The 144,179-nt window shown below is 36.4% G+C and overlaps 9 protein-coding genes across 12 annotated transcripts; 3 read left to right on the top strand and 6 right to left on the bottom strand.

Moving 5' to 3' along the window:
- Nucleotides 1–67,087: 67,087 nt before the first annotated feature.
- LOC126966266 (signal recognition particle receptor subunit beta) lies at nucleotides 67,088–72,497 on the bottom strand. The gene is made up of 5 exons (XM_050810247.1): nucleotides 72,262–72,497; nucleotides 71,957–72,123; nucleotides 70,902–71,041; nucleotides 69,757–69,888; nucleotides 67,088–67,396 (listed from the first exon to the last, which is right to left on the bottom strand). The coding sequence occupies exons 1-5, from the start codon at nucleotides 72,368–72,370 to the stop codon at nucleotides 67,189–67,191; spliced, it is 756 nt and encodes a 251-aa protein (XP_050666204.1). The 5' UTR covers nucleotides 72,371–72,497; the 3' UTR covers nucleotides 67,088–67,188.
- Nucleotides 72,498–72,935: 438 nt separating this feature from the next.
- On the bottom strand, nucleotides 72,936–74,599 carry LOC126966238 (uncharacterized). The gene is made up of 2 exons (XM_050810198.1): nucleotides 73,235–74,599; nucleotides 72,936–73,119 (listed from the first exon to the last, which is right to left on the bottom strand). Exons 1-2 carry the CDS (start codon nucleotides 74,547–74,549, stop codon nucleotides 73,103–73,105), a joined length of 1,332 nt encoding a protein of 443 aa, XP_050666155.1. The 5' UTR covers nucleotides 74,550–74,599; the 3' UTR covers nucleotides 72,936–73,102.
- Nucleotides 74,600–79,046: 4,447 nt separating this feature from the next.
- On the top strand, nucleotides 79,047–81,205 carry LOC126966264 (pyridoxine/pyridoxamine 5'-phosphate oxidase-like). Its single transcript, XM_050810244.1, has 5 exons — nucleotides 79,047–79,500; nucleotides 79,585–79,741; nucleotides 79,841–79,940; nucleotides 80,020–80,279; nucleotides 80,890–81,205. Exons 1-5 carry the CDS (start codon nucleotides 79,419–79,421, stop codon nucleotides 81,053–81,055), a joined length of 765 nt encoding a protein of 254 aa, XP_050666201.1. The 5' UTR covers nucleotides 79,047–79,418; the 3' UTR covers nucleotides 81,056–81,205.
- LOC126966262 (histidine protein methyltransferase 1 homolog) lies at nucleotides 81,189–83,229 on the bottom strand. 2 transcript variants are annotated; one of them, XM_050810241.1, is made up of 4 exons: nucleotides 82,910–83,221; nucleotides 82,615–82,839; nucleotides 81,790–81,950; nucleotides 81,189–81,604 (listed from the first exon to the last, which is right to left on the bottom strand). In XM_050810241.1, exons 1-4 carry the CDS (start codon nucleotides 82,962–82,964, stop codon nucleotides 81,200–81,202), a joined length of 846 nt encoding a protein of 281 aa, XP_050666198.1. In that variant the 5' UTR covers nucleotides 82,965–83,221; the 3' UTR covers nucleotides 81,189–81,199. The 2 variants fall into 2 exon arrangements, with proteins under 2 accessions (XP_050666198.1, XP_050666199.1); XM_050810242.1 differs by lacking the exon at nucleotides 81,790–81,950 and having other exon boundaries at nucleotides 81,460–81,604; nucleotides 82,910–83,229.
- A 4,856-nt stretch (nucleotides 83,230–88,085) lies between these two features.
- On the top strand, nucleotides 88,086–99,803 carry LOC126966268 (proteasome activator complex subunit 3). 3 transcript variants are annotated; one of them, XM_050810248.1, is made up of 5 exons: nucleotides 88,086–88,201; nucleotides 88,772–88,909; nucleotides 90,554–90,772; nucleotides 91,408–91,623; nucleotides 98,447–99,803. In XM_050810248.1, exons 1-5 carry the CDS (start codon nucleotides 88,172–88,174, stop codon nucleotides 98,588–98,590), a joined length of 747 nt encoding a protein of 248 aa, XP_050666205.1. In that variant the 5' UTR covers nucleotides 88,086–88,171; the 3' UTR covers nucleotides 98,591–99,803. The 3 variants fall into 3 exon arrangements, with proteins under 3 accessions (XP_050666205.1, XP_050666206.1, XP_050666207.1); XM_050810249.1 differs by lacking the exon at nucleotides 88,086–88,201 and adding an exon at nucleotides 88,273–88,475; XM_050810250.1 differs by lacking the exon at nucleotides 88,086–88,201 and adding an exon at nucleotides 88,476–88,621.
- A 2,866-nt stretch (nucleotides 99,804–102,669) lies between these two features.
- LOC126966253 (coiled-coil domain-containing protein 34-like) lies at nucleotides 102,670–107,275 on the top strand. The gene is made up of 4 exons (XM_050810228.1): nucleotides 102,670–103,332; nucleotides 104,546–104,795; nucleotides 105,553–105,699; nucleotides 107,018–107,275. The coding sequence occupies exons 1-4, from the start codon at nucleotides 102,781–102,783 to the stop codon at nucleotides 107,077–107,079; spliced, it is 1,011 nt and encodes a 336-aa protein (XP_050666185.1). The 5' UTR covers nucleotides 102,670–102,780; the 3' UTR covers nucleotides 107,080–107,275.
- On the bottom strand, nucleotides 107,266–121,067 carry LOC126966247 (uncharacterized). The gene is made up of 9 exons (XM_050810221.1): nucleotides 121,056–121,067; nucleotides 120,643–120,757; nucleotides 117,343–117,414; nucleotides 117,141–117,268; nucleotides 115,939–116,151; nucleotides 112,828–113,032; nucleotides 110,219–110,370; nucleotides 108,705–108,914; nucleotides 107,266–108,087 (listed from the first exon to the last, which is right to left on the bottom strand). Exons 2-9 carry the CDS (start codon nucleotides 120,656–120,658, stop codon nucleotides 107,905–107,907), a joined length of 1,179 nt encoding a protein of 392 aa, XP_050666178.1. The 5' UTR covers nucleotides 120,659–120,757; nucleotides 121,056–121,067; the 3' UTR covers nucleotides 107,266–107,904.
- LOC126966242 (arginine kinase) lies at nucleotides 117,940–119,264 on the bottom strand. The gene has a single exon (XM_050810203.1). It carries the CDS (start codon nucleotides 119,232–119,234, stop codon nucleotides 117,972–117,974), a length of 1,263 nt encoding a protein of 420 aa, XP_050666160.1. The 5' UTR covers nucleotides 119,235–119,264; the 3' UTR covers nucleotides 117,940–117,971.
- Nucleotides 121,068–121,463: 396 nt separating the features above from the next.
- On the bottom strand, nucleotides 121,464–138,314 carry LOC126966231 (putative uncharacterized protein DDB_G0274535). The gene is made up of 7 exons (XM_050810189.1): nucleotides 138,236–138,314; nucleotides 126,443–126,603; nucleotides 125,423–125,554; nucleotides 123,307–123,486; nucleotides 122,822–123,226; nucleotides 121,744–122,731; nucleotides 121,464–121,485 (listed from the first exon to the last, which is right to left on the bottom strand). The coding sequence occupies exons 1-6, from the start codon at nucleotides 138,255–138,257 to the stop codon at nucleotides 121,943–121,945; spliced, it is 1,689 nt and encodes a 562-aa protein (XP_050666146.1). The 5' UTR covers nucleotides 138,258–138,314; the 3' UTR covers nucleotides 121,464–121,485; nucleotides 121,744–121,942.
- Nucleotides 138,315–144,179: the final 5,865 nt, after the last annotated feature.

Here is a 144,179-nt window from a genome sequence, read left to right as displayed (position 1 = left end):
CAGTCTATCTCTTACTTGAGATAAAAATCGTAACTATAGTTGACTTTTCTGTCCCAATAAACTTATCGACGGTAACTCACCTTATCTGTGCACGCTGTCTGTCAATGGGACGACATATAGCTTACCAGCGATATAAAGTTTGTATGGAAATTGCAATTCACGCGTCCCAATATAAGACGATAAGAATGACTTATCGGCTATATTTGGATAGCTTCAGATTATTGACAGCTAATTACTGACAGTAGAAGGTAGTAATTTATCTCTGTATGTAGATATATTGGGAGCGCCCGTAAGTCTTACACGAGTATGTTAAAAAATGTAAGTTAATTAATAAAAACACAAGAGTTATAGAGCATGCAGGTATTATGTGAGCATTATAAATACCTTAACAAACTTAATGATATCTAAGCGATTATTAAAATATATTACTATAAATATATAAAATAACTTTAATTTTTAAATAATAATGCAGTTTCCGAAGGCAGTATCATTTAGCCGCCACATTCACGAGCACTGCGCATGGATCAGCCACCGCCTTATTCAAACATATTATAGGGAAAGGAACGACCCGCCCCACGACACCGTCAAAAGTGAAGTCATTTATTTCGCAAATACGATGCGTTTAGATTTTTTGTCGTTATTTATATCGCTTTGGAAACAAATGGGAGAGAGAAAGACAAAAACACTTTGACATAGAAGAAGAAGAATAAGAGAATCGAGTCTAGAAATTCTCATGCATTTAGTCAAGAACGTTGAAACCAGTTCGTCTTTTAATACTTGCGCACTCAATCCTGTTTCTCATGCAGTTGATATATTTACCAACCTGACTGGTTACAACATGTCACGAATCATCCGAACTGACGAACAATGCACGAATGCATTTATTAATTACCTTACTCGCTTTGTTTACAGCGAATTTCTGAATAACTAAAGTTAATTAATACATATTCTTCTCTACCTCTGTTTACAACTAAGGTAAGTATTATGCTGTGTTTACCCATAATAAAAAGGCATAAAAGGTATTTATTTTCTCAAAATTGATTCCTTTAGATTTTTTTTTGATGTCATTTCTAAGGCTAAAGAGAGAGAGAGAAAAAGCGGCGCTTATTTCACAATTAATATTTCGATTTATGAAAATTGCATGAAGGCACCGGTAATCAGTGCCGAATGGGAATGAAGTAAACAGTAATAATAGAGTGTGTGGGCTCGTAATGATCCCACGAGCTCTGACGGAGGAACTCTCGCACCGAACCCACCGCGGCCGACCTCTTGCCACCACGCACGTATGAACACCTACACGATAACATGGTCACCAAGCAATTATAGTACAGGGTATTTAAATTCGTTTTATATATATGTTTTACTTGGTATTCCTACAGCAGCTAATCATTTTAAAAATGTACAATAATATATTATTGATAAATGATAATAATTTAATTTAATCATTTTTAAAATTGTTATAATATAATAATCATGTCACACACTTGCCTTATATATTTATAAAAGGACAAGTGTGTGGGCAAGTCGGTCCCAGGAGGCCTCGTAGAACATTCATCGACCATATTGGGTACGTTTTGAGAAAAGGAAAGGTCCGAAGCACCAGCAACCGGCGAGCATGTATGAAAAGAGTAATGAATGTAGAGGAAGCGCGTGAGGTTTGTAAGGATAGAAGCAAGTGGCATTCATTTGTCTTTGCCTACCCCGACGGGAACAAGGCGTGAGTGTGTATGTATGAATGTTTTTCATTTCCACATTTAAATATAATATTAAACTACATTATTAAAAAAACTAAATAATGATATTTAAATGCATTAGTTAATTATTAGGGTGAAATAAAAGGCTTTTTATTTCTTTTTTTTTATTTATGTATTCCTACAGCTATAGAATATAATTAATTATAAAAAATTGAACGGCACTTCTATGGATAGCTTCTCTATGCGTTAATAATAATAACTCTATAGCATTTTATCGTATTTTTCAATCTGTCACAGCTCTAGGTTATTTGATTTCAGATTAACTAACTTCCCACTGATGTTCAAAACCGCAGTAATTCCTGAAATGAAAGAAACAAAACTTTACAAAACCGCATATATTATGTTCATATCTGTACAGTTTGCACATTATTAAACCTGCTAAAAAATAAATATCGTCAAAGGAATTTTATGTTTAGAGGGTTGCTAGGACTCACAAAATCATGATGCATTCCTTATTAATAATTTAATTTATAGTTGACTCAAATGATATACATTTGTATGTATATTACTGAATTATCGCAGTTGTAATACGGAATATCTATTAAAAATAATTATCATTAGAATAATTTATCGAAAGAGTGCGTCTCATGATAATTCTGGTAAGCCCGAACACACCCTTATGAGATATAGTTTTATAACATTGTTCCGATATCTTGATTGAGGTTTCATCATTGATTCATCATTTCATTAAAATCCAGTAATGAATCCTTTTAAAATTAATTTATAAAGTCAGTTGAAAAGTTAAAGAAGATTCGAAGAAGAGTAAAATCAGAGTGTGTATTGGATGATGTTATTAGAGACATACGATAACGTGATTTGTACATAAGAACACAGAATCAGGCCAATGAGTGTAATATAGATACGTATCTCGATTCAACATCCAGCGGGTGTACAGCGCTCGGTGTTCGGCGCGGCGCGTGTCTGGGAACCGACGGCGCGCGCGCATTCTCACGGCCTTCCTGACCCGACGCCCCCGCCGCCCGCATCCCGCCTTCACCGACACACACATACCGCACCGCGAGCCAAGCCCTGATTTATGGTACCCTAGTAACCAGAACTTAGATCTTCCTTAGTTTCTTTGTTAATCCTACTATTTATAAATGTGAAAGTTTGTGCAGATGTTTGTATGTTGTTTCTTGGTCAATAACGAAAAATGGCTAAGCGGATTTAAATTAAATTCTGGCAAAATTATTAGCGTTAAGATGGACACATCCGTGGATGTGACATCCTTACTTTATATACATATAGTATAGTGTTCTCAAGAGATAATATTTCACCTTTGAAAATGAATAAATAGCGCTATCCTTTAAACCTTGAAGCACAGGATAAATTATTATCAGTAATTCTAAAGTATATATGTAATCAAGATGGCATTGTTTATTTATTTTATAATATTTCAATACGAGCCCCTCAGTCGAGCTCGTAATACGTGTCTGTTGGGCAATCGTTTCTGTCACGCTATTTACGAGAAGGATAAGAATATTTATTGTAATATTATGATATTTAGTATCTTATTGAATGTATTATAATTCTTGATCTATATAACTATAATTTAATAAACAATGTGACGGTACACAAAACAGAAAATCAATTTATATCTGTCCTTTTTTAAGAAAAAAATTGACGAAAATTGCAATTTAGCCTGTTTTAGATTTTCTCCGAAACGGAGATTTAAGCGAATCTTTCTAAATTCTCATGTAACTTAAGTGAGTTATATCTCAGAAAATAAATGTAGTTTCCGCGAAGCAAAGTTCCAAACAGCTGGACAAAATTCATTTAAAAGTCATATTTCCACGCAAAGAATAATTACGCGGGTAAAGTGGCATAATTTTAAGCGATGTAAACTATTTGTTGTTTTAATGTTTTTGCCATCATAATGGTAACTGATGACGTTGTCCATACTTCCCTGCAACACAAGAGGAATCACACGAGTTTTGTCGGTCTTTTCACCTAAAAGACCGACAAAACTCGATGTACACTCTATTATCGAATATATAGGTATTCTAGAGGAACAGTCTTATGAGGAAGCTCAATGTTGCTCAGCGGGCAATGGAGAGGGCTATACTCGGAGTTTCCCTACGAGATCGAATCAGAAATGAGGAGATACGTTGTAGAACCAAAGTCACATAGCCCAAATGATTGCGAAACTGAAGTGGCAGTGGGCAGGGCACATAGCTCGACGGACAGATGGCCGTTGGGGCAGTAAGATCCTCGAATAGCGACAACGTACAGGAAGGCGTAGTATTGGTAGGCCCCCACAAGATCGCCAGAGTCGGTTGGATGAGCGAAGCGCAGGACCTATCGTAATGGTGAACTTTGGGGGAGGTCTTTGTCCAGCAGTGGATTCTTTTTCGCATTACTCCTCGTTATCTGTGCCGTAGTAATACAGTCTACAGCAGTGTTTCCCAACGTGGGGCCAACGCCCTACAGGGGGGCAATTTGATAGATAATGGGGGGCAACTTAAAAATGGACTCGACACGACTTTAACCCTTTCGCTTTGGGTTATTTAAATGCAATGATAGATATCGGTGACAAATTTAACAAAAAAAGGCAAATTCCAAGAATGTGCAATAAAACTTTTACTACCGTTTCACATTCATATTTAGCTAAATGTAGATTCAATGCTGTAAAAGATTTACTGATAAAAATAATCAACTTGATATAACACAACGCGCAGACTTGAGATTAAAGCTAAGTAAGATGGAACCAAATATAAAATCTCTGTGCAGCAAGCATCAAGTGCAAGGATCGCACTAAATGAATATATAAAAAAAACAATATTAAAATTATTTTGAATTCCAGTTTTTCATTATATTATGTTTTGAAATTTGATTAACGATGAATTGATAACAATTTTATAGCGATTTCCCTCTAAAACTTATCATTCATATTTCTTATGGGAACAAAAAAATTTTTATACGTTAAAAATTATGTATGGGGGGCTTAAACATTTTAGAAATGTTAAGGTGGGGCATGGCCTAAATAGGGTTGGAAATCACTGGTCTAGAGACTGTGTAGACGTAAAGCCAAGGCGATCGAATCATCCACAGAATACAGGATCTAAGTAATTCGAGCTCTGCGTTGCACTCGGTCAATTCAATTAAGCTGATATTTGGATGCACCCATTGTGCAGAAACGAGAGCAATACTCTATATGTGACTGGAACTGCATTTTACAGGGATCTAGAATATAGGCTTGTACTATTAACCGACTCTTTTTTTTTAAATGAAAATACGGTACGAGACGAGCAGGACGTTCATCTGATGGTAATTGATACGCCCTGCCTATTACAATGCAGTGCCGCTCCGGATTCTTGAAAAGCCAAAAATTCTGTAATTTAATTAAGTAATTTCTAGCTACAAGTTACTACAACGGCGCCCTTCAGACCGAAACACAATAACGCTACTTCACCGCAGAAATAGGCGCCGTTGTGGTACCCATAATCTAGCCGGCATCCTGTGCAAAGAAGCCTCCCACTCCCTCCCACTCCCTCCCACTTTACCCACTCGACCACCCCTAGTTTCTTCCAAGCCAATTTGTAATATGTCGATACTAAAAAGAAGATCCAGGTATTAAGGGAAGTATTATTGAAGAATGGTTATACGACTGTTGGAGTTTTTAGTGGTCAATGCGCAAACTTGAATAATCATCACTGCCTACATTCCCTCACATCACTAGAGTAAACACAGGAGTGTTGCCGGAACTGTAGATGTACAGTTTTGTTGCACGTGGAAGAAGGTCCCATGAAAACTTGTGCAGAAACGCCGTACCAGATGGTGAGACTGACTTTTAATTTGGTAGCGTATGGTGTTGGAGAAATTCGGCAGCAGGAATCGTGTCAAAAAACCTGTCTATCGCTGGTATCCCAGGTGCTAGCGCGTTAATCATTAAAATGATTCCTAGTGCTATTCTACGTTTTTAGAAAGAACAATTTTGAAAGATGGCTTTGACAATTAATTATTAAATAATGAATACGGCTGTATGGGCTTGAACCCTTTGCCTGTCCTAATTATGGACGAAAAAATTCAAGAAATAACGAATGACGCAAACGTCAGAAAATTTAAGGAACCAACTTCAAGCTGATACTTTTGTGTTTCAGTGATGCGCGCGCATCTTAATATTTCACTTTCATCATTTTTTCACCAACGCGCCTACAAAAGTATAACTTCAATAATTGAGAAGTAAAATCGAAGGTAACTTCAGATCTTTATTGCCTTACAGGAAATAATTTTGCTTTTACACAAAGAACACGCATTTTTGCCATACAATGTCCTGCCGTATAGATCCATCATGGCAGCATCTTATTCATACACAGCACGTAACTGCACTTAGATATAATCTGTTTGTTTTACGATCCAAGCCGCAACGCTTTGTTCGGACTTATATCAAGCGGCTGGCAATACATGTTTCTGCTTATTATTGCTTTAGTGTAATACGATATTACAATGCAACTTTTAGTTGCTTTCATGGTTATGTTGTAAGATGATTGAGAGTGTTTGCGGTTTCACACATATCGGGGTAGTCCTGTTAAAATCGGGAATGCAAAAAAGTGATAGTGCAGGGATTATGTATTTTATATCTTCTTGTAATTGAGAAAGAGGGATTGTATTCTGAAATTTAAAATTAAACGTTACAGGATTTTTATATATTAATTAATAATTAAAGTAATACTGTGAAAATGTATTTGTGTACATTTTTGATTTTTGTTTTAGAAACAAATTTAAGGCCGTTTTATTGTATATAATGTACATAATGTTTTTTACTTATAAAGCTAGCAAAATTAGTAAGTATATTATAGGTATATAAGAAGATTTCCTACAAACGGGCCTTCAAATTGTTACAAAGGTCGGTACTAGTAATGGACCGAATGTGGTTTGAACCGTATACGCGCTTGGGCCAAACATACGGTTAAATTCGGCCAAACTTTGACCGGCTGCGCTCATTAGCAAATATATCTTCATCACGCGTGCATTTTTCGTGTTCTCAGGTGATTTTTTACGAGGTTTAAGATGAGAAATATTAATATTTTCTTGTTGCAAGTGTTAAAGGGCTTTTTTAATTTAACAGATTTATGATTCTATTCTTTTAATGAAAAAAAGTACAGATATTTTGTTTAGTTTTTTCTTGTATCGAATAAGCCAAACTTCGGCCGAATATCAGCTGTTCAAACCCCCGAAGTTTGGTTAAACCGATTGTAAAACGAAATTTAGCCCATCCCTAATTGGTACCTACTTCTCATATTTCAATTAATAGAACTTAGAATATCGATAACAACCTTGTCGTTTCCACTTTAATGCACAGGTTATGAGGATATAAAAGTTGCTCATGTTGTACGTTTCTAGATTCTGATTAATAATGCCTCTAATATTATGTTAATGATATACATATGTATTTTTATTCAAAGTATATTGGAACGAAGTTCCTTACGGCAGGCTTGGACGAGATAGGGATTTTGCTGCGGGACCGAACTGAAAAAATGAGACGTGCGCAGGCGCGACAGTCGTTTCTATTTCTATGTAATTTTATGTTGTCAAACAAAAATAAAGAGACATATTTTGTTATTTTAACTGATAATTTGGATTACGATTTTGTTTTTATTTTACGTAATTTATTATTTCCTAAATACTTTCGTGTAGTTAAATAAAAACTAATCTGAAAAATTTAAGAGAAAAATCAAGAAAACCTACATAAAAATGAACACGATTTTTTTTTAGAAATTGTGTCGATTCTACATTAGCCGAAGGAACTTCGTTCCTACCTGGTGTCCCACGACACCACATCTTTTTTTTCACTTTTTACACACTTTTGCATTATTTGGAAACAATGTTTATATATCTATATCTCTGTTTTTCCAGAGGGATGTCTGACTTGCGTCTTCAGAGCTTGTTAATTGTATACCTGGTTAAACGTATCTTTAATTTTCAGAAATAAAAAAATCACAAGGTGCAACGTCTGGACTCTATGGTGGATGCGACATTATTTTTATAATTGAGGACTTCAAAATTCATTCGGAACGCAATGTGAAGTATGAAATAATAATATTAATTGTCTGTTTTGTGTACGATAGCGCAATAAATGAATATTGTATAACCACATAAACTCTGCTACTACTTTTATACTGATAAATAAAGCAATTCGTGCGAAATTATTCCCTAACCATTCCAAAATATCGATAAATGCACAACGTCAATGTTTTCACTTGTTGCCGGCACTCCCATAGTGCAACCCGTTATTTTTTTAGTCATCATTTATTATTAATTAGTATTATATTTACCTTTAAATTATAAATACCACTCGTACACCCTGGTCACACTATGAGCAAGGTCACTGGCATGTATTAACCCCTTAAGGTGGGTGCTCTGTGCTTAAAAGCCCCTTAATCGTATCGGTTCGAATAAACTGCAGAAGGTAATTGATTCACGACAATTTTATTTTATTTAAAACAAAAACTGTTCACAAAAATATAAGTACAGTTATATATTTGCCTGCACCGGCGGATTAATATAAATTCATTTGCATCATTGTATTCGTACATGGCCACTTGCAGCGTCGAATTAAGTTATTTAATAGTGAACAAAAGCAATAAAGATTTATCTGTGGCGTGCGCGTTGCATCTCGTATTACCTGCTTTACATACGCCTGTGGCCTGCGCGCGAAGAGACCCGTGCCAGGTCACGAACAAAATAACGACACAAATTAAACCAGCTAAAGAAATCCCGCAAAAACATGCTACCTGAGCTTGAATCGTATTATATTTTAGGGTCCCGTACCTTCAAATGAAAAAAGGCACACTCGTAGAATAATTTAGTTTATCAAAACTATGGTGAAGCTCGTAACACTGATAAGTGGTGAGGAGAAACTAGGAGAGGCAGAAGACCGATTACAAAGTTGATGAATTAGATTAAACTGAATAACATACTTTGTTGCATTAACTTTTGTTCAAATAAAACACACCTTTACAGCCTCCAAATACACTTGGTATATAGTTATATCTGAGATAAACCAAGAATGTCCAAATAGTTTACAAATAGACCTTTTGCGATTGGTTTATTCGGACGTGTAATGTTTCCCGCATTTATTTGCAAGGCTCCATGACATTCGGAAAACTACAGAACTATCATTGTATTGACAGTGTTGTCAGCGATATAGTCAACATTTTCCAAATTCTTGGTTAATTTTTAGGTATAACTTTATACCAAGTTTATTTGTAAGGCCGTTAGTGTTTACCGTTAAGTTTTTTTTAGTCTGCATGGAGTATGCAAATCCCGCCCGCCCGCACGTCATTGAGATTGGGGTTAAAAAATCTCTCTCTTCTCTTTAACTCGACTTAGGTGCACCGTACACACAGAAAAATTAAAGTAAAACTCTGCTGCCCGTCACAATAAATGGCAATAGTAAGCTAAAATTATGACAGACTGTGTATTATTGTTGCCTCTATAACAATAATTAAGACGGCGATTTTCAAAATGGCCGCTAGGCAAACTAAAAAAAATGTTTCATTCAAGTACAAAAGTATTGGAAAATGACGACCCATATAGCCCAGTGGTTAGTGATCTCTGAGCGGGAGGTCGAGGTTTCGAATCCCGGTAGGTGCAAACCTTTATATGATTAAAATGGAGGTTTGTTTTCAAGCCATGGATGTTTACATATTATATTATGTTTAAGTGTGTATATCGATACATATTTAATCATAATACCCATAGCACAGGCTATGCCTAGTTTGCGGCAAGATAATTTGTGTGAAAGTGTGTCAATATTTTTATTACCTCAGCGTAGGGGTTTACACTAATTACATTATTACTATTGATACTTTATCAAAAAACAATATAACCGCCAAGCTGTCAAAATTCAAAATGGCGGTTTGGCAAACTAATAAAATATTTCTTAAAAATAAAATGTTTGAACCGACTCGCACTTGCCTGCTTTTTTATCACAACGAACACCGCTTTGACTGCAAAAACAAGCATAGAACGAGACAGTTATACCTCAGAGAAGATGTGGACAAAGAAACATCTAAAATAAGGGTTATGTCAAAAATGAGGTAGCCGGAACGAGTTATTTAAATTCATCGGTCATTCAAAGGACGAGGCGCTCGCAACTCCGGCTTATAATTCTTACTGAAGTCCGCTCATTAGCTGCGGCGACGGCATATTAAATTATTTAAAATTGAAAAATAAAATTACAAGATTACAATTTAGGATATCGCAAATATATCTCGTGGGCCAATAAAGTAATCATTGGTACGGCTTGGCCAATTACGTGGTCGCCGACTCATTCGCGAATCGAATTTTTAATTTAATTGATTGCTGTGTGGGCTATAAGTCGCACTTGGCTTCACTCGGCCGTGTTTTAATGTCGGTGACTCCCAACATTTATGTAAAATAGATGCTAATTCAATTTGCGCACTCCGCTACATTCAATATGAGCCTTTTTTCTCGTGTCTTTTATGTCCACTACTTTTTATATCCGTTCTTTTATTATCTACTAGAAACGAAAATACAGATCATTTTATACCATCACTTTAGCCCATCTGTCTGTCTGTATCAGCAACTAGTTGGTCCTTAACATATAAGTTTCTAAGTGAAACCATTAAATTTTTTTTTATATTGGCACACAAAGGGATGGGGCATGTACCGTTTATCTAGATTCAAGCGATTGTTATAGGACACAAAACAAATATAAGTAATTGTATTGTAAGTATTGTTTTTTATACTAGCTTTACCTTAGTCTCTTCGCACGACACGCCACAAATTAGGATGTCATCCCTACCATCTGGATGTGTGGCGGTCCTCCACAGTGCGTTTTTCAAGGAGCTTTCTTCCACGTACTACAAAGCTGTGGAATGAGCTTCCTTGTGCGGAGTTTCCAAGACGATACTACAAGGGTACCGTCAAAAAAGGCTCGTACACCTTCCTTAAAGGCCGCAACGCTCCTGTGATTCCACTGGTGTTGCAAGAGAATGTGGGCTGCGGTGATCACTTAACACCAGGTGACCTGTACGCTGGTTTGTCCTCCTTTACCATAAACAAACCGCGAATTTGTGCATTGCTCTTCGCGTAATGTCTTTCAATATGAGCTCGCGATTCGCGCCAAAACTAAACCATGGTACGCGTGACTGCGTAGTCTTGTAGTCGACGATATTTTGATTTCGTACAAATTTTTTATGTTAACAATTAATATTAGAGTATGTGGATTGACTTTAACTAATTATACGCGCAATGTTACCTTAAATAATGATTTCTATTTATCAGAAATTTGATTTCTATTAAGTGAGGAACAACTGTCCCAGAAGGCGACAAGCTCTTCAATATCAATCAATTTTAACAGTACCAACCTTATATCGTGTAACAGTCCTTAATTTGACGCTCACGTGTAACGCCTAAGTCTGACGCTTATCGCGGCTAGAGAGCCCTTAGTTTGTGATAAATCTGTTTCGGGGGAACAAAAAATAATAGTGTCGAACCTCAGCGCTGTTCGACTGAGAGGTGGATCTTTGATGCGCTTAAGTTTGTATACAGAAATATTTTGCAGTGGACTGTATATTATTAGAGGCTTTTTATTAGAGACTGTATATTTTAGATTTAGCTCAGATCCACACTACAGTATTTGCTTCTAATCTTTAACCCTTTTTATTCATATTAGAGTAACGTCCAATAAGCAATATTTTTCTAATATAATAATACTGACAGTACTGACACACTCTTACACAAATTAACTTGCCCCAAACTAGGCGTAGTCTGTAGGGTGCAAGACATGAATATATTTAATACAATATACTTACTTAAACGTACATAAATAGTAATGAACATCTATGACTCGGCAACAAACATTCATATTCATCATAATTTTAATGATTGCACCTACCAGGATTCGAACCCAGGTCCTCTAGCTCAGTAGGCAGGGTCAATAACCACTGGGCTATATGGGTCTTCAAAATAACAACTCCACGTTTTAATTGCTTGTCTCTAGCAACTAATCAATTACAGTCAAGAAAAGAGGTGTGAGAGTGTTTTTTAAATAAGGCTCACGTGATAAAGAGTTAAGTTCTTGTAAGGTCGAGACCCATAACACCATTAATTATAAAAGAGAGACATGAATAATTCTGATTGGAATGAATATAAGCTGTCATTGCGGACCACAGAGTCGTAATTACGGCCATTGAAGTAAACTGTCAGCTCGTATATAAGAAACGGATATATTTTTATGATACAATTGTGCGAGCGAAGTTCAACGTTGCGTAAAAAATTATTACTTACAGCGAATATCCTCATAACGTATGCGTTTCCAGCACGGATTCTTTGTGTTAATTTTATTGCGAGAATAAAACTGTGACGTATGCTTATCTACTTATACAAATCATGATATATGCTAAGAGTATGCAGGCTGTATAGATATCGATATTTATTTATTTGTTTCGATTGAATTGAAAACTTTTTTAGACGTGCTGAGCATCTTAATTTATTAAAACTAAGCTGTCATGCTGGGCTATATAATGTTCGTTAAAGGAAAGTGGGCTTAATTGCGATCACCCGTAATTTGCCAGAGTAATTTATACACAAACATAATATACAAATATTGGGGTTGAGCAGGTTATCAACTGTAAATTAGATCCTGTAGATGAAGCCACAACCAGAAAGTTGAACAAAGCAAACAAGATTTTATAGCGATACGTCACTCGAAAGGTTAGCTCAGTTGGTTAGAGCACCAGTACGGAACGGAACATAAGATTTTGTTTTTCAAATTTTATTTGTGTATTAATCCTAGTAGTGAGGGTTATCACTTTAAAAGCATAACATATTGTTCACAAACATAATTATGTATACTGTAAACAATAACATTATAAAAGTAGAACAAAAAATTGTTGTAATTCTTCTGTCGTACGGTCTTATGCACACACTGTTTATTTAAAAAGAAGGTACCTTTTATGTATCAATTTAACTGGATAGCTTCTGTTAGCTTGAATCTTTAATGTATTGCACACTTCATAAGTAAAGCGTTGATATATTGCTCTTCCCTCAATATGTCAAAAATGCAGTTTTCTCTAAACTGAAATGATCTTTGAAGTGAAAACTTGTTTAGTATCGTTGTTATTTAAAAGTCGATAAAACGAAAAAATAATTTTGTTACGAAATGTTAAAGAATTGTTTGAAAACGTTTGTGTGGTAAACATTATTATAACATAAATGACTTTCTTAATGAAACCACACATTGGGAATGGCGAGACAACCCTAAGGCTAATTAATTAGTTAAATTTATTTTAACGAAATTCTGATTTAAAAAAAAGAGGCCCGCTGAGTTCTTGCTTGTGTTCTCAGGCTGATCTTATTGAATTAATGGATTTTGATGTTCAATGAGTGATTAAAAATCATATTTTGAATAAAATAACTACTTATATGAATTGAAATAGACAAGATATAATCTATGCAAGTAGGGACAGGGATAGGGATAGGGACAGGGCGTGAGCTTAGTGACATAAATCAGATCAAGAATACACTTAAAAAATAACCTATAACAAGTACCGGGTGCAAACTGACGATTACCTGCTGACGTCACGCAGAGGCATAAACATATCTAAGGTTTTCCTTTTTTGTTTAAATCCCTAAGACAGAGAACAGACTGATTGACAAACGTAGCTATACTGAAAAAAAGTAACTAAAAAAAAAATAAAAAAATATATAAAAATATATTACTACTGGGTAGTAAAATATATCTAGGATTTGTATAAATTCCCAGTAATTAGTATTATAGCGAAATAGCGACGAATCTAAAATAACCTAAAGACTCTCCCAATGTTATGGGAGAAGAAGTGACAGGGTATAGCTCAGCGCTGACCTTCCGCCACCACACAGGGGATTCAAACTAGTTTACTAGTTTTCAAACTTACAATGCGTCGAATAAACATACATATGAATAAAAAAAATCGAAAACACCGAGTCACCGTGGCACAATACAAATAATAGAATAGTAGCGTAAGGACTTGTTCCAACTATCCGACCGGTAGATCTGTCGGAAACCGGACACCGGACAGAATGTACACATTACACCGGATCCCGGATCTTCTTCGGTCTTATCCAACAGAACAGGTAAGTAAAGTTTCTGCTTGAATGTCCATGCTACACGTCTTCTTTTATCAGTAAATGCGAGTCGAATCACGTGAGGGGAGCACGGGCGGGGCGAGCGGGGGACAGATGACGGCGCAAATTCGTTCACATTACTCCGGTCCGGTGGTTTTACCGGCACTTCGCAGTGACAAAACGCTCGGTAAAAATGCCGGGCTCGGTATTTTTTCCGGATCCGGCATAATGTGAACAGCTTCATATATCTTTAGCCATTAGTTCTTCCAGCAATTTTACCGAGCCGGTAAATCTGCCGGTCCGGCATAGTGGGAACGCGGCCTTACTCAGCTCAGTCTCCTTGAAATTTATACCTAAGTCTGGCTGGAGCGCTAGGGTTGGTACATACAAAAAGATTGACGACGCGGACGGCGCGGCGTAGCTAATTCAATACGGACAGCCAGCGACCAGTCTCAGCGACTCAATAGTTTAGTTTACCCAAGATTTCTTAGCGGCCGTGTTAATCGTGTATACGTGGCTAACTCTAAAAATGTTTAGAACTGGCCAGTTAGAAACATTGATTATGAAAACTTTTTTTGTATTTCAATTTTAGAACTCTTTGGTAATCTAATGTAGTATATTGCATTCCTTTGTCATTTGTTTTTATGAATTGACAAATCTAAAACCTGAAAATGAACCTAACGCGAGAAAATTTTCGGTCAATGATTTATTATGACCTTCGTTATGGACTTACACAATAACAAAGCTATGACAGGCTGCGATTAGCATTTCTTAATGAAGCCCCGTCTCGTGCCACTGTTTACAATTGGTTTAACGAGTTTAAGCGTAGACTACTGAAGATAACATCAGTGCTGTGCGACGCATGATAGAGGAAGATAAGAGAGTGACCTATCAGCACATACGGGCACGCCTAGGCATTGGTATGAGTCAAGTTCAAAAATTATTACACGAACATTTAGGCGTCAGGAAGCTTTGTCCCAGATGTATTTCCCATACTTTAACCGGCGACCAGAAACACCTTCGCATGGACTGGTATCGCCAAATGTTAGATAAGTTCAACGGCGGTAGCTCAAATGTAGTATTTGTCATCGTCACAGGTGATCGTCACTGGAAACCACAAGACAATCAGCTTGGGTGCTTCTTTTCAAGGATCGGCCAACTAAGGTAAAGAAAGAAGTCAAAGAAAAAAGATGATTGCCTCATTCTTTGGTCGGACAGGTAATTTCGCGACTTTTGTGCTAGAAGATGGAAGGAAAGTTACTGCAGATTGGTATATCAATCACTGTTTGCCTGTTGTGTTGGAAAAAATTCGACAGCAGCGCCTTCGAAGCAGGATCCTCCTTCACTACGACAATGCGCACTCCGCAAAACGGACTGTTGAATATTTGACTATGGCAGGTGTCGAGATAATGAGTCATCCGCCATACAGTCCGGACCTGGCGCCCTGCGACTTTTTATTATTCCCAGAACTAAAGATAAAATTCGAGGTATTCGCTTTACGAGCCCTGAAGATGCGGTGAAAGCGTACGAAAATCCCTAAGGGAGAATGGGCCCACTGCTTTTTTCAGTGCTTCCATCGAATGCGACGATGTATAGAGAGGAACGATATCACTTCGAAAAACAATAATAGTATTGGCAACTTTCTACATTAAGCCGTTTTTCATTTTCTAAACATTTTCAGTGTTACCTAGGTATGTGTGTGTGTGCATCGATTCCGGCAGTCTTGTATGAAGTTAAGGCTGCTATTCCAAGAAATCGAATAATTGAAACCATTTCGTAAGGGTTCATATAAAGATTTTATTTTTCCAAAAAATAGTAATATGTCTACAGAATATGAGAAGAAAATTTATTTTTTCTTCACATTTCTATCTTTAATAGACATTCAGAAACAAAATCACCAAAGTACCCCTAAATTTTACAGTTAAAGCTATTTTAATCATTCAATCTAGATTAAAATTGTATGAAAAATTATTAATTGTTTTCCAATACTATTAACATGACATAGTTTTGTTATTTTAAAGAAAATTATATTAAAAATGCTTCTAATTCTCGTTGGCTCGGTTCCCAGCCTTAAAGTACTGTTCAATAGAATAATAACTATACATATAATATATATAATTATAATATTAACTAAGATATTATAGTAATAACTAGGTATATTGTGACCGTAGTCAGTGTCAACACTTGTACATAGGCAATGGGCTACTGAAGATGAATAAAAGTTTGTTGTTGCCCAAAAGAAAACCTATTCTATTCATAACCTCCAAATGACCTAAACTTCCGTTACTTATTAACAAAACAATAAAAAAAACAATCACATCCGTAATCTCCAACAACAACTACCAGATATTCGATTCATTAAAAATAAATCACCCCTTAGTAAGATGTAGCTGATATATTTAATAACAGGACGATTTAATACAGATAAAATTGCATTTCAATCGTTCGGTTGCACGCAACCTGGCAACACCCACTAACAGCTTTTAATTACGAAATCAATAATCGAATTGCACAGCTTTAATTGATTGTCTCTCGATATCGCGTCCTTATCTTGTGGCTATCGAATGGCGATTTATCGACGAACGAACGAACGAACAATTTTATTTCTTAAAACCTGTGCGATTACAATATTATCAATATTAAAAAAAAATATGGAAAAGACAGATGACAAGCGAGCGTACTGCGAACGAGATGTCCGTCTATAAGCGAGGTGTACGAGTTTTTTTTTTAAGTTACCCATGTCATATCTTTATGACAAACAACGCGGAAGGAAGCTCATCCAAAGAACATCACTGAGTTAATGAAAATTTGTGATTAGAATTCATTCAATTCAAGAAGAGAGGCAAAACTGTACGTGCTGTTAATAGGTTAGCTAGGGTAAAGGGTATTCAAAGTAAAATTAACTAGATCACGCAAGTTCTGGTCGTCTCGAAAGCTGCTCTTGGTAAGCTTCTCCAGCCGTCACTGCCGCCGTTGCCCATGAGGTATGACACCCTGGCCGATATGGCAATAGAGAAAACCTTTTGTGCGCTCTTTTTGCCTTCAACTTGACTCTTGACGGCAACGGAAAAATCATCATCCCAGATGGCAGAGCTCTATACCTGAATGCCTTTTGCTCCTATGCCTTTTTCGTACGAACACTACGTGGACGGCCAGATCTTTTTCTGTCACAAACAGAGGAGGTGTCATTGTACCTATTAATAGCCCGGTATACAAACATTTAACCAATAAAAAGCGTATGGGAAATTCAAAAATTGCATTTGGCTCGATACCTGCTTTGTGTAATGCAATCTCAGAGATTCGGTTCTCTTTATGACCTCACTCCATTTTAATATCGCAAAATGTTGTACAATGTCTTTGCGCCACACTAAGAAAACTCAACGAACAATCAAATAAAAATGACAGATTCCAAATTCAAATGTGATATTTTGTTTATTTTTAATTGTACTGTTACAATGGTTATGGCCAGTCTAAGTATGCCATCTTTGATGGCTTACTATAGTACAGTAAATAATATAGAGGATATTGATACATGGATCTTGCCTGGTTATACGCAGGCCACCTAAACCTGTATAATATTATTTTAAGTAGGCTCAGTTGTTATATGATTTAAAAGATGGGCTGGGAGTTCTCCTCCCCATGTCATGATATAGCTTCATGGCGTTACGTTCCAAGTGTTTTGTTGCAATATATTAAGTTAATACCTTTTTTATGATAATGAGGGACGAGATGAGTATGACATTCATACACAAGCTGATGGTGATTAATACGCCCTACCCATTATAATTGAGGGCCGCTCAGAATTCCTGAAAAACCCAAAATTCTGAGCGGCACTATAATTGCGCTCGTCACCTTGAGACTCAAGATGTTAAGTCTCATTTGCCCAGTAATTTCACTAACTACGGCGCACTTCAGACCGAAATACAGTAATGTTAACATTGCTGCTTCATGGCGAAATAGGCACTGCTGTGGTACCCATAATCTAGCTGGCATCCTGTGCAAAGCAGCCTCCCACTGGTAAAACCTACCTACTCTTTATGCTGAATAAAATATATTTCTATTCAGATGGCGAGGAAGATATTCAATATTCCATTCAGGTGTCTGCTCGTCTTGTTACTCTTTCCCATAATACCATCCATCCTGTGAGATGGTTCTTCTTCCAACCTCTTAACTATTACCCCCTGCTTCATTTGCTCTTTCTGGGACACCAATCTGGTATTACCTTTTCCATTTACAGTTTTTGCAGTAATTTCTGGTCAATATATCAGCCATCTTTTTAATCGATTTAATTCACAAGAAATTAATAGGTGTTAATATTTCATATAAAAATCATTATTTTCAAATTTGGCCACAATACAGACGTGGCCATAAAATCATAATATTCCTGGAAATAACAGTACAGCAGTATTACACTGCAATTGAGGCAAAAAATGGACCGTACATCACGATCATTAAAATCACATCAGTACATGATAAATTATTTCATTATAAGTCGATTCACACCTCTGCTGTTGGACCAACGAGGCTTAAAACATGTTCCTTGATACACTCGGGTCATCGAAACATTATAAATAATCAGGAGAATATGAAATATTTGATAATATTCACGATTCATATAATCAAATCAAAATCACTTTATTCATGCAGGTCAAGGAAATGACACTTATGAATGTCAAAAAAAAAAAAATTTTCTTATTGAATCTACCGCTACTTCGTAAAGAGTTGAGCTAATGAGAAGTGGCAAGATACTCATTGCCACTCTTTTATATTAAGATTTACATTTTCATCGATTTACAGATCATTTCAATTACAATATAATATATAAAGTGATGCAACAAACATACTCAAATAGGCAATATCTTACACGAGTAAGTCTAACCCCCTTATTCATAATAGTCTGATAATTTAAAGCATTGCTAATACTCACTCTGTCTTCTTCTATTGACCTAAGTCAGAATGAGAAAAAACACGGCTGTTTAAAGTTAGCGGACCATTATGAATAAGGGGGTAAGTCTCTAAGTATATTGGATGTAGCATCTTACAAACTAATTTGTTTTGTATATTACAGCCATTGTAAAATACTCTATTTGATTGAAATGAGTTGCCGTTCAGTTTCTTATATGTTTTTCTCACGAGCTTTTTCCGAACATATTATGGTAGATTCAGTTATATAAAAGGAATATCTATAGTGACGATTCAAAAGCGTTTACTTTAAGCCTAATTGAATAAAGTTTATTTGAATTTGAAGTTGGCTTATATTATGACAAAAATACATCAAATATACAATACTAGGTATCTCATTGAAATCATTTCACAAATGGCGTATATATACAAATATAAATTTAATATTTCATACCTCACTTTTCCATCCTTAAGTGTACTTTTCTTACATGTACTAATCTAAGGACCCCCATGATATATCTAAAATTAATTAATATATAAAATTCTCATGTCGCGGTGTTTGTAGTCAAACTCCTTCGAAACGGGTTGACCGATTCTCATGAAATTTTGAGTGCATATTGGGTAGGTCTGAGAATCGGACAACATCTATTTTTCATCTCCCTAAATGTTAAGGGTGGTCCACGCCAAATTTTTTTTAATTAATTTCACTTTTTTTTTTTAATTTGTTTGATTATTAGTATAGCATACATTGCATTAGCATAAAAAATACATACAATTTCAAATTTTCACCCATCTACGATCAACAGTTACTTTTGTATCGCGATTTTAATATCGGCAATACAACGTTTGCTGGATCAGCAAGTCTCATTATAAAAACACTCCACTAAAAAGAATCATTAAAATCGACTTTTAATTAGCGGGGAAATCAAATAATATACACGTGGGAAAAAAAATAATGGAATTGTGAACCACCTCATTTGATGATCGGTTGGAAATGGGAGACAAATGTGGAACTCTCATTTCGAGATACAGTATTGCGGTACTAGGCGAGACACCAAGGGTGAGATGTATAGAGTCGAGTACAAGCCGCGCATGCAATGATGCAGCACCTTACGAGATGTGATAGTAATTTATAATATAACAATAAACTAATTCTTTGCTGTATTGATCTATTTTTTGAAACAAAATTATAACAGATTGGTATCCAAGAGATGGTAGTAGAAGATAAGGGCGACACACTAAACGTTGGGAAGATGAAGTCAAAAGAGTCAGTCGCTTGGCCTAAATTGATCCAAATAGCGAGAGATAGAGAGGCGTGAACATTTTTAGAGGAGGCCTTTGTTGCAAGACAAGCTTTTAACAGAACATCGATAATTTAGATTTAAGTTTATATTTAGTAAAATATCATTTATGATATTTGTGATCAGCTGCAGATAAAGGCTTTTTTTTAGCAAAGTTCCATAAAGAATAAATTCAGATACACATCTGAATTTATTAGGAAGAATTTATTAGGAATTTATTTACGAAGAAATACGTTAGGGATGAAGTAAACTGATGAAGTGTGATAAAGTATTTCATGGGGAGATGGCTGGTGGATGGATAATCGAAGTATTGATCTGGTGATAATGCTGGAGGTAGGCATCGCAGCTCTTTAGTAAAAGTTATTAGAATAAAGTATTCCATTAATACGCCCAACGAGCGTATAGAATATAGATTATATTATGTTCAGAATTATACTATTTTTCGTTTCAATGGCCGCCTGACGTCATCGCGTGCCACTATGTACGAGAGTATAGTGACGTCATTTCCAACAGCAAACCCACTCCTCAAAGCCTAATAATTTATTTATTTTGTTTTTAATAGAGAATACTGTAAGAAAAATGTAAAATTTCATTATAATACTTCATAGTAATAAGGCACTCTTTCTAATGCCTTTTAAGTTTACTATCGTTATACAGGTATTTGGTTCATTTATACGTCTGTATAGACAGTGACAGCTGTAAAAACGTCGAAAATAATTGAGGTTGACAGTTAACCTCTATATTGAGCATACCACGCACGAACGCACAGTAACACAAAGTGAAGTTTGTCACACACACTGATAAACCTGGCCTGTTTTCATCGGTTGTCTAGCAGCAAGAGGCTCTATCGAGATATATAAATTATCTAAGGTTATATATTTAAATCCAATTTATTAAAAAAAAAAACCGAAAAGCTTGAAGAACATACCGAAAACTAAATATGTCCAAACCAAAGCATAAAGTGGCAAGAATCGACAACCTCGATTATTTTATTAACGATCATGTCATTGTAAGCCATGGTGACATAATATCAGATTAATATCACGATTGATACATAAATCGGATATCTCCGGGGACAGATAAGGCTTTTTATACGCATTGATGAATTGAGATGACGATCCGACTTCCTGTGAAGGTCTTATTTGACTTGTTGTAGACGCCATTGTCTTAACAGTCTACAAGGTGGTCTTATGTTATATGTTTGCTTTTATCTAGTAGTTTGAATCCACTAACTAATCACATACCATTCTTGGAGTGAAAACTTATTTTTAGCACTTTATTGGGTATTGAATGAGACTCAGCTATCACGCTCGCCTAAATAACGCTCTTTCGGCTTGAGTCGCCAAAGCAATCTGAGAAAATTGTACACAACTATATATAAATATAATTAAAACCTATTTATTTTTTAAATTAGTTTTTTTTTTGTAAAAATGTTATATTCCGTTTTTTCTGAATCTATATGTATACCAGTGGGAGGCTCCTTTGTACAGTATGCTGGCTAGATTATGGGTGCAATGGCGCCTATTTCTGCCGTAAAGCACAAAAGTGTAAACATTACTGTGTTTCGGTCTGAAGGGCGCCATAGCTGGTGAAATTACTGGGCAAATGAGACTTAACATCTTATGTCACAAGGTGACGAGCGCAACTGTAGTGCCGCTCAGAATTTGTGGGTTTTTCAAAAATCCTGAGCAGCACAGTATTGTAATGGGCAAGGCGTATCAATTACCATCAGCTGAACGCCCTGCTCTTCTCGTCGTCCTATATTTTCAGTAAAAAAAAATTAAGAGATTTCCACCTAAATATTGATTCATCACGATATCTCTGGAACCATAATAATAATAATAATAATAATAAATCATTTTATTTTCAGGCATTACCCATAGATATACAAACAATCTTAACTTAAATTAAATTACATAATACTGTTTAGTTTAATTTGATATTAATTAAATTACAGATAAAATTAAGATAATAATGCGTAGACTTAAAATTTGGTAGATTTATTCCTTAGTAGAGGTTAGCTAAGAAGGGATTTTACATAAATTCCAACCGCAAGAGTTTTTTCCTTATTTTAACAGAACAACCATCTGTCGAGTCGGCTAGTAAAATATAAAATAGATAGGTATGTATATTATGATTAACCTTCCTTTATGTTGAGACTGATCAAAAAATTTATAAAATTTAGTTAAAAAGGTTACTGTCTTCTTCGTCGGATTACTCTTGACAGAGCAGTCGTGGTCACGTCGAACGACGAACGATTTTACGCCAGTTATCCCTGGCTGTTGCTTCTCTCTCTTCTCTTCACATGTGTTGAGGGGAGTATTGGTTAGGGCTTTGATCTGATCTGACCAGCGCATAGGAGAGAGTCCTCTTAACCTACTGGTAGGTAAATCTCATTAGTAAACTGCAGATTATCTAAGCCCTTAGAATGCGTGGATTATGTAAATCATAAATATTTTTCTAAAGAGCTCAAAACTACTCCCTGAGTGCCATTTTTATTTGTAAAGCAGTGATAGTAATTTAACTGCCGTCAAAAGAATTCTTAATGAAATTAGCCTGCTCAGATGGGGGCGCTTATAGGATTATTTCGTTTTTGCACTAGATTTATTTCATGAGCAATAAACATCGTATCGCAGTACACATACAGAGCATTCCAAAAATATCACTCATAACTTGCAATGAAAGTTATTTAGTCGTGGTTTTATCGCTTCGTTTTATGATGAGGTAATTACGGCCCTACCTGCTTCGTTTTGAAACTCGACGCTTTTTGCTAAGGCCCTTTAGGGCTGACGAACGGAGAGAGTATAATCGTATAATAACAGAAATATAATCGCTGTAAGTAATTTAGAGTCACGTTTTAGTTAGACATTTGGCGACTGATACAAGATTGAAGGTGAATTTTGTTGATTGAACCTCTTTTTTATGACAACGAGACGAGCAAGACGTTCAACTGATGGTAATTGATACACCCTGTCCATTACAATGCAGCGGCATCACAACTGTGCTCGTCACCTTGAGACATAAGATGTTAAGTCTCATTTGCCCAGTAATTTCACTAGCTACGGCGCCCTTCAGACCGAAACATAGTAATTTTACGTAATTTCACAGTTTTTTATAAAATTTATATTTGTGTGTAGTGTTGTATGTAGTTTTGTATGTATTTTTGTTTTGTATGTTAGATTTAAGTAATACTATGTATTCCGACGACTTTGTACACGGTAAAACTCGAATGAGTTTATGTATGTACTAGAATTATGATATTTATAATACGTAACTTGTTAATAAGAAATAAATAAATAAACTGAACCTGGCTTCGGCTCAGACCTAAGTTAAATGTTAATAACAAACTAGCAATCGCAATAGTGCGGTTTTCAACGATTTTCTTACGCGTACAACCAAGCTGTGGAATGAGAGGAGTGGCGTCCTTGTGCGGTGTTTCCAAGAAGCGCGTACAACTTCCTAAAAGGCCGCCAATACTCGTGTAAATCCTCTGGTGTTGCAAGAGAATGTGGGGGCGGTGTTCACTTAATATCAGGTACACTCGTTTGTCACCTCTTGAACCTCTTAAAAATGAATGTGGAATATAAACGAGCTATAAAAAATCTATTTGGTGAAGGTAATTAATACTAGAACGTAAGTGACTCAGTAAAAAAAATTTAACAGTAAAACAACCGACTTCAAAAGCATTATTCCAAAACAATAGATATAATATGCACTAAAAAGTACAAAAATAATTGCGTATTTTTATACAATCTAATTAATTAATTCTATAATTGTTATTTTTGGAATCGGTGTCCTTCCGCTGCGACCCGCTCTCGCCTCCTCACGACTCAAGCACATCTCACCTATAACTATGTATGTAGAACTAGTTACAAACCTATCTTGGATGACACCGACTATCTAATTATCATAACAGATTATCATTATTATTACTACCGATGATCTAATTTTTAATAAATATATATATTGCGTATTTCAATTTTGAATCTCACATCTATAATAGTTAACAATTCCAACGATATAATATAAATAAAAAAATCTACTCTTTCACAAAAATATTCCTTTGGCAACCCTAAAGAAACAGTAGGTACCATAAATTACAGAGCTTAGGGCCCAATGTCTTGAAGCATCATGTTTTGAGATGTGCGTAAAAATATACTGTGATTACAGTAACGTTTATTGATGAGCAATTAAACATCACAATTAGAAAGATAATTTGTTCTCCCCGTTTTATTATTCCGTCGTTTATTGCCCGCGTTTAATAAACCTCTTCTTGTAATTATCTCTTATGTCTGAATTTACTACTTTCTATATTACTCAATGGCCTTTTCTGTGGGTAACTGGGGACTTAACTGTAATACTATGTAAATATATTATTGAATTTGTTATGTTTTTAAATTGATAACCCTCACTTCAACGATAGAAACACAAATAATCACGGCGGTGATCACTTAACACCAGGTGACCCGTACGCTCGTTTGTCCTCCTATTACATAAAAAAAAAAAAAAAAAAAGAAAAAAATGAACGAATCGGGACTCGAACCCACGACCGGCGTTCCGTGTCGGTGCTCTAACCAACTGAACTAACCGTTCGAGTGACGTATCGTCATAAAATCTTGTATTGTCTTTACACGCCACGTCACGCACGCTTACATATACACAAACATTATATGCCTAAATACACACACACACACACACCTTAATACACACACACTAATTTCGCTCTTATGAGTGAAAGAAAATACCGAATACTAATAATTTTTCTGTAGTATAATTTTGCTTATGATCTAGGAAAGTTGCGAGACATCCTCAATACAAGTTTCATTTAACTTATCGGAAAGCCTCGGCTACTAAATTAAGATATTTTGAAATTGCTGACATTGAATATTTCAATTTTAAAAGATGTTTTAGTTTAATAATTATTATTACCGAGTAGGCATAGATATTTATGGTGTCATATTAATTAATATTTATTTATAAGCCTAAAAGTTACAATAAAACAAAAAATACGTTTTAATGAACATTTTTAAATTTATTTATTTTATACCACAGAATCATGGTTTATAGTTTGCATATGAGCCTTATTATTTAAATAAAATTTATTGGATATAAACATTATACTTTCAGCAGAGAGTCAAGTGGTCGCTGTTTTGTTCTCTAGCGGCCGTTTTCAATATCCTATCTATCCTTAGTTTAACTTACTATAGATAGACAAATCTATCCTTTTACGCTTACTTACATTTCAATAACCTAGCGACATAAAGCATGTGACTTTATAGAATATCTTTATTGGACATAACTATGGATAGATAAGATCTTGTCATTAAACAGTGACAGCAATGTATCCGTAAGTTAAACTAAGGGTTGATAGATTATTGAAAACGGCCGCTAGAGAACAAAACAGCGACCACTTGACTCTCTGCTGAAAGTATATATGGTATAGGGCTCCTGTTTCCGCAATTAAACCACTAGCATGGGTCCATTTTGCGTGCAGTAATGGCCGGTTACTCCAACCAGCCCAGCTCCTTCCAGAAGTTCAGAACATTCCTGGGGTGTTCACAGACTTCTTGGAGCGACCTTGTATTGGTTAAGGTTTTTGCCCGTTGGTTGGCCACTCCCGCGCATTCCAGGATTACGTGAGCGACCGTTTCGTCTTCGGTCAGACAACCTCTGCACTGAGGGCTGTCCGTTACGCCGATTGTGAAAAGGTGTTTGTTTAGTGATGTGTGACCCGTTAGGGTGCCCACCATTATACGGATGACATGTCTGTTGAGGCTCATAAGTCTACGTGTCAGTTTGGGCGATAGTGCAGGTATCGCCACCTTCGACTGTCTACAGCTTGAGACATTCATCCATCGGGTGTTGTGTAGGTCGTTGGTGAGAGAGCGTATCCATGAGCGCATTTGGCTGAAGGGCAGTGGCAGAAGTGGCAATGGACCAGACACTGTATTTGCCGATGCCCGCCTTGCAAGCTCATCCGCTGCATCATTACCCAACGAACCACTATGTCCATTGATCCATTGCAGAGTTACCTGGTTATAAGAGGCAACTTGCTCCAGGGTTTGGTGACATTCGTGTATTAGTGCTGAGTTGTGTGTGGTACCCTTCAGCGCTGTTAGTACCGCCATACTGTCAGAAAGAAATCTGATGTTGTGGCCATGTACCTTTCTTCTTAATATAGCGCTGGCGGCTTCCTTGATGGCTACGCACTCACATTGGAAGATGGAGCTGTGTGTGCCCAAGGGTATGGAAATGTGTATGTTTAGTTCCTGTGAGAATATGCCGGCACCAGTTCCAGTAGCCATTTTCGAGCCGTGTGTGTAAATTCTTAGTTTGTTTACACCTGACTGGTCAGCATCTTTCTCATATAGCTGTATGTGATAGTTTTTATGGAAGGTATTTGTTTTAGTTATCTTATCACATGGTGCCTCACAGAGTGGATAATCCTTTGTTACCCTATTCCAGAGCTTATCTGTTAGGCCGTCTTCATTCTTCCATACACCCAACAGCTTTAGACGTAGAGTCGCCATTGTCGCTTCTTGTTGAAAGTGTATGTCGAGTGGTGTTAGCCCTAGAATAGTTTCAAGGGCCGAGGAAGGCGTGGTGCGCATGCATCCTGTTATGGCTGTGCAGGCCAGCCGCTGGAAACGCTGCAGCTTGGTTTGTACTGTCACAAGCTCTGTCCTGGGCCACCACGCTATTGCTCCGTAGGAGATAATTGGTCTGATAACTGCTGTATAGAGCCATCTGCTTATCTTTGGAGCAAGACCCCAGGTTCTGCCTATGAGTCTTCTGCACTGCCAAAAGATGATGCATGCTTTTTCCAGCTTGTTTTCAAGGTGTTTGTTCCAAAGCAACTTACTATCCAGTATAACCCCCAGGTATTTAACTTCTTTAGTAAGGCTTAGTTCGGTGTTGAACAGCTTTGGTAATGTTAGATTACCAAGGCTGCGTTTGTTAGTGAATAGTATTAGTTCCGTCTTTGACGGATTAGCTGTGAGTTTGTGTTGCGCGCACCATTCTTCCAAAATCTTAAAAGCAGATCTCATGAGGCTACATAAGACGTTCTCGACTGGTCCTGTTATTAGAATGGCGAGGTCGTCAGCATAGCCCACCGTGTACAGTTTCTTTTTGTTTAGCCTTGTGATGAGCTCATCTACCACAAGGTTCCAGAGCAGCGGCGAGAGTACCCCTCCTTGTGGGCAGCCCGTTGCCACCACACATCTAGTACTGGTGTTCACAGTAAATCGTATCGCCCTATGCCTCAACATGCTGTCTATCCACCCGGCAATTGTAGGATCTACATCATGAGCGGCTAGCGCTCGGCCTATGCTAGTGAAAGGGGTTTTGTCGAAGGCGCCTTCGATATAAATAAAAGCACCTAAGGTTGATTGTTTACGTGATAATCCTTTCATTGCGAGAGATGTTACGCAATAGAGTGCGGATTCGGTTGATCTGCCCTGAGTATAGGCGTGTTGGTTGTCATGTAGCGGTTTTTGTATGAGGGCATTTTCCCTAATATCCCTATCGCAGAGTCTCTCTAGAGTCTTCAACAAAAATGATGTGAGACTGATTGGCCTGTACGATTTGGGATTTGTTTAATCACTTTTGCCGGGCTTAGGGATAAATACCACTTTTACCTCCCTCCACTGGAGCGGTATGTATTTGTAGGCCAGGCATGCCCTATAGATTGCAGTTAAATGCGCTACTAGCGGCCCCATACCGCTCCATTGTAGCAGTCCTGGGAAGATCCCGTCCAGGCCTCCTGATTTAAATGGAAGAAAGCTGTTAATTGCCCACATTACCTTGTCTTTGTCTACCACCCTGTGAGCTGTGGTCCAATCCGTTTGATCCGGTGTGTTGCTCTGCGACGCCACTTCCTCCCACGTCTGGTTGTTGGTGATGCGGCATCCAGGGAAGTGAGTTTGCAGGAGTAGTTCGCAGGTCTCGGGGTCGGATTTGGTGTATGTGCCGTCAGATTTTTTCAAGCAACCTAGATTACGCTCTGGGTCGCGTGAAAGGATGTTTTTTACTTTAGCCGCTTGGTTTGTGGATTCAATGTTAGTACAGAAGCGTCTCCAGCTTTCTCTCTTCCTTTCGCGGATGCGCCTCTTGAAACGATATTGGGCCTGTTTATATGCATCCCAGTCGTCTGGTGCCCGAGTATTTTTGGCTCTGTTGAACAGCTTCCTTACTTTGCAGCGCAGCCTATCTAACTCTGGACCCCACCACACACTTTTGTCGATTGAGTTGGGCTTTGTCGAAGTAAGAGGACACGTCTGTTCATAGCTGTTGATAAGTGTTTGAGTTATGTTATTTACATGAGTTTCTATACCTGCGGTACCGTTATAATCATCTGGTAGGGAAATGGCCATAAACTCATTTCTCACGAAGCTGTCGTATTTGGTGCGGTCCGTTTTGCGCGGGTTCCACCTTGGCAGGGCAGGTTTGGTGTTTAAGCGAAGGTTGAACCTAATCCATCTGTGATCCGAGCATGAAGGTTCGTCTGACACGTGCCAGTCATTGACGAGAGAAGAGACATGGTCGGTTGCCAGTGTTAAGTCGATTATAGTTAGGGGCTCGCGCCGTAACGTAGGTAGGCTCGGAGCCCCTGTTAAGTATATTAAGGTTAGTTGAGAAAAGGTATGTAAGTAAGTCCTCACCTCTTTTATTGGTATTATGGCTGCCCCAGATGGTGTGATGTGCGTTGGAGTGAGCGGAGATGATTAGTTCCAGCCTCTCTGTCTCGCAGTAGCTGACTAGCGCGGTGAGCTCCGGTGTTGGTACCTCCTCTTCCCCCGGCAAATAGACCGACGCTATGACCACGTCTGATAGGCCTAGGCGGTCATCTGCCTGGAGCTTCACAGCGGTTAGATCTCTGGAACATAGCTCATTTATAATGGTGGTCATTACATGTCGTGGAGTATAAATACATGAACGTGGTTTACCTTCGGTAGCAGTTAAAAGTTTGCCTCCGATGTTGTTGAGACCACATATATTGCCTTTCCTAATCCACGGCTCCTGGATTAGGGCTATGGTCTCGGTGTTTCCCTCCAGCAAACGTCGCAGGTTAGCCGTCGCGGTGTAGCTGTGCTGGAGGTTGATTTGTATGACTTTAAGGAGTGGAGGTGGATCGGTCTGGGCTGCCATCGCTGTGCAGTAGACTGTCCTCCAACTCCTTTGTCTGATCCTCTTCCCTGGCCCCTTGCTGCCACCAGTCTATGGAGTGCGATTTGGTCTCTATGGGAGTCCGAACCTCTTTACAAGTGGCGGTCATAGAAACACCGTCGGTCCTCTTCTGATGTGTAGCATCAGGGGCTGCACCTGAGGGCTGCTGCCCTCCTTCCGGCACGACATCCATGCGGTTGTCGGGCGCCGCCTCAGGAGCGGTCGAGGTTGGTATTTTCGGCTGCGCTGCCACGTCCGGGTTTGGTTTCGGTGCTTCGCTGCCTTTACCCTCCTCTTCGGGGAAATTTACGTACACTGAGCCGCATTTGTACGAGACCCTGCGATCTCGCTTCTTGAGCTCAGCTACATCTGCCTCAGGTATCCCAAGGACTATGCGCACCCTGCCACTTTCGTCCGGTTCTGGGATGTGGTACAAGCTCCAAGTGCGGACGTTGTACCACGGATTCTGCCCGGCGAATCTGGTCTGCAGCATGCTAAGATTTTCGTCCTTGGAAAACCTCGGGATGATCATGGTCGCCTTGACTTTCCTAGGGATGTCGGCTTGGCGTTTGACCACGAGTCTGGTGTGTGGAAGTGGTGAAGTGATCTTGGAGACAGTCTTCTTAAGCCATTCCACGGTGTAAGTGTCCTCGCACCAAAGCTTGAGAGTACCCTCACCATGGTTGGCTCTGCCTCTGAAGCTGGGCAGCCTGAAGGGATCAGTGGAAGAGGTGGCGGCGCAGACTTCTGCGTCTATCGCACCCTCTATTGCCGACTGTATCGCCTGGGCTTGCTCGGCTTTTATGTCCCTGAAGGGCTCATGCATGATCGCGACTAGTAAATCGTTAGATTTACACATGTCGGCGTAATTTACGGAGCCCTTTTTGGGAGTGGGCCGCGGGTTCGTTCGCGTACGTTTAACGTCCTCGCGGGGTGACAGAGTGTCATCCGGGCGAGCTCTTTTGCTGCCCTTGGGTAGGTGTGGACCTTGCCCGGAAGCAGCACGAGCTTCCGCCCTCTCCTGAACGTTTCGGCCAGCGCGTTTCCCTCGTGGCCTTTTTTGGGGCTTACTACCGCTTGCTACTGGTTCGATAGTCGGCTGGCCTGCGGGCTCGCCTTTATCTCCAGTAGCGCTGTCTACCTGAACCTCTTTGGGTTTGGGGGGGTTGCTTTTAGCGGCTTTTATTCTTGCTTTCCTAGCCTCGGCTCACGCGCGGTTTCGTGCGGTCCTGCTAGGTGCCTTGTATGTAGGCTTGGCATCTCCCTTCCTGATGGGTAGCGTCCAGGCATCGTCCGTGAAGGTAGTTGCCGGTATGGCTTCCTTTAGGGTGGAAAGATCCAGCGAGGAAGACTCTTTCGGCGCTGTGGGAGCAGCCGTGGTCTGGACGGATTGGCTAAGCGCTCCCGAGGGAGCAGCTCGTTTGTTATGGTCGAAGTTTCTCTTTTGGTCCATGGGTAGAGATTTATTAAGATTCATCCTCGTCAGTGCCCCACCCGCCTTGGAGCATCAGTAGGGGACGTCATGCACCTTGATGTACATGTCCGCCAGGACTACTGCGAGGATATAGTAACCCTCACCGTGAATACCTGATGACTGACGGCCGAGTAATGTAGAAGCCGCATACGTGAGGAAGAGAGCCTCCCGCGCTCACCTCAACATCCGCGACCGGGCCATAGGCACCCACATGGATTTGGGTCACTCGCCAGCAGCCCTCTGACGGGAAGCCACAGCCGATTGATCGAGAATGGCTAGTCCCCGACCGCCCGTTTAAGAGGAAGATCAGGGCCAAAGAGGCGTGTTGCATCAAGCAGGTAACTGACCGACCGCTATCCGCTCAACCACCAGGATTCCTTACTCCCTCCTTACGGGTATCCACGCACGGCACAAACACGTGGGTGATCGCAAGTTCCTTACTCACTGATGTTAGTGAGCCCTCGACCTCTCGATCACGCGAGGTGAGGTGAAGGAGGAAAGGATTGTGTGGGTAGGTTGGGGGAGGGCGGCCAGAGGTTTCTGTTCTGCCAATTACCTTAGTGTAAATTATTTGATGACTCTATGGAGGCACTTGGCCAAATAAACGGGCGGCAACCTCGAGAAGGATAGTCCACTGGCCTTGCTTAGAGGGTCGCTGTATTGATATTCCTCTAAACCATTCGCCAAACCCAGCATCGGACAGATGCTGGGAGTAGGGGTTGCGTCAACCAAGGTCCGTGAGAGAAATTCATTGACGATACCCCCGCCCTGCTGAAAGTATAATGTTTATATCCAATAAATTTTGTTTAAATAGTAAGGCTCATATGCAAACTATAAACCATGATTCTGGGCTATAAAATAAATAAATTTAAAAATTTTCATTAAAACGTATTCTTTGTTTTATTGTAACTTTTAGGCTTATAAATAAATATTAATTAATATAACACCATAAATATCTATGCCTACTCGGTAATAATAATTATTAAACTAAAACATCTTTTAAAATTGAAATATTCAATGTCAGCAATTTCAAAATATCTTAATTTAGAAGCCGAGGCTTTCCGACAAGTTAAATGAAACTTGTATTGAGGATGTCTCGCAACTTTCCTAGATCATAATCAAAATTATACTACAGAAAAATTATTAGTATTAGGTATTTTCTTTCACTCATAAGAGCGAAAGTAGTGTGTGTGTATTAAGGTGTGTGTGTGTGTGTGTATTTAGGCATATAATGTTTGTGTATATGTAAGCGTGCGTGTGTGCGTATAAATGCACGAGTCGATGTACATATCTGTAAATAGGTTTCATCTTGAGCTTCCATGTGCTTGCCATATCAATCAAATGAGATTAGATAGAGATTAGTTAGCCAATAATATATTCACAAATAATATTTGAAAAACAAAATTTTATGAATAAAGACAATACAAGATTTTATGACGATACGTCACTCGAACGGTTAGTTCAGTTGGTTAGAGCACCGACACGGAACGCCGGTTGTGGGTTCGAGTCCCGATTCGTTCATAAAATTTTGTTTTTTCAAATTTTATTTGTGTTTCTATCGTTGAAGTGAGGGTTATCACTTTAAGAACATAACAAATTCAAATTTACATAGTTTTACAGTTAAGTCCCCAGTTACCCACAGAAAAGGCCATTGAGTAATATAGTAAGTAGTAAATTCAGACAAGAGTAATTACAGGGAGAGGTTTATTAAACGCGGGCTATAAACGACGGAATAATAAAACGGGGAGAACAAATTATCTTTCTAATTGTGATGTTTAATTGCTCATCAATAAACGTTACTGTAATCACAGTATATTTTTACGCACATCTCAAAACATGATGCTTCAAGACATTGGGCCCTAAGCTCTGTAATTTATGGTACCTACTGTTTCTTTAGGGTTGCCAAAGGAATATTTTTGTGGAAGAGTAGATTTATTTATTTATATTATATCGTTGGAATTGTTAACTATTATAGATGTGAGATTCAAAATTGAAATACGCAATATATATTTTTATTAAAAATTAGATCTTCGGTAGTAATAATAATGATAATCTGTTATGATAATTACATAGTCGGTGTCATCCAAGATAGGTTTGTAACTAGTTCTACATACATAGGTGAGATGTGCTTGAGTCGTGAGGAGGCGAGAGGCGAGAGCGGGTCGCAGCGGAAGGACACCGGTTCCAAAAATAACAATAATAGAATTAGATTAATTAATTAGATTGTATAAAAATACGCAATTATTTTTGTACTTTTTAGTGCATATTATATCTAATGTTTTGGAATAATGCTTTTGAAGTCGGTTGTTTTTCTGTTAAATTTTCTTTTTTATTGGGTCACTTACGTTCTAGTATTAATTACCTTTACCAAATAGATTTTTAATAGCTCGTTTATATTCCACATTAATTTTTAAGAGGTTCAAGAGGAGGATAAACGAGTGTACCTGATATTAAGTGAACACCGCCCCCACATTCTCTTGCAACACCAGAGGATTTACACCAGTATTGGCGGCCTTTTAGGAATGTATCCGTAAGTTAAACTAAGGGTTGATAGATTATTGAAAACGGCCGTTAATCTCATATGAATATATTATGTTGACAAACTTATATGAGCAGCAGCAGCTTGTATATGGTACCTATTTCGATACACCATTTACTGTGTAATTAAGTTGACCACTGACAATGTACCTGTAAAAGGATAGAAAACGCAAAAGTGCAAAGTTAGGAACAAATAACAATGGGTACAATATTGTTACTCAATGTTTCCTTCATGGTATAAAATAGAGGGTTATCTCATCATATCATATCATGTACGATGGGTTATTAAAACAGGATCTTCCACTCGATGATGCAGATGACTTGGCGATTGTCATCGTATCAAAATACATCGAGGAAATTAAGTGGAAATTTGATGAGATCTTTGCTGTAGTGCGTAGATGGATGGGCCTAGTAGGCCTTTATCTCGGAAGCCGTCCTCATCGCCGGTAGAAAAAGGATAGAAATAGTATTGTTAAAAGTAGAAAACCACGAGATCACCTCTCAACCTTTCATACGATACCTCGGGTTGATGATAGACACACGCCTCAATTTTAAGAAGCAGGTTTCAAGAACCGTTTACTGTCTAATTAAGCTGACCATTAACTTAAGTAAGGATAGAAAAAGAAAATGTGCAAAGTTAGTAACAAATAACAATGGGTACAATATTGTTACTCCATGTTTCCTTCATAGTACAAAATAGAGAGTTTAGTATCTCATTGGAATTTCTCTTATGAACAGAGGTAGCATGATAATAATATGATGTCAGGTTCCACTTGGTGCGCAGGCGCAGAAACGTGTTCGATTTGTCCATTGTCCGGTAGCGCTAACGATTCGTGCGCTCGAGTTCAGTTGTGCGCTACTTCATTAAACCATTGGTTAACTTCCAGTAATCGATGATTAAACATTGTTTTTAATGATCCCTGAGCGTTGAAATATTTAAATAAAGTAGGACGTCATAATTTCCTATCAAGTGACTTAATTGTATATAGCAAGAATGATTAAAAAACACGGAGAGTGTGTTTCACACAACAGAAGTGAAAACTTCGTTAAGACAAGGTTAATAATGCGATAACAATAGAACTAAACTCACCAACCCAAACCGGCGATACACAGCCGAGCTTGATAGCTCAGTCTCATGCAATAGTTTGAAAGAATCTTCGTCTATTTGCCCCTTCCTGGCCAAAGTCTATAATATATTTAATTTTCTATATATTTTTCCCGCTGTTGAATTTAACTCATCCCATATTATGAACTGTCTTGCTTTTTTCCGCTTGTTGTATTTTGGTCACCTATTTCATTATTGCTTTGCTCGATTTGTCCTTCCCTCGTATTGTGTGTCCAGTCCACCTCCATTTCAATTGATTTACCATTATTTAAAAGTCTCCTATTTTTGTTTATTTTCATCACATTATCTACTTTCCTTTTTCCAACCATGCTTCTTTCCATTGCAGACTGGCGGACTTTATATTTTTTAAGATGAACTTTTGTAATAGTCCAGGTTTGGCATCCATTAGTTAACACATGAAAAATTCAATTATTATATGCCTATACGAGTACTTCTTCTTACAGAATATTTAAATTTCTTTGTTTTTCATAATTTCCTTTGAATTACATTTTCCATTGAAATTAACGATTCCACTCTTTCAATCTCATGCAATACCCACAAAATAACTTGCTTAGCACGCCAAAACATGTTTTGTCTTTTAAAAAATATGATTAAATTGCATTAGAACGTGGTTAAATCCGTGATTAAGTTCTGATTAGCTGTGTGCTCAAAGTCGGCTTGACCCAGCACAATCTATCAGTGGCATCGATTCAATTAGCAGTAGAACAATGGAATTATGACCGGAACGGATCGCTGTGTGGGATCGAACTGTGTCTTACCGCCTCTTTACAACTCACCCGTTAAATAACGTATACTGTCCAACTGAACAATGGGAATATCATAAACCTCTTTTTATTCCTTGTAGGCGCATCATGGCGTATTAAGGCTTGTTTTGGGTAATTGAACATTTCTGTTTGTTAATGTCTATCTCTCATGTGTTTTGTTAAATGGCCGGAAATTCCGGAGGCTTGATTTATTTTTATTCTTACCCTCTGCGTTGCCCACCATTAGAAGTTGTAGAAGATCGTTTCGCTCATGTCATATGATATGACACAGATAATCTACTTTTATTCGTTTGCTGGACTGCAGCAGCGCTTCTTTTTGCCGACGTGCTGGAATACCTGAAAATTCAAAACTTTCTGGATCCAGCTGATGCGTATCATCATAGCTTTTTACCTTTTAACTCCGACTTCTAACACCTCTGGTGTTTCATATATTGCCTCTGATTACAGATCGAAGAGTAAGGGTGATAAATTACAGTGTACCGTGTCTTACTTTACGGTATATTTATATATTATTTTTATATTGTAATATTTTAAGAAATGTAAGTTTTTTAAATTACTCCTTGCAATTAATGTATTTTATTGATTTTCTGTTCATTTTGCATGTTGAGTTAGCGTGTGAGTGAGTTATATTATAGCAGTACGTTCAGCTGATGAAAATTGATACGCCCTGCCAAAACAATGCAGTGCCACTCAGGATTATTGAGAAACCGAAGAATTTTTAACGACACTAAAATTGCTCGTCACTTTGAAACATAAGATGTTAAGTCTTATTTTCCCAGTAATTTCACTAGCAACGGCGCCCTTCAGACCGAAACACAATATAATGTTTACATATTACTGCTACACGGCAGATATAAGCGCTGTTGTGTACCCATAATCTAGCCGGCATCATGTGCAAAGGAACCTCCTACTGATACTTAAATATATTGATGAGTGTGCTTTATTAGAATAAGGAATAATATTGTATACAACGTTGGCTTCCTATTAAATAAAAAAAAAAATCGAATGCTTCCATGTAATCGAATGTATTAACAACATTTTTAATTTAAAATAACACAAATAAAGCAACAAAATAACTAAATTAAGTTATCTGATTGTCCATTGATTACTCGTAGCAATGATTAATTACAAGTCAGTTATAAATTTTATAATTACGAGAGCTAAGAACGCCAACAATGGCTGAAGAGATATATGTATCATTAATTACATGCACTGACCTATTCAAAAGGTATATGCGTCAAGTTGCCGCAGTCCCAATGTTTTATTTGCAAGCGTCTGCTGTTACCTACCTACCTGCTACATAATTATACATCACTAGTTTATAATTAACAAAAAACAAAGGTCGGCTTATGTAAATTAGTTCAGACGGTATATATATATTATTTAGGACATTAAAAAAGCTGACCATAGCTTTTTTTAACCGACTTCCAAAGGAGGAGGTTATCAATTCGTCGGTATGTTCTTTTTTTTATGTTTGCTACCTCAAAACTTTCGACTGGATTTAAACCGATTTTGATAATCATTTTTTTATTTGAAAGCTGGTGCTTCCCGTGTGGTCGTTCGAAAACAATAGATATAATATGCACTAAAAAGTATAAAAATAATTGAGTATTTTTATACAATCTAATTCTAGTTACGATTATTGTAATTTTTTGGAGTCGGTGTCATCCAAGATAGGTTTGCAACTACATACATAGTTTTTGGTGAGATGTGCGTGAGGAGGCGAGAGGCGTTTATGACTGACAGAGTAAAGGAGAGAGAGTAAATCTGCTGGTCGAATTAATTGTAATTATAAAAATAGTCAGTGAATTATAATAATAATGATTACCGGGGAAACAATTTAAATTCAATAAATTCTGATAGTCATTAACGATCTTTGGAAGAGTTGTCCCAAACAAGACTAATTACTGCACTTTTTGTTGATAAGCAATGTCTGACATGAAGCTAACAGCGCGCGGCTTAAGAGATTAACATAATTTAAATGTTAAGAACATTAATTGAAATGTTAATGTCTTGCCAAGATTACGTTTGGAGATTATGAGTAATTATATAAAATTGGATTAAGGATTTATTATTCTTTTAGTATATATTTCCCCCCTTATTCATAATGGTCCGCTAACTTAAAACAGCTGCTAAAGAGTGTTATTTCTCATTCTGACTTAGGTCAATAGAAGAAGACAGAGTGAGAGCAATGCTTTTAGTTAGCAGACTATTATGAATTAGGGGGTTTGAATACAAGGGCTCGACTCCTCTGGGCTTACCCATTCTTATTCAACATTTTTGTGTGGGTCACTGCCGTTAGTAGATTGTCAATGCAAATCATCGAGCGAGACCGAAATCTGTTTGCTTCTGTCAGTGTGAATTCTGTAAATGCATTGTAAGTGTTGGGTTATTTCTGTAAATGTATCGATATCGATCAAAATAACGACAAATATTATAAATATCTTTTCTCAAACATGCTTGTAAATATTGTCATTATTTTCGAAAAGAGAACACGCGTAGTATCGAAATTTCGGACAAAAAAAATCAAATACATTGCAGGAAGGTTTTTTGAATTTGGAACATTACAACGCTCCTGCAATGTTGTATCAAACGGCGTGCTGGGGTTATTAAATACTATTTGATCGGATCTCTTTTGTTATTCTTGGCATACCATAGTCTCTTTGCTTAGTACAAATTGCGTTTACGTGGCTGTATTGCCATAAATGCGTTTGTCTGTCGGCACAGATGATAAAAAAAAATTGGCGGCAAAGCTGAAAATTCGTTGTTTACCTACTTAATAAATATAAATTTAATAATAATTAATTAAAACGAGTTCCAATGGTTAAGAGAGTGTAATGGAGATTGATTGTACTCCTCCAGATTTAAGATCAGAATCCAAACTGACAATGGAAAACCTGCTTCCAGCGAAGTCAAAGGTAAATTAATCAATCAATGTATAATATAAAAAGTGTGTTTTACTTCCCTGCATTCTTTTGAGAAAAGCACTTTATATGCCTCCGCGGGAATCTTCTACAGCATATATCACTGTTCAGACGAGTTGTTCAGGATAATATTAAATTTCACGAATATTCCGCGCGTTTCACTAAAAACTTCTAACCACATACAGCCCAACACTTTGAGGACTTATTTGCCGGCTGCTTTTACCCGATAAGTCTCGAGCACACTCTCGGCCGGCACATTTGCCCTGTACTTTCCCCGGGGCGTAAAAAGAATAGGGGAGTCCCAGGCCCATGAGTGTCGTAAGAGGCGACTAAGGGCTTTTTAGAAGTGGGAGAGTCACGCTGCCGTCTTATGCCGTCAGCACAATCGGGCCAGACTCGTCCGGGCTAATTACCACACTCGCACAGAATACCGGCGTGAAGTAGCGGCCTAGTGCCGCTATGTTTCGCATAGGTTAGTGTCGAGGACCGGAGGCCATCCCTTACCCCCGACCCCTCCCCCCAACAAAATATGAGAGCTGTCCATAAAGAGATATTACCCCAGGAGGGTACCGGCTCTACCAGAGCCGGAGAATCCCTCCCCGAGCACTCTCGCTCGGGCTGCCCTTCGTATTCTGGGGTGGGCACAGAACCGCACATGACCGAGGACAAACGAGGCAGAAACACCACGGCACCCCGCTCCACGCTCAACGTGGACTTTTGCAATATCAGGGGAATTCACTCCAATTTAAACGCCGTCCACCACCACCTTGAGACGGCGCAGCCGGCCTTGTGTTTCCTTACGGAGACGCAGATATCTCGACCTAGCGATACGTCATATTTAACGTACCCCGGGTACAAAATTGAGCACAATTTTTGCCTCATGCCGGGGTATGTGTGTACGTTAAGGAGGATATCTGCTGTCGCCGTCTCGGCAATTTTGAGGGTAGGGACCTGTCTACTCTCTGGCTCCGCGTAGATTTAGAGGACCGCGTCCGTATCTATGCGTGTGTCTACAGGTCCCATAGTGGTAACGCAGAAACTGATCATCTCATGGGCTGCGTTCAAGCGGCAATTGGCGACGTGCAAATCGTAGTCTTGGGTGATTTCAACGGGCACAATGCCGAATGGCTTGGATCACGTACCACAGACTACGCAGGGCGATCTGTGCATAATTTTGCATTGGCGTATGGTCTGTCCCAATTGGTTGAGTCGCCGACGCGGCTCCCGGATGTGGATAGCCACATGCCGTCCTTATTAGATCTTCTGCTGACTACACATCCCGATGGTTACCAGGTCTTTGTCGACGCCCCTCTCGGAACGTCCGACCATTGCCTGGTCAGGAGTGTAGTGCCTATCCGACGCCAACGTCGCAGACCACCAGCGACCCGCCGCGTTGGGCACTACAACTCAGCAGATTGGGATAGGATGCGTTCCTTTTTTGCATCCTACCCTTGGGGCAAGGTTTGTTTCCCTTCGGATGATCCTAGTGCCTGCGCTGTTGCAGTAGCCGATGTGATACTGCAGGGCATGGATATTTTTATACCAAGCTCTGCAGTACCGATCGGTGGCAGATCACAGCCCTAGTTCGATGCGTCAGTTAAAGCAGCATCTGACTGCAAAAAACAGGCGTATCGAACTTGGGTTGCGGCACTGGGCACAAAGGATCCGAACTGCAAAGTTCCTAAGAGGAAATATAACCGTGCCTCCAGATTTTTTAAGTGGCAAATCGCCCGTGCGAATTCTAGCACGTCGTCAAAATCGGCGAGCAGCTTTCCAGTTACCCGACCGGAACACGCAAGTTCTGGTCGTTGTCGAAAGCTGCTCTTGGTATCTTCAACCAGCCGTCCATGCCGCCGTTGCACATGAGGAATGACACCCTGACCCATACGGCAAAAGAGAAAGCCGAGCTCCTGTGCGCTCTTTTCGCCTCCAACTCGACACTTGACGACAACGGAAAAACACCGCCGATCATCCCGCGGTGTCAGAGCTCTATGCCTGAAGTACAGTTCAGACAGAAAACTGTTAGGCGAGCTCTGTTTTCGTTGGATGTCAGGAAGTCGAGCGGGCCGGATGGCATTTCTCCAATCGTGCTTAGAACGTGTGCCCCTGAGTTGACGCCGGTGCTAACGCGTTAATTCCGGCACTCTTATTCCAAAGGCGTAGTCCCTGACAAATGGAAGTCAGCCCTTGTCCATCCGATCCAAAAAAAGGAGACAGTTCGGATCCGGCAAACTACAGGCCTATTGCTATCACCTCCCTGCTCTCTAAAATCATGGAGAGCATAATTAGCCGCCAGCTTTTAGTATACCTAGAGGGTCACCAGTTGATCAACGACCGACAGTACGGCTTTCGCCATGGACGGTCGGCAGGTGATCTTCTGGTATACCAAACACATAGATGGGCGGCGGCTATTGAAAGCAAGGGGGAAGGCCTGGCAGTTAGCCTGGATATAGCGAAGGCCTTTGATCGCGTATGGCACAAGGCGCTCCTCTCAAAACTTCCATCATTTGGGCTTCCCGAGAGCTTGTGCAAGTGGACCTCCAGCTTCCTCACTGGGCGTAGCATACAGGTCGTTGTCGACGGATATTGCTCGAACCCGAAGCCCGTGAATGCTGGAGTGCCCCAAGGCTGTGTGCTATCTCCTACGCTGTTTCTTCTGCATATCAATGATATGTGTTATGTGTTTATATGGCCATGCAGGTCTCTCTCGGGAAATTGTCCACCAGCGCCGGGAGAAACTTGTGTCTTCTATCGAGTCCTCTCTCGAGAAGGTCGCGGAATGGGGTAAATTGAACCTTGTCCAATTTAACCCCAAGAAGACTCAAGTTTGCGCGTTTACCACTAAAAAAACCCCATTTGTCGTATCACCGCTCTTCGAGAACACTTCTCTTAAAGCCGCGCCTAGTATCGGAATACTGGGTCTCGAAATCTCGAGCGATTGCCAATTCCGTGGCCATCTGGAGGGCAAAGCCAAAATTGCCTTCGAAGAAGCTGGGCGTCATCAATAGAGCACGGCAATACTTCAAGCCGGCCCACATTCTAGCGCTCTACAAAGCGCAGGGCCGGCCACACATGGAGTATTGCTGTCATCTCTGGTCTGGCGCACCCCAGTATCTGCTCGATCCATTTGACAGTGCTCTGTGAACGGCTGGATCTCTTAGCGTTGCGTAGAGACGTCGCATCATTGTGTGTCTTCTACCGCATTTAATACGGGGAGTGTTCCGAAGAGCTGTTTAACCTGATTCCTGCCTTCGAATTCCACCTTCGCACGAAACGCCACAAGTTAGGATTTCATCCCCACCATCTGGATGTGTGGCGGTCCTCCACAGTGCGGTTTTCAAGGAGCTTTCTCTCTCGTACTACAAAGCTATGGAATGAGCTTCCTTGAGCGGTGTTTCCGGGACAATACGACACGGGTACCTTCTAAAAAAGCGCGTACACCTTCCTTAAAGGCCGGCAACGCTCTTGTGATTCCTCTGGTGTTGCAAGAGAATGTGAGCGGCGGTGATCACTTAACACCAGGTGACCCGCACGCTCGTTTGTCCCTAAGCAAATTGCCTGTTTGCCCCCTCTAGTAACTAGCTTGTTCCATAACATATACTGATAGTATGCACACTAACTATATTTGTATGGATTGAAATAAAAGCGCCAAACCGGACCGGACCATGTTCACTAGCGAGTCGCAAAAATGATTTATGACGGCAGTAGCGGCCAACTGAATCGGCCTTTGAACAATCAAATACATACTGTTTACTCAACGTATTGTTGTTTATTTAATGCTACACTTATAATAATACCTATATAATATAAACACAGAACTGAAGATAAAAGAAAGGCTATCGTCGAATGTTCAACTACGAATTCAGAAGTTCTTTGGTCACATCTCCAGAAATGAAGGATCGATTGAGCGGTTGATAGTGCAGGGCCAGGTGAAGGGGAAAAGAGCGAGAGACGCTCACCCACGCGATGGACGGATCTTATCAAAAGCTTGAACCAGACACTGTTGGTGGAGTGGTCCCACAATGATACAAACCGCCAAAAGTGAGCATCGCGAGGGAGGCAGTGCGACCCAAAACTAAAGAGACCAACGGCGACTAATGTTGCATCATCTTAGCGACCACGACCACTCTGACAAGAGTGAGCGATTGAGAAGAAGTTAAATCCAGGTACAGCACACATAACCGTTTCCAACCACTTCTGCTTAGTCTACTACTCCTACGGAGTCTTTCCACAAATACGAGATTCGTTTCGCTACCAACAATCATCAGGCCGTTACAGGCCTATAACTCTATAGGTATGTACACTCGTACGAAAATGGTCTCGTCTGTCTATCTTGCTCTAACACACTCTTATGCTATATGCTGACTCTTTCGTATTGCCAATCTGACACACGTTCACACTGATCGTTTTTATACTTTTTCACTACACACTTCACACTTACACGTCGTGCGTAGTGAAAAAGTATAAAAACGGTATATAAAAGTATTTGTGGCCATATAATATGATTATTTAAGGGATAAAAAATTGTGTAACTAGTATACCCCGTAACCGCACACACACTAGTATAAAGGTGCTTCACTTACGCGGAGTCCTTAGTTATTAGTAATTTTTACCTATTTTAAAGTTGCGCAAAGAAAATTTCCTAATCTTCTGAACCGATTTTAATCAAAGTTTGCACACTGTGTATAGTTTGATCAAACTCAAGAGATAGGATAGTTTTTAATTTGATGTGACCTTGAATATTTTTTATAATTTCAAACTTTATTTCTGTATAAAAAAAAATCAATAAGATCAATTTTTGACACATACTTTGACAGTTCTGCTGTAACATTATTTCATTACAATAACAGGGAAAAACGAAATAATTATTGTATGGATTGAAATTCTACAAATTTCACAATTAACAAAAAAATATTTCAAATTTTGAAATGAAATTTTATATATATGAATTTGTTGAGGTTATACGAAGCCCACCCGTTCCCTGCTAGTATCCATATAAAGATAGGAACACAAAAATTATATCCCTGTAACAAACAGATAACTGACAAGAGCCACACTTCGAACTGTCCCTGTGACACGCGCCAAAAGCTGAGCCTCATTAAACTGACAAGAAACCTACTGCTGTTTATGGCAATCGACACGGGTAGCCTTTTCTCAACACGCCCAGTAATTGGAGAATTCATTCGTATGTGTATCGATACGAAAATGTAAACAAAAAGTTGTAGATACCTCCAAATGCTTACGCGTATCGTTTGACCATACAGGACATACTTGACAGCTGGTTTGTATTCAGTGATACAAGTTATATGTAATTACGCCCATTGAGCAGCTCATTAAAAACGAACCAATAGCAATCATCGGCGTGTGCAACGCGAAATGAAATTGGTTGGAAGGAGCAACTTGTGTAGTTCTTGGCGTCACTATTATCGCCTACCTTTTCTTTTGCGAGTATTATATTGAGAGCTGCTTGCTGTCAAGGGCTTCTGAATTCAATTAGAGATACCCTGTTATTTCTGAGTATTCGTACAATTGTAGAACCGCATTGCAATCGTATGGTTATTTTTACTTTTAGGTAAGTAGTACTGCAAAAAAATACAAACGCAGGCTTTTTTCTTAAATGAAAAACACTGATAGTAAATTTCGTGCGATTAAATAACTTGTCTAGGAATAATCGCATTCTAGTATTTCGCTGTTTAATATATATATATATATTTTTTTATGAAATAGAAGGACAAACGAGCGTACGGGTCACCTGTTGTTAAGTGATCACCGCCGCCCACAATCTCTTGCAACACCAGAGGAATCACAGGAGCGTTGCCGGCCTTTAAGGAAGGTGCTTTTTTTGCGGCTAGATTATGGGTACCACAACGGCGCCTATTTCTACCGTGTAGCAGTAATGTGCAAACATTATCGTGATTCGGTCTGAAGGGCGCCGTAGCTAGTGAAATTACTGGGCAAATGAGACTTAACATCTTATGTCTCTAGGTGACGAGCGCAAATGTAGTGCCGCTCAAAATTTTTGGGCTTTTCAAGAATCCTGAGCTGCACTGCATTATAATGGGCATGGCGTAACAATTACCATCAACTGAACGTCCTGCTCGTCTTGTCCCTTATTTCCATTGAAAAAAAAAGGCAATAGAATTAACGAGTCTTTATTATTTACTTAGAACAATCCTACAACAATGATAAGACTAGTAAAAATACAGCAAAAAAATCTGGAAGGTAGGTACCAATATATACCTACTGCTAAACGAAACAACTACGTTTGTGTTTTTATTTCATTAAGGAAGCTAAGAAAATACCAATTTCAAACTTGCTTTTACTTAAAAACAAGGTAGCTATTAGCTAATAAATATAATACAAATTTTCTCAACAACGTTTGAAGTTAGTGCCAAGTTAAAAAACACAAAAAATCGATATTTAGTACCTAAGTACCTAATATCCATACTAAGTATATGGGTCACAGTTTGTTATTTTTTAGGGACGTGACAAGTAGGACGTTCAACTGATAGTAATTGATACGCCCTGCCCATTAAAATGAAGTGCCTAACAGGATTCTTGAAAAACCCAAAAATTCTGAGCGGCACTTCAATTGCGCTCGTCAACTTGAGACATAAGATGTAAAGTCTCATTGCCCAGTAATTTCACTGGCACTACAATTACCACTAACCTATTAACGATATATTTGTTTGAAGTCGGTTTATTTTACCAACAGCAGTTGAAGAAAATTAAGTACATAAATAAACATACCAGAACTAGTTCGAAAACATTAAATGATAGTCTCTCAAACAAATACTTGTTTTGTTGTTGAAAAACCAAAAACTCGATATACCTACGCACAAATTCCATATTCAGATCGGATGAGTACCATAGGACGAATTCGACCCTTTCAACCAAAATAAATATTTCAAATCGTTCCATAAACGGTTCGAATCCCGTTAGGTGCCAGCATTTATATGATGAATATGGATGTTTGTTTCCGAGTCATGGATGTTTAAATGTATTTATGTATGTTTAAGTAAGTATATTGTATTAAATATATCGTTGTCCTGTAACCCATAACACAGGCTATATATGCCTAATTTGAGGCAAGATAATTTGTATAAAAAGTGTGTCAATATTATTATTATTATTATAAACGACCAAAATATTAAGAATCAAATATTAAAAAATTTAAAAAGTCATATGAAGTCGGTCGAAATAAATTCACCTTTCCTATAAAAAAAATACCCTGAGCTCGAGGCATAAACAGTTTTTGGATCTGTCACATTTAACCTGTAAATTGGCCTTTAAATAAAGCAAGCCAGCCATTGACGGCCAGTGGTTCAGATTGAATAATAACACGACGTAATGAGAGCCATCTGAGAAGCCGCCGCCCGTGCTCTCCAAGTGACAACAGCTTTTTGTTCGAGACATTTGCTTCCAGTTTTACCGTTCCATGGATAATAAAGGACCTTACTCTAATCTAATTTAATTTAATCTGCACATTAAAATTCTGATTTAATGAATGCTTTCATTCTTATATATAACAGGAATAAGTGGAATATACGATATATGTATATATAGAAGTAATAGCATCAATTATGCTAGTACTCGAAGTCAGAACAAGCTTTACCCGGATTTTTTTTTATAAAATACGGGACGGGCAGGACGTGCAGCTGTTGGTAATTGGTACACCCTGCCCATTATAATGCAGTGCCGCTCAGTATTATTAAAAAACCCAAAAATTCTGAATGCCTCTACAACTGCGCTCGTCACCTTGAGACATAAGTTGTCAAGACTCATTTGTCCAGTAATTTCACTAGCTACGGCGCCCTTCAGACCGAAATACAGTTAATGCTTACACACTACTGCTTCACGGCAGAAATAGACGCCGTTGTGGTACCCATAATCTAGCCGGCATGCGGTGCAAAGGATCCTCCCACTGGTAATGAAGGAATGAATGCCCTAGCTTAAACCGATCTGAAGCTGTAGGACCGGAACCAATGCTACTTATACCTCAAACCCCCATCAAAATGGGGCCGAAAAAAAGCACTAAAAGCCCACCTAATAGAAGGGATAAACAGCTAAGGATACAGGTACTCTACAGGGACAAAACACACAAAATTGTTAGTATTATAACTCACCACTGTCCTTTAAACAAGCACCTCTTTATTAACAACAGCTGTTGGGGATACTAGGGCAGAAAAAACGCTAAAGAACATTACAGATTGCAGAAGCACGGTCGGACAAAGGGCGGCTTACTTTTTGAAACCTTGATTAGTTGAAGTACGGGACATATACAATGATCAAATAAAGACGCTATACGCGTAAATAACCCCGTCGACCTAAATAAGCCAAGCAGGATATGAGTGACTAAGAAAACAATGTTCTTCAAAAGGATACAGTTATGAAATAGAAAAGAAAACATGTATATTTTGAAGAGATATATTATATATATAATATGTTTATTATACATATACAACTTAAAAACATATTCTCACGTAGAAATTATACACTTAACGTATACTATATCTAAAGTAACTATGATATAAATATTGTTTGACAACTGCGGCTAGCCGTTTTTATAGTGTTTCGTCTTGTTCTGTACTAATAATTAATGACAAAATACTTATTGAGCGAAGCGAAGCTGGGTGGAGCTCCCACCGGGTGACTCCAATTGATTTCTGTGTTAAAATGTTTCTCGGCCATTTCTGGACCGATTCTAAAAATGTTTGAACTCATAGAAAGCTTTCGAAATTTTCTAGGTTATTGTCGAGACAGATTTTTGAATTTCGACTTAATTCAATTATTAAAATTAAAAACAAACATGATTTACAAATTATTCTAAATTAGCACGCGCTATTTATATTTATTAAAAAAAAATCTCATTTGACCAAAAAGGCGCTAGCGGCTAATTCCTCATGTTTAAATATGGCGCCACATTACAAAAGATTATTTTTATTGTTTTTGTTTTGTTTCATTTTGTTAATTTATTTGTACACAGACTTAGTTTACCTCGCTTCGCTTCATATATACGCCGCATCGAAGCGGTACGACGAGCGACTACGGCATCCTAGTAACTTAGCTTATACAAATTTTATAAATTAACCACTTTCGTTCTTTTTGACAGCCGAAAAGTTAATTGAGAAGTTGTGCCTATTAGACTATAATCATATATGTTGCTAGTTATCACGTGCAGAGTGTCCTTCCCAGTGGAAGCATAAACTCATCCTGCTTACTCGCTCTCTGGAGTAAAGTGTGTGCACATCACAGCGGGTCGGGTGTTTTCTGTCGTCACCCAATACTTTAATTGGGGTGGCAAGTTAGAAATGGACATTTTTTTGTCCGTTAACGCTAGAAACAAAATTTGAAAGAATTTTTCCGCACGCATATCTTTGCGAAATAAATATCGCCCTTTTGGTTCACCGGTCATTCGTTACTTTCCGAGGTGCCGTGTCTTTTACTTAATAAATATAGAAATTCACATCCTTTATCGAAATTCATGATATGCGCACAGCGTTGGTATTAATTTAGCCTCACATCGAGACTTCGACATTGTATTAAAAGTCAAAATACATTAAGAGCACTGCTAACACTCAGGAGAGGGGTAATCAGGGAACTAAAAACCAGCCGCTCGCAGTATCGACGGGCGCAGCCAGTTTTTATTTCGTGCCAATGGAAAGCTGAATGGGAAGGCTGTATAAAAAGCTCGGCGGATCGCCGCGTGTCGTCATTAGTATGTGCGGCCATGTGCTCATCAATTTATTGGTAACGACGTATTGAATAATGCAATTTTGAGCACGCGCTCCTTCCTGACTGCACTTAGCACACGGTAGGATCATGTCATTATATTATCGAATGTTAACATTTTATTTAATTTATTTGGACAAGATTTTTTTAGTAAAGACGAATATTTGGCGAAAAACTATTCATATATAAATTAAAAAAATATTGACAACGAAGTACTTATACAAGTAAACGAACTTTTAAAGTGTCTATTTTCTTTGGCTAATTGCGACTCACAGACATGTTATGATAAGAAGACCTATTTGAGAAATAAATTATAGGTCTACTGAAAGTCCCTCAATAATCGTCCCAACGTTACATATTATATATTTTCGTTTAAAAATACTTACATGTTTGACGTCTTCAAAAACTTATGTGCCTAGTAGGACAGGATAAAATGATACTGTAACTGCTTTCATAATATTCAATCTAAGGGGTTCATAGAAAGAGTTTGTCATATGTCAATTCCATGAGCCAAAAAGCAACAAGGATACTTAGTTGTACTTAGTTACAACACATACAGCCGTATTTATGAATTATGACCCCTTTACTTCTATAGCACTACTATCATTAGAAAGACTTACCATACCTATACCAAGTATTATATTATTTAAGAGCGTGCTACTTTGTCCACTGACCTACCTTCAATTAAGGATATACCCAAACTTGCACACTTTACGAAGGTACGTTCAGCGGGTGGCGCGCGCTCATCCCAGTGCTCCACAACGCAAGTTTATTTCATACAAATGATGACTCCTTCTATATAATCCATAGTAGATATTGTTCTCTTTATGGATCAAGGGACACAGCGGTTCATTGGGGACAGATGCAAGGAGGTTAAACCAGGTGGCTGGCCCAATGTCACATTAGCCAGTGCCCTTCACCCAAATGCGGTCATGGATACACTCTCTCACCATTAATCTAACCCCGATGGATAAACGTCTCAAGCTGCATACAATCGAAATGTGGGATACCTGCACTATCTCCCAAACTGACACGTCAACTGTTCTTTAAGTAAGAAACTTTGCACAATTGGCGTAACGGACAGCCCTAGGTGTAGAGGATGTCTGGCTGAAGACTAAAAGGTCACTAGCGTACCTAATACTGGAATGTGCAGGCGTGGTCAACGGACAAAAACCTTAGTAGTTACATGTGAAAAAAGATCACTCCTAGAAGTCTGCTAACATCCCAGGAGTGTTCAAAACCTCTGCAAGGAGCTGGGCTAGTTGAAGTAGGTAACTGGCCAACACTGCTCGTAAAATGGACCCAGATAACGTTTAATAAAGGTTTAATAACTTTTAAAGTTTAATTCTGTTAATCTTTTAAGGTTTAATTTAATTAGCAAGCAATACCAGTTCGCCACAAAGATTGTTGAATTTCCCAATGAAGAAGACAGATTATAATAAAATGAAGACACAAAAAACACCATTTCATCTTATTCAGTCATTGAATGCGTAGAAGTCAAATGTAAGCTGATAAAGCTAATGGAGGTCTTGGGGTGATCACTTAACATGAGTTGCTATATACTGGGAGTAACTGCACAATTATTTTACCCACCGCTTTAGATTATTGTTGCGCCTTCAAGGAACTTAACAAAAACTTGTTTATATTTAAAAGCATCTTTTAATTCAGCATGAAACAATTACACAGTACCAATATCAAGTTTATCTTTAGTTTATTCTGGTAATACGAGAGGAGTAGTAGCCAGGAAAGCAGCTGGCGAGGAAAAAGTTGACTTCACAGGCTGATGCCAACTTATTTGTCAAATATGAAATGATGTACCGATTATAAAGAGACATGAGACATCCTCCTCAGATACTGGCGATAAACGGACAATAAAATATATAAATAATTGATGCGAGATGCGCCCGTCATATAAGAACGTGTTTCAAACGTTTTATTGTTGATATTAATAAACGTGAGCAGATGTTCCAATTGTATTTTCTTGTTGCGTTTTGATTGCTTCGCTTGGCAGTTCAATTAATAAAAATCAAACCATTCTTGTTTTCGTTAAGACACTTCTGTATTTTTGCATATTTGATTTGAGTCCCGAGGTTATATGAATCATATTCGCGGAAATTTCTGCACGAAAATTAAGTGTTAATTTAATGAAAGTAAATACTTTCCTTAGCTATAGAATAGGGTTATTTATCAGAATATTGATATAACATAAGAAAAACTATTAAAGATGTAGTTAGTTAATCAAAACAAATCTTATAACTATATTTACAATACTATGACTACATAAAATTAAAACTATTATTAGGTGAAAGCGTACCAAGATTACTGGCAGCATTTCCGCGTTGCATAGCTAGGCTGAAGGCGCGAAGATAGTACTTTGTACATTCTCCGCGCCTCTGGGCCCCACGGGCCAAGTGTCTCGACACCAAACGCCCCAAAGATGTATGACACACTGAGATTGACATATTTGCGACGCTTGCAGTCGTCTTCGGCAGTCGAAGCATCAGCCCCAGCACCAACTGACGTAACTTGGACATGAGAAGGAGCCAGACTGTCGACGCAAGTCGCGTCCCACACCAGCGCCCTTCCCCGTGCCCAAGCCACCAGCGTCATTCCAACAGGACGCTTGCCATCGCGGCGGGTAATACCATTTAATTTTACAACATAAAGTAATATATACGAGAAGTATACATATTAACACCAACTAAATATTTTGTCCTTTTAGTCCAATGGATAGGTGCTAAGCAAAATATAGCATTATTATTGCCAACACAATAATTATTCACAATTTTAGGGTCTTAAAGTTGCGTACAGACTGGTGAAACATAACATAAAATGTATCATTCTATCTTTCATTGCATGTTCGCTGCAACCGTGAACGCATAGCGCGCTCATACCGCGCATTCACTATGAACCTCCCGCGAGTCTGTTACCGCCATTCAGCCGCGATCTCGTCCCTTTGTGTTCGTTCGAAAGACTGACAAATCACGAGTCGTTCCGCGCGCGGCTTGTAATGCTCGTAGCGTGCGCGTGAAATGCTCGTTAAGAGCGCACAAGACGTCCAAACTATGAGAAATTACAAACCTTTCATGATACATTGCAGCGATGTGTACGGCGAATTCTTTCATAACATGATACATTTCATGTTACATTTCACCCATCTGTACGCACCATAAGAAAATAGCGTTTAGTAAAAACTGTCACTACCTGGAAGTGTACTAATAAAACTGGGAGAATTTCTGCGTTGGATGCCAGGATGATCTATTGGCCGAAATAACTGCCGGCGTTGGTTGCCGGTAGCTCAAGAAGAAGTTAGAAGAGGTAAACATTATCTGAGGTTTTTGTGAGATTTAAGAATTCCAAAACTATATTTCTGGCGCGCTAACGCGAGCAACATAGCAAATTGTAATAAAGACAACTGCATCTCTGACTAAAAAAACGTATAATAACTTGAAAATCAGAGTTATGTTCTCGACTGGAGGATGGAGGAAATATTCTGTCCCGACAAGCCTTAATCAAATAGGCCGCAAATACATCAAGCTTCAATTTGTAGCTTAAATTTCTATATTTGCGACTGTTTTGCATCAAACCAGAAAGGCACAGATAACCATGATATTGATCTTATCTAAAAACTGTTGATCTCGGGATCAAACCAAGATGAAAACAGTCAACAACGTTCTCATGGAAAAATTGCTGATAATATTTCCTCTTCATGCGACGCGTACTTGGTATAATTCCCGCGTCTCTGGACGCACGGATCAAGAATCTCGGCAAAAAGGTACAAACACATACATGTTAGGCGTATAATATGTTCCGCCGCTAAATTGGACTTATTATTATCTTCAGTAATCTTTATCTACAGCAGTCCCAGTGCTAACTGAAGTGGCTTTAGCACGAGGAACCATTTTTTTTTTCTACGACACACACCTTAAAAATAAGAAAATACTTTCTATACAAATTAAATTTATAACCAAAATGATAACATGACCATAACAATGCAGGACTCGAACCCACGACCTCTCGGGTTCCGTCCGAACGCTCTTACCAACTGAGCCAACCGTTCGAGTGACACATGGATAGTAAATCTTGGTATATCTTGTTCAACTAAACAATATTATGTTATTGCGGGTTTGAGTCCCGCGTCGTTCATTAATATTGGTTATAAATTTTATTTGTATAATAAATCCCAGAAGTGAAGGAACCTTAAAAAAACATTTTTTTTAAATACTTAAAGCTAAATTATTTACTTCCATACAGCCAATGTCAACAAAGGTCAAATAGTCAATCAATTGAAAAAAGAAAACACACTGAGTGGCAGAAAATATAGAAATATTAATTATAATTGTTACGAAGTTTCTGTCCACATGTTAACTTGGTAAGTACGGTAGGTAAGCCTACAAGCTATTATTGGACACCTTTATAAGAAACTATTTGAGACGTGCGGTGTCTTTCGAGTAAGCCAATGAATGTGGTTATCTGAGGTCACTGCGGAATTGTAGGCGTATACATGGTATTTACAATTGCATCAAGTTGTTCAGCAAAAAAGGCTAGACGCGTCTTGGTTAAGTACGACTTAAAATAAGTATTTTTTAATTTTTTTTCTCGTTTAATACTCGTTTACATTCAGACGACAAACGAAATGAAATGTAAGAAGTTAAGGACTTTTTAAAAAGACTACGCAATGAAAACGGATCCAAAGAATAATAATATACTGAATATATTTAAAATCAAGTTAAAATCTTATGATCTTATTATAGCTGGCACAAACTGGCACGAAATTGTTATTAGACAGTTGTAATTTGGAACAAAATGTTTTAAAATGTAAGCTTTAAATTGAAGATTTTGTACTGTACATTATTTTTTTAAATACAAGGATTGTCGGCACGTGTTAAGTAAAATAAATATTCACATCAACTAGAGCACCTCAACTGGAAAATATAAACCGTTTGTACCTAATCGAGCATACTCTCATGTCGGATATACACTATACTTTCAAATAACAAACAATCGATATCTTTGGAGACGGTAGTATAATTTAAGAAAAACATGACAATTTGATTTGTAAACTAAAATGACCTAGTCTTCTTTAAATAACAAATGCATTGACAAATATTGTACTTTAGTAATTATGTACGACTGACCTTAGGCAATTTATACGTCTAGACTCTAGATAGAGCCTCTTGCTGCTGGCCAACCGATGAAAACAGGCCGGGAATATTAATGTACCTAGGAACTAGGTAGTGTGCGTGACAAGCTATGTCTTACACTCGCGATTTATCAGTTATGTTTGTCACTTTGTGTTAGTGTGCGTGCATTGCCCGAAGTAGACGTTAACTGTGAACCTTAATTTTTTTCAACGTTTTCTCAGCTATCAGCTTATGTAGATGTATAATTAGTGATCTAACTTGGTGCATAATTTTATAAATTGACATGTTTTAGACCTTAAACTAATAAATAAATGTAGAAGACAGAGTCTCGTAGATAATGAGGCATGTAAATATAACCTTTTACAGCGAGATTTGATGGAGGTGTAAGGATAAGCTGTTGTTCTCGTTGCATTACATCAGATGTAGGTGCTAGAAGAAATAGTGATCAAAGAAACATTATACATAAAATGGCGATTATTAAATTTTAAGCGAAAACAACACTTTAATTAAAAAGCCACAAATGATTTTAAAAAACAAGGACCTTGGTCATCCTGAAAAAATATCTTATGTTTACAAAAATATGTCGATCAAATCATGAAATCAGTTCAGGGGAGAGTAATAATTTAAAATCAATCATGCATTGACAAAACACAAAGGAAGGATTATAATTCTTACAAAATCGCTATAGATTCATCGAAGTTGAAAATTTACAAAAACCATCGGCCATATTTGAAATGACTTTCTAATTGTACACATTTTCTTTAATTTTAACTCCTTAATTATGGGAATGTACATGTGAATTTATGATAATAGTTACATTCACAATGTGTTATTAACATGTATCCATCAGTAACCAAATGTTTTAAGTTTTCTTAAGTGTTAATTCCGCCAATATTTGTCCTTAAACAATTCCAGTCTCGTGCCAGAGTTTGGCGAATCAACATGTCCTGAGGATGCCTCGTGTATAGGCGAAACACGTGTCGATGTTTTATGGACAAATATTGTTGGAATTAACACTTTAGAAAACTTAAAACAGTTGGATAACATGTAGGTATATTACCCAATTTACACAAATTGGCCATTTTCGCTGCGAGGTTGATAATATTCAATTTTTCCATGCAAACGCGAGTGCGTAGGTCGTAGATCATGAAACTAGCGATCCCTTATCGCTCTCATTATACCACCTCGAGTGTACTGACCAATATCACACATTTCTTTTATTACTTATTTGTTTAATAGGCCCTTCAAAAGAATACATATTAATACATTTACAAATATAAACTTAGCATTATTTACAATTCAAATACACCTGTAACAGAAATACGCAGCATTTACCAATATAAATTTATAAGTTACATATTGTTTTATAAATAAGTAGAAATTATGGTTAGGTACAGTGAATTTAATTTAATTGGTTTTTAGTTAGTATTTTGACTTAAAAGTACACATTTTATTTATAACTAAAGAGACTAATGAATAAATAATAAATCTAAACAGGAATACAAATTAGGTTTTATTGAACGATATGGTTATATAAACAGAATTAAATTAGGAATTAAATAAACTCGTCTACAAAACACCAGGAGCAATGACATGCAACCAAAACTGGAATTCTCGCTAAGGCGGCGACGACAAAAATAATCTTTATTTACCTGTTTACAAGTAATTTATAAAGTGTATGAAGAATCCATCAAACAAATGATAATAGGCTGAAATGAAAGGTGCCGCAGTGGCTGTGGAATGAAGATTTGTACCAAATGTCAACAAGGCAGTTGCCGACAAAGCGTCGCGGCGCGTGGGTCGCCATCTTTGGACCGCCACGGTTAATTCAAAATAATCGGTTAATTGCATGCTTTCAACGAGTCTGTGAAACATTTTATGTGCCTGCTTACCTTTTTTTAGATACTTTTTGAGTTTAAAATAGATGCGGTTGTTTAGTTAGTTAATTATTAAAATTATTTTGTTTACGACCCATATAGTAATGTGGCCCTACTGAACTAGAGGTCTCGGGTTCGAATACCTTTACATAGGTGCATACATTTATATGAGGAATATGAATGTTTGTTTCCGAGTCATGGATGTTTATATGTATTTAAGCATATACATCGTATTAAATATATCGTTGTCTTGCAACCCACAGCACAGGCTTATGTCTAGTTTGGGGTAAGATAATTTATGTAAAAGTGTGCCAATATTTAAAAAAACAATAGATAATTTTTATACCCAATATTTTTTTTTTATACCCAATTTTTCAATTTTTTATTTGTAACTATTGCTAGTCTCTCGCCCCGGCATCGTTCAGTGGTTCAGACAGTGTATAAAATGAAAAATATAACGCCTTACTCTTTTTTAACAATAAAGTGTTGCAAATTTACCTACAATGTATGGCCCACGTTACTCAGAAATATTATACAAATCTATTGATGTAAAAATCAGTCAAGAAGGTGTTAAATTTTTAGATTAGACAACAACTTGTGATTATTTCAACGTGGCATTCGGTTATATCGTCCTCTTTAGGTATATTATTGGGATAAAATGTAGCCTTAACTTCATCCCAAATTTTATAATATCATTTGGGAAATTTGTCGTGACAGAATAACTAACAGACAGCCTAAAGAGGCACATTTATACACATTTCATTAAATTAAAATGAATTCGGCAATAATTAACAAAAACAATAATTTTGAAAGTGACTTTTGAAATGATGAATTGTTCTACCAGTTTCACGAGTTCCTGTCAATAAACAAAATTGGCATTGTAGATGTAGATATTCTTGTGACACTAACTATCTATCTTTATATATATAATTCTTGTGTGCGTGTGTATGTCACTGAACTCCTCCTAGACGGCTGGACCGATTTTGATGAAATTTTTTATGTGAGTTCAAGGGGAATCGAGGATGGTTTAGATTCACAATTGAACTACCTCCTAAACGGCTGGACCGATTTTGATGATATTTTTGTGTGTTCCAGTGAATTTGAGATTGGTGTGTGTCTTCAGGTGGATTCGAAAATGGTTTAGATTCACAATTAAACTACCTCCTAAACGGCTGGACTGATTTTGATGACTTTTTTGTTTGTTTCAGTGAATTTGAGATTGGTTTAGATTCTCAATTCCGTCCATATAATATAATTCTCCTGCTCATGTGTATGTTAGTGAACTCCTCCTAACGGCTGGACCGATTTTTCAAATTTAAGACGTGTGTACAGGACAACGTCTGTTGGGTCCACTAGTAAGTATATATAAAAATCAATTGCTGTTCGTTAGTCTCGAGAACGGCTGGACCGATTTGGCTAATTTTGGTCTTGAATTATTTGTGGAAGTCCAGACAAGGTTTAAAAGGTAAATAAATATGAAAATGCTCGATAATTAAATAAAAACAACAATTTTGTTTTTCCTTTTATGTCCTCCGTCGTTCAGAAATCAAATTGAAAGAATAGTTTAAGATGAATAACTAATTAGAATTTATATCTTACTAACTTTCTCACGAGGTAAAAAATAAACTTTATATATAGAACAACGTCTGTCGGGTCAGCTAGTTATTAACTAAAATTCAATTCATCTACAAACAACCTCAAAGAACCATTTCGATATCATACGTTGATCAATAAAAGAAAAGAAATTATGTTCGTTCTCAGAATACAGTGCTACCGATAAGCTAACAGAATGAAGACAAAATGTGCAATTATCAGAATGAATATTGAATATTAAGCTTTTCTTATCAGTTGCAATACATTTTCATTATGTTGATAAGCGTTGAGCATTGAAAACCACGATAATATGTTGAGCTGGAGCGATCATGTACATAATATTGACCACACACAAAGAACTCGACATAAACATGTTGTATTTTAGCATTTTACTACATGAGCCGACACTAATTATTGTATATACGAATCATAATGAATATTTCATTTTAAAATAATTTTATTGTTTATTATTATTGTACTGCACTAAGACAACAGTTCCTAAACTAATGAACGGATTTTAATAGGGATTACTTCATGGAGTGCAGTTTAGTCAAACTTCAGAGATAGGTCATAGGATAGTTTTTATTTCGATTTGGGACCCAAAATTATTTTTATTTTCAATATTTGTTTTGTATGGACATATTTTCTATGGGAGAATTTAGTGACGCACGGTGTGACAGTTCCTGTGAAACAATTTCATTATAACAAGAGGGAGCATTTTTTACGAAATAATTCTTGATGTTTTGAAATATTATTGGCAAATTCCTATAAAATAGATTTTTTTTTATTACCTACACAATAACGTCTGTCGGGTCAGCTAGTATAATATAAGGAGATGTGAGCTGTGCTTATAGCAACGATTTCGGGTGTGCGAGATGCGGGCCGCTTGATCCATTTCTACCGTAGCTAAGCGGAGCGGAGAGGAGATGGAAAAAACGAAATCTGATTGGTTATCAAAATACATCTCCTCTTCTCTTCACTTTAGTGGATACATGGCCTTAGCTTTAATTTTTGCGAGACTCTTTCAAAGATATATTCTCGCCGTGTAACATGCGCCCCTTGTACTAAGCCGGAGGTTTGTTTTTCAAATGGTGGTCAATTCAGATTCCCGGGTAAATGCTGAATCGGAATTATGAAATTAAGATGTTAAAGGTGTGGATGTAATCGACAGTAGATACCTATAAATATTATTTTAATTTGTTTTTTTTTTTTAATTTCGAACACCGAGAACTTTGTCATTCATTAAAACGGTAAGTCTATTAATCTTTATATTGAATGCTTCCGCAATGATTTTTAGTATTCACTTCTAGTAATGATAGCATCATGAATATGCATTAGCTGCTTTACGCCAACGGATTTCCTTCAATAGATCTATTGATTATATAATTGTAATAATGGCTACAGCAATGGCCCTCAACCCTTTGCTCTCATAAAATTCGAAAATCAATTAATCAAATATCACACTTATGAATATGCAAGTTGTAATTATTAGGGTGATCAATATTTGCTTTAGTCTTCATTTTATGTCGAGTCATCGCTCGGAAGTCACCCCTTTTATAATTACAGCTTACACCTGGTATTTTTGCAATAAAGAGCTGCTTAAATAGTTGGGGATCAAATCTTTCCTTAATGATTAATTGACTACTTGCCGTTGCGTGGACATCTCATATTATCTCGCAGCAATATTCTCACGGAATGCATTTCTCTCTCGGCGGCATACGGCATGGCATGAATAGTTTTGTCTTCCCAAGATTGCTTAGCGGCCGGCTGTAAATCATGTGTATGTATATTCTCTAGTATAAAGTTAAAGTACTGTTCAATTACTGTTTAGTGCCCGAGAGTAGCACCTAGTAGCGTACGAGTTCTGGAAATCTAGGCAAAGGTATTATGTCTATTTTTTTAATGAAACTTGAGTTTTATGAATGGTACATGATAGGAGATAGATTATTGCAGTGTTACCTGACAATAATTAGCTGCAATTACTCGTAATTAATTTTATTGTAATTAGTTGTTGTCTGTCTCATCATACTTAGGTATTGGTGAGAAAGCTCATGGGTGCTCAGAGAGCAATGGAGAGGGCTATGCTCAGTGTTTCCATGCGAGATCGAATCAGAAATGAGGAAATCGGTAGGAAAACCAAAGTCGTTGACATAGCCCAAATGATTGCGAAACTCAAGTGGCAGTGGCCTGGGCACGTAGCTCGACGGACAGGTGGCAGTTGGGGCAGGAAAGTCCTCGAATGGCGACCACGTTCCTGAAGACGCAGTGTTGGTAGGTCCCCCACGAGATGGACTTTTTTTTTTATGTAAGAGGAGGAAAATGGGCAAGAGGCTCCCTATCAGTGGGAGGCTCCTTTGCACCGGATGCCGGCTAGATTATGGGTACCACAACGGCGCCTATTTCTGCCGTGAAGCAGTAATGTGTAAGCATTACTGTTTCGGTCTGAAGGGCGCCGTAGCTAGTGAAATTACTGGGCAAATGAGACTTAACATCTTATGTCTCAAGGTGACGAGCGCAATTGTGGTGCCGCTCAGAATTTTTGAGTTTTTCAAGAATCCTGAGCGGCACTGCATTGTAATGGGCAGGGCGTATCAATTACCATCAGCTGAACGTCCTGCTCTTCTCGTCCCTTATTATCATAAAAACAAAAAAAAGGCCCACGGGATGGGGAGTGGTGAGGCAACCGCCCACGGACATCCGCAGCAATAGGTCTAGAGATGCGTTGCCGGCCGGACTGGTGATCTGGTCAAGATCGCAATCGGAGTGGATAAGGGCATCGCAGAACCGATCGTCGTGGATACCTTGTCCAGCAGTCGACGTTTTCCTGCTGATATGATGATGATAGTTGCTGTCAGTAAATTACAGATAGGTAGATACATATTTCTACCTGATGTAGGAAATAGTACCTAACAATTAGTTGTTGCCACTTGCCAGCTTTATCAGCCGCAATATAAGTTAGCGAACGGACTAAAAGGCGGTTAAAGGTAGATATTATAAACATATTATAAAATTTTACACGCTTTATATTAGCTTGTGTGTATCTTATGTGAACACGATTTTCACACTTTAAAAATTGGGACTGACTTAACACTTATCAAGGACTTTTATTTATTAGCTTGGTTTGCATGTCCTTTTCTATGAGAGTGAGGACGAGACAAGAAGGACGTTCAGCTGGAGATAATTGATACGACCTGCCCAATACAATCCAGTGCCGCTCAGGACTCTTGAAAAACCAAAAATTTCTGAGCGGCCCTACATTTGCGCTCGTCACCTTGTGACATAAGATGTTAAGCCTCATTTGCCCAGTAATTTCACTAGCTAAGACGCCCTATAGACCGAAACACAATAATGTTTACACATTACTGGTTCACGGCTGAAATAGGTGTAATGTGAAAGTTTCTTTGAACGTGATTTCTTCTAAAATTAATTTTAAATATTGCAAACTTTTCAAGGACCGATTATGATACAATAATGTAAACAGTCTGTTCAATTTTTCTTTACAGGGTTTTCAGGATTAGTCAATTTTTTACACTTACTTTCGTGCTTAGTTTACGTGTATTTGGTGCATTATTACATTTTTATATTATACAATTTTTAGATTTGTCTCTTCTCTATAACACATGGTTGCCTGCAAAAAAAACTGCACAGACAATTGAATTATTTTCAAATTCCATAATTACCAAAACGTGTATCAATTAAATCAAATCAAAAAACTTTATTTTATTTTATTTTATTTCCATAGGCCATATATATAGGCCAATTAAAAGCCTCCACAAATAGGTATTAAACAGTATTTTTTTACGTTTATTCATAATACCTTAAGGAAATGGCACTTATGAATGTCAAGTTTTCTTTTTTTTTTACATCCAAATGTTTTGAGTTCTTTTTAGTGTTAATTCCGCCAATAATTTAGTCTTTTAATCAACAAACGACTGACATTGAGTCTCGTGCCAGATTGTCAGAATCAACACTAAAGAAAACTCAAAACATTTGGATAATTAAAAATTTCCGCAAAGTAAATTTACTTTAATATTTTTTTTTACATATCTTCTTCAGAAAAGGCTAAGCTTTAATGAGAAGAAGTGGCAAGAAATTGCCACTCTTTTAAATCACATAAACATTTACAGATATGTATCTGTTTTACAAATAATTTCAATCACAATATTATATGTAAAGTGACCAAAAATACTCAAACGTCAAATACTCAATTCCAGTTACGAGTGAGTCAAATAAGTAATGTACATAATACGAAAAAAACATATGTAAAAAGAATATGACAAAATGTTGTTATATTCTTCGTCAATGGACTACAGTAGATGCATCAATCGACTAATATAATAAGTTTAATTATTTTAAAAACATGAAGCTGTTTTATGGTAACAGGATCATCCTGCCACCACAAGTAGCGCCCGTTCGCGAGCATGGCGCTAAGGCCAGGCATCGCCTCCCTCAACCATATTTTAGGGAAGGGAAAGACCTGTCACACGTCAATGCCACAAGCAGTGACACTCAATCAAATAACAAAAAAGAATGTTCATCTGAATATTATGCAATACTCACTAAATACCTCTACTTACAATTTGACCATTTTGCTTAATTAATATAATTCATAATTTGTAATTTATACATCAGATCGCACTAGTGGCTCCGCAGGAACTGTGTTCCAACCCTCCGAAAACTAAAGTCAAAACCTTATCTACTAAGACGCGCCAAAGACTATGTAAATACTACATAATACGAGGCGGGACTGCCTAAGTAAAAATTGATATTAAGTTTAGTATGAAACGTGCAGTCATTTGACCAAAGAGTATAATAATATATTGAGATTGGGAAAAGAGAGCCCTCTCTACGCATTAAGAGCTGTCCATTTGAAAGCTGGCGCCATCTGGAGATTGGCTCCGAAAATAACTATATATAAGCTCAAAATTATAAAATTCATTTTTAATGTTCTGACGCAATTAAATAACTAACTCTACTTTTTAATGTAGGTATTGCAATTTTTTACCATGTTGAAATTGCGCGTAGAGTTAGTTATCTAATTTTGTCACAACATAGAACATGAAGGATAGATTAAGTAGTGTAAATATGCAAAATGGAACACGAGAGCTACATACATGTGCAAACGCTAGGCGTAGCCGCCATTTTATGACCAGTGGGTAGTAACACAAATAAAGAGAAGTTGAAAGGTTTCAAAGCGAGTGACAGCTGCCAAAGCTTTCATTTTCGGGCTAACTAACAGATGGCACTACAGTCTTCTGAAAACGTCACTTTAAGGCAACTGTCCATTTGACATAATCATTCCAATCCCACCCCTGCATTTGGCATAAGTTTGAAATAGTAGTACAATTACGCGATTGGCCACGAAGTATAATCCAGCTAAGTTTGAAAGCGAACAGTGGCTTATAACTTAGTGGATTTTGGCTATTTCCTTTTTTACAGGATTATAGCCGTCATCTGTCAATCTATCAATGACTGCACGTTTTGCACAATCGCCTTTTTCTTAGAGTTTTGCTAGCCTAGTTCGAGGTTGAATGCTGCCAACATAAAAATGAAATTATTTTTAAATACGTTCAAATGATTTTATTTAAATTCGATTTGTTCATAAGATTTCTAGATAAATGATGTATTAAATAATATATCACGGTAAATTAAGAATATTTTACATTTTAGGCTCGGTATGAGTTTAGTAAGTTTCCATTGTTTACTATATTATATGGCAGCGTTGGTATTCAATGTGGAAATCAGAGAAATACTTTTCATTATCATTTTACAGGTGCTATAATTAATTAATACATTTCTTAAATTCTCTTGGCACATTTAATCCATCTCCTTTGATTACAAATTTAATTTGTGAATTATGCATCATCATACAAGATCGCCAGAATACGTTGGAGGGCAGTGCAGGATCGATCGTCATGGAGATCTTTTGAGTGTGTCTGTTGCATCATTTTACATATTATATTGTAATTTGAAATGATTCGCCCTGTACTTTCCCCGGGGCGTAAAAAGAATAGGGTAGTCCCAGGCCCATGGGTGTCGTAAGAGGCGACTAAGGGCTTTTTAGAAGTGGGAGAGTCACGCTGCCGTCTTTTGACGTCGGCACAATCGGGCCAGACTCGTCCGGGCTAATTACCACACTCGCACAGAATACGGGCGTGAAGTAGCGGCCTAGTGCCGCTATGTTTCGCATAGGTAAGTGTCGAGGACCGGAGGCCATTCCCCCCCTCCACCCGAATATGACAGAAGAACTGAAAGAGATTTTTTTACCCCAGGAGGGTACCGGCTCTACAAGAGTCGGAGAATCCCTCCCCGAGCATTCTTGCTCGGGCCGCCCGTCGTATTCTGGGGAGTTCACCACCACCTTGAGACGGCGCAGCCGGCCTTGTGTTTCCTTACGGAGACGCAGATATCTCGACCTAGCGATACGTCATATTTAACGTACCCCGGATACAAAATTGAGCATAATTTTTTGCCTCATGCCGGGGTATGTGTGTACGTTAGGGAGGATATCTGCTGTCGCCGTCTCGGCAATTTTGAGGGTAGGGACCTGTCCACTCTCTGGCTCCGCGTAGAATTAGAGGACCGCGTCCGCATCTATGCGTGTGTCTACAGGTCCCATAGTGGTAACGCAGAAACCGATCATCTCATGGGCTTTGTTCAAAAGGCAATTGACGACGTGCTTGCACGGATCCCCTCCGCTGAAATCGTAGGCTTGAGTGATTTCAACGGGCACAATGCCGAATGGCTTGGATCACGTACCACACACTACACAGGGCGATCTGTGCATAATTTTGCATTGGCGTATGGTCTGTCCCAATTGGTTGAGTCGCCAACGCGGCTCCCGGATGTGGATAGCCACATGCCGTCCTTATTGGATCTTCTGCTGACTACACATCCCGATGGTTACCAGGTCTTCGTCGACGCCCCTCTCGGAACGTCCGACCATTGCCTGGTCAGGACAGTCGCATACCACCAGCGACCCGCCGCGTTTGGCACTACAAGTTAGCAGATTGGGATAGGATGCGTTCTTTTTTTGCATCCTACCCTTGGGGCAGGGTTTGTTTCCCTTCGGATGATCCTAGTGCCTGCGCCGTTGCAGTAGCCGATGTGATACTACAGGGCATGGATATTTTTATACCAAGCTCTGTAGTACCGATCGGTGGCAGATCACAGCCCTGGTTCGATGCGTCAGTTAAAGCAGCATCTGACTGCAAAAAACAGGCGTATCGAACTTGGGTTGCGGCGCAGGGCACAAAGGATCCGAACTGCACAGTTCTTAAGAGGAAATACAACCGTGCCTCCAGATTTCTTAAGCGGCAAATCGCCCGTGCAAAGTCAAAACACGTCGTCAAAATCGGCGAGCAGCTTTCCAGTTACCCGACCGGAACACGCAAGTTCTGGTCGTTGTCGAAAGCTGCTCTTGGTAACTTCAGCCAGCCGTCCATGCCGCCATTGCACATGAGGAATAACACCCTGGCCCATACGGCAAAAGAGAAAGCCGATCTCTTGTGCGCTCTTTTCCCCTCCAACTCGACTCTTGACGACAACGGAAAAACACCGCCGACCATCCCGCGGTGTCAGAGCTCTATACCTGAAGTACAGTTCAGACAGAAAACTGTTAGGCGAACTCTGTTTTCGTTGGACGTCAGGAATTCGAGTGGGCCGGATGGCATTTCTCCAATCGTGCTTAGAACGTGTGCCCCTGAGTTGACGCCGGTGCTAACGCGTTTATTCCGGCACTCTTATTCTAATGGCGTAGTCCCTGACTCATGGAAGTCTGCCCTTGTCCATCCGATCCAAAAAAAAGGAGACAGTTCGGATCCGGCAAACTACAGGCCTATTGCTATTACCTCCCTGCTCTCCAAAATCATGGAGAGCATAATTAGCCGTCAGCTCTTGGTATACCTAGAGGGTCACCAGTTGATCAACGACCGACAATACGGGTTTCGTCATGGTCGGTCGGCAGGTGATCTTCTGGTATACGTAACACATAGATGGGCTGCGGCTATTGAAAGCAAGGGGGAAGGCCTGGCAGTTAGCCTGGATATACCGAAGGATTTTGATCGTGTATGGCACAAGGCGCTCCTCTCTAAACTTCCATCATTTGGGCTTCCCGAGAGCTTGTGCAAGTGGACCTCCAGCTTCCTCACTGGGCGCAGCATACAGGTCGTTGTCGACGCATATTGCTCGAACCCGAAGCCCGTGAATGCTGGAGTGCCCCAAGGCTGTATGCTATCTCCCACGCTGTTTCTTCTGCATATCAATGATATGTTGGAAACCTCCAACATTCATTGCTATGACAGCACTGGTGATGCCGTATACATGGGCCATGCAGGTCTCTCTCGGGAAATCGTCTACCAGTGCCGGGAGAAACTTGTGTCTTCTATCGAGTCCTCTCTTGAGAAGGTCGCGGAATGGGGTTAATTGAACCTTGTCCAATTTAACCCCCAGAAGACTCAAGTTTGCGCGTTTACCACTAAAAAACCCAATTTGTCGTATCACCGCTCTTCGACAACACTTCTCTTAAGCCACGCCTCGCCTAGTATCGGAATTCTTCTTCTTCTTCGTCGGATTACTCTTGACAGAGCAGTCGTGGTCACGTCGAACGACGAACGATTCTACGCCAGTTATCCCTGGCTATTGCTTCTCTGGCACATGTGTTGAGGGGAGTATTGGTTAAGGCTTTGATCTGGTCTGTCGAGCGCATAGGGGAGCGTCCTCTTGACCTACTGCCGTTGACCCTTCCCTGAACAACAAGTCTCTCTATGGCATGCTCTCCACGTCGCGTGATATGTCCGAAGTATCTGAGGATACGGGCTCTGACTATAGATGAAAGCCTTTCTTTCACCTTGAGCTCTTCAAGTATCGAGACGTTTGTGCGGCGTTGTGTCCAAGATACTCGTAGCATTCGTCTCCAACACCACATTTCTAGTGCGTCAATCCTTTGTCTCTCTCGTTCTTTGACTGTCCATGTTTCGGCACCATATAGTAGTATGGGAAACACTAGAGATCTTACTAACTGAACTTTAGTAGCTTTGGTGATATTCCTGTCCCGCCATATCCTCGTCAACTTCTGCATTGCAGATCTGGTAATAGCCATTCGCCTTCTAATTTCGTCTTCCGAGCCACCAGTATTAGCGACCAGTGATCCTAAGTATATGTATGACTGTACAACCTCGCAATTAGCAATCTCGACTATATCTGGTGCATTGTTTTGACTTCGATCGACAATCATCATTTTTGTTTTCTGCCGGTTTATTTTAAGGCCATACTGGAGGCTGGTATGCTCGATACGATGTAATAATTCAGCAATGTTTTCCTTACTTGTCGCTATTAACGTGGTGTCGTCGGCATATCGGAGATTGGATATGTTTTTGCCGCCAATTGGTATGCCATCTGTCCAATCTTCTAGAGCTATCCTCATAATGTGCTCCGTATAAATATTGAACAGAAGAGGCGACAAAATGCAGCCCTGCCTGACTCCTGCAGAGGGATGAAGTGGGTCGGACGTGACATTATCCACCTTGTATCCCAGTATCGGAATACTGGGTCTCAAAATCTCGAGCGATTGCCAATTTCGTGGTCATCTGGAGGGCAAAGCCAAATTGGCTTCAAAGAAACTGGGCGTCATTAATAGAGCACGGCAATACTTCAAGCCGGCCCACATACTAGCGCTCTACAAAACGCAGGTCCGGCCACACATGGAATATTGCTGTCATCTCTGGTCTGGCGCACCCCAGTATCAGCTCGATCCATTTGACCGCGTGCAACGTAGAGCAGCTCGAATTGTGGGGGACCCAGTGCTCTGTGAACGGCTGGATCACTTGGCGTTGCGTAGAGAAGTCGCTTCATTGTGTGTCTTCTACCGCATTTATCACGGGGAGTGTTTCGAGGAGCTGTTTACCCTATTTCCTGCCGCCGAATTCCACCTTCGCACGACACGCCACAAGTTAGGATATCATCCTCAACATCTGGATGTGTGGCGGTCCTCCACAGTGCGGTTTTCAAGGAGCTTTCTTCCACGTACTACAAAGCTGTGGAATGAGCTTCCTTGTGCGGTGTTTCCGGGACGATACAACATGGGTACCTTCAAAAAAAGCGCCACCTTCCTACTACACCTTCCTCAAAGGCCGGCAACGCTCCTGTGATTCCTCTGGTGTTGTGGGAGATTGTGGGCGGCGGTGATCACTTAACAACAGGTGACCCGTACGCTCGTTTGTCCTCCTATTCCATAAAAAAAAATCGATGTACTTAAATGTAAATCTTCATATAAAAGAGTGGCAATGAGTTTCTTGCTACTTCTTCTCATTAGCTCAACCCTTTACGAATAGCGGTAGATTCAATATTATAAATATTTGATTTTTTTGACATTCATAAGTGTCATTTCCGTGACCTACGTGAAGAAATTGATTTTTTGCCTTTGTCCAGCAGTGGACGTCTTCCGGCTGATAATGATTTCATATGCACCCGCGTGACGTCATAGCATCGGGCGACGTCAGCAACCCGTTAACAACTTAATATTTCGAAAACTATATTTAGAATCCCAATTTTTTGACCTATTTATTTAGTTTAAGAGCATACTTTTCAATAAGGCGTCTGTGACCAATACCAAGATTGTTCTATTCATGGAAAGCTAAAATGAACCTGCTTAAAGACATGTAGACTCACGGAAATAAATATTTTAGGAAATAAAGATAGAAAATAAAAGGCACAAATTAATAAAAAATGTATTTAATATATTTATAAATGCAGCAACTTTTGAAGTTTTAGCCTAATAAGTAAAGCGTAGGAAAGTACAAAATTAAAAGGTAACATTTTACACTTTTGAGATCCATTGTTGTAATGACTTCAAATCAGTCGGGTTATCATCATCTCCAGTATTAGCGGAACATTCTATAAATTCAACTTTACAATTCAAATGTGAGAATTCAAAATCTTTTCCTATTTTGCCAATGCTTGCGTTAGAAGTCTGTGTAGAATCAACTGATTCCAGTTGGCTTGATTTTGTTATTCGTACTAAATTTCTGTAAAAAAAATATAAAATGCATTTTGTAACATTTTAAGTTTAAACTTTGTGGGACGCTTCTTAATGCTGGCATGATGGGTACAACGACAGAGCCGACAAGCATAACTTGTAACTGTTCCTGGGCCAATGAGACTTAACATCTTGCTTGCATTGCCACTCAAAATAAGAAGTTTTTCAAGATACTTGAGTGGCACTGCATTGTAACGAAAATGACTTATCACTTAGCTTGACATAACTCGCTATTTCTGATAATAAAAATAATAGTACATGATACTACCTGCACAGTAAATACCTCTTAGCTATTTTAAAGCTGTGGAATGAGCTTCCTTGTGCAGTGGTTCTAAGTCGATATGACATGGGTACCTCCGAAAATAAAAGCGGCCAAGTGCGTGTTGGACTCGCCCAGCGTTCCGTAGCAGCAAGTAAAATATCATAATATAAAAATTCTTGAAGTTCGTTGTAACTTTGTTCGATGTTTTAATAATAGTTTATTTTTTTCAATTATACCCCTGAACTATTGAGAGTGATGAAAGAAAATTTTTGAGTTTCAGTTCTAAGTATGGGGAACCCCGAAAATTTATTGTTTATTTTTTATATTTTTGTATGAAAATCTTAATGCGGTTCACAGAATACATCTATCTACTTGCCAATTTTAAGCATATAGTTCGGAAAAAAGTGAGTGTGATATACGGACGGACAGACAGACAGACAGACATGACGAATCTATAACAATTCCGTTTTTTGCCATTTTGACTACGGAACCCTAAAAATCGTGTTCCTACACGCTGGCAACGATCCTGTAATTCCTCTGGTGTCGCAAGAGAAGGCGGTGATCACTTAGCACCCGTATGCTCGTTTGTTCTCCTCTTCCATATGAAAGCTAATTGGTTTCTAAATAAATTCTTCTCTGCTGAGAAGAATCTATTTTTACATGCCTGTAATCAAGCAAATACCTACTACAAAAGTAAATTTTAACATTATTGTTGGCTGACCGTAACTTACTACTACTAATGCCTAATTAAAAAAGTAGTTATTGAATTAAAGATTTATTTTGTCGATATTCGAATTTAAATCGTTTTAAATTTGACACAAAACCCAATACATAAAAAATACAACTGTTACATGTTTCAAAAAAGTTTTCAGCTATCTTTATGTATTTTTCAATTAAATCAATATAAATTGATAACCAATGATGTAATGTACAAATATCTCTAACTTAAGTATGTACGAACTTTCTATCAATAGTTTTAAGCCAACCAAAATGTATTATAACAAGTATATGAGGTAAAAAAAATGAAATCATATAATTATTCTACCAATTATCATAATGTTAGATTATAGACAGTGCATGCTTTCATTCTTACAATAATTATCTATATTTTAGTTGCAAGACAGGGTATAATCACAACATACATATCATAAGCAATACAAATACAACACGTCATTTACTGTCGATTAATATAAGATCTATTTCCCTTTAGTTTGTGTGACAATCTTACAATCGTGATTTGTATGACACTTTGTGTTTGAATTCAAATTCAAATATTTTTATTCAAAATAGGATTTAAAATCACTTATTGAACGTCAAAATCTACCACCCATTCAAAAGAGACTGCCTTAGACCTGAGAAGAATGGGCGCAAGAAACTCAGCAGGCTTTTTTTTTTATATAAAATATGGATTGTAATGTAATATCATACAATAAACATTTATAATTAAAGAGCCTGAGGGTGTTCGCTTTATTCCCAGTCCGTGGTAATTGCTCAAAATAGTGGTTAGTCCTAAATTCTAGTTTACATATAAATGATCTATGCTTTACTGTTCACTCACTATCACAGATTTTAAGGAGGACAACATAGAACCTTTGTTTAGTAATTAAAATCTAGGGTATCTATTTTAAAACATAAATACACTTGTGAAAATAATGTCTGATTTAAAGAACTGTTTTCTCTATTTTGTATCTTCATAAACTTGGGTTTTTGTGATGAGTTATTTAACATGGAATCACATAGCTGAATGAAGAGTCAAAGTAACATATTGTGTTGTCAGTCAATTATGCGACAGTCAGGGAGGCTCCTATGCACAGGGCCTATTACTGCCGTGAAGCAGTAATGTGTAAGAATTACTGTGTTTCGGTCTGAAGGGTGCCATAGCTAGTGAAATTCTTGGGCAAATGATACTTGAGAACTTAAGTCTCAAGGTGATGAGTGAAATTGTAGTGCCAATCAGAATTTTTGGGCTATTCAAGATTCCTGAGAAGCACTGCATTGTAATGGGCAGGGCACATCAATTACCACCATCTAAACATCCTGCTCGTCTCATCCCGTATTTTCATAAAAATAATAAAAATTACACTCACAGTTCCTTCTCAAGCAAACTTTTTATAACTAGGCTGCCTTTTGCCGTTGGTTGGTCTTGCTTGTTACAAAGCACTAATAAAGCTGGACAATTACTTTGAATTACCGGATCAACCAATATTGTGTACAGGTATCTGAAACAGTAATGAAACTTTGTTTTATACTGGAAATGTTTTAATTTACTTGTTGTGTAATCTTTGGCTTGTGTTGGATATTATTTCAAGCTTTAAAACAGGCCAAAATATGTAATTAATAATAAAAATAATTCATCCTAGCTCAACCTTTTCCGACAGTAAATATTAAATTAAAAGAAAATTTTTGATATTCATAAGTGTCATTTCCTTGACCTACATTAATAAAGTGATTTTGATTAATTTAAACTACTTGCGGGACAACTGTCACCTATACATTACATTGCTATATACGCTTGCAACACAACGGAATATTGAGAACGTTTTACAGCAATACTGTGAAAAACAACGGCTGAATAATTTAAGAATCTCGTAATAGTGAGAAATAATCGCTATAGATTTTATTTTTATCAGTGTGTATTTTCAGTGCAGCTCATGCTGTTGATGTTTACGAGCAAACAGCAGGAAAAAGTTATATGTCCTGTGGGCAAATGGTGGTGCGTGAGGATTTACATTGTATTCAAATTAGTTAATTTTAGTTAAAATAAATATATTAGTTAAGTTTCTATTCTAACACTGTTAAAAATAATCTTCTCTTTAATAGTACATACATTGTTACACTGTAGAAACACATTAAATAAAACATTAAAACACATTATGAAGATTGTATTCATCCTGAAAGATAATTTGACACCAATTTTCGTGAAAAGCTATGTAGGTAAAAATTAAATTTTTTCTCCGTAGTGCACTATATCAAAACTTAAAACTCTCAAAAATTGTTATAATCATTGAATAAGCTGCTCAGATCATGCCAATATGCCGAAAAAATATGAATAATACACAATTTTTTTTATATGAGATGTACAGACAATTGTTTCCAAAAAGTGGTTGTGCATGGCAAGAAATTTCGTGTAAAACACACAATATTATTATTTTATGCATAAACTGGTTTGTTGATTTAGGTGAAATTGTGTTTAGGTATAAAAACATAATGCAATTTATCAAGTAATACTTACTCTGCCACATCCCTTATTTCTTTTTGAATGGTCACAGAATCAATAACATAAACGATTGCCTTAGCATTATTTTTATACTGATCAAAATACTTGTTGCGAAGTCTCTCTTGACCAGGGAGATCTACAAGTCTCAATGTGCTCTGTAACAAAAATAGTAAAATATTAATTTAATTTCAATAACTAAGACAGATTCAATGAAAAACAATAAATGTACAAAATGTGTCTACATAACTTGTGGAGGGCCACAGATTGATTTCAATTTTTCATTATTTATTTAAGATGTACCAACAATAACTCAACTTAACATTAACAATTGATTTGCCTAATTCTAGGTTGGTTACTCTAATTAGGTTCTAATTAGGCTACATTCAGCATTTTAATTATGAAAAAATTAAGTAACTTAGTAATAAATCTTAATTCTAGAAACTATACAATGTAAATAATTATAAAGTGGTTCGGTGTGGAATTACAAAAAATAAAAGTAAGAATTAATAAGTCATTAACACTCTAATACAAACTGTTATCTACCGTGGTCGTTATTTTTTCTAAAACTTTTTTTCTAAATGACTTAAATGTGTCGTAAAAAATGTCAACGTCATGATCGTTGATATCATTGAATGTTGTAGATATTCTATTATGAAACAACAACATCATACCTTAGCCTTAGGACTACAAACATGTTATTTCCTGAGTCAATGTTTTCTATTATATCTTTTTTATCAAAACTACTTGAGTATTTGATCTTACAGACCTATAATTGTCCACACCCTAATACTTATTATTGAATAATTATGGAATTTCAAGTATTATATTGTAATAACTAACAATCTTTTACTATCCACCTCCGTATAAAAGTTGATTAATCTATAAAAAATCATCCAAAGCACAAACAGGTTGAATAAATTATTATACTATGCCTTGGATAGTCTTTACATGCCAATATAATGAGGAATAGGTGTGGTGATGTTACAATCAGATGATCCATAAGATTTATTCTTTACCTAATATATTTACTGATTTTATTTTATATTTCATTATTTCCATTCCATACATACTTTTGGTGTAATATAGTCTTCAACATTTGCAATCATAGACGTAAATGTCTGTCTATACTGAGAGTATACAAGTTGAACAAATAGAAGTGTTTTTCCAGCTTCTGAGAGACCAGTTAAAAGGACGGAGTTTCGTAAGTGCCGACGACTTGATATACACCACCAGAACCCTGTAAATGCCACGTTTAAAAAGTTAAATGCGCAATACAAAAAGTTTAATTATTATAAAATATGGACAGATCATTAGATTCAGTTTTGTAGCTTAAGTGTTGCATAGAGATCATACCTAATAATACAAAAATACTTACCAAGGGTAAATAGAAGAATGACCACGCTTAGTAGGGTTACATACCGGGGATCGTTTAATATTGGCTCTGTGTGAATCTTCTCTTTCGTAACTTCGGATTCTGGATCCATATTAATAATCAAAATGTTATTTGTTAAATCTTCTTAATATTTAATAAAATATCTATTCAGTATTTAGATGTTTTTAAAAACACGATAGGTAGGTTCCTACTAGTATCTAAACATCACTCAACAGACACGTTAAAATCGTTTGACAGCTGACGTAACTGACGGCCATCTAAATTCATAATATTCTTTGCTCTCTACACAGAGTAGATAAGTATGAATAAATATTGTGGCTTCATAGACCAACCCCCTTATTCATAATGCTCCACTAACTTAAAACAGCCGCTAAGGAGTGTTTTTTCTCCTTCTGACTTAGGTCAAAAGAAGAAGACAGAGTGAGAATTAGTAATGCTTTAAGTTAGCAGACTATTATGAATAAGGGGGCAAGTATTTTGATTTCAGATATAAAAATGACGCGTACACTATTTATATTCCCAAAAATTCCATCAGTCACAAATAACTATTCTCATAAAACAGATTGGTTCAAAATATAGTCACGAAATAAGTAAATAAATTAATAATTAAGTAAATTCACATATGGAGATGTTGAAAATTTTAGCGGACGATAAAAATGTTCTATTCTATTCTATTCTTTCTAGTGGCTTCTGTGGAAGGGGCACCACAACTCGCCAATGTCACGTTTCAGTAGACCAACAAGCTTAGAGTGTGTCATTTGATCGGTGTAAACGAATTTATAAGTGATTATTGTAATGACCGGTGCCCAGAATCAAAACAGATTTATTTTCTTATTATACCTGAAACAAATATACATGCTGTTAGATTATAATGGACAAACACTGATAATATTACTTATATAAAACATTTATTGTGTTAGTTATAACTTAATATTATTCTGTTTAATATATTTACATAAAGTATTTACAAAAGGAGTGAAAACAAAGGTGAGGAGGCATTTCATGGAGGTGGGGCGGGGGATTTCAGGAGGTATAAAGTTGTACAAGGAAGACTTCATTAAAGGGCAATTAAAGAATAAATGGTCTACATTTCCCTCATCAAGTCCACATTCACATAGAGAATGGTCTCTAATTCTTAATTTGGCTAGGAATACTGGAGTGCAAGAGTGGTTTAAGCGTAACCGGCAAACTGTTGATATTATTGATTTATTGGGGAATCTAAATTTCGAAAACCACGGTTTTAAAGGGATTACAGGTTGTATATCACCATAAAAGACGCCTTTAGCAGTTTTGGAAACCTGCCAGATGTTTGACCACCTCTCAAACATATTTATTTTCAAAGTGGAGCACAAGTCATGAGAGAAGATTTGAGAATGTTGTTGGGAACCTGTATGAGCAGCTGACCTGGCACAAGCATCAGCATTTTCATTGCCGATTATACCTGCATGGCCTGGTATCCATGCTAGAACTATGTTGATGTTGAGATCATAGCACTCTTTCAAGTTTTCTCTTATCTTAAGTATAATTGGAAACCTACTTTTTGAGCGAAATGGATTTGAGAGGATGGATTGAAGGCAGCTTTTGGAGTCTGATAATATAATAGAATTGTTTAGGCCATGGGACTTAATAAATAAAATAGCTTCAAGTATAGCAATTGCTTCCCCTGTGAATACCGAAGTGACAGTTGGGCAGCTATAACTTAATACAATTCTTGTGGAGGGGATCCATACTGCAACACCAACTGGGCTCATGTGTATTTTAGAAGCATCAGTGAAAATCTTATGCCAATTTTGGAAATCTGAATGCATAACATGAGAAAATGTTTTGTTAGCTTCTATGGTGAACTTATTAATGCCCAGATCTAAAATTATTAAGGGTTGGAAGGTGAGTGCATTGAAAGGCATTGAGAATAGCGGTAATTTCGAAAGTTGAAAAAAGGGGTTAGGGAGTTGAGAGTACAATAGGTAACTATGGGCAAGACATGATCTCTTATCTTGAGAAATTTGGTTATTGTTGTATAGGCCAACTAATTGATCTAATTTATGCAGCAAAGGGTGATCCCGGAATTCCGCAAATTTAAAAAACAGTTTATTAGCGAGGAACTGTCGACGAAGCGAGAGGGGAGGTTCTACACACTCGACCTGCATAGCATTAATAGGACTAGATTTCATAGCTCCTAATATAATGCGCAAACATTTTGCCTGTAATTTGTCTAACTTATCTAAACCTGCCTTATTGCCTGGAACCAAAAGTAACGTGCCATAATCCATGTGGCTACGAATTATGGCATTGTATAGCAATCTTTGGGTGAAGGGGTGAGCCCCCCACCAAACACCAGATAATGAGCGAAGGATATTAATATTTTTTTTACACTTTTGGGAGATGTAGTTAAAGTGCTTTACACCTGTCAATTTTTGATCCAACCATACACCCAAGAACTTAACATTATCGACAAAAGGAACTTCAATATTGTAAATTTTGACTTTGATTACAGGGAGACGTCTTTTGTTGGTGAATAAAACTACCCTACTTTTGGAAGGTGATAGTGTTAGCCCATGTTGCAAGAGGTATGATGAGAGATATTCTAGAGCATGACTCAAACGAATAGAAGAAGCCTGTATAGACTTATCAGAAGTATATAGAACAATATCATCTGCATATTGCAAGATTTGGCAAAAGGGGGTAACTGTGCTAGAAATATCAGAGGTATACAGGTTGTATAGTAAAGGACTGAGAACAGAACCTTGAGGTAAACCTTTCCAAACTGTTTTAGGAGGTAGGTATGAGGATGGGCCTTTAATGGTAATTGTTCGCTCCATTAGCATATTGCATATGAATCGAGTTAACTTCGCTGGAATACTCAGCTGAATGAGTTTGCTCCTGAGCAGAGGAAGAGACACGTTATCATATGCGGATTCTATATCTAGAAAAACTGCCAAAAGAGGTTCTTTTTGGAAAAGGGCTAATCTTATATCAGTGGTAAGGATACCCAAGCTATCTAATGAGCTCTTCCCCTTTCTGAATCCAAACTGGGAATCGGAAATGAGGTTATTGTATTCAACAAACCACTCAAGTCGATGTTTGATCATATGTTCACATATTTTTGCAAGAGCAGATGATAGGGCAATAGGTCTATAACTGGTGGCTTTAGATGGACTCTGACCTGGTTTGAGTATAGGAATGATCACTTGATTTTTCCAAGATGGAGGTATGGCACCGACATCAAATAAGTTATTGATAATTTTGAGATAATATTCTTGGGATCTGATTGAAGATTGTTTAAGGAAAGAATAGGGGATGCCATCGGCCCCGGGAGAAGTGTCAACTAAGCCATCCAATGCCAGAAGGAGTTCTGAAAAAGAGAAAGGGGAGTCTAAACTATGAGTTGATGAGAGAGGGATGGGAGGTGAAGGGAGATAGTCTTCATTAGGAACTGAAGGGGGTGACAACCTATCTGCAAAGGATTCAAGCCATACAGATGGATCTACACTTGAGTCATGCTCCGAAGGATTGTAAGAACCCCTAAATTTTTTAACTTGTTTCCATACAATTGTAGATGGAGTACAGGGAGATAAGCTCTGGCAAAAATTGATCCAACCTTGTTTTTTCTTTTTGGCAAATAAATTAGTGGCCTTGGCAGCAGCTTTTTTATAATTAATGAAGTTGGTCAAAGTCATGCTCCTATTATATGTTTTTTCGGCTAATTTTCTATCCTTAGCAGCCTTGGTGCAATCTGAATCCCACCAAGGAGTTGAAATTTTACTATTGGATGGTTTTTTAATGGGAAAATTTTGGTCAGCACTAAATATCATGGCCTCTGCTAATTTATTATAATTTTCAACAGCATTTGAATGGTTAGGATTGGGAAAGCTTAAAATTTTTTCATCAAGGCAAATGGAAAATTGCTGCCAATTAGCATTTGTTAATCTGTATTTGAGAGAAGGGGAAAAATTTTGAGCAGGGATTACTTTATCAGGTAATGAAATGATAATAGGATAGTGATCACTGCCATTGGAATTTTGAAGGATGTTCCAAGAAATAAGAGAAGCAAGACAAGGAGAACATAGGGTCAGGTCAACTGCACTTTTTGGATTTTGAGAAGGAGCAACCCTGCGGGTTGGAGAGCCATCATTTATTATGCAGAGATTACATTCATCAAAAATATCAAGAAGGGAAAGAGAAAAATAATCAGTAGTGCTAGAGCCCCAAGACATGTGATGTGCATTAAAATCTCCCATTAGAATCATAGGAGAGGGAATAGACGAGATTAAATGGAGGATGTCTGCAATCATAGTTGAATGAGGTTGAGGGATGTATATAGAGACCATGGAGATGTTCAAAACTTTTGCAGCAACAATATTTATACCAGGATGTTGGTTTGGAAGGATTATTGGGGAAAAGGGAAGGGTGCGTCTTATAAATAAGGCACAGCCTGCACCAATACCATCTGCTCGATCATCCCTGAGGCATGCATAGCCCGGGACCCTGAAGTGTGATCCAGGGGCCAGCCATGTCTCAGATATGGCGATGGCAGAGGGAAGGTATTTATTTATAAGATGAATAAGGCTTGGTTTCCTAGGACGTAGGCTTCTGGTGTTCCATTGAAGGATGGTCACTGGGGCCATGATTGTTACAAAGGGATAAGATGTGAGATAGTTTATGGGCAACGTTGGACGGTATGTTAAGAGTGTTACTTGATATGAGACTTAGAATGAGTGAAAGGAGAACCTCCAGGAGGTTTTCATTCTGTACTGTAGAGGAGGGAATAGACTGATGCATTAATGCTGAGCCATTGGGGAACACTGAAGGTACCTCAGCAATAATGGCCTGATGAGCAGCTTTATCATAGGACTTGCTTAATGGGGCTCTAGAGTGTGGAAGAGAAGTAACCGTTTCCCTATATGAGGTAGTTGGAGCAGAAGGAATACTAGTCTGGCTCGTGTGGGTTGTAGGGGCATTATGGGATGAGGAAGGATTACTTAGAATTTCTGTGAATGGCCTTGTAGATTTTGGGCAACGCTTTGCTGCCTCTACATAAGAGATGTTCTCTTGTGACATTATTATTTTAATTGTTCTTTGCCTACCATGTTCAGGACAACCTTTATTGGTGGAAAAATGTTGTCCAGAACAATTAATACAATTTGCATCTTTTTCTAGTATATTACATGAGTCACCAGAGTGGGATTGGGCACATTTATAACACCTTGAGTTGGATCTGCATGTAGTTTTAATGTGTCCAAATCTGCTGCAGTTCTGACATTGAATGGTGGGGAAGAGGTAAGTTTCTACTGGAAGGGAGTTATGGAATAGGAATATTCTGGTAGGGAGTGATTGTCCTTGGAAAGTAATAACTATAGTTTGGGTTGGGATCCAGAAAACTTTGTTATCCTCAATAACTTTTCTATTGAGTCTGCGAGCTTTTAAAATCTTTCCACAACCTGTGGGAAGATCAACTGACTCGACAAACTCATTCATGGATAGGTCCACCGGAACCTGGCGGACAATACCCATCTTTGTAATATTATAATTAGGTATATTTGCTTCATATTTGTTTGCAGTTAAAAGTGGGTTATCTAAAAATTTGTTGGCATCTGATGCTGATTTGAAGGTTACTGCTATTTTATTCCTACCAACTTTTTGAATACCATCCGGGCATATATTGGCAACTTTATGTCTGTGTAAAAGTTGACCAAATTTTATAGGTCTTATTGTTAAACCTGAAGAGGGATCTTCTTCAGTGCGGGAAACATGAATAATAAATGGACCTTTATCTAATGAGGTGTATTCTTTAATCCCCACAACTAAAGTTGGGTGATTATATATATTCTGTATGGATGCAGAAGCCATATCGGTATCAATAATTGTCTTTTTAGAGACTGCATTTGCGTTATGTGTTGCGCTGTCCTGTAAACGACGTTTCGATCCAGGTAATGGAATATCCGGAGGATCCGGAGGTTCTGGGGGGGTTATATCCATAATGGATAAGTTGGTAGTAAGTCTAAGTTAGTAAGCACGCAATTAGATATCTATGTTAAATTGTTAATAAATACTTACTAGTAAAAATACTCCACCACCAATAAGATAATAAAAACTGCTATACACAAGTTATTAATAGGCACTGTGAGAAAATGTAATTATAAACTGTAATAACACTCGACTCACGCGTGTTAGCTACCGAAAACATCAACCGATAAAAATGTTATTAATCCGACTAATTAATTTTATTTGTCCGCTTGACGGACGACTAGACACTTCGATTTAATACAGGTCAGTGGTACCACTGGACAGGCTGTTCGATAAGTATTAGAGGCTTAGAATGAGTTTGGAGGAATGGATGCACGGACTAGTAAAAAAAGGACTCCGCGCTGTGATATTAACAAGTGAAGCACCTTTATGCTAGTGTGTGTGCGGTTACGGGGTATACCAGTTACACAATTTTTTCTCCCCTAAATAATCATATATCAACAAATACTTTTATATTATTGTTTTTACACTTTTTCACAATGCACAAAGGCATTTTAAAAATATTTTATTGCGACGCAAACTGATCTGTCACAGACAATGCCAAATGTCATAATGGCGGCCGATCGGCTTGTATTGGTGTAAGTGTATGCGTGGGGCTATGTATTTACACGTTTACCGGCTTGTTTTGGTGTCTCACTGTAAAGTAAGGTGACACGGAATCCTTATTTTCTTACTCGTCCGTGGAATGGATGAATCTTAAAATATGAATGCTAAGGCTGACAAGTGACAGTTGACACAAGTAACTTCACAAGAGTCACATACATACATACGAATTATGAAATTGTATGGCAAAACTTGAAACCATTTCAGTAATTCATGTTACGATTTACGACTTACCACTCGTTAGAGTAATAGTGCTCTGTGCTTACCACGCCATCCAATAATTAATAATAAAATATGATATGAAAAAATAATATCACATCTAATCTTCTTGGGTTTATGGCTCCGCGCCGAGAGCGTTTAAACCACTGTTGATAAAATCACAAATCACTCAGTGATAGTTATTACTTATCATTACATTAAATGTTATATTTTTAGTACGTAGTCCGGTATCATTTGTCAGGTTATATCAGGGAGGGTTAGTAACATAGTAAGTCAAGGACCTTAGGAAATTGATGGGAACTAAGTATAACTTATGCGTGCGAATTTGTCAAAAAAGTGTTTTTAAAAAAAGAACAATGAGTATTGATATTGGAGGTAAACTTTATCTTTTGACCCTCATTATATTTAGTTATTTCTTTTGTTATTACAATAATAAAGCTGCTTTTATTTTCATTTTAGGCATGAGAATAAAATATAAGGATAAGAACGAAACATTCCTTGAAAAGCACTTGGTATCCAAAGAACCTTTTGGGCAGTTCAAAAGTTGGTTTGAAGAAGCATGTTCAAGGAAAGAAATTTTGGAGCCAAATGCTATGTGTCTTGCAACTGCATCAAAGTAGGCATCAGAAACAATTATCGGGAATAATTTTTAGTTTGCACAAAAACATAATTATAAATGAATAATAGTTATCCTTGTTCTATATCTTTGTTGCAGAGATGGCATCCCATCAGCAAGATTTGTTTTATGTAAAGGATATGGTGAGGAGGGCTTCAAATTCTTCACTAATTACGATAGCAGGAAAGCAAAAGAAATGGTAAGTAAATTTCTTTCCAAGTGGGATGCTTAGTAAAGTGCTTTTTATAAAATTATAATAATATTATTTTTACTTCTAGAATGAAAATCCAAATGTAGCTGCAACTTTTTACTGGGAGGTGTTAAATAGATCAATAAGAATTGAGGGCAAGGTTGAAAAGTTGTCTGAAGAAGAATCCACCAAATATTTCCACACTAGACCAGTTCCAAGCCAGATTGCTGCATGTGCGAGCTACCAAAGTACTCCCATTGAATCTAGAGATGTCTTATGTGAGAGAGAAAGCGTCTTGGAGGCAGAATATATGATTCCTGACAAAGAAGTACCAAAACCATCCTATTGGTATGTGCAATTGCATCCTACTATGTAGACATAAAATTAAAGAATAGTATAATAATTATTATGAGTTTGCTTATATGGCACTGCCTATGGCGGTGTTGTGGGACTGATCATTTTCTTTCCTAAGATATGTGTGAGGGAAGAGATGGTTGGTCATGAGTCATGTTCGTGAATGGATGCTGCTTGTGATGCCTGTCTTCAGGGATTTTTATCTTTTATTTTTAAATTGATATTATACCATTTTAAGTTATTTGTTTAAATATATGCCTTCATAATACTTTTGTTATTTACAGTTGTAGTATGTGAATTGATGCATCTACTGAAGTCATTACTATTTTGAGTTATTGTTAAAGACACTTCTTTTTCTTTTTTTTAAATTACAAAGGTGAAGTTAAAATGTTTGAGTAATTTTGGTGCTTCACTTTACATACATTGTAAAAAATAAAATGTTAAATACAGACACTAAATATTTATAGATTAAAAGAGTGACAATGAGTTTCTTGCCACTCATTAAAGCTCATTATCTGAAGTGGTGGTAAAATCTTTGACATTCATAAGTCATTTTGACCTAATTGAATTTTTTATCTTTCTCTCATTAACTATACTTTAACAGGGGTGGATATATCATTCGTCCTAAGGCAGTAGAATTTTGGCAAGGTCAGAGGGATCGACTGCATGATCGTATAAAGTTTAGAAAGCTAAAAGAAGGTGAATTACCTGATGGTAAGATCCTACATGAGGGAGAAAATGGATGGGTATATGAGCGCCTTTCACCTTAATAAAATATGATTGCAAATGATATAATTATAAATAAATCATATTCATAGTGTTTGATATTGTTATTTAATGTATTTATGAAATGTAGATGAATTCCTACAGAAGTACAGAAAGCATAATGTAAGAAATAAATCATTTATATATTTTTATAATTGTTTTATTTTTATAACTTCTCTTCTAATTCCACTAGATTTTTCCCAAACTATATCTGCTTTTAATTTTCCTGATTCTTCAATAGCCTTTTTAAATTCTTTAGTTCCCCCACCAACACCAAAATAATGATTTTTTGCTGCTACATAAACTGTGCCTGGCTTCTTTAATCTCTGATTAAATAGTTTGATAAGTTTATCATAATTGTTTGTGTTATAAATAGTTTCCGATGTCAGTATTACATCATATTTCAAATCATTGTGTAATATGTTGTTAAAAGATTCCCAATCACCAGAATAAAATTCACACTTTTCTATGTCAGTTATCTTATCTCCTTGTGAGTTATCTTCTATATTAAGCAGAACATTGAATATTGTTACATTTTCTATGATCTCCTTGTTCTAGAAAAATATGTTTATATGAAATTCTACTGTGTTACAATTGCTTTTTTTGTGTTTTAACCACTTTATTGATTATTATTTATACAGAACTTTATTTTTCTAATGGTTTATAAATTTTGTAAAAAAAAATTTCAGTTATTTACCAACATATTTTTTTGTCCTAGATCCATTTAAAGAATACTTACATAATCCTGAAATGTTACAACTCCACCTTTAAGTAAAGCATAAATTCCAAGAATGCCAACACCACAACCTAAATCCAATACATTTAAATTTTCAAATTGGATTTGCTCTTGCTCCAGATATTCTATTAGATCATATGTACACTCCCATATTTTCAGACCCCCTGAAAATATGTTTACAATATATTTATGTATTTATATAAGTGTACACTACATTTAATTTATTATGATTAATCTACCTGATTGTTGCTTACTTGCTAATGTAGTACTAAGTACTCAAGTAGTTTGATACTATAGTAAACCCAAAATTCATTAAATGTACATGCCAACAAGGGAATAACTACTTCTCCTTAATATAACCCACTGTTTAACCCCAATTTAAGTTGCTTATATGGAACAAACAGACACAAAGCAACCACTATTATATACTATTGTTCAGCTCAGGCTACTTATAATTGTATAATACTATATTAAGTAGGCATGTGTTATATGATTTACAAGTTGAGCTGGAAGTTTCTTATCAGTTCTTCTCCACATGTCACTTGTTATTGTCATATAACCCTATGCTAAATAAATATATTTCTATTCACTCTGACAGTGTTGACATGCTCTTAGTATAATTGCCCTACCAGGTTGTTAGGGTGACAAGGTTCACTCTGATAAAGGTACTTTCAACACAACTCTAATTCAGAAAGATCTGTGAATGAATAATTTTGTGAAGGGTAAACAGTCTTAAATGATCTCATGAGATCAGGGATCTTGAAGCCTGTAGACTGCGGCAAATCCAACACATTCCAGAGTTTAATAGCTCAATAAGTAACTAGGTACCTTCATATTTTCCAGGTACAAGATCACTATGTTCCTTTTCAGCGAGTTCTAGAACATTTTCAGTCCTATTTTCTGCTTTTACTTGCAGTACACTGGTAATTACATGCCCTATATTAACCTCTCCACATGCAAACATTTTGGCATGTTTTGCTATGTCATCTATATTCTTTGCTTGATCTTTGATTTCTATTTTGACTGCTTCAATCCATTTTATTGGGTCTTTTTCTAAAAAATATAATTGTAAGGAAATAGTTACATGGACACCTATACTGGCAAATGTATTCTTATTAATTACCATGAAGTTGAGGGTCCTTTTCAGGTGTATTAAAATTAAACTTGAAAGAAGCCATTGAGGTGAATACTATAAGTGTTTTTAACCCTTTTATTAATACAATCTAAACCGGTGATTCGACATTCAACAAAGATATAGCATAAATAGAATTTTAACAAAAATGTTTAGAGAGGTATTATTTCTTAAATTCGATCTTAATTAAAATTTTATGAATAAAATTCAAATCAAATTATATTAGAATGAGTGACTAGCTTAACTAACATAGAAATTAGATATATAAATTTGTAATCAGTATAATAATAATCATGACTACATAGTGTTCTTGACTTTTGTACATAAGTAAAAGCATTATATTAGTCTGTGGTAAAAGCAATGCAAAAAAAATGCGTAAGCATCTTATTAGTCTGTGAAATGTGAATAAAAGTGATATGTGAAGTCAAAGAGTAAAAATAAAATACCGCATCTGTGAGAATAATACTCGGGTGAAGTCAGAACATAGACCAAAATAGTACAGTATAGTAACTAGACTAATTGATAGCTTCCGTCTCATTCACAAGAGAAAAAGAAAAACTTATACGAGTCTTATGTAAAGAAATGAGATAGAGTGATTAGATTTTTTGTTTCGCCATGCGTGATGATGTATTTTGTTTTTTCGTCAATTTTTCAATGATTTTATATTATTCTACGATTCGGGACGGAGGCAAATCCAACAAATTAAAAATCAGTCCAGCCGTACTCCAGATATAAGTGTTTGAACAACTATGTTGTGTAATGTATGTTAATTTGTACTAAGAATTTTTATGATGATTTCACGAATAGGTATTATAAACGCTACAGTTTGTAAGGATAGATAGGTACGGATGTATTTATATGATGATTGATAGTAATTAAAAGTTATAGGTAGTTACTGCAAAATATCCCTATATCCTCCTAAATTATGTTAAACTATTTATTTCAATCAGCATAAACATGCAGATTTTGCGATTTAAAAACGCGTGAGCATGCCACGAGAGGCCATAGAAAAAAACATGGCATGCATCTCTTAAGAATTGATCCTGCGATTTGTTGATAGTAATTGAAAATGCAAATTAATAGGAAGTGAATGTGAATGCAAATTGAGGACCGGTCACCCTCAAGCCCGTCCCGACGCCTGCCACCGGACCGCACTACAGTATCATGAACTCGGTTATTTTTCGTTAACGTCATAACTATTCAAATATTTGTTCAAATAATGTAGTATAGACAGAGATTAATTACTTTAAATATCTGTTAAGTAAGTATGTTTCTGATATGTTGGCTTTATTATTGTACTGTGTCAATAAAATCCATTTAGTAGATTTCGCGTGAAAGAGCAACAAACATACATCCAGACATACATTATATAAACTTTCGTATTTATAATATGAGTAAATACTTCTTTGGAAAGCCAGACGGTGGGGCTGAGATGTTCACAGGGTTGTAAAATTAATATTTAATATGTATCGATGTACCTGTTTATTATGTCTGACCTAAACGTCCGTCACACATAATTGATTTAATATGAATGACGCTATGCTGGGCTATGTTTTTGTAGTGTTTTACTTTCCTGCGGAAACCCGTCACTTTTAGGGGATTTTTAATTATATGTATATTTTTTTTTATGGAATAGGAGGACAAACGAGCGTACGGGTCACCTGTTGTTAAGTGATCACTGCCGCCCACAATCTCTTGCAACACCAGAGGAATCACAGGAGCGTTGCCGGCCTTTAAGGAAGGTGTACGCGCTTTTTTTGAAGGTACCCATGTCGTATCGTCCCTGAAACACCGCACAAGGAAGCTCATTCCACAGCTTTGTAGTACGTGGAAGAAAGCTCCTTGAAAACCGCACTGTGGAGGACCGCCACACATCCAGATGGTGAGGATGATATCCTAACTTGTGGCGTGTCGTGCGAAGGTGGAATTCGGCGGCAGGAATCAGGTTAAACAGCTCTTCGGAACACTCCCCGTGATAAATGCGGTAGAAGACACACAATGAAGCGACGTCTCTACGCAACGCCAAGTGATCCAGCCGTTCACAGAGCATTGGGTCCCCGACAATTCGAGCTGCTCTGCGTTGCACGCGGTCAAATAGATCGAGCTGATACTGGGGTGCGCCAGACCAGAGATGACAGCAATACTCCATCTGTGGCCGGACCTGCGCTTTGTAGAGCGCTAGTATGTGGGCCGGCTTGAAGTATTGCCGTGCTCTATTAATGACGCCCAGTTTGCCTTCCAGTTTGACCACGAAATTGGCAATCGCTCGAGATTTCGAGACCCAGTATTCCGATACTAGGCGAGGCTTTGAGGGAAGTGTTGTCGAAGAGCGGTGATACGACAAATGGGGTTTTTTTAGTGGTAAACGCGCAAACTTGAGTCTTCTGGGGGTTAAATTGGACAAGGTTCAATTTTCCCCATTCCGCGACCTTCTCAAGAGAGGACTCGATAGAAGACACAAGTTTCTCCCGGCACTGGTCGACGATTACCCGAGAGAGACCTGCATGGCCCGTGTATATGGCATCACCAGTGCTGTCGTCTGCATAGCAATGAATGTTGGAGGTGTCCAACATATCATTGATATGCAGAAGAAACAGCGTGGGAGACAGCACACAGCCTTGGGACACTCCAGCATTCACGGGCTTCGGGTTCGAGCAATATCCGTCGACAACGACCTGTATGCTACGCCCACCGAGGAAGCTGGAGGTCCACTTGCACAAGCTCTCGAGAAGCCCAAATGATGGAAGTTTGGAGAGGATTATATTAGTATATTATACATACACATTGTTTTACCGGCAACATAAGGTATCAATTTGACAAATTTTACTAAATTAGGTGCAGAAGTTGTTGTGTACTAAGCTATATAATAAATTATAGTTTTATTATATTTCCCACGGGAGCTCGTTAATTTTTCGGAATGAAATTTATCCAAAATGTAGACCGGCAATATAATTATCAAAATGCCAAATTTTATTAAATTATGTGCTTAAGTTCTTGTGCACTAAGTAATAGAAGTTACTTTAGTTTTTAAGTAGTTAACTATCTCACGGGAACTCCTAAATTTTCTGGGATTTAAAGTATTTAAAGTGGTGACCGGCAATTGAAGGTATCAACATGGTAAATTTTACTAAATTAGGTGCTTAAGTTGTTGTGTTCCTACCTCGCTATCTATGTAAGTAAATGTTTTTTTGGTCCCACGGGAAAACTTCAATTTTCCGGGATGAAAAGAAAAAATGTTGTTGACCGGCAATACTATAAGGTGTCAACATTCCAAATTTTATTAAATAATAATGTGCATAAGTTGTTGTGTACTACGCTATTTAAGTAGAGGTTTTTAACTGTCCCACGGGAACCCTTTAATTTTCCGTGATGAAGAGTGTCTAAGATGTTGTCCGGGGATACAAAGTATTATCATGCAAAATTTCAATTAAATCGCTCCAATGGTTTCAGAGATTAGCCCGTACAAACGGACTGACAGACAGAGAAACAAAAAATTCCAAAAAAATCGGGACTTGTTCTATTTCTCTTCTTACATTTCCCTGAATCGGATTTCATGATTTTTTATTTTTGTACAGAAATTTGATCTCCACAAATTTATTATAAGCATAGATTGTAGTACGATTAATTTTATGTACGTTATATTTGGTAGGTTGAGAATCGGTGGTCATCTATTTTTTATACCCCGAAAATACAGAATTGTGGTGATATGATATGACTAGGTAATGATATGTCTATGATACCGTGTAAATAGTACTAGTTTGTTCACATTCTTGTAAGCCGTTCACATTCACCGACAATGACTCTCTGTACACAAAATGTTATAATGGTATATTGCTAAACATTGTTCACTGGGCCTTTAAAAAAAAGATAGACTCTATAGATTTCATTTCTTACTATGTGCTGATGACGTCCTTTCATCTATCTCATTTTGATAAGCGGGAGAGAAAGGGATATGAATACTTGTCAATAATTGTACCAATTTTAATAAAAAAAAATATTTAAATAAAATAAACTTACCGGTGGTAAGTCACACCATCTTTTTTTTGCGTCGTTAACGTATTATTTGAGCCCTTTTTTATAGCACACTTAGACTTCGATTTTGACACACAGTTGACACACGACTTAGGAGTGTCTTTAAGCACACTTTTCCGTTCCGCTTTCAGACTGCGAATGATATGTCCATATGAACATGGTCATTGCTTTATAGTAATAATTTGAGATATTCCTGCAGAACGACAACCACGACGATGAATAGAGAAATATTGATTATAAAAAGATTGTTGAAAACTACTTGCGCCGACAGAAACTCTTCTTCTTGATATTGAAGTGCGAGATTGATTGCGTACGATATAAAATATAATATGCTATATATGGACAAAATAACTGCTGAACTATATTGTGCGATAATTTTCCAAGAAAACATATTTCAACATCTTCCAAACTAAATAAACAGTAAAAAACAAACAAAGGAAACGACAGTTCAAAGTCGTTATTCGATTTAAATGGACCCTAATTCAAGTCTAATTTTTATCAAAAAATACTATATACCATACTATTATAATCATACAATATTAGCGGAACCGACAAACGTCCTATACACACGTGCTAAATTTGAAAAATCTTCCAGACACTAACATACGCAGGAGAATTATATATGGACTATATTGAGAATTTAAACCAATCTCAAATTCACAGAAACACTAAAAAAAATCATCAAAATCGGTCCAGCCATTTCGGAGGTTGTTCAATTGTGAATCTAATCCATCCTCGAATCTACTTGAACACACACAGAAAAATTCATTTAAATCGTTCCAGTCGTTTAGGAGGTGTTCACTGTCAACACACGTAAAGAAGGATTATCTATGTGATGATTATTTATATAGGATGATGTCTCACATAATTTAATTGTGTTATAACAATAGCAACGCACCGAATATTGGGTATAGAATATAAAATAAAAAAAACAAAAACTCGAGCACTCACGGGAATAAATAAATAAAAGTGATACTTATATATTAAATTCTTATTATTATGTTAAATAATTGTCACCGGTTTTGTCAGGACGCAGCACAGCCAATAACCGGATAATAAAAAGCTACCCATAATTCCAATCTTTTCCTCAATGCAAAATTTTAAATTTTAAAGTCAAAAAACGTCTGAGAAATACTTTAGAAATAGTTTTTTTTTGGAATTTTCAAATTTGTATTCCCTTGAATATTCAAAAATAATACAATATTTGCTTGTATATTTTAAATGGAGCTTAAATACGATAATGATGACGTGGTATGAATTTAATGTTATTTCAAATATTTTGAAAATAACCCGCACTTGTGACTTGTGTTAAGTTGAATCCTTGTTGAAATAAGTTGAATGTTCCGGCAGTGAACGCAACGCATGTTCGTGAGACGCTTCGTTTTCATTGTTAAATCCGATACCATTTACTAATTCAGTAATTCTGTATTTATACAGAATACATAGATACAATTTCTGTGTTACTTTAGTGGAAATTGAAATTATTTCCAATTGAGCAATTAAAATGACAGACGTAGCGAAAAAGGTAACATTCTAACAATGTGTTTAATTGTGTGTAGTACGAAATACGAATCTTAATATATAATCAGTTTATATACAATATTACGTGCTCTAGCCGATTGTAATTATAACTTTTCGAAGATCCATTTTGAAGCGTTGATGATGACGACGGTAAGATATATTTCTGATAAAATGTTTTACTTCAACATAACCTTTAACGTATCGGCCTAATTATTGTGTATTCGTCATTATAGGAGGCTAGGCCTATAGCTTATGAGATTTTTTTATATCATTCGAATAGAACTTAAAATATGATTTCAGGTCCAGGATTATAAAGACTCCCTTAAGCAAAAAGCGGAGCACCTTATTATTAAAGGCTTTCCAGAAAAAATTGTAAAGCTAAATGAACTTCTAGAAACACCACATTTTCAAAACAGAGAATTAGTTGATGTTCACCAGGTGAGTAAAATACTCTTTTAGCTATATTTAGGAATGCTAAGGTGTTAATTAGGTAATATTAGATTTTATTAGAAATGTTTTGTTAAAATAATTGTCATGATTGATGATCAAGCATACAGAATTAACAGTGATGTTTGAATTTTTGTGCAAACATATATCTTTGCATAGAATGAACACAAAGGTTGAGTTTTCACTATAACTATGTAATGATTCCTGGACATCTATTTGCTTGTACTGCCATTTTATAATGACGGGTAGATCCTATCTGAACTATATAATTACTTTTAAAGTTTTTAAATCTTAAAAGTATATTTTGACATACTACAAATTTACAGTATTTTTATAGTTTTCTGCTATATTTATTTGTGAATTAAAGTATTCTTAGTTAATCATAGTAGTTTATGAGGCTGTACATCAAGTGTTTTATATATGGCTGCATATAGAACAATAGCTTTTTGTTATGAGTTGAGCAAGATGTTCATGGACAGCAGAATGGTACCTGTGTGGTACCCATTAAATCCCATGCAAAGAATCCTCCCAATGGCAAACCTTGTGGAGGTTTTTATTTCTGAGGATATTAAATGTTTTTCTGATGCTTGAAGACATGCATGTATATGTCAGGTAGAAGCTATATCGAATTAAAGATCTAAGGCTTAAAATATATATATATATATATATATATATATATATATATATCTTTAAAATCCAAAACAAATGTGCTACCAAATACTTATTGGAACCTTAAAATAAAATATTAAATATATAACTTTAGCATAAGATAAAGAACTCATGAATTAGAATTTGAAATTTAAATGAAAAATGTTATAATATATTCTTAATATGACATAGAACATGAATAGGTGTTTAGTAGAGATGTACTGTTGAGGAATATAATAGTCAGGGTATATTTACCTATATTCTTACCCCCTTATTCATAATAGTCTGCTAACTTAAAGCATTGCTAATTCTCACTCTGTCTTTTCTATTGACCTAAGTCAGAATGAGAAAAAACACTCCTAAGTAGCTGTTTAAAGTTAGCGGACCATTATGAATAAGGGGGTTAATCTCCCATTTTTCTTCTGAATAGTTGATGGGGTATCAGATATTTTGACAAAATAGCAACTTCAAAAAAATAATCTCTTCAGACCATTAAAACACAAAACTTAATATTCAATTAAGTATATACCAGAGAATGCTTTAAATTCCAACTGTAATAATTTCAGAAGTAGTTTTAAAGTTTATTTATTTACATTTTATTTTATCACTAGCTGACCCGACAGATGCTGTTCGGTTAATAGAAAAAAAAAAAGTTGTATACAGGAATAATGTAGTCTAAAGCCATCGGAAATGTAATCTAATTTAATTAGTTAAAAATGAAACAAAAATGTTTATCTGAATGATCATACCCTTCAACTACTGTTTATTAAAGTATTAAGATGCCATGAAGATATATATATGCCATCTTAAATTTTCCCCCCAATTTTCTTAACTTTTTTTTCATAAGATCCTTCTCCTGACAATAACAAACACAACAAAAAAAGAATTAGCGTAATCGGTCGAGCCGTTCACGCGTGGTGGCGTCACCAAGGGAAATAGGGATTAATTTTTATATATATATAGATTTTAATTTGTTTCACATTTCAGGACCTAAACATTCCAAAACCACCTCCAGCCCAATCATCTAATGAACCAAACGCAAAACGTCCTAGAGTAGATTCATCTGAAGTCTCTAGCAATTCTTCTATAGATGGTACCAGGGTATATGCATTGCCAAATGGAACTGTACCATGTAATAAACCACTTTGTGATCTCATACATATTGTGAAACCATACATCAGAGAACTTATTGAGGATTCCAATTTGGTAAATATATAATATAATTTTTTTTTCAATATAGTGTTTATATTATGTAATATTCTGCATTGAATTAATTTTCAACTCAGATATATAGAGTCTATAAATGTAGGTGTTAATGCTTTTGCTGCTTTTTTGAAGAAGGAAGAAGAAGTGAAACAAAACTATGTGTCACTTGATAACTGTGGCATGTACCATCTTGTGATTACAAGATAGTATATGCCGATGTTACAAAATGTTGAATAAACATATGTATGTCAATTCAAAAGCATTCCAATAACATATTGGTACATTGGGGGCGAGGATCAAACCACCATTGGTGACAGTGAACAGTTCTACCTATGCTTTTTGTGGTCACTTAACTAGTGTGTCCTCCTCTTCTATAAAAAAATCTATAATTATTTAACCTAACTGCAGTGATAATTTATAATTATCTTTAAAAGAAATTATAAAATCAACATTATTAATTATTCTTCTGCGCCTGTTCTTCTCAGGTCTGAGCCATACCTTTTTGAATGAGTGGTAGTTTTTGATTTTAATTAAGTTATTTTAATTAATTTTTGTTATGTTTTTTATAATCCTATTGTTATTGATTAAGATTTTGTGATCATTGTTTTTGTATGTATGTTTTTTTTTCTGTGCAGCTGAAAATGTGGATTTCATTTATGATTCCAAAAATTGAAGACGGAAACAACTTTGGTGTATCCATACAAGAGGACACATTAGCTGAGGTTCAATCTGTAGAGTCAGAAGCAGCTGCATTCTTTGATCAAATCTCGCGATATTTTATATCGAGAGCAAAGATTGTATCAAAAGTGGCTAAATATCCACATATTGATGATTACAGGAGAGCTGTACAAGTAAGTTTTAAATTTTTTATATAGGATTTACAAAACCATACTATCATAATACAATCACATCTGTCTTCAAGAGGTTATGCAGAGATAATGCATCATCAATTATCAACATCCCTGACTTCCACTCCTATCAAATTCCATACAAACTTAATAGTGGAGAATATCCAATGCCACCAAATCACATGAAACTTTAAGGGCTCATAGCATGCCTAGAAATACATTAGTTGCAACTAAATAAAGCGAGTAATTATGAAGTTATGAATGTATTCATTTTATATTTAAATATTACAAGCAACACAAAAATCCAGCTGGACATAATCATAACGTGTGCTTCAGATATTGCCACTCTTACTATAATGAGTAAAGTGTATTGATGTCACAGCACACATGTCAACAATTCTGATATTCCGGAAAATAAGATGTCGTATCCAATATTTCAAATATTTTACTTTTAATAGAGCAGCCTTTTCCAAAGTACTCTTTACCTCATCTTGTTATAGTCCATTCTCTTACCATTGCATCTCCACTTATTATGTACATATAGTTGTGTTTTGAAACTTTTTAGATATGTAGGTTTCTGGATTGTTGATAATAAATTAATAAAAAATCCAAAAGAAAATATTTTATAGTTAGTGTGGACTGTCCACAGGGGCGTGCATTGGTTTTCTAGGCACTGTAGATCTAACTAGTGGTAGTTGCACTTTATTCCGACAGTATGACATAAGTTGTATGAAACCGCTGCTTGCTTCGTATATATGTAATCTGTCGACTGCCTACCGTAGGAAGGTAGATTAACTTTAACTCTAGTGCTATATTTATATAGCTTCATAACGAAGTAGGCACTGCTTAATTGCCTATATGATATGCACACCCCTGACTGTCCTAGTCCGTCGTCTTTTTTTTACTTTTATATAATTACATCATCACATCCCAGTAGGTCATTTTCTATATCTAGTCTGGCTAGATTTGTTACAATTTAAAATGCATTAATTTTTTAATGCAATTTTTAATATTTCTCTCTTAGGATTTCTTAAGAAACTCGATGTAGGATTTAGAGCTGTTAGTTCAGTTAGTGCCCATTACATATACATTATAGTGCAATACTATTTTGAATTTTTTTATATGGAAGAGGAGAACAAATGATTGAGTGGGTAACTCGATGTTAACTGATCACAACCATTCCAGCTCCCACTCCTGAAACACCACACACGGAAACTCATTTCATAGTTTGATTGTAAATTTTTTTGTCCATTTTTTGTCAATCAATTGATATTTCTGTGCACTCCAGGCTCATATTGATACTGAAAGTATTTTGCATGGTTTTTCTCTTTTAACTGTGATTGATTACGTGCATATCTTATGTACGCTCATGTGCATTAAGACTTTAAGGGAATACTTATAATAACCTAATAGGAATCTTAACTTATACTTTACATTACATACAGTAAGTTTTAAAAGCATTATAGGCCTTTGTTGTTCTAACAGTTTGTTGCTCCCCAAATATTCTGTTCTTCAAATCACAAACGATTGGTATATCTGTTGATAGTATATGGGAGTGTTACTTCTCTTTTGATTTCTAAAAAGTTATTGATATCATTTTATTGATTAGGTAACATGCATTCGATATCAGTTTAAAGTTTTCTGATATCTGTAATAGTTACAGAATAATCGCCTGGTCACACTTAACAATTACACTCTGTATACTTGATGGATATTTTTGGCGGTTGTAAATCCCCCTTTTTCAAGGCAATCTCTGTAATTCTGTTCTCTTTAACTCTTTATTACAATTATAATTTTACACTTATATAAAAGAAGTAAAAAAAGCATCAACTTATCAAAGATTTCCAGAGATGTTCAGAAAAGCATAATATTAAAAGTATGTGGTAATAATATTTTGGCCAGGCTAGTTAGAGTTGCCTGTGAACATATCTAATTATTATTATACTTATTTTTTTTTTAAATGATACCATAGAATTCTACACCACCTGAAATACTTGCAGTGCAGTTATATTATTTCATAATAACATAAAAATAATAAAACTTTCATGTAGACATATTTTCCAGTATATTTTATTAATTATTAATAAATCTATATTCTAGAAATTTCTATAATAGCTTTTCTAGAAATAATAGCTTTTCATGATAAGACTAACAGGTATTTAGTTTCATTTTGAATATAATAATTAAGTACATGAGATATGAGTTGCATGTATCAACATTTGTCTATAATTCTTGTGGGCCCATCGGATTCTACATTGACCGGCAAAGGCAGCCGACGACACGACATAAAGCCGACATCGACAGCTACAATATCCACCTGGATCGACCAATCCCATGATATTGTGAAGTGAACGTCACGGCTGAGCAGCGTGGGCACAGTCGGCCTCCTCCACACATGTAAGCCTCTACATATGTTCGCAAAGCTCTATGGGGAGACAAAACACCGTTGACAAACTGACTTCTTTAGCCACCTTATATACAACCTTGTTAAAATATATTCCTTTTTATATTCATCTAGTGTATTATATAATTTGTTTTAAACCATCTTAATATTTAGTTTATGTAGGTTGTGTTTTATGTAGGTGCCATCATTGATAGAGGTCTACACAACTCATCAGTTAACATGAATATTGTATGTGCTAAGCCGGCCAATGAAGAATTGCAGTCATATTACCGGACCCAGACCGGATGTAATTGCATATAAATTTTTTGAACAACTACAAAATTTTTATTATATACCTAATACCTGTCTATTACTGCTTTTTTAGGGTTCCGCAAACCAACAGGAACCCCATTGCTATGTCTCTCTATAAGCGGACTGTTTCTTATAAACTGCAATACTATTGCCGCTTCTCACCAAATAAATAAAACAAAGATGACATATAAAAAAACTGCTGTCATGATAATTATAAAACAGTGGTTTCTTTTCCAAGAGTATTAAAAATATAATAGTGTACAATGGAACTCAACATTTAGCACCCTTGGCCAGTTAATTTTTACTTTTGTGATGATGGTTTGTCATATTGTAATATTATTATGAGTAATTGTTGATTTTAAATTTCACAAACTTTTTCATTGGTACATTTTAATACTTAAAATCATAGTATTACTTTTAAATATGAAATGAAATACTTTTTTTTAAATCTATTGTTTGGTATCAAAATTGTTCATTCAAAATTTCTTGCACTTCTAAACTTTATATTATGCTTTTTAGATGTACTTTGTTGGTCACTATTTCCTTCAATAGAAAAATTTTATAATTTTTATAGTAATAATTAAAATACTAATGTATCACATGAAATTAGTACCTAACCTATTAACATTAATAAGTATATAAGATGTTTGAATATAAATATTTGTTTACTTATTGCCAATTTTACAATTGGGGAAGAGAAAGTTTCAATAACTTATTCACAAACACAGTGGAGTTCGGGTAAAACAATGATGAAGTCCTACGATATTACATTGTTAATTTTATGAAAAAAAAAGAAGCCCTCTGAGTTTCTTGCGCCCGTTTTTCTTAAATATTAAAATTTGAAGGGACCACTCTAATTTCATATTTATATCCCGACGTCCTAACAAAAGTAAAGAGATAGGTACATTTATAGTGTGTTTATATTCATTTATTGGTGTAATTAATAATAATTTGAAATGAATTCGGCCATTTCTTTAACAGTAAATTGTGTGTCTTACTTTTTAAAAAGTTTACTAAACACAGTAACACAGAATCACTCTGAATATCACTTTGTAAGTAAACCATAATTAGCTCCAAAACAACATTTATCTAGTCAGACAATGTAAACAAAAGGTTAATTTCTGGTAAACATTGGCTGACCTATTGTGTGATTGTAAACAAAAGATAATATGAAAGCTATTTGTGTCTATGGCGGCCGACGCCGCTATGTCTGCGTGGGATTTATAGGAGTTTGTTAAAAAAAAACCGTGTGGTGTCGTGGGACACCGGATAGGAACGAAGTTCGTTATTATAGAAATATTAATTTTACTGAGTTACTAAAAAGAAATGGGCAGTTTCCACTGAACTCCACTGTCTAAAATAAAAAAAGTGTGTGTATACTTATGTATGCACGCAAGAAGTTATACTTCTTTGGCGTAACAAAACAAATCCTTAAAATTATTTATTCGTCGTGCTATTCTACGTTTGTAGAATGAACAATATTGTAAAACTCGTGAAATTATTGAATATTAACGAATACGGCTGTATTGGCTTGAACGCTTTGCCTGCCCTAATAATGGACGAAGAAACCAAAAAAAAAATGTCGCAAACGGCAGAAAACATTCTGAAAACTTTTATATTTAGATGTCGTTGTGTGCGTGCAACGTAATAGTCAAAGAAATTTTTCTTCAATAACATCAAAAAGGTAACATAATGTGCATTATTATTATTGTTACTTGTCAATTATTTATATATAAATAATAAAAATCTTACGTTCCGGACGTTTGTTCTCGGTTAGGGTACCCCTCCGCATCGTCCGCTCGATAAGGAACTTCGTTCTAAAAATATACATTAAAAACAGTCGCTATACCCTGTATTCATGAAAGACTAATTTAACCTCCCATGTTCTAAAGTGCACGCAAGCGTTTCTATGGTCCTATGTTACCGTGTCCCCGTAGACACGGCAAAAAACTGCCTATATCCACGTATCCCTAGACAACCAAGAGATAACATTATTTTGTGAAATTCTATTTTTTAGAAAAAATAAAATTTGAAAATCATAAGATCATAATATGATATAATATTATTATAACGAGTCCACCATAGTAAAAATAATAAAAATAAAAAAAAAGATGTGGTGTCGTGGGACACCAGGTAGGAACGAAGTTCCTTCGGCTAACGTAGAATCGACACAATTTGTAAAAAAAAATCGTGTTCAATTTTATGTAGGTTTTCTTGATTTTTCTCTTAAATTTTGCAGATTAGTTTTTATTTTTGTACACGAAAGTATTTAGGAAATTCAGTATTTTAGGAAATAATAAATTACGTAAAATAAAAAAATCGTAATCCAAATTATCAATTAAAATAACAAAATATGTCTCTTTATTTTTGTTTGACAACATAAAATTACATAGAAATAGAAACGACTGTCGCGCCTGCGCACGTCTCATTTTTTCAGTTCGGTCCCGCAGCAAAATCCCTATCTCCTCCAAGCCTGCCGTAAGGAACTTTGTTCCAATAATACAATTGCAATATTTTTATATTGACGCGTTTTGCAAAATAGTCACAATTTCTCGTACCACTGAAAGAGCGGCAATATTACACCACGATTCTATACCTAAATCACTTTTTGTTTACAATAACTAACCTTATTGACGCATTCCGTAGTTTAATTAACAACTGTTCTCAGACACCTTGACAGTAAGACAGAGAGTGCAGACTTGCGTATAGAGTTGGGACGCAACCGTAGTGAGGTGACATTTATAATTATTACATCATACCCAAACTCGGGGGTACTTCAAAAGTCGCTATAGACATATCAATTTTGTACTCAAGTATGCTTTAAATTCAAAGGACGTAGATTTAACGTCGCTTTAGCTAAATAACCAAGATACAGTACTGAATACCACACCGGTTAGAATGGTGTATGTGCTGATGGAATCACAGGACAACCATCATTGAGTCTCTGGGTGATGTGAATTGCCTTGGTTTTTGTAGTGTATTACGTAAGACTCGTAGCAAATTGACACTTATTTATGCTGCTTTATATCTGCTCTTTCCGTTATTTATTCCATAAAATATACTTAGGCGTAAAAAAGTGGACTACTTAGAGGACACATTGTTTTCCATCAATACAGATTATCACTAAATATATCAAATAATTTAAAACCTGATAAGTTTTTTTTCCTAGAAATACACTACTCGTTGTAACAATAGAAATCAATGGAGTAAACTAAGTGAATAGTAAATTCGATGATTTTCGTTCCCGCAATATTGACATATTTCAAATGGCACGAAATGTCCACGGAACTTCACTGTAATGAGCGAGTACAGTGTAGTGACCTTACAACTTCTTCGTTGTCGAGTCTTGATGAATATCGTTGCGTAAGTCACGGTAAGTTAACTCACCTGGTGTGCCACTACGACATTTGATCTATGGTGCGTCATACGTAAATCTTGGCATGTTTATTCGACTTGTCGTGTCGTGGCTCCATCTACTGGATCCACTTTACAGTTGATGTTCCTAATCAGTATTAATTGGTTACAATTTTATTTCCCTGAAGGGAATGTAAGGGGAATTTTTATAACCCTAAAAATAGCTTAGACTTCGTCGATATTAATCGCTGCAATGTAGCTGCAAGCACACAATGTTCGAGGTTAGTGATCGTTTTAGGGTGTCAACTATTGACACATATTCACAAATCACAATGCAAATAAACCAATTGAGTGAGCGGGTGTCGGGCACTGAATGCTCATTGGTCGGTTAACAATCACAGCGTATCGTAATTGGTCAGTTGATAATAACAACATAAATTTAAAATCGCTACTGGCTGCTATAAGATCTGTGTTCCTAATGTGGTAGTAATCTGAAACTGTCATATTAATAAACGCAACGCACAGTTACTCCAAGTTTAAAATTACTTCTCCCTGTCATGTAATTCTATAGTGACAAAGGTAAGATAAAAACAAAAAGTTTTAAATTTGGAATAACTTTACTTCGAGTTTATTAATAGCACACAGAGAGCCCATAGGTTATATTTGAAGAATGATTCGGGTAATCTAGCGTAGATCCACGCAAGCACCTTTAGATAATTGAAGGACGGAACTTGTTCTGAGTACCTCACGGGTCTAAATTATTTATTATCTTTTCAGGAGTTGGACGAGAAGGAATACATCTCATTGTGGCTAGTGATGTGTGAGATCCGCAACCGCTACTGCTCGCTGCACGATATCGTCATCAAGAATCTGGAGAAAATAAAAAAGCCGCGCTCTTCTAACGCAGAATCGTTATATTAGGCTGTAACATTAATCTCATTTGTAATTTTTAGTCACACAAGAGCGGCTTGTGAGTAAGTTAAGTGGAAATGCGCAGTTGTCATTCACTAGATAATTCTAAAATTAAAATATTTCAAAACGGAATATTTACTGCAAATGTTTAACTATTCCGATGTTTGGACGCATTAGACCCGTTATAAACTACTAACAATATTTAAAACCGTAATAGTTGTAAGTCGTAATACATGTTATTTGTAGAATCCGATTTTTGCTCCCGTCACTGACGTCATCACAGTGATGTGTTCAGCTCACTTTGATTACTTCAATAGAATCAAACCTATTGGTTCTTCTGGGCTTAAAAATTTATGTAGCTATGTTGCTTATGCCCTAACCAACGTTTACAATATATTAATATTTTCTATTTTTAAATTTAATTATTATTATTTTCCATTAATTGTCGTTAATTGAGTACTTAGTGAAATCAATTTACTTTTTTCTCAGCCGCAACATTACAAATAATATTATTATATTTTATTGCCGTGCATAATATTATTGTGCAAATAAATAATTATTAATTGTAGATATATAATCCAAAAAATTAAAAACAGACAAAAATTGTATAAGTTAAAACTACAGTAAAAAAATCCGAATCTTGCAATATAGAAGAATCTGAACAGACATCACAAAATACTATAATGAATAATTTATTATAAAAATTAAACTTATTAAATTCTTAACTTTAGTACTAAATTAAACTAAGATTTGTAAACTGCACTCCTTCATTAAGAAAGTATAATATTGGCATCTTTTGTGAAATTATTTAAACTATTAAAATATAATTAATTTTAATATTAGTTAGCATTTTAAAGACATTGTTACCCGTTTCTAAAATCAAAGGTTAAACAGTATTTTTTTTAAACTGGTACTGTTCCAATATGTTCCTGTTATAGTTTTGAGATTAATATCATCCTAAAACCATTTTTGTTGAAAGCCTTTTAGCATCGTGTGATAAGTTATAATGTTTATGAAAACTAGCTTATATATTTATGATACAATTGAATTCAGAATTCATAAATTATAGTAATAAGTACTTAGAAGTAAAATTATATTTACATTGGAACAGTTATGAAAAACTTAAGCCAAAGTGCGTTTTCGGTTATGTTATGTTGCACACGATTCCTGTAGATTTGGTGATATTTCTACTCACAAACTGTAATAAATGAATTTGTAATGATTGTTGTTTTATTGCTACATAACACTATTTTATTTTAATTATTATATTAGAAACCTTATAGCTACATTTCGGTCTGAAGGGCGCCGTAGCTAGTGAAATTACTGGGCAAATGAGACTTAACAACTCTTGTCTCAAGGTGACGAGCGCAATTGTAGCGCCGCTCAGAATTTTTGGGTTTCTCAAGAATCCTGAGCAAGCTACATTGCATTGGAAGGGCGTATCAATTACCATCGGCTATCAACGTCCTGCTAGTCTCGTCCCTTATTGTCATAAAAAATATTTGGTATTAAATTATTATAACATTAGGTACAGAAAGCTATTTGGTATCTACAAAAAGAGAATAAAGTGTAAGATGTAGTTTTCTTACTGATGGGAGGTTACTGATCGAGTAAACTTTCTATAGATAATGTTCTTTTGTTTTAAAGTAAATTAGGTACCTACTTCGAGTAAAGCACTTCTAAGTCAAGAAATCTCAATTAGGTCACCTCACCAAACCAAAGAGAATTTAAACACTACGTTCACACCAAACTGGATTGCGGTACTAGACAGATTGCACCAAGGCTATACATACCTATTTCGTTTAAAAGATTTTTGGATTTTGAATTTTCCTGTTATTTTGTTAGCTTGATACAATATGCTGCTGTTTAAAAATATAAACGAGAGCTTGCGCACTTAATTCATAGTTATTCGAGGAGGGTCTGACATGGTTAGTGGTAGGATTATTACAGGATATATTATCCATTACATTTTTACATGTAGGTACCACTGAAGCAAATGTAATTTGTTTTTTTAAAGAGATTTTTCTTTTAGCTAAGCTGCAACTTGAGACAGGCCTGTCTGACTCCCCGTCTAGGTATCGAAAACGTAAGTACGCGTAACGCGCTGAGGCCACGACATCGTTGCTATCCAGTAGGGACTCACGAACGAGCAGTGACGAACGCGCGAGCTTTGTTCTTCACCTAATTCACCGATCCGACCGATATTTTAGAAATGGAGTAACAAAAGAAACAGCCAATGACGTTCTATACCTACACGTCATTGGAAACAGCATATTTAAGCTCATTGCGATCCAAATTTAAATAAAAGTTTCCTAAAGGCGCTGAAACCAACTTATTCAAAAGTGACTGTTGTTAATATGAAATTACCACTCATGATAAGGTACCTATTTTAAAATAGGTACCTACTAAAGTAGGTTCAAAGGTTGTGTTTCAATTTTCGTACTTAGACCAAGAGCCGACTGCAAAAAAATTGTTTGTTATTGTTAATATAGCACCTAAGAAGATGTGTAGGTACTCGTGTTGCTCCTACCTATTTAAATAGTTACTACTTTTTCAAGGAGAATGAACTATATTGACACATAGTCAACGTAGTCTTCCGTCGCATATAGGTATTAATTACTATCTGCAACTAATCTAGGTTTGACAACGAAAGAATATTGACTTAAAATTACGTAGGTAGCTACCTATTTATAGTAGGTATAGAAAAACTGAGTGAATTTTATAAGATGACCATTACTATACTAGGTAGGTACAATTTAAGGTAAAGAAAACAACTAACCTCGTCAGAAGAGGTAAGAGTCGCGCTAGAAAGAGAGGCAACTCCTAGGTGAATAAAAATGAAAGTCAATAAGGCTGTGCGATCTGAATTGCATCTAATTGTATGGGTGTAAGAGTCCTTAATTCTTTAATTTATTTTGCGGAGTGAGTCATCTGTATATGTTATTACATATTATTTCCTCTAGGCTTAGGTACTCTTAGTCTGCGCTGTCAGTTCTTCACAGGTTTTAGAAGGTAATACAGCTGTATAAACTGCGTAGGAAAGCTTTTTTTAAGTTTAAGTAGGCACATATTATATAGGTACATTATTAATTATATCATGACCTAGGTGTAAGTTTAAAATAATGTAGGTTCGAATTCCGATTTACTCAAACTTACGTATTAAATTGGAAACAAAGACGGTGTCAAAGGCTTTCTAAAGATCTAATAATTGTGCCAGACATTTATTTTCGTCATCAAGTTGTAAGTAATAAGGATACTCAATACATTGGCTGCGTCTTCTGTCGATCTGCCTTGCCTAAAACTGAATTGAGAAGATGATAAGGTATTGAACTCATTTAAATATTTCATTAGTCGTGTATTTATCATATAATAATATTGTCAAGATTGCTGGCAGAACAGAAATAATTGCGTCAATGATTGCAAATCGTTCCCGTCCCCACTCACAAGGCGTATTAATAGAGTTTCTTAGTTGCGCTGGGAAAAAACCTTTTCTCAATCTTTTTTATTCTTTCAGGTTTAAATAACAGTAAATTCATTATTTTCACTAAATAAATGCAGATTTATCACTTTGCATTGGCTTCTTTCTGTTAGCCATCTAGCGTTACCTACGAAAATTTATTTTGCAATACATAACATTAAGACTAGATAACGTTCCCAATATGTAAACTACGAGTAGATCGTAGTGTGCATAAATTAATTTACCAATGTACTTGGAGTCCTGTGAAATGAGTACGACTAATATGTATCTTATTGTGAGACTACTAGGTCCCTACCCACTTTACACGCTTGCATCGCGTGTAGATACCTACTGGCCTTAATGATTTTTACATTTAGGTGTGTATATTGATCTGCGATACTAAGTGCCTATTTCTTACACAGGTTTTTATGATACAATTAATTATTGATACATTAGTGAAATAGCGGGGCACAAAAACTAAATAAGTACAGTATTCGCATCGTATCGCTAATAACCGGGTAAGTTACAGGCTACAATTGTACCTTCCTACTGGCTGGAAAGAAAAAGTCGGCAAGGAGATTCTACATATTTTTAATTTTTTCGTAATGTCTCATTTCATACGTCTCTCAATTTGCGAGTTGACTTGTTATATTGTAGTTTTGTATAAATCATTTTATAGTTTGTAATACGTTTATTCATAAATATCGATTTAAAGTATATAATTATGTTGTTTTATTGAAGTATGGGGAGCGATATTGAAAAGGGTGACTTTGGCGATAGCGCTCGAATCAACCATTTTCACGAATTTAGATCTAGAGAATCAAACCATGTTTTTGACGGCGCTGGCGAAAATATCCAGCACTTCAGTGACTCGGAATCTACTGTGTCCCGGAAGAGTAAAACTCGTTATATTAATCCAGCAATTTATATAGAAACTGTTGAGGCATCGCATTCGGTAACGTCACTTCAAATAGATGCGTCGTGTGTTGATGACGTCACGCCACATCCACACAGCACGTATAGAAGCAGCTCTACTCCGTTTTTAACCGGCCGAATATCGAGTACCTCGTCTGTTAGCATTAAAAGGAAATCTTGTCGGCTAACACAAGATGAGGAAGAGAACGAACAGACTCCGCGATGCGATCGTACATATCGAGAAGAAAATGGTGCCGATACCTTTAGATTGTCTGTGGTCTCTCTTTCTACAACGACTACAGCCAAGGAAGAACGGCAGCGTAGTGAGAAGAAAAAGCAGGAAGCATATAAAAAATGGCTAGAGAGAAAGGAACAAGAGGTAAGTAAATATTTTATCACCCTGTTGCAAAAACATATATAAAAAACGGATGGTTCCGTATGTTCATATTATATGGTTTTAAAAAAATATATGCTGAAGTATAGAAAAAATACTAGAAATGGATAGAAATATATATATGTTAAGAGAGAATCCCCCTGTTTTATTATATAGGAGGACAGAAAGAATTCGGATCACCTTCACACGACACGCCACAAGTTACGATATCATCCCCACCATCTGGATGTGTGGCGGTCCTCCACAGTGCGGTTTTCAAGAAGCTTTCTTCCTCGCACTACGAAGCTGTGGAATGAGCTTCCTTGTGCGGTGTTTCCGGGACGATACGACATGGGTACCTTCAAGAAAAGTGCGTAAACCTTCCTTAAAGGTCGGCAACGCTCCTGTGATTCCTCTGGTGTTGCAAGAGAGTGTGGGCGGCGGTGATCACTTAACACCAGGTGACCCGTACGCTCGTTTGTCCTCCTATTCCATAAAAAAAACCTTACCGTGGTGATCACTGGCAATAACTAGAGGAGCAATATGAGTGGTGCTGGCCTTTTAAGTCAAAAGACCAAATATGATGATGTGACACTTGGTATGGTCGGGACATATCTTAAATCACAGGTTACCCACAAGCTAGCTTCTCATTCTTTTCCAAGTTGTATACAATGGGCCCTCACCAGCTCAGTCCCAAGGGTCCCTTGAAACTGAGACATTCACACACAACATTCTGACACAGTTACTGTCTCAGAATTGATACACGTCATCGTAGATAAATAGGAATTTGTAACAATTTTTTTTTTATATAAGAGGGGGCAAACGGGCATGAGGCTCACGCCATGGGGAGAGGTGAGGCAACCGCCCATGGACATCCGCAACAACAGGTGTGTCAAGAAATGTGTTGCCGGCCTTTAAGGTGGGAGTATGCTTTTTTCTTGAAGGTCCCTAATTCGTATCTGTTCGGAAAGACCGCAGCCGGTAATTGATTCCACAAAGTGGCTGTGCGATCTCTTTCAAAAGAGCAACGTTAAGAGTTTCTTGCTCATTCTTTTCTAGGGAAGCTTGACATCCTAATGAGCAGTAGCTAGCATAAAAATAATTGACGTATTTCAAGTGTACATAATGTGATTTACCTACAAAATAAAACGTTTTTGATTTGATTTCCATGAGACAGGTCATTGAATATCCCGTATAACAATATGAATATCGATTTAAGAAACGCGAAAAGGCTCGTCAAGAGAAGCTTAAACGTCGCGTAGTACCAACCACAACAGCTGAGCAGCGAGAGGAATCCTACAGAAGATGGCTGGAAAGAAAGCGTAAACAGGTCGAGCAGCAGAAGGCGGAGGCGATAATGCGAAAATATCGGGAGAGTGAGAGACAGGAGCAGGAGATGGCTCGCCGGCAACGGGAGAAAGAAGAGAAGCTGGCTGAATGGGTTAAGAAGAAGGAAGAGGAAATGAAAAGTAAGTGTAATCTGACGGAATAGTAGGTGTGTAGCTAATAGTACCTACATAGAATAATAATTGAAATAGTTCAATAGCTGGTGGCGATTATGTCATTGCGGACTTTTCCGTAGTTCTATGTGGTAGATAAATCCACCATACATTACTTTTCAATATCTCGAGTCTATCTCTTATGGACACCACTATACAATATTCTAATTCCTTAAAATTTGGCAATTATAAAGCGCTGATGTAAAAGCTGCTTACACAAATACGATATTAATGCTTATCACTTTATTAAAACATATTATAAAATCATTAATTTCCAATGGCCACACACCACATTATTCCTGAATACAGACTTAAGTTCATGTTTTTTTCTATTGACACAACAGCGTCTGTCGGGTCAGCCAATATATAATTTTAACGTTCTATTACTTACACTTCTCTGCGTTTATCGATATATGCCAAATTAAACACTCCGTTCAATAAAGCTCAAATAGCGAACGCAGTATTCAATTTGGCTTCCACTGCTTGAAAACACACTGACCTTTTTTCCTTTGCTATGTTAAAATTAGGTCAAATGCTACATAATACTGCATTGCGCTACACTACTTACATTAATAATTAAATTATAATTCTATATGTGAGTAGTAATTAGAACATAAACGAATCTTCGTATGTGCTGATGGTACCATAGTTCACCACCGCGGCGACATGTTGTGGCAACACTACTAACTGACATTAATAACTCAACTCTACAAATTATATTTTTTAGCAATGAAGACAAAGGCAGAGCGTAACGCAGCGCGTGCTGCTATCGAAGAGGAAAAGAAGCGCGTTGAAGGCAAGCGAGCATATCGCGACTGGCTGAGGACAAGCAAGAACAAACCCCTCCCCGTGCCATTGAACCAGGGTGAACTAAGTACGATTGATGTTTATTCACTGACAGCTTAGATCATTTATACGTCTAGATCACTGACCTCTACTATATACCACTGGACTGGCAGCTGTCAAAGTGCTTTTGTGCCTGTTTGATATTCGCCGTTTTGGCGCTGTTGGCCATGTAGCGAGAGTCTGCGGTACTAAAACTAGTGATGACAACCTCAATAAACATCGATAGATGGTAGGAAACTATTTACAAAAACAAAATGTGTACTTTATTACGTTGATCCCTTGAAGTATCATCCCAACCATCTGGATGTGTGGCGGTCCTCCACAATGCGGTTTTCAAGGAGCTTTCTTCCACGTACTACAAAGCTGTGGACTGAGCTTCCTTGTGCTGTGTTTCCGGGACGATACGACATGGGTACCTTCTAAAACAACGTGTACACCTTCCTTATAGGCTGGCAACGCTCCTGTGATTCCTCTGGTGTTACAAGAGAATATGGCCGGCGGTGATAACTTAACACCAGGTGACCCGTACGCTCGTTTGTCCTCCTTTTTCCATAAAAAAACGCCTCCTGGCTTCTATTGTCTTGTGGTTAGTCTCACTCATAGAGCAACCGGCCGGTTGCGAGTGTCGCTTAGTTAGCGTTTTACAAAGCGCCAACAGTGACGTAAACATTGTTTACAAATACCTATGGTTTGGATAACTCACAAGCCATGTTTCGCAACCAAATAGTAGACAGATTTAGGAATGAAAAATTATCCGTGAGTGTCGTGGAAAAATCGGTTAGAACGAATTTCCTTTCGTAGTATTATTGATGAACATATATATAACATAACATAAGTAACGTATGAATAGAAAGAATTTTGGGAAAATTATATTTTATTTTTAATTCTTCTTCTCTTCTTTATTTTTTCGATTTGTGATAATAAACATTTAATCTATCAATACATCTAATTCATTATAAACTTCATCAGTACATTTTCCACCTGTACTTTTAATCTGGGCTGCGATTGCGGCCATCTGATACATAAGTGAAACACCACCTTGGTGACTACATCCTGCTTCCAGGTGATGTTTGGAATACTCGCGTAAAGAAGATACTGCGGTTAGTTAATGCCGCGAGGTAATGGCAAACACAATAGTTCATTTTTGGACGTGGTTATACTAGGTATCATTAGGACAATAGCCACCCTTTCCAAATAGTAATAGATACATTGTGATTTGCGATTTTGAGCGATATTTACCTCTTTTAAGCAATACTATCATCGTTGGTCAATGTCATCTGTTAGTTCCTACAAAAGATCATATCTAACATGAAGTTATACATTACTTACATTTGGTATCTTTTCAGGTATGAGAGGTTCTGTATCACAAATGTACATTAACCCAATTCCCTGGCAATCATCTACATAAAAAGAAGATATGTGTCGATTCCATATTTTGTTAAGGTACTTTTTTTTGTCGACGTGCATCTCCGATTGCAAAATCTCATTCGAGACTGACGATTGTATAAATTTATTTTCGAGATATTTTACGCTTATAAATCGATCTTATAGTATTTTTGCTTTATTGTTTAGTTAAAATAGATAAATAAAACAATTGTTTAGTATCTCCTCATTTATTTTTAGTATTTGTATTCTAACTGACATCCATTTTGTACAAAAATTACCTATTCTATTCATCATAAAAGGGTCCCCAAGAGTTTCTTAAAAATATGTTCTTTCCATCTAAGTTGAAAATACTTTATGAAAGCGATTTATTATATAATACTTACCACTTTATGATCTAGTATAATTTAACGACAATAATTATTATGAGACTAAAATCCTTAGGTAGGTACACGTAGTTTTAGTCTTATGATGACAATCTAACATTCCGTATCCTATACTTTAACATTTCCCATTGAAATATTAAAAAGAAGTAGAATATGCTATGTGCGTGCTCATCACGTGACTCGAAAGCGTCCTGATTGGGACGCATTACATTCAAATCATTCAATCCTATATGTCTGTGTGCTGTTGGATCACTTTTTTCGGTTGTTTTATAAGTATATCACACATATCGTATCTACATGATATCAATGTCAGTAAAATTATCTGTCAATTTAGAACGATCATCCTAAATGTCAGTTTTTTGGCATTGTCATTTCTCGAAAGCTTAATTATGTTGTTGTATTTGTTGGGATTTAGAATAGACTCGTCCATGACATTTTCTAGTTGATTAATTTTCTTAAACCTTCTACAAATACACTTCCTCTTCTTCCTTGAGCCGTAGAATGTCAGATTTGTTCATGTAGTAGTAAGACGGCTGACGTCCTTTGAGGTCCTTGAGTACACGTTTGGCGCCCGCCTTGGTTAGAATGCGACTTAACGATTCCATCTTTTCGACGCCCATCGCATAATGTAGGGGGGTCCGTTCAAGCTACAAACACAATAAGAGTTAATTTAGAAGCAGATGTGGTCACGACAGAGCCGTTACTGAAGAAGTTACGAAGAATGTTGCTAGTAGGGCGCGGAAGAATGTGGTCGTACTCGTATCGCAGTTCGCTGCGCTCTCCTCCATCTTAAGATATCTACGTTATTGTCACTGTTGTGGGCTGATGACACCACCACACAACTGCTCGTTCAGGACTCATTCCCGCATACAGGTCGAAGTCTTGAAACCAACAAACGTGTTCAGTTACTGAAGAAATAAACGACTTATTATACCGTCATAGTGTTTCAAGCCTTGAGAAAAGAGATATAGAAGCACTGACGAATTTTAGCCCAAAAGTTACTTGAAATTCATATAGCATTTTCTTTGAATAACGCGAGTATTTCACATTTAATTAAATTAATTTTTAAAGGATTAAAACGCATATAATTATATCTGTATTTTTTAAGGTTCTTTGTGTCACTTTTTTATTATTATTTAACAAAGTTTCATGACCTTCTTAGACCACATTTTCAGGGAAACCCGTTCTCCCCCTATTATAAATAATCCTTTAAAAGTATTTTATTTAGAAATACATATTATGAATGTCGCATGAGTTCACTTACATTATCACCAGTTCTTAGCAGTTCTGGAAAGTTCTGTGCCAAATAGGAAACTATTTCTTCTTGCCCAATAAGAACGGCGATGTGGAGAGAAGTCCTTCCGAGTGCGTTCTGGGCTCTTGCCAGCGTCCTACCCCCTTCTTTTGAGAGCAGATCTTGGACAGTTTTTAGGTCACCTCTTTTTATTGCGCCATGTAGATTTTCCCGAGATTCCTTACGATCAAATTTTAAATACAGATTCAATATAATTAATTAATGTATTAATATTATTTGTAATATCACCTCAGCACCCCCTTGCTGTGATTTCATATTTGTCAAGTGATGATTGGGAGTACGTTTTAAACTTTGAGAATAATTAAAAGCCAGCTTCTTCTTTGGTATTTCAGTTATAATATGAAAAAAGAGCTTTAATAATTTAATTAGATTTCACATTATCCCTTTTTTTTATCGCTGCATGCTTTTTAGAATTATTAGTCATGCCACCAATGACGTTCTGTACATATAGACAATGCACCTCATACAAAATCAAAGCCGAAATATAGCACATGCCACAAATGACACCATAATAACCGTCGAATGCTATGTCTATACATTTCAGTTCTGTTCTGTTACTCCAGTTGTTTAAAATATTAATACAATAGGCAGCAATGTAAACAATATTTCAGTTGCAGCTGCGTATTTTGAATTTAGAACCAGATTTGCACAGTGACATCTGTGGAATAGCAGTTAGGTATTTTGTAAACCCAGACGACAAAGAGCGTTGCTGTAAGTTTTATGTTCGTCAGTCTGTCCCTATTTGCCGATCAAGATTTGTTCAGTCGTTTTATAGCACACTTAGGCTTGTTAATTGACACACAGTTGACACACGACTAAGGAGAAAAGTGTGCTTAAATTGACTTTAACCACACTTTTGTCGTTCCGTTATCAGACTGCGAATGATATGTCCAAATGTATATAACGTCATTGCATGTAACGATAGTTGTAATTCTTGTAATTTTTGTATTCTATTCAGCAAAACCCATCATTATTTTGTTACTTCTACAAGTATTATTATTGCAAAGATAAAATCCTCCATCTTGGGCCTCCACCATAAAAAAAAGATTGAATTTTATTTTTCTATGCTTAACCAGAAATACCTTTACTTTGACACCCAAATCTTGAGAGTGTAGTCAAATAACATGACTGCAGTCTTGTGGAATCGATCATAATATGATCGACAAATTTATGTTTACTTGGCTAATCTACATACATTATCAAACTAAATGTGTACAGGCAAAATTTCTGCTCTATCGGTTTGGAATAGCTTAATATTCTAAATTCTAACAAGGCAAGTTAAACAAAAGTATTCGAAATTTCAAAATCTAGCTTATCTACAAGTCAATCTAACTAGTTATTTTTATCAACGGAGAAGTTGGGTTAAGTTAAGAGAATGTGGGCAGCACTGGCGATCACTTAACACCAGGTGACCCGTAGGTACGCTCGTTTGTCCTCCTATTCCATAAAAAAAAGTTAAAAACCTCAAAAGTTGGAATAGACGATAGCAATTTTGACGTGTCTGCATGGCCTCGTTGAGAAACAAGTTCAGTTATTGGTACATTGTTCTCGTCCACTACATCCAGTATATGATCATATCCTTGCAGTAGCAGCTCAGACAACTTTGCCGTTTCACCTGAAAAAATATGATAAGATATAAGAGAGAAAATTGAGAACTGAAAAATTCGTTACATAAAAAGGAACACCCATAGAATATTTACAAGTTCTTATTTCTTGCAGGTCCCACTGTCGCCTGTTTTTACATATAAATGAATTATATTACATCGTACTCTGTGAACACTCCGAATTTGAATAAAACACTGTTTATAGGATTCAAACGCGTGTATTTGCGTAAAAGCCACTTTTCTTCACCTTTTCAGGACTCAAAACGTATTCTAAAAATGTCACGAAACGTCGGGTAGCTAAAATAATAATACAATGTAAACTTTTACGCAAAAAGTAACGTAAATAGACCAGGGTCGATAATTTTTTAAACCAAAAAAATAATAGTAGGATGAAACCCATAAAAGGAATAATAATTTTCGGCCGATCTTTCATATAAATTTTGAGGTTATGTGAAAAAAATGAGAAAACAAAAGTTATATATAGATCTTTTTGTTACCTACACACATACTATTTAACTTTTTTACATTGAATTTGTAGTTTTCCGCAAATCGAGATAAACCGTTTTTTAACCTCAAACCTCACCCGTAATTTATTTTTCCTTATATTATTTTTGTTATACGTAGGTCACACTAAAAGTTTTGCGTAAGTTAAAAAAACAACATGTTATAACTTATAACCAAAATATTATGTTTATTGCTTTTCAAAATACTCTCCTTTACACTTTAAACATTTTTTCATGCGATCGAACCATTTTTTAAAACAGAAGGACCACAGATCTTAAAGCATGTTTTCTACGTGCTGATTGAACGCTATCACTGCCTCTTCGGAATTGGTAAAAGTGAAACCTCTCATTAAATCTTTGATTTTGGGGAAAATACAGAAATCACAGGGTGCTAGGTAAGGGGCTATGTGCAGGATGGGTTACGAGTTGTACTTTTTCGGAATCTTAAAATGACTAGAGTTTTGTTGGCGTTGTGTGAAGAAGCGTTGTCATAATGTAGGAGAACGCGGCTTTTTGGTCGTCCTTCGCGAACTTTTTTAACACCCTGGGTAAACAAATGGTAGAATACCACTCGGCATTAACACTCTTTTGATCTTCAAGTGGAATTGTGCAGATGGGACCCGTAGCTGAGAATAAAAATGCGATCATTTTTTTTACCAACGTTTCTCGCCTGCCTTACTTTTGTTGGCCTGTTCTCATTTTCAAACACCCTCACATTCACAAGATTGATGTTTTTTTTTCGGGTTTTTCGGGTTCAAAACAATAAATCCAAGTTTAGTCTCCTGTGATAATGTAATAAACAGCATTAAAAGTCGGTGGTCGTACTTCATTAGCATCTGTGAGCACCATACCACGCGACCCCGCTTCTGCTCCGCTGTCAGTTTATGATCTCAGTTCACGGTGCACAAGCAAGCTGCTTCTCTCAAAAAACCATTTTGAAAACGTTTCGTCTTGCGGAGAGAGAGAACTTTGAGAACTTTTAAAATGATAAAAAAACATCGCTCTAAAATCTTTTCGACTTAATTCCGTTTTCGTTGCTTACGTACAATTGATGTGTGATAAAAAACAATTGACAAAATATGATTTCCCGCCAATTGTTTTTTTTTATTACTAAGAAGGTTGCAACCCTTAAAAAAATATAACATTTGAATTTCAAATAGTTCCCATTAGCTAAAGGTGCAAAACTTTAAGTATGCCCCATGTATTCACTTCCGTTTCCAATTGGTTTCATCATACTTTTTTTTTGACTTTTTATCATTTTCAAAGGCTTCAGCACTGGTCTAAAAAGCCAGTTACAATTATTGGAGCGTTTTAATTAATTCCTTACAAAATAAAATACAAAATATTTACTTATGATATATGATCTATGTGTCTTTCTTATTTCTTGTATTATTATTTTTACAAAGTTTACTACGCAATCCGATATTTAAGTTTAACAGAACATGTGGCACGTCAACGTCACACATTGTTCGAGACTGGCTCGAGTACGCCCACTTGGGCGTTCTATTTATTGCCGCACTTTGCGACCAATCCTTAATCTTAGATTAAATCACTTAAAACAATTCTTCCTGATTGGTGGTCTATGAGTCATACAGGAGGCGACAATTTCCGACTTGATTTGACGTTAACCTAAATCCGATAGCTCTTATGAGGCCGTGGTATGAAAGGGCAAAGCAGTTGATTTTAAGTCGTCAATTGAATTGCAATAACAGTTCACGGTAGGCCCTCTGACAGCCTCATAATTCGAGAGAGTTACATTTGACAATGTGTGCGTTATTATATTTATACTAAAAATACAATGGAGGTTACCTCCACTGTTTACAAGTCAATTAAAATCAGTAATTGTGACAATAAATTCGCTTTCCTTTTCTATCTTGCTGTATCTCCGTTAGAGTTCTTTTCTCAAGTACACTTTGTTTATCTCAACGCTTGTACCTATATTGTAAGTTTGTGGTTGCTACTAACCTCTTGCAGCCAAATGTAGGACAAATCGGTCAATTTCAGCTGTGTTTTCGAGTACATTTGCTTGTATTGAGATGTCCCTGGCAGTTCTGTACAGTTCATCCCGATAGCCCAGGCTCACGTCCGTCTCCTGTAGCAGTTGGAATAACGCGTTGTTTGTGTGAGTCCGAGCCGCTGCAAAGTGCAGCATTGACTGACCGTGTTCATCCTGTATAACATAATGTATTGGACAGGTTGAATAATTTTTTATGATATTCAGGGACGAAACGAGCAAGACGTTCTGCTTATGGTAATTTATACTTGCCCTGCCCATTACAATGCAGTGCCGCTCAGGATTCTTGCAATACCCAAAATTTCCGAGCAGCACTACAATTGCGCTCGTCACATTGAGCATAAGATGTTAAGTCTCATTTGCCCAGTATTTCACTAGCTACGGCGCCCTTCAGACTGAAACACAATAATGCTTACACATTACTGCTTCACAGCAGAAAAAGTCGCTGTTGTGGTACCCATAATCTAGCCGGTATACTGTGCAAAGGAGCTTCACACTGGTATGGACATGTTCTTAAATATTGTTTTTTTAAGACCACTTCAGATCCCTACAGCTGGCGTTTGCCTGATGAAACAATAACAATCAATGAAAATTATAAAATGTATTAGAACCAATGATGAATTCTATATTATACTTATAAGGACATATCATTCGCACTTTATTCACAGTCTGATAGCGGAAGGGCAAGTTTGCTTAAAGACAATGTATGCACACTTGTCTCCTTAGTCGTGTGTAAACCTGAACTGAATAAATGTCCTACATTGCTGCATATTGACCAAAAATATTTTCAACAACTGGAGTAAATGCGGCAATAGATATAGATATACCAGTCGATGCTTATTTTGATGTAATTTGTGGCATGTTCCATATTTCGGCTTTATTTTTATACGACGTGATTTGTCTTTATGAATAGAACGTCATTGATTAGAACCATTAAAATTAAAGACTGTATACATGTCATGATAAGTTAGAATTGTGATGTATCGACTGTTTCAATATCACGGTATAACCCGTTTAAGCTTCAAGAAGTTATAAAAAAATCTGATAGTGATGAAATTTTGGGTTTATGTTATATTGTATATTCTGATATACCAAATAAATTATGGTACATTTCTAAACCTGAACCAACATACACACACAAGCGTATTTTAGTTAATTTTGTTAAAAAAGTGAGAATAATTACTAGCACTTTAGGTTTTATCCATATAACCCCCATTTTTTAAGTACCCACACCATCAGACATCAATAATATGTATGACAAACAAATGAATGCATACCTATACTACATTAGGAAAGTCCACGCTTAAACTCGTTAAACCAATTGTAAATAGTGGCACAGGATGGGGCGTCATTAAGAAATGCTAATCTCAGCCTATCATAGCTTTGTTGTTGAGTAAGCCCACAACGAAAGTCATAATAAATCATTGACCAAAAATTTTGTCGCGTTATGTTCATTTGCACGTGTAACAAGAGTTTTAGATTTGCCGCCATTTCACAAAAACAAATGACAAATGAATGGAATATGCTACATTAGGTTACCAAAGAGTTCTAAAATTGAAATTCAAAAAAGTTTTCATTAGCAATGTTTCTAACTGGCCTGTTCTAAACATTTTCAGTGTTACCCACGTATGTATGCTCGTTTATCTTCCTTAAAAAGAACAAAACTTATCTTTAAACTTGAAAACGAAAGCAATTAAACACACAATTTTTTTTTTTTTATTTACTTTGCCTCTTTCCAATATACCTACTTAACATATTGTTTCAAATTGTTACAAAGCTGTGGAATGAGCTTCCTTATATTGTGGTGTTTCCGGGACGATACGACATGGGTACGTTAAAAAAAAGCGCGTAAACCTTCCTTAAAGGCCGGCCAATCTACTGTGATTCCTCTGGTATTGCAAGAGAATGTGGGCGGCGGTGATTACTTAATACCAGGTGACCCGTACGATCGTTTGTCCTCCCTTTCCATAAAAAAATGGTGACTCATGGTCACTTGTAAGAAGGAATGCTTTCAAACTGCACCGTGCATAAATACTACAACATCCAGAAAATCGAGGTGATGTGTTTTACTTCTGCATACCTTATAACATTCGTATGATATTGTAATTGGGCTTTATTTACAATATGTTTTTTTTATGCAGTTATTTGGTCATGTAGTTTCATTTGTAAGAAAAAAACGTATAACAAACATGATGAAATGTATACAGCTTGCCGCTACAATGGCAACATTAAATAAACATACGGATGGAACTACTTAACCGTAATCATAAAAAAAAAATACATAATTCACCTAAATAAATCATTTTTTCAAAATGTCATTTAGGAACATCCTGTAAGAAACCTAGTAGCCGCGCTTAGGCACTGACGCCTACAACGTGCCGTCTGATGCGACCACGTAAGGTTGATTAAAATTTTGTTTTCTTAATATATAATTTGTTTGTTTAAACATTTCAATATTTCACTTATTTACTTTAGTTTTAGATTGTTTTAAAGTAAGGTTATCAAATAATTTGATATACACAAATCCCACAGTGTCTGAAGACGAAGGTTTTCAACCTGTGTGTTGCCAGTGATGACTTACGGTACGCAGACGTGGTCGCTAACTATAGGCCTTATGAGGAAGCTCATGGTCGCTCAGAGGACAATGGAGAGGGCTATGCTCGGAATTTCCCTGCGAGAGCGAATTAGAAATGAGTATATCCATAGGAGAACCAAAGTTACCGACATAGCGCAAATGATTGCGAAACTGAAGTGGCAGTGGGCAGGGAAACTATGTGCCCTAACGGACAGATGGCCGTTGGGGCAGTAAAGTCCTCGAATGGCGACCACGTATCGGAAGACGCAGTGTTGGTAGGCCCCCCACAAGATGGACCGACTATCTGGTCTAGATCGCCGGAATACGTTGAGTGAGGGCAGCACAGGAACGATCGTCGTGGGAATCTTTGGGGGAAGCCTTTGTCCAGCAGTGGACGTCTTCCGGCTGTTGATGATGAAGGTTATCTGACCTCTACCCGTGTATTCATTTAATGTCGCCATTATGGCGCCACGCTGTATATACTCACTCTATCAGCACTACTAAATGCTGCTTCTGGTGCATCAGGACTAGTTTCATCCTTAGGTTCTATAGTTATAACTTCAATTGGTTTATTAGGTCGAGTGGTAGTCAGTGCTGCACTCCTAACAGGTTTTTCTTCTTTGATATCTTCGGTATAATTATAAGGAGCATGCTCATTTTCAAGTTCGGCCTCCTCTTTGGTAATGATTGTCTTAGACTCCTAGAAGTAAGACTAGTTTAAAGACATAAATCAAAATCGCATTTTTTATGACAAATAGGGATGAGACGAACAGGACTTTCAGCTGATGGTAAATGATACATCCTGCCCATTACAATGCCGGTTGCAATTCTACAATTCAATACAATTCTTGAAAAACCAAAAAAATTTGAGCGGCGCTACGATTGCGCCCGTCTCCTTGGGACATAAAATGTCAAGTCTCATTTGCCCAGAAATATCTCTAACTACCTAGTTACGTAGCTAATATAATAACAACATGAAAATTGAGTTGTTCCGATCATAAAACGAAAACGGGGACTTATTGATCTCAAAATTAATAAATTAAAATGTATTACGTGCTGTGTAACACGTTATACATTTTAATCTAAATACTTCATTACGAGGAAATTCTTGACAAATAACGCGATGGCATGCAATAAGCGGACGGCAGTTCGCAGCGACCAAATAGGCACATCACATACACCTACATAAAATTACAATATCTATATAACAAATCATTGGTTCATAATTTCACGAGATGAGATATAATTTGTAGATGATTAGGAAAATTGCTATACTTATGCATTCATTTTACCTTGTATGCATAGTAATGTATTTAAAAAAAATAAAGTTTTAAATCAATAAAAAATAACAGTAGCATGTAGGTATAAAATGAATTGGATATTTACCCGAAGTCTTTGCTTAGTTAACTATTCTAAACAATACTGAATAATATTTTTAAAAAACGAGAAGCGAATTTAAGTCGGCATATAGATATTGAAATGATAATTTTAATATTGCAGGATAGAAGAAATATTTAATATAGTCATCTTAAGAATTATTATATTATATATTTACTATAGTTGTGTTTCATCATATTTCAGTTTATTATTATTAAAAATTTAATATCTTAAAGATGAATAAATAAAGTTTAGTAAATTAAATATAAATAGTAATTAATATATACTTAGATAACTAATATTAGTTCTTACTTGAGTCCCAAGTCGAGGTTTTTCATCTTCTGGAAAATTGTGAAGAAACGTTGCGAGGAAAGCGATTGGATCTTTTGGCTTTACGTTGGCTACTTCGGTCAGACCTTTAATTAAAGGATCGCCGAGAGCTGAAAATATAGTTTCCACGTCAATTTCTTTTCCGAGTTTGTGGTCCATTTCACAAAATTAAAAATGTTCTTACACTTAGCTAGATATCTGCCTTCTTCGGTGTGAAAGATGGGAATGTCCAAATGGCCGTTACCAGCGCTCGTTTCTGTAATCGATCAATTATTCAGTGTTGGCCTTCGCTGTGGGAAATTAGCTGCACGTGTGTTAGCACACAAAAGTTAATAACTACGGTTAGTATTATATCGGACAATAAACGTGACAAAAGCGGAATCAATGACTGTAGAATAATAGAGGCTATCGATTTTTTTGGGGTGGCTGAAGTTAGTGGGGTTAACAATTTTTGGAAAGGCATAGTTTTTTGGTGTAAAGGTGCTGTTGAAATTTTGCTGACTAATGTGATAAACATGTTAAAAAACAGCGAAAGCAAAAAATAACATACAGAATGCGTCTACGAACACGCCACACGTCTTTAAAAACACACATACTATTACTATATTTATACACTTGGTACTAACCTAAGAGTAGAAGAACATCAAAAACATCAAAACCTTAATAATCCATTTAATCCTTAAACGCGTAATAATCCTTTGTAAGCTAGTATAACCTATGCCTTTCCAACATATTATAAATAACTGCTAAATCTAAATATAATTGCATTATTGGACTAAAATATTATTTTCTGGAAACGTTAAAATTTGTTTATTAATGTTTATCTTGCAATTTTCTATTCGGGCTGTCTAAACCAGCATGGCCACTTCTTTTTCTGCGAAATATATTGCTGAGCATTGTAGCGATGTGTGCCGAATTTTGCATTGACACATCTCTCTCAAGTTGCAGAAGATTTGATGTTGCTGTGGCAAAGTCGTCAAAACAAATGCTCTCAGAAATACTCAAAGACTGATAATTACTAATTCTTGCGATATCGCTGCTAAATGTCTCCCTATACTGTAAACCTCTTACAGCACACAAATGCTTTAGATTTTCACAATCCTGTGAAAGTGCAGGAAAATTAACAATCAGATTAAATCTTATTCCAGCACCTAGAAATGTGGGTCTACTCGATAAGTGCCCGAGTTTATCATGCCATACAAAATTAAGTTTATCATGGAGGTATGTCATAATTTGTGACATTTTATTAAAAGGCAAGCCGATTTCACCAGGGAAGTCTGTTGGTGTTGAAACTAGTACTCGTAAGTGTTCGTGGACGTTGATCCAAATTGCAACGGTTTTATCATCACTTAAATAAACTCCCCTACCATATGGCCAATGTCTGCCGTGAAGTCTGCTATAATCATCTATTTCTTCTCTGTCACAGAGAGCAATCAATAATCCAGAAGACGCTAATGTTGCACTTAACTCTGATGGTTTTTCCAATACTTCGTTTAATGTAAAATAAGTTCCTCCTTTTTTATCGGAGTTTGGATTTTTATGATCAGTTACTTTCGTAAATTCTGAATCTAATATAATAGTCGTTATTATTCTTTCGATAGCTTCTAATTTACCTACTTTAATATTAATAGGAAGTTCGAAGTATTCCAAATTTCTTGAACATTCTATGTAGCCGGCGAAAACATATTCATCAGTTGGATCAACATTTAATTCCATCGAGGATTTGGATTTTTTTATAAAATCAGATGGTGGATGCATAGGTAATTCAGAAGATACATTTATATTGTGTAAGTCCTTGATAAATGGTGTTAAAAATTCATTGAAAACTTCATATACATGATAATCAGGTGCAGTTACTCCGCCAGGAAAGTCTTCCTCTATAGTTTGTAATATATTTCTATTATTTGGAATTTTCTTCACAGCTGGCCATATGACATCAAATAAGTCATGATCTAGTTTGGTAATACGATATTTTATCAAATCAAATACAGCTTTATTAAGAAATCTGCCTAGAATAAGTGTAGGAGTGCCTTTGTTAGATGATGCTGACAGCGGTGTCCTTAATGGTTTGGCCATAGTTAAAAGGTCAAAACATCGATCTAGCGTTTCCAAAACTTCGGGTATATCCAAAGTACGTCGAGATGATGAACGGTCGCCTGGCACTACATAAATTATATCTAATGAGTATGACAATAATAATACCAAAAAAGTTTATAAGTATATTATGCTTAAAAATATATCCACATTCGCTCATCAAAAAAATCGAAACACCTTCGAAGTTTAGTTGTGAATGAGTTTTATGTTATTTTTACATTAGAGCTGACAAGGAGTTTTGTCAGCTCAGCTACTTTTTTTTTGTAACAGCAAAAAAACGTTATTGTGTGCGTAAAAGTGTGATTAAATGCACAAATCCCGAACAAATAAACATTTAACACAATCTCTACTTTAACTTATTGGTTAAAAAGAAGGTAATTTGCAATTGTGAAACACCATTGTATACATAATTGATATTTTTAAGTACTTCGAATGTTCGCGAGAATTCGATAGGTATTTAACAGCGTAAAGGAACCTTGACCTTGACATACCTGCTGTGTTTGTAAGCAGAGTTGCATGTAAGCAATATGTTTTTTTGGTACTACTTTTTTTTTTTTTATATGAGAGGGGGCAAACGGGCAAGAGGCTCACGGGATGGGAAGAGGTGAGGCAACCGCCCATGGACATCCGCAACAACAGGTGTGTCAAGAAATGCGTTGCCGGCCTTTAAGGTGGGAGTATACTTTTTTCTTGAAGGTCCCTAAGTCGTATCTGTTCGGGAAGACCGCTGCAGCTGCCGGTAGTTGATTCCACAAAGTGGCTGTGCGAGGCAAGAAATTTCGAAGAAAACGCGCGGTTGTGGAATGCCAGACGTCTACGTGATGCGGATGGTACTTTGCACGTAATGTCCGATGGTGGAATTCGGCCGCTGAAATCAACCCGAACAGCTCCTCTGAGCACTCCCCGTGATAAATGCGGTAGAAGATGCAGAGAGAACCCACATCTCTACGCAATGCTAGAGAATCAAGCCGATCGGAGATGACTTGATCGTCGATGATTCGAGCCGCTCTTCGTTGTATGCGGTCAAATGGAAGAAGCTGGTGCTGGGTAGCACCCGCCCAGAGGTGAGAACAGTACTCCATGTACTATCTACTACACTATTCGAAATCATTCTAGAATGATTCTTAACTGTTTATACACAGGGCTGTGCATTATTCATAGTTTCATTCAGTAACTGAGCAATAAAATGAACTGTCTGGGTGATACGATGATACGTGATCGGTATGAGTGATATGGGCACCTTGTAGGGAGCATATTATTGATTGCTGTAACGTTTAACGTGTAACGTTTGTGTTCAAAGTTTGTGGAATTATACTGGTGCTGCCTGAATAAGTTGGAGTACTTTTTCGATTTTATTGATGAGAATTCAGACTCATAATATACTACTAACCTTTATCTGAAAACATTTCCTTGGCAGTTTCTTCACTTATACCAAAATCTTTAAACAATTGGGATAGTGGTAGTAATCTTGGATTTTTATAATAATCTTCAGCCGAAACACCGTTCTATTAACAAATATCATATTAAATACAATTTATATATGACTCTATAGATTAAAGAAAATATTTTTTGGCCTTACATCATCCAAATCTTTAGTGTTCGCACCAAGTTGTTGTAACAAATGATAATAATGACCGTTATCGGGCAGAACGGCAGCGTAATGTAGTGCTGTTCTTCCTTCGAAGTCCACTGCAGAGAGTGTTTCAGGAAATCTATGCAAATTTAATATTTGTTGTTTGTAAGCCAAAATTGTAGCAGCTTCCATGGGTCGAGAAGTCAACTTAAAATTATTTTCAAACTTACCGTCCACCCAGATATTTTACTATATTAGTTTTTCCAAAAACCGTAGCAACGTGCAATGGCGTAGACCCGTTTGGGGATATAGGGTCGCGAGCTATTGCAAATTTTCTTCGGTCTAAAGCCGCTTGAAGATCTTTTATATCACCTTGTCTAGCAGCCACATGGATTCGGTTTATTTTATGCTATAAGTGAGGTAATAATAATATAATTTCACACAAGAGGTTGAAAACAATAAATTTGTCGATTTTGTTTATATTTCTTAAAGCTCTCTTACCATGTATGTGGGTACATTTTCTAGGAAAGCTTGAAGTTCCGAATTATCTGAATATCGACCAATCAATCTTGACCCCTCTCCATTCAGAACTAGTGTAGCTAACATTTCCATATTAGCGGTATTAATTAGCTCAGTTACCTCTGGGTCTATTTGGGTATCCTGTTTTAAGGGAAATTATCTCTGTTGCATATTTATTATTATCAGTGCAGTTTTTAAACTACTGTAACAGGCTATTGCAATAAACTTCTGTCAAACACAATCGAAGAAGCTAGCAAAGAATTTATTAAGTTGCTTTATGTGCGTGACATACAGTGACGTGCAAAATAGGTAATTTGCACTTAAACGGCACTAGAATGTACAATATCAACTTATTTTACCATCAGTTTTACCTTTGTAGATACAACTTTATGTACTTACTACTGTATTTAACTCTCCATTAATTGTATTTCCTTTTATTGATATACTTGCATCTTGCGAATCAGTTTCAGCTTCACTGCAGACTATACCTTCAATAAGACTGTCGTGAGTATTACATCTCTCGCCCCCTTAATTTTTAAAACAAAAATATTTAACTCGTAAGGGACCCTTTATAATTGATAAGTAAATTTTATTTTGTTTATAGTTCGTGTGTCGTGCCAGAAGAGACTCTTGCATCTCTTATAGCACTTCCATTAATTTGTGTATCCTTTGTACCTATGTATATGTCAGTGTGTTCCGTTTGTGAGTCACCTTGTGTTTGTACATCATCGTCATCTTCACCGTGTTTCAACTTATTATTACCTTCACTTTCTAAAGTGATCGATGTCTCCTCTTCGGGCTTACGAATATTATCAACAATGGTTTGGATGTCAGTACTATTGTTCTCTTTATTTAGATCTTTAGTTTCGTTTATGTAATGGTGTTCTTTTAAATTATCATCTTGGGTTTTTAATTCAGATAGAAAATTCTTGTCTATATTTTCGACTGTGTCTGCCGTTCCTAAATGGTTACCCTGATCTATGTGATTTTCTGATTGCTGTTCAGTATTACTCTCCTCATCTGCTATGTTTTTTACATTGGTTTCGACATCAATATCATTGAGTTCTTGAAAATTACCTTCTTTAGCATTAGGGTTTTCTTGTATAAGATTTAACTGCATGCCGTCATCATCAAGTTTTAATTCAGTATTTTCTTCACTTTTAACATTTTCAGCATTGGGACTATGCATTGCTTTGTCTGTAAGCTTGTCATTTACTCCGTCAACTAGTTTATCGTTTTGAGTAATTTGTTCAGATTTATCAGGAGTGCTAGGTGCAACACTGAACTCTGTATCATTTTCTGATACATTTTTGTTTTCTTGTACTCCTAAATTGATATCTTGTGATTCTGTAGCATCATTTAAATTATTTTTACGATCTTCACATTCCTAAAATGTAAAAAATAAAGTCATGCATATGTTTGATTAAGCAAAGCAAAATAAGTAAGTCGACATTCCTGTGAACAGTGCATATCTTACCATATCACTCGGCTCTGTGCTATGTGTATTTTCGCTCACTACTTCTATATTTGGCTCTTCTACAATTGAACTTTGTTCATTACTATCATTTAATTCTGGGAGCCTATCGATCAGTTCACGTGTGCTGCTATTTTTCATAGCGTTATTATTATTATTATTATATTCTGTTGATTCTGAAATAGTGTTAGATGTGTTCTTTGACGAAATGTTCTCTGACGAGCTTTTCAATTTCTTTTTCCTTGCCTTCTTATTTAGATCCGCTGAGTATTTAATATCTAATATTTTCCAATCCCAAGATGGTGGGTAAGAGTTAGAGGGTGTTCTCGGAGCTTCAGGTATAATTTTAAGGTGGTTTTTATCAATCTCACTGCTTCTGTTTAAGTAATACGCTGGCGTTTTGTTTTTCTAAAAAGAAATTTTACATTGATGGAATACAATAATATGGTTAAATATTGATGTATATGAAAAAAAAAAACTACACGTACTGAGTCAACCGCCCCTTCATCAGCACCGAATTCAATAAGGGTTTTGTAGGTATGCTTATCATCTTTTACAATGGCTGCATAATGTAACGGAGTCCGGTTCTCATTATCTAGGGCATTGATACCTTGAGGGTACCTATCAATTATATATTTCAATATCCCACCATGACCAAGCCCAGCTGCCTGAAATTTTAAGAAGGTTATAGCTTATTTTGATTAAAGTCTCTCAAATCAATTCAAAATCACTTTATTCATGTAGGTCATGATACTCATGAACGTCAAAAGTTTTCTCTCCTTTTTACATTTACCATAACATCGGAAAAGGTTGAGCTTTAACGAGAAAAAGTGGCAAGAAACTCATTAAATCGCATTTCAAATCAATATTAACAGCTTCATCGTCTTACAAATCATTTCAATAACAATATATGTAAAGTAATGTAACAAAAATACCCAATAGTCGGCTACTATTGAGTAGCTGACGTAACGCGTGCCTTTCACGAGTAAGTTACAAATACATTACTATAATTGATGTGAAGGTCTCTTACGATATTTTTGTATAAATTTAATTCATCAAAATTTAATTAAAACCATTAATCAAATAAATATCAAAATTAATTTGATCATTTACTTAGATAAAAAATTATGTAATTCACCACCACTGAGGGAACGCTGAGTTTTACTGAAAACAAGTGCTAGTACTTTTAAGTTGACATTTTAAATAGAAATTGATAGGAAAAATATGGAAAAAAAAAGATAATATTAATAATGAAAAAAGCTCAAAAGAGTATTTGAGTACCTCTACCTACAGTAGATGCATCTGCCAACACACACTGTGAATAAATAAAGGTATAAAGGTATTTATAATACGAACATCTAATTAAGTTGTAATATTTTTTTTTATTTAACAACAAAAGCGCAATAACAGGTCCAACCATCGCTTCCCTCGCCGTATCTTAGGGAAGAGAAGCTGCCCCACGACGCCGTTACAAACAATAACATTTAAGCGAGAGAGCATTAAACAAAAGAGTAAGAGCTGTCATCGATGCATGGAACAGCTTGAATTGACTACGGCGATAACTTTATCTCTTGATTTTACATTATCACTTTGTTACAGCGTGGAAAACAAGCATCACTAAATAATATCACAATATTATTATTTATACATAAATAACTATATATTTTTTGGAGATGTGGTGCTGGAGGAGAACGCTGGCAGTTTCAGGGACCGAGTTTCGCACCAACGTCTCCATTCTCCAAGAACTTGGCATAAAACAACGCCTTCCGGACGTAAGTACAGGGTCGCATTCTTAAGTTCTTCGGACACGTCTCCCGGCGCGAGTGTGAGTCCACTTTGCCCTTGTCGTGCAGGGCAAAGTGGATGACACCAAAGGGCGACGAAAGTCGCCCATGCGATGGACCGACCAAACTAAGTCTGCTGTGGGCGGTCTATTGAAGGAGTGGCGAATGCCTGTGGGGTGAATCACATTTGCCACAAAAGATGTCACTTCGTGATGACCATGATCGCTCTGCCAAGAGTGTAACGAAGTAGAAGAAGATTTATTTTTTCTGTATTATTAATTGATATAAAAGTGTTGTATTGTAATGCTGATTATAATTAATTTAACGATGAAAAATCAATGAAAGCATCTAGGTTAAGTACAAAGAGTATACATTTTTCTGACAGAATTGTTAAAGCGACTCAATACAACAGAAACTACAGAACTATTACCAGCAAAAGTCAAAACGTAACAATGAAAACTGCAAAGTAAAAGTAAAAAATTGTACAGTAATGAAACTGCAAACCGTACAGACGCAACAGGACGAGCGCGAGGGGGTGAAAGGGAAACGGGAGGGGCATTAGATTCCAGCGAAATCCAGAGATAAAGTGGCCGTGTAGTTGTTGTCAACTCGAATTGTGTGTCTTTCGCTATACCGCTGAATACCTCGGGCAGTCGCGCGTGCAAGCTCGTAGACATATCCCATTATATAGTCTACACCTCTCTTGTTCTTGAGGTAAAATATAATTTAAACATTATTATATGTAACCGAAAGTTTTAGAATTTTACTCTGTTCTTGGAATAGTCCAGGCGGCGTTGGTTGAAAAATTTGTTTGACTTACTTTATGAAAAACTGTCATGTTATTTGCATCAATACTTGATAAAATTTGCGGTGGCACAGGATCGTTTGTAAGTCTTATTAACCCTTCCAAATCGTTTTCAATAACTGCGCTGTGGATGTCCTTAATGCTGTTCTGAAATTGAGAAAAAAGATGAAATGATAAAGATACAATTTGATCAAAGTTTTGTTACGGTTGTCAGCATCAACATCTCTGGATAACCCGTCGACTGCATTTTTTTCCAAATGTGATAAAAGCCCGTTATGCTTTGTTTACTGATATTTTTCTAGATTATTTGCCTATATTTTTGAAAATTTGATATGAAATGATCAAAGAAAATTTGGGAACGAATCTGGAATAGTTTTGCCGAGAGGAACTAGATTACGATGAACGAATGGGTGATCATTATTTCCCAATTAAGATCTGCGTGATTATGATTTAATTCGTGCTTAAATAAGTGTCCAATATCTTCTGTGATTCAACGCCGCTATAGGCTACTCTTACAATTTTTTTTGGATTCCATTGACCCATGTTTTTATATTGTTTCCTCTTAAGCTATAAGATTGAGCTGCATCTATGTGTGGGGTTTTTTTTATGGAAAAGGAAGACAAACGAGCGTACGGGCTACCTGGTGTTAAGTGATCACCGCTTCCCACATTCTCTTGTAACACTAGAGGAATCACAGGAGCGTTGCTGGCCTTGAAGGAAGGTGTACGCGGTTTTTTTGAAGGTACCCATGTTGTATCGTCCCGGAAACACCGCACAAGGAAGTTCATTCCACAGCTTTTTAGTACGTGGAAGAAAGCTCCTTGAAAACCGCACTGTGGAGGAACCGCCACACATTCAGATGGTGGGGATGATATCCTAACTTGTGGCGTGTCTTGCGAAGATGGAATTTGGCAGCAGGAATCAGGTGAAACAGCTCTTCGGAACACTCCCTATGATAAATGCGGTAGATGACACACAATGAAGCGACGTCTCTACACAACGCCAAGTGACCCAGGGTTTATAAATATGACATACCATAATGTATGGGACGGCTTCTAGAAACTTCTTGACAACCGGTTGGTTGGACACTTCGCTGAGCAATCTCGAGCCTTGTCCCTCCCAAATAACGCGTTGCAGTCGACCCATGTCGCACTCATGACACCAAATGCGGATGTTGTGCCTCTTTATCACCAAATCTATTGAAATGAAACGATTATAAGAAAAAAGATCAACATAAGATACGACAGAAGTGGCAAATTTAGGCGATGTTGACAAAAAGAATTACTATTATTTTTCTTGATCTTTATTCACTTGTATGACCATAAACTCAGCGAGATATTTATGTATTTTACTACCTACCTATTTCATTGCCTTGTTTATTAAGCTTATATTGTTTTATATCTAAATGTTTTAGGCATAATTATAATAATAATAATATAAAAAAATGTATATATTATGTTATATATTTTAGACGTAATTTGTCTAAGTATAATAATTTTTCTTAAGTGATTATGAACAGTATCAATTGTACTCGTTTTGAGCTTATGGTAAGTAAAGATCTTATTAGGTAAAACTAAACACAACTGACATCTTTATATATAAAAATTTCTTGTCACGTTGTTTGTCCGCGGTGAACTTCTAAACTATAGAACCGATTTCAATCAAATTTTTCACTGTGTGCAGCTTGATCTAACCTAAGAGTAGGATAGTTTTTCTTTTGATTCGTGAAAATTCATAATATTTTTAACCGACTTCAAAAAGGAGGTGGTTCTCAATTCAATCGGTATTTTTTTTATGTATGTACACCGATTACTCTGACATTTATGATCTGATTTACGTAATTCTTTGGTTCGATGCGGAATAGATGCCATTTGGTTTTGGTCCCATAAATTTCATTTAATTCGGCACAGTAGTTTTGATTTTATGAACATTTTTAAATGAAAATTTTTGTCTATGTTAATGTTTAATGAAAGTTTTCATTCCGGTTGATTATATATTATTATTATTAACTGATACTAAAAAGTAAAAAATAAAAATAAAACTACGTTTAAAAAAACCGACTTTAAAAACTGAAAAGTTTCAAATAACTAAAAATTTAATTTAATACACCTCTTATGCAAACCTTTACCTTTAATATTACTAAAATACTATTATTTATATGTGCTAGATATTGATAGCGTTGAAGTCGGTGCCAAATTTTTTGGCAGATTTAATGAAAGATGTAAGAAATTTAACACTATGATCCAACAATCTAACGATAACGATAAGTCGTTGGTCGTAAGTCGAGGGTGTGATCTAATCTTGAAGGTCCCTTAGTCGTATCGATTCGGAAAAACTGTATCCGGTAATTGATTCCCCCTTATTTAACAATAATTATTTGACTGTTGCTTCTCAATATATTCTTGATAATGTAATGTATGTTCACATAGGCACATAAGTGAATTTGCCAGAAACTGTCATAACCATAATGTTAACACCAGGAACAGACATAAACTTATGATGCCTACTACTACGGCTAAGTCGAGTTAGTAAGTCTTTTGTGGGGCGATGTATATGCTTTTGCAACAAGATTCCAGAAAATGTTCAAAACAAAAGTATAACGTTATTCAAAAGAATTGTTAAAAAAGGTTTGTGTGGTAAAGGTTACTATAACATAAATGACTTTCTTAATGATACCACAGATTGGGAATGGAGTGACTGCCCTCAGGCTATTAAATAATAAGTTTAATTGTACAATATTACTTTGTAAACATATTTATTCGATGAAAAAAAAAGCCCGCTGAGTTTGTTGCGCCCATTCTTCTCAGGTCTGAGGCATTCATTTTGGAATGGGTGGTAGTTTTTGACTTTCAATAAGTGATGTCACATCCCATTTTGAATAAAAATATTTGAATTTGAATTTGAATCTGTATTGTATTTATTAAATTATCACAATGATACGAATACGAAAACGACCAGTAGTTGGGGTCATCCTCAGCATAGATGGAATGTTTATATATATTTTTCTTATGTAAGGCAATCTAATATATAAAATTCTCGTGTCATGGTGTTAAACTTTGAACTCCTCCGAAATAGTTTGACCGATTCTCATGAAATTTTGAGTGCATATTGGGTAGGTCTGAGAATCGGACAATATCTATTTTTCATCCCCCTTAATGTTAAGGGTGATCCACACGATTTTTTTTTATTTGTTTGATTATGAGTCAGCATTAAAAAATACGTACAACTTCAAATTTTCACCCATCTACGATCAACAGTTACTTTTGTATCGCGATTTTAATATCGGCAATACAACGTTTGCTGGGTCAGCTAGTATCTTATACAAAAGGATCAATATTAATAGATGGCTTTTTAAATGGATCTTCTTTTAATAATCTGGAGTGTAAGAACGATTTTTGGTTGTGAAATTAACGCAAAGCGGACTATTGCGAGTAGACCACAACCACAAGTCCCCGCTTTATGAGACGTGCAAACTTGAAAATTGTCAACAAAATGTTAATTGAGAAAAAATTAAATACATTTCTTTTTAAGGTGTGACCTTTGCTATTATAACATTAGATTTACTATTTGTAGATGATGATATAAATTTGTTTCATAGAAATATCAATTACTGGCCAATTCATAACAACTATGATATCAAGCATTGATATCAACAGAATATTAACATGATGTTAAATTGAAATTATAAGGGGTCGTTTTTTTTCTAGGAACATCAATCGATTTAAAAGTTCAAGGTCAATTGATCAATAATCGTATAGGCTGGTGCGTAAATGACTTGTGGTTGAGTTACAAAAATAGCCCGTAGATTGAGAACTTGATTTAAATACTGGCAAGAATCAAAGGCCGATTGATCACGCAATGTGTAAGGCTTTAAAAAAGACTTTTAACACGGATAAAGCTTTCAATCACTACGTTGTACCTTCGTGAAGGATTTAGGCATAGAAAAATAAATGGAGTAAGGAAAGTTTAAAAATATAATGATTGCGGAAGAGTCTAGGGTTTGCTGTGATGCGAAAGGAATTATTTTTTGTAATAAATAATCAATGACGTTCTTATACATACAGACGTCACTGTTAGTAATAAATAAAAGTTTTCAGCAATTTTCTGATGACATTCGATCATTTGTTTTTAGTTTCTTCGTCCATTATTAGGACAGGCAAAGGGTTCGAGCCCATACTGCAATATTCGTTAATATTCAATAGCAAAGTCTTAATGATATTATGTGCTAATAATAATCTAACCTTCAATATCTTATTCTCAATGATTTTATTTAATGAGTGATAATTTTTAAATGTGCAAGTGGTTTTCATGATTTATAAATAGAATATAAAATGAAAATAATAACCAGTTAAATGAAATGGCGGAATCCCAAGAACATTTTACTCTTTCATCAATAAATAAGAATAAAAGAGAAAATCAAGAACATCACCTATAAAAAGGTTGTGTTTATTTTCTAATGAATAATATCAATATTATACATTAATTTAATAAATTATATCATTAATTGTAAAATATATAAAATCTCACATGTTAAAATAATATAATTAAAAAGGTTTTTTTTTTGTTCTAGGTAGACAAAAATGCCAACTTTGATCAAAAGATGAGGTTATATCGTCAGCATTACCGAGAAAAAAAAATACCAATATAATCTATCAAATTATTAATGCTCCTAGCTCTTCAGCAATACGTGAGTGTTTAGTTGGTAACAAGGCTTTAATTAATGTATATATATTGTAATATATTTCTATATCTGTTTATTTTTCCTAAGGTTAATTATTATTAGGTTGTACTTCAATCGCGCGTAAAGATTACACAAGCACACTTTTTTTTAATGGAAGATGAGGACAAGATTGTGGGCACATTCTCCCTCCTCCACAGGAATCGTCGACAGCCAGTTAGAATGGCACTTTTTAAAGGTATCTATGACATATCGTATTTTTTATGAGCGCTGATCACTAATTGTATTAACTGTTATTATATTCGTGTTGCAAATATCTTATATCTTTAAACGAGGAGTTTTTGTATATATATATACATATAATCTGAATCTCGGAAACGGCTCCAACGATTTTAATGAAATTTAGTAGGTATACAGGAAGTTTCGCGGGCGAGAAATCGTTCTAGCTAGGTTTCAATTTAAAAAAATGTGGTTTTATCCGTGTTTTAATGCGAAACTGCTATAATAATATTAGAATACAAAGGTAAATCTCGCCATTATATACAAGACTATAGCTCAGATGGGATCTATATATATGGGGTGATCCGGAAAGCAGAAGACCCGGGTTCGAATCCAGATTTCCTGTTAGTTTTTTTTTTGTTCAAGTTTTGTACATTCTTAAAAAACCGAGCAAAGCTCGGTCGTCCGGATATTTATAACTTTATGAGTGAATAAAAAAACTCGTAGTAATAGTTTACTTCATGTAATCAAATTAAGTATTGCAAACATAATTATAAGCATTGTTTGTAGTATAAAATTGATGTAGGTATATAGTAATCTCGACTGCTATAAAACACACACAGATTTTTTACTTGTATAATAGTCGGCCACATATTTGTTAATATCCTGAAACACTTTAAATTCTAGTATATGTGCTATCTTCGGATCGAATAATACAACAATTTCAAGATATATCAAGCAATTTATCCTTCAATATGTCAAGGCTTTAAGGGTTCAAGAAGCCTGTTTTAATGTTTAATACGAAGAGCGTCTATCGATCGATGAAAGACACGAGCCAGTCGTTTTAAAGTCGTGTGTCCTAAGTAGGACAGGTCATTATTGTCTGTCTGTACAGTAATTGGAACTGTTGGTTACATTGTTTGGACTCGGTATATTCTGTTATTTCTGTGAGTTTCTACAATCAATACATTCGATCGACGTTGAAACCTGAAGTACTTATTTATGTGGCCATGTATTTTTCATTAATTAGAATAAAAAACAAATGTGTGCAATTCACACGTGGTACCAGTGAAACCCTCAAAAATGATGAGGAATTTTATTATACAATAGATGAAAAATCTCTACAAACGTTTAAAACTCCACGGTTGTTGTGATGTCTTTGAAAACTGTGAGAGTTTGCCTTGGTATTACTTACGTATTACTTGGACCCACGAACACCAACGAATAACAACAACAACGGGTCAGCACTTGTATAATAATTTTAAGATGTGCATTATGCATGAACCTCTAAACCGCATATGAGTTCCTGGTACATGTTGCTACGATGACACATGATTTCAACCGCTATGAAAGACATTACTAACACCACTACCATATTTATGTTCTCCTGGTGTCTACGTCGTGCGCATGATTTCAGAATAAATTCAGACAATCTCTTCTTTAACTATGATCGCCTGGTACCAAAACACTATATAATGTTTTCTCATTTTCTCCCCCACGTTAAATCTTATGAATTTATGTGTCTGTCTCATTCACTCGCCGGCTGAATCCTATACATTTCCCTGTTTGTGTCTCTATCTTCACGCTTTTTCGCATTCACATCACAACCATTCTAAATAAGTTTCACATCAAAAATTACATTTTACTATCTATACATTTACGGCCGTTTTCAATAACATATCTATCCTTAGTTTAACTTACTAGACGTAGACAAATCTATCCTTTTACGCTTACTTGCATTTTAATTACCTATTGACCGATAAGCATTGGACTATAACTATGGACAGATAAGACCTTGTCATTAAACGGTGACAGCGTAATCCGTAATTTAAACTAAACCTATCTAAGGTTATTGAAAACGGCCGTTAGTGTACATGGGGGACCAAACTCTACTGTATGTAAAGGGTAAATGGGTTTGCTGCAACATAAAGAGTTAAAGATTTTTGCAACGAAAGAGAGAGAGAGAGAAGTACCTGAAAGATGACGGGCGTGAAATCTGGGTAAAAAGTGTATTCCTTGAAATGATACCTGGTCAGATTTCAGCAAAATAGTTAGGTGAGATATAATTCATATATGAATTTGAAACGTACCAGATAGACAAATTTCGTTTGTACCAAAATTTATGTCCGAGAACTCTTACCGAGTGAGCCAACGGACCGAGTAACGTATCGACCGAAACTGGTATGTCTAGTTCAACTCTCAGGTTGTGGCTCCATCTGCATGATCTACTTTACAGTTGATACCTGCTCAATCCCAATTTAGATGTCGCTCTTGCAAAAAAATAAAATTTAAATTTATCTATCTATCCAGTTTGTTTAACTCTTCAGTTGTGATTTCTACAGCATCTACATTCGTAATAGCCAAGTGGTTAAAATATTTTAAAAGCTTTGATAATATATACGTCTAGATAGAGTCTCAACAGGCCAGGAATATTAGTTTAGTGTGCGTGACAAAGCTACGCCTTACACGCGCAATTTGTATGACACTTTGTGTTAGTGTGCGTGAATTACTCAAAATAGAATTAACTAAATTTTTTTTCGACGTTTCACAGCTGTCATCTAGATGTATAAGTGACATAAGTTTAAAATATTGCATTAAATATTAAACATTAAAAAAAATTTATAAGCATAAATAACTTAAATCTTTATTTTGTAATTAATACTTGATTATTAAGAAAATAGGTAAGTGATTATTGAAATCAATCTTACAGTAGACTTCTATGTTTGTTTCAATTGTTAATTATATAGTATACAGTATATAATTATTATAATCTCAGTTAAATATATTGTAATTCCATTTTTCAATGCATATTGTTTCTGAAATTAAATGTAAAAAGGCGCGGGTTTTAATATTATACTTATATAATTATAAAAACTTAAGTTAGTAAGTAACAATCGAAGGAAATTTTATAAAAATATCAAATTGCTTAGAATAAATATCTGCCTCTTTCCCGAAATCATAATTTAAGAAAGATAAACCATAAAATATCAATATGTAAACCTGAATAAGCAACAAGTTTGCGTGTCTCCAGTTCTAAATCGCTGAAGATTACCGCAATACTTTAACAAACACTAACAATCTGATTTAACTCACACGATAAGATTGTTACGTGTTTACTTCGATAAGTAATTAAACAATTTGTTAAACAGTTACGCTGAAATGTTTTAAGTTATTAACTTGGGAAACTTGACCGTGTAAAAGTCGCAAGGGTGGAGTTTGATAACGCAAGGTTTTATAAAAATGAAATATACATGACCACGCAATATTTCGGCCCCACCTGAGCCAAGCCTTTATCTACACGCCAAGTAAGTTATGAACTTAATGGGTCAGTTTTGGGCGTAAGTGTAGCACGAACAAAGAGTTACGAACATTTGATAATGTGTTAGAATTTATTTATATTTGTGTGCGATTGGCCACCCGCCACTTTATCTACCTAGATTTCAGTATGCCATCAGAATATATCTATCAAAATATTATGTTTACTAGGAAAACGCACGCTATGCATAAATATGTTAAAAAGTGTGAACAGCATAACTTTGATACCAGACATAAATATAAAATTGCTATACACAGTTTTAGAACCACTAAGGCTAAAAAACAAAATTTCCCAAAAATTACCTATTTGAAATTTTGTTAGATTCTATAATAAGCTCCCCGCGACCATAACAGAATTGCCTGACAAAACACTCAAGACATATATAAAAACTGTTTTAATGGGAAAAGGTTACTATATAATATATAATATTAAGGAATATATTGAGGATAAAGAAGTTTGGAGTACGGTACTATGCATATCGCGAGTCCACATCCACTGACGTATTTTTAATTACTTAGGTAATTTACTTTTTGACGCTTTTGCGCACTTGTGAACATTTTATGACTATTTATAGACGCTTTTTGGTAAGTTTACTTAAAGTTTTTTTTCAAGTGTCAACTGATTTTAAATGATTATTGTCAACCAAAACCCTCTAGCAATACCAGAGGTATCATAACAGCGTTGCCGGCCTTTTTCACTTTGAACACGATGCATATTGGATGCAGCAAGCACCTTACAAACTAATTTGTTTTGTATATTACAGCAATTGTAAAATACTCTATTGATTGAAAAGAGTGGCCGTTGAGTTTCTTGTATGTTCTTCTCACGGGCTCTACTTTTTCTGAACAAATGGTAGATTAAGTAATTTAATAGAAATATTTATAGTGATGAGTCAAAAGCGCTTATTTTAAGCCAAATTGAATAAAGATTATTTAACTTTGAGTTTGACTTTGATTAGTTTTAGGTGCTTTTTATAACCATGAACTTTCTTCTCGTATTCTGTAGATATATAATTATTTTTTGTAAAAATATAAGCTTCATAAATTTATATCGAACACCGCGAAAGGGGAGGTAAACCTAAGTATTGATACTGGTATTGTTCAGTTTGACCAGTGCATCAGATTTTGTTCAAATTGGGATTGACGACTGTCTTAAAAAATCAAGTAGAAAGTAAATATATTCAAGATAAAATAATAATATAAAAATATGATGAAATGATTTTAAAAAATAAAAAAGATTTGATGTAGATATTCCACAAATAAAAAAAGTTTAAAATATGGCAATGATAACTGAATGACGTCACGGCTCAGTAATTATAGACATTTAAATTACGCTTTATCGTATATAATATTATATTGATTTATAAGGTATGACGTCATAATCGGCCACCGAGACACCTTTTTTTACACGCATTTTATTAGCTTCACCTGTATGTATGTTCGTAACCGACTCATTTGGGTGCTATTTTGACCCACTTTAGACGGCCAGATTTCGTTCAAACTTCGTAGATTTATCGAGGACCGATGACAATACTATAAAATTATTCCATTTTTAAATTTGCAAAATAAGATATTTGTTAATTTACATAATTTTTATCTATCGTCTAAAAAGGCAGGAATTTATGTTAATTTTAAATTTCAACCATTATCTTTAACCGATTTATCTCATATTAGGAATTTTACGAATACCAGAGAATTTTTAACTCAACAATACAAATAATAGTTTAATGTAGTAGTAGAAAATATTTTCTATTTTTTAGTTCGGTTTTATATAAAAGACGTGTTTCTTAGTTTTTTTTAACTACTATTTGATATTCTAGAAGAGGTATCTGAAATCCGTGATCATGCTTCGGAACACTTCTTCACAAAATTCACTAATAAATTCTAACTAGTCTTTTTTATGAAAGAGGAGGACAAACGAGTGTATTTAATGGGATTTACCCGATGTTATATGATCACCGCGGTATATACTGTCTTGTAACAAGGAAAAACAAGAACGTTGCCATCCTGCCAACTGTCAAATAAACGTACATAAAAGGAAATAGAAAACACATTGGTACGAAATGGGCGAGGTTCGAACCGGGGGAATCGTAGGGAAAGGTTCTACTTATTGTGCCACCTACGCTCAAGCCTGAATTTCAACTTTATGACATGGCCATTACAGTGAAAGTTCCGTTAATTTATTTTTATAAATCGATTGTATATTTACTCAGAGACTGCGTATTTGAACAATCAAACAAAAACGATTTTGAATATTTGAAAAGTTTTGTTAGTTACAAAACTTTTCAAATATTCAAAAACGTGTCATAAAGTATGGAAAGCACTTTTGTCAGTCTTAAGTCAGTCAATATCTAAGACTGACTGTCTTAGTGAATCTTACATCTTTGTGCCGTTTGGTGTCGGGACACTTGGCCCGTTGGGCACAGAGGCGCGGAGAATGTATAAAGTACTATCTACGGTCAACGGATCAGCCTAGCTACCCAACGCGGAAATGCTGCCAGTATTCTCGGTACGCTTCCACGTAATGATAGTTTTAATTTAATATGATTTATTTTAATTTAGTATTATAAATATATTTACAATTTGAAATTACATAACTATAGTAATAAGATTTGTTGTATATTTTTTAATTTATGGAAACAAAAAAGTTAATCTTTGGAACCAAAAAAGTTAATACTGGCTGGCAAAGATGGAAAATTTACTAGATAAAACTAGACAATAGATTTTTTGTGGAAATGGAAGGCTTTTGTTTTGCAAAAAAATTGCAAAAATTGAATTGCTTGCGGTTTTCTGTGCTTGTAAAATTTCAATAGGTACAAGTTAATCAAGATTAACAAGATATTTTAAGTGCAAATGTTCCATCGTATTCTACAATAGTACGTTCGGGCGCGAATTTAACTGGTTTGCCGAATTTAACGCTCTGGTCACCCAATAATGTTAGTGACCGAAAAATTGGTTAAAAAAACAACAGATTTTAGCAGATTGTCGTGTCACAGTCAGTTTTATAGCCGAAGAAACAATAATTTCGACCGATTTAGGTGCATAAAACTTTACACGAACGCTTAGGATGAAAAAAGTTACCGTGCATTGGGTTCCCAGCATGCTTACCGATGCAGAAAAAAAAAGGGCAACATTTCTCGAGCTTCTTTGGAACTGTTACAACAAGATCGCAAAGATAAAAATCTTGCGCAAATCATGAAATACTTATTATGTAATTATTTATTTGATTTATTGTTTAAAAAACGCTATAATTGTGCTTATAATACCTAAATCTTTATCCCCTTATTCATAATAGTCTGCTAACTTAAAGCATTGCTAATTCTTACTCTGTCTTATTCTATTGACCAAAGTCAGAATGACAAAAAACACTCCTTAGCGGCTGTTTTAAGTTAGCGGACCATTATGAATAAGGGGATTAGAATTTCCGTCAATCAGACGTAGATTATCAGATCTGAACATTTTTTGTTGAAATTCAACTGGATGAAAAAAAAGGTACACATAACTTATCCCTTCTAATACATATTATAAATGTGAACGTAAGTTTGTTTGTTACGCTTTTACGCCGGAACTGAACCCATTTGGAATTGAAATTTGGCACAGCGATAGACTAGACCTTGGGAAAGGACATAGGCTACATTTTATCCCGGAAAAATCCATGGTTCCCGTGGGATTTGTACAAAACTGAAACTGACGTCAATAGCTATACCAATAGATGGTTTAGTTTACCATAGTAATCTTCCTCGAAATAAGATTCATATAATATGTTGGCTAAGGGAGCGAAAACGGGAACCAGAGCATGAGAAGTAAGATAATCTTCAATTCCAAACTTGCTTATTATTATTAAAACCCATTTATCTACGCGGACGAAGTCGCGGGGATCAGCTAGTAATTGTATATTTTTAATAACCTTTCTTTTAATTTGGTTAAAATACATGAATTATTGATTAATTAAATTTTGCGATTTAATACCGATTATTTTTATAACGGCCTATTGGAAACCGTACATTAATATTGTGGAAAGATTATTTAAAGATTAATGTAATGTGTCTTTATAGTAGCTGGTAGACAATGCGGGTTTACGTTGATAATTACGAAAACTTACAGTTACTATATATTTTTAACAAAATATTACGATTCCGAAATTTAAAGACATTATGCAATGTACAAGACTATTTCCTTTCTTACATTTGTACGTGTTAAAAGAATTTTTTAATTCTTTAATTTCCTTATTGAATAAAAGAAAAGCTTTTCGAAATAATCCAGTACTTTCTTGTTCGTCACATTGTTTTTAAATAGTGTCTTCATATTTCAAAATGATTAAATGCACACAATAACTGAATTCATATTAATTATACCCAATATTACTATTATTCATTTATCCGACGCTACGCGTTCCTAATAGTGTACATGGTTACAAGCGGATGATAGTTAAATAATCGATTAAAAATGGTAAATTATCGTTGATTTTTTCTATTTGTAAGTAATTATTAGTTTATTTTTGACTCGTATATAATTATGTTGATTAAGATATTATAATGATCCAATATTATCAAAAAGATTATTAATATATTAATAGTGTGATATTTAAATGTATGTTAATAAGGATGTGTACTCACTGGAGTTGGGTTGTGACGGCATGTCTGTAGCGGCCGCGGGTAACGCCAGTAAAGTGCGGTTGGCGCGATAGTGAGCCAGTGTGTGGCCGGCCGAGTCCCTCGCGCCCCTCGGCCCGCCCGCCCGTGACAGCACGCCGGCTAGCGTAGCCTCGTCGTGGCCGCTACACGCCGCCGTGTAGTGTAGGGCGGTGCGCCCTTCCTGTACTGACCATTACTCATAATATACTACGTAATGTGTCGGAAAATTCGTAGCATACGTCGGAGCACAATACTACGCCGTAGTTTACCAAAGTTAGGTTACCAAAGCACCGCTGTCCATCTAATCCAGTAAAGATATTATTTCAAAAAAAAAAAACAAAACAAAACAGACCATCTGTCTGTCCATCGGCGGACTAAATAAATAAAGGCGGAATAAACTCCAATAGTTCCACTGCTGAAATTCTTTCAGGTGTAAGTTACTATTGCCACTATAACAACAAATAAAAAAAAAACAAGAATGCGATATCCAAATGTATTTGTTTTGACATTGAGAAACGAGACGAGCAGGAAGTTCACCTGATGATAATTGATACGCCCCCACATTACAATGCAGTGCCGCTCAGGATTCTTGAAAAACCCAAAAATTCTGAGCGGCACTACAATTGCGCTCGTCACCTTGAGAAATAAGATGTTAAGTTAATTGCTGCCAAGCTAATTAGAAAAACTATTTACGTTACAAAAGTATTAAAAATAGACACAATTTTATCTAATATATAAAATTCTCGTGTCGCGGTGTTTGTAGTTAAACTCCTCCGAAACGGAATGACCGATTCTCATGAAATTTTGTGTACATATTGGGTAGGTCTGAGAATCGAACAATATCTATTTTTCATCCGCCTAAATGTTAAGAGTAGTCCACCCCTAATTTTTTTTTTAATTTTAGATAATTGAAGTATGACAAATTAATTGTATATTTATTTGTATCTATGTATGATAAATTATTATATATCATTTGGTAGGTCTGTGAATCGGTCGTCATCTATTTCCCATTCCCCAAAAATTTTATTTATTGAATTTATTTTATTACTTAATATGGCAATACGTTTGCTGGGTCAGCCAGTATCTTATAGGACTCGCATTTTGATTGCTTTAGATGGAAAAGGTCTCTGGCAATACCAGAAGAACCACAGTGGCGTTCCCGACCTTTAAGATAGCTCTCCTGTTTCGAAGGTAGTCCTGTTATATCCACCAGGAACACAGCGTGAATTCATGCCAATATTACGAAGCTAGATGAGTACTACAACGTCACCTTTTTCTGCCGTATAGCAGTAATAATTATACGATCATTAATTTAACTAGTAAACTTATGGGCTAGTGATATTTGAAATTTTGTGTCTTTAAGTAAAAAGTTGAATTGCGATGCCTCTTAGAATTTTGGGTTTTACAAAAATCCAAACTGGCCAACACTGTAATCGGCAGATATTTTTTATGAAAATAAGGGACGAGACGAACCGGACGTTCAGCTGGTGGTAATTGATACGCCCTGCCCATTACAATGCAGTGCCGCTCAGGATTCATGAAAGACCCAAAAACTCTGGGCGGCACTACAACTGCGCTCGTAACCTTGAGACATAAGATGTTAAGTCTCATTTGTCCAGTAATTTCACTAGCTACGGTGCCCTTCAGACCGAAACACAGTAATGCACATTACTGCTTGTGGTACCCATAATCTAGCCGGCATCCTGTGCAACGGAGCTTCCCACTGGTAAATCACTAATCATCAGCTCTTGCTCCATCAAAGATCTCCACGATGATCGGTCCTGCGCTGACCTCATCCAACCTATTCTAGCGATGTTGACCCAATCATCAGTCCATCTTGTGGCAGCCTATTAACACTGCGTTTTGCAGTACGTGGTTGCTATTCGAGGACTTTACTGCCCCAACGGCTATATGTCCGTCGTGCTATGCCATTTCAGTGTCGCTTTCTTTTTTATCCTACGTATCTCCTCATTCCTGATCTCGCAGGGAATCTCCATTACCCTCTGGGTGACCATGAGCTTTTCCATAAGGCCCAAAGTTGGCGACCACGTTTTTTTTAAATAACAGTAAGGGACGAGACGAGCAGGACGATCAGCTGATGGTAATTAATACGCCCTGCCCATTACAATGCAATTATGCTCAGTATTCTTGAAAAACCCAATAATTCTGAGCGGCACTACAAATTGCGCCATATGAGTGTATATGCCCAGTAATTTCACTAGCTACGGCGCCCTTCAGACCGAAATACTGTAATGATTACACATTATTGCTTCACGTCAGAAATAGGTGCCGTTGGGGTAACCATAATCTAGCCGGCATCCTGTGCAAAGGAGCCTCCCACTGGTAAAATTGCGTTCCGTAAGTAGTCACTAGGAAAACACACTGACTAAAATCCTTTAATGAATTTATTTAAGATATGACATGTGTTCTTACACTTAGGAGTCATTTTTTTTATGGAAAAGGAGGACAAACGAGCGTACGGGTCACCTGGTGTTAAGTGATCACCGCCGCCCACATTCTCTTGCAACACCAGAGGAATCACAGGAGCGTTGACGGCCTTTAAGGATGGTGTTAGGTGTGTGTGTGTGTGTATTTGTAGAATATTCTTAAATTGCATATACTAACAGCATCTCTCTGGTGGACCAAATGAGGGAAGTGTGTCACGAGCCAGGTGACAATATCCAGATAGTTGTAGAACACAGCCTTGTGCAGGAGTCCCGTGCCAGCCGCGTCATACGAACTCGCGAACTTATTGCGATTGTGGCTGCTCTCCAGAACTTTCTGGAAAAATATTATTATTTTAGGCGACGTCATCAGTTCGCTTGAGTAGTAATAATATTAATAATATTGACACACTTTTTACACAAATTATCATGCCCCATGTTAAGCATGTGCCTGTGTTATGGGTTACAAGACAATGATATATTTAATACAATATACTTACTTAAACATACATAAATACATTTAAACATCCATGACTCGGAAACAAACATCCATATTCATCATTTAAATGCTTGCACCTACCGGGATTCGAACCTCTAGCTTAGTAGGTAGGATCGCTAAACACTCGGCTATACAGTAGTGGCTTATTATTTCAATAAACTGTTTTGTTTAAGCACCGCTTGGAATGAACCAAACACTAACGGTGATTACTGATAACAAAAAAAAATTTAACATGGCTTAGACACGTGTTTTGTTAAACAGTGTCTAACTATTCAAGCGACGTCTAAAGATTGACGCTAAATAACAGAAAGACACGGATTTGTATTAGAACTTTTTTAAACTTTTTTAAAAACAAGTGCTTAACTTTTTTGTAATAGCACCGTTAACGTTTAACTATTTATGGGATAAGCGTGAACACATATGAACAGACAAACTTCATCTTTATCATCATCCCAAAAGATCGTCATGACAGCCCCATAATCGCCCAGGTTCTGCGCTGCCCTCAACCAACCTGTTCCGGCGATCTTGACCAGATCGTCTGTCCATCTTGTGGGGGGCCTACCAACACTTCGTCTTGCAAGAACTTATTTCGGTTGTATTGTTTTATTATTTAATGTTCACGACACTTTTACCATTTAATAATACAACAAAACCGTAAAGACTGAGAATCTGTTAATGTTGTGTTGGTTTTGTGGATGCCAAGTAATAATCAAATAAGAACTTATCTAGCTTTCAGTATCTTGTGTACTTTAAAGCGTTTAGCTTTAACGATTTAGGTACCAAAAAGGGCATTAATATACTTTAAATAGTTCTGACCCTATTCTTACAGTCTGCGTCGACTGGGGCAATAAGCATTACGTTGTTTTTTTTTTTAACTTAAACAATATTCCAGCTTTACCAGCTAGTATTTACAAATTCTGGCTCCAAAGAGTTTGAACCTCAAAACGTCACGAATTGTCAAATACAGGAAATGGATTAAAGAATCAATTTTCGATCGCCAATCTAGGGTTGAAATAAGCTATACCTGTAGGTCTAACAAAGATCCTTTCTCGACGGCGTCATGCACCGCCTCACACGTGGTGATCATATCGACCAGGTATCGCGGCAGTGGCAACATATCTTCAGCCAGCAAGCGGCGACCCTGACCAGCCAGCACTGCTCGCTCCAGCTTGTTTTCCAACCCAATCCTTATCCAGTCACGAAGCTGGGCCGCGGGGACACCTAATACTTAATTCAAAACCAATAATAAATCTATCAAAAAACTTCGAAATATTAGTAATAATAGTTAATAGTGTATGTATGTTCAGTATTAATGATTGATTATTTTTTCTTATGAAGAGATGTTAAGTGATCACCGCCACCCACATTCTCTTGAAATACCAGAGGAATCACAGGAGCGTTGTCAGCCTTTAAGGTGTTTTTGAAGGTACCCATTTCTTACCATACCGGAAACATCTCATCAGAAAGCTCTTTCCTTAATATATAATATCTATATATATATAAGGGATTAAGAATTTCTTATAATCTTTCATAGCTTTGTAATAAGTTAATAAGTTGATAATATTTTTAGTATAATGCAAACAGATAACGTATATAAAACAACTTGTGAATTAAATCTTTTTTGTGTGTTTAAATTGCTTTCATTTTTAAGATAAATTTCGTTTCGGAAGACGAGGACATACATATAAGGTCATTTGATGTCAAAAGTAACACCAGAGAGAAGAGCATTGCCAAACCTAAGAACATACATATTATGTATTCGAAAACTGAAGCCACATTAGTAAGCTGCGAGAGTCGAACCGGGGCTCCGTCCGTGGTGGGAATCAACGGATCTTTGATAAATCTCTGTTTAGAGTAAATATGGTGTGATACAATCGAATCTAAGTGAAACTCTTAGTTATGTCAATCACAAATTTAAATAAGTCTGGTCATTATTTAGATGATTTTACTTATATATTATAAAAATAAGCTTTCTATTTTTTATACAACTATCAATAATATATTTTAGCAAACTTAAGCCCAAACCACAGCAGTGATACCGTTTCTGTTTCGTTTTAGTTTGCTCAATAGAAAAAAGTCCTTGTTTAAAATCAGTATGGCCTCATAATAATAAAATTATTTTTAAGTTTTACTGTCAAAATATAAATTTTATATGTTTTAAGTAATAAGAAACGAATACCTCAGTTTCCCCGTGTCCACTTACGTCTTGCTAAAATATAATGTACATCTTTTGTAAATAAAACTTCGCATAAGTATTGAAAAATTAAGAACCAAACTCACCAAGATTTGTCAGATAAAGGCGGTCTGACACACACACCATTTTTTTATCTATATATATATAAAAATGAATTGCTGTCAGCTGTTCGTTAGTCTCGCTAAAACTCGAGAACGGCTGGACCGATTTGGCAAATTTAGGTCTTGAAATATTTGTGGAAGTCCAGAGAAGGTTTAAAAGTTGAATAAATAGGAAAATGCTGCTAAATTAAATAAAAATAACAAATTTGTTTTTCCTTTGATGTGTCCATACATAATTTCTATGAGAGAATTTATTGACGCACGGTTTGACAGTTCTGCTGTGAAACAATTTCATTACGACAGCAGGGTGCATATTTTATGAAGTAATTTTTGATGTTATGATATATTATTTACAAATTCATATAAAAACATTATTTTATTTATTATATACACAACTAGTTTAATAATAAAAATAAGCCAAATAAGTATTGACGTCATATTTATGCAACAGATTTATGACAATTTATGAATATAATAAGAATATTTTAGTTGCAATAATTAACTCCTTGAAATTTTGGTGTACCTATAGCATTAATTGCTTGTAGTAGATTTGTTGGGTTACACGTTTTTATACTTATTCCTAGCATAGATATTCCGGGAAAATATTGGTGAGTATTTGTAATTTAATTGATACATTTTACTCTAAATTTCTGAACTCGTGAATCGACGCATGTGAGAAATTTTTTAG

Source organism: Leptidea sinapis, chromosome 9, assembly GCF_905404315.1.
Source record: "Leptidea sinapis chromosome 9, ilLepSina1.1, whole genome shotgun sequence".
In the NCBI taxonomy this organism is placed as follows: domain Eukaryota; kingdom Metazoa; phylum Arthropoda; class Insecta; order Lepidoptera; family Pieridae; genus Leptidea; species Leptidea sinapis.
Note: the sequence above shows the minus strand (reverse complement) of the source record. Positions and strands in the feature narration are given on the sequence as shown.

Bases quoted from the DNA above. Each gene is read 5' to 3' on its own strand.
- LOC126966268 (XM_050810248.1), top strand. From the start codon at position 88,172: ATGGAGCTTAAATACGATAATGATGACGTG. The intron at 88,202-88,771 runs GTATGAATTTAA...ATATGATTTCAG, and splicing joins AATACGATAATGATGACGTG to GTCCAGGATTATAAAGACTC. The intron at 88,910-90,553 runs GTGAGTAAAATA...TTCACATTTCAG, and splicing joins AATTAGTTGATGTTCACCAG to GACCTAAACATTCCAAAACC.
- LOC126966253 (XM_050810228.1), top strand. From the start codon at position 102,781: ATGGGGAGCGATATTGAAAAGGGTGACTTTGGCGATAGCGCTCGAATC. The intron at 103,333-104,545 runs GTAAGTAAATAT...TATCGATTTAAG, and splicing joins TAGAGAGAAAGGAACAAGAG to AAACGCGAAAAGGCTCGTCA. The intron at 104,796-105,552 runs GTAAGTGTAATC...TATATTTTTTAG, and splicing joins GAAGGAAGAGGAAATGAAAA to CAATGAAGACAAAGGCAGAG.
- LOC126966242 (XM_050810203.1), bottom strand. From the start codon at position 119,234: ATGGCCAAACCATTAAGGACACCGCTGTCAGCATCATCTAACAAAGGC.
- LOC126966231 (XM_050810189.1), bottom strand. From the start codon at position 138,257: ATGCCGTCACAACCCAACTCCA. The intron at 125,555-126,442 runs GTATGTCATATT...TCTCAATTTCAG, and splicing joins AAGCCGTCCCATACATTATG to AACAGCATTAAGGACATCCA. The intron at 123,227-123,306 runs GTACGTGTAGTT...ATTTCTTTTTAG, and splicing joins ATGAAGGGGCGGTTGACTCA to AAAAACAAAACGCCAGCGTA.
- LOC126966264 (XM_050810244.1), top strand. From the start codon at position 79,419: ATGGGAACTAAGTATAACTTATGCGTGCGAATTTGTCAAAAAAGTGTT. The intron at 79,742-79,840 runs GTAGGCATCAGA...TCTTTGTTGCAG, and splicing joins TGTCTTGCAACTGCATCAAA to AGATGGCATCCCATCAGCAA. The intron at 80,280-80,889 runs GTATGTGCAATT...ATACTTTAACAG, and splicing joins GTACCAAAACCATCCTATTG to GGGTGGATATATCATTCGTC.
- LOC126966262 (XM_050810241.1), bottom strand. From the start codon at position 82,964: ATGGCTTCTTTCAAGTTTAATTTTAATACACCTGAAAAGGACCCTCAA. The intron at 82,840-82,909 runs GTAATTAATAAG...TATATTTTTTAG, and splicing joins AAAGGACCCTCAACTTCATG to AAAAAGACCCAATAAAATGG. The intron at 81,951-82,614 runs GTACCTAGTTAC...ACATATTTTCAG, and splicing joins TGTACCTGGAAAATATGAAG to GGGGTCTGAAAATATGGGAG.
- LOC126966266 (XM_050810247.1), bottom strand. From the start codon at position 72,370: ATGGATCCAGAATCCGAAGTTACGAAAGAGAAGATTCACACAGAGCCA. The intron at 72,124-72,261 runs GTAAGTATTTTT...TGGCATTTACAG, and splicing joins CATTCTTCTATTTACCCTTG to GGTTCTGGTGGTGTATATCA. The intron at 69,889-70,901 runs GTAAGTATTACT...TTACTGTTTCAG, and splicing joins GAAATAAGGGATGTGGCAGA to ATACCTGTACACAATATTGG.
- LOC126966238 (XM_050810198.1), bottom strand. From the start codon at position 74,549: ATGGATTATGGCACGTTACTTTTGGTTCCAGGCAATAAGGCAGGTTTA.
- LOC126966247 (XM_050810221.1), bottom strand. The intron at 110,371-112,827 runs GTTAGTAGCAAC...ATATTTTTTCAG, and splicing joins CCTACATTTGGCTGCAAGAG to GTGAAACGGCAAAGTTGTCT. The intron at 108,088-108,704 runs GTAAGTGAACTC...TTGTGTTTGTAG, and splicing joins TGCTAAGAACTGGTGATAAT to CTTGAACGGACCCCCCTACA.